Source organism: Dromiciops gliroides, chromosome 1 (genome assembly GCF_019393635.1).
Source record: "Dromiciops gliroides isolate mDroGli1 chromosome 1, mDroGli1.pri, whole genome shotgun sequence".
Taxonomy (NCBI): Eukaryota; Metazoa; Chordata; class Mammalia; order Microbiotheria; family Microbiotheriidae; genus Dromiciops; species Dromiciops gliroides.
In genome coordinates this window covers 434,288,374-434,432,552 of record NC_057861.1, presented here as the reverse complement: position 1 = coordinate 434,432,552, position 144,179 = coordinate 434,288,374, and the positions used below count along the sequence as shown (strand labels likewise).

Sequence of the window (144,179 nt, the reverse complement as noted above, 5' to 3'; positions counted from 1 at the left end):
AGTTAGGGGAGGCTTCATAAAGGAGGTGAGGCTGAGTTAAGTCTTCTTGTTGGAAAAATGACTCTAACAAAAAAAGATTGGAGACAGAGAAAAGGGTCTGATGCAGGTATATAAGAGAGGGCAAGATAAGAAATGAGTATGGAGAGTGGTACCACTTGGCTACAATGTAGACTACATGATGGGGAGAAGTATGAGATAAACCTGGCTAGGTAGGTGGAGGTGACATCTAATCTGAGTGGTGATGGAATGTTTCATAAGGGAAGTGGTATTTTAGCTTGGCAAGTAGGGTTTTGATAACAAGAAATGGGGGGGGAGGGGCAGCTAGGTGTCGAAGTGGATAAAGCACCAGCCCTTGATTCAGGAGGACCTGAGTTCAAATTTGGCCTCAGACACTTGACACTAGCTGTGTGACCTTGGGCAAGTCACTTAACCCTCATTGCCCTGCAACAAAAACAAAAACAAGAAATGAGAGGTATCACAGACCTGGAGAAGAGCACAGAACTAAAAAGCACTATGAGCAGTAACTGATCCTCTTAAGTAGTAAATCCAGGGTATAAATTTACAACCCAGAACTCATCCCATCTATAATATGTAACATGCAATACCAGATATCAGCCCAGCTTCTTATGCCTCTTTTAGGCTCTCCAAGAACAGGCTTCTGTCTTCTTCTTGGTTCCATCCCTTTATGAATGGTGTTCCAGATTTTTATATTGGCCTAGGATTTGGCATGGATCATTTAAACACATCATTTCAGCTCCCATCCTCTGAGAAAAACTCTTCCCTTCCTCTCTTACTCCACTGTGTTTCTGTTAACTATCACAAGATATGATGTATAAAACTTTAATCAAGGGGCAGCTAGGTGGCACAGTGAATAGAGCACCGGACCTGGATTCAGGAGGACCTGAGTTCAAATCCAACCTCACACACTTAATATTTACTAGCTGTGTGACCCTGGGCAAGTCACTTAACCCCAATTGCCTCACTAAAAAAATAAAATTTAAAAAAAGACAGTGAGGAATAATCTTTTGTTTTATAAGAAAGCACCTCAAAAAAAGGAGGGTCAGTGTATAGAGCACTGCACCTGCAGTCAGGAAGAGCTGACAAATCTAGCTACAGACACTTACTAGTTGTGTGACCCTGGGCATGTCACTTAACCTCTGTTTGTCTTAATCCACTGTAGAAGGAAATGGCAAGCTGATCCAGTATCTTTGCTAAGAAAACACCACTGACAGAATGGTCCACAGGGTCACAAAGAGTTGGACGTGTTGACTTAACAACAACTTCAGAAAAATAGTAATGAAAAATACAGGCTCAGAGCAAACAACAGCTCTAAACCCTGATGAAATAATTAATGACACACCCAATCAGGCCTTATGGTCTTCCACTAACTTAAATGTCCCTTATGCTTATCTCTGTATGGAAGCAATAGAAAGAGTAGATTTTATTATCCCTTTGATGGCTTATTCTAATACATATCTTCATTAAAAAATTTTAATTGATAGATAACAGTTCTGCTTAATTAAGTCCTTTGTTGATACCACTCTAGATTTTTCTAAGTTACAGAATATTAGAACTGCAATTTTATCAATCATCTGGACCAATTCTGTCATGTTGATGAGGTGACTGAGACCTCACAAGGCTAAATGAAATACTTAAGCCATACTCCTGGTTAGTAGAAGTACCATTCTAGGTCTAGAGTTCATGTTTTTTGATTCCAAGTCTGCTGCTTTTCCCTTTGCACTATGCTACCTCTTCCCTTCCCTTGTAACCAAGAAAGACTGTAAAACAGAACATGTAATAATTTACCCCAAATTAGGGGAAACTGGTGGCAGAAGCATAACAAGCTTAAAGAGAAGAACAGTGACTTCAGGGCTGGTGCTTTCCATTAGCATACAGTCTGGTACTAGACATATTCATCAGGGAGGAAAGAAGAGGAAAGTTGACCTGAGAGCAGAATAGAAACTATGGGTGTGTGTTTTTTTTCCCTCACTCATCCTGTTAGAGGCTTCTAATATGCCCTCATGTGTTTCAGAAACACATTTGAAAACCAAATATGGATGATTTTTAAAAATTAGACCTCTTGAGGGCAGCTAGGTGGCACAGTGGATAAAGCACTGGCCCTTTATTCAGGAAGACCTGAGTTCAAATCTGACCTCAGACCCTTGGCACTTACTAGCTGTGTGACTCTGGGCAAGTCACTTAACGCTCATTGGCCCATTTTTTTTTTAAAAATAGGCCTCTTTTCAAATTCTCTGATCCTCCCTAGAAGTGAGTTTGTCAGAAGTAGAAGATAAAGGGAAAGGAAATACAGCTATGAATCTAAGGTTACAGAAGCTGCCATTTATGGGCCACGCCTATATAAGTAGATGGAGTAATTGGAAACTGATCAGAAATCAGTAAAGGAAGGCGTATGGATGCTAACATTGGTACTGGTGAGTACTGGTGAGTGTATGTTGGTCTCTGTCCTAAAGAAGTGAAAGGGTTGAATATGCTTGAGATGTGACAAATCTGGTCATCACGACCCAATTCTGGTGATTTATGTTGGGACAAATAATACCATGAGAAGAAATCTGACTGAAAAAATCAGATCCCTGCAACCATGACTCCAGAAGAGATTGATAACCATCCACACTTCCTATATCTCTTGGTGGGGAAGTAATAGAATATAGGTACAAAATTCAACATGCCTTTTCATACATGATCAATGTGTGAATTTGTACTTGTCATATGGAAACAGGATTCCAGAAGACTCATAATCAAACATGTTACCCACCTCCTGACAGAGAGAGAGCAGATTGAGACAAAAAAAAAATTTTTTTTTGGATGTGGTCAGTGCAGGAATTTATTGTGGTTGACTATGCACATTTACTTTAAAGGGTTGACTTTTCTTTTTCCAGGGGGTAGGAGGAAAGGAGGTAGGAAGTAGAGAAGTGAATTTTTATTCATTGGAAAAAAATTAAGTTAAGAAAAGGGAGATTGGAGAGAGTATGCGGGTAGTAATAAAGATGCATAAGAAGAAAAAAGTGTCCAAAATATTGAAAAATACATAGAAAAGAGCAAAAGGAAATTCAGAAGGGGAAATAGATATGCAGAGTTATATTGTTACACTATGTTAAATTTAAAGAAAAAACTACATATAATATTTATGGATTCATACCCAATCCTCTTTTTCTTTGTATATGGAAATTTTAATATTTCTTAGCTTCATAATTTTTAGAAAGTTTTGAGGGTGAGAATGAACCTAGAAAGTATTGCTAAGGATAATGTAATTATAGAGAAGAAATTGAAGATCTTTAGGTCGATAGTGTTGCCAATTGAAGACAGAAGATTCAGAATAGTTTTGGTTTGTCTTTGACTGCTGGTGAAATTCCAGAACACATTATTAAAAGGATGGTTTATGAGTTCTTACATGGTTAACAAATCTTGAAGAGGTCGAAATCATCATGCCTACAAGGTGGCATGCTAGGCCCTAAAGGAGGCAAGAATCCCTGAAAATGCCCTCCAATTAAAATGAACCAACTAAAAAGCCTAAAAATGCACCAATTAAAAAATAAGGAAAATCATCTGTAGTCTCTTTTCTACCCAGTCCAGTATACATAGGAAGAACAATAAAATTCTGCAGAAACCCTGAAGTAGACAAGCTGGAGTGGGTATAAAGAACAACTCAAAATATCCCCAGGGCAACCGGAGAAGGGTTCTCTGTGCCAGAGCTCAGAAGTGAAAATCCAATGCCAGGAGAAGGGTCCTAGACAGAGGTAGCCACAAATCCCTGTGGCAAGAAGATAGACCTCAGTAGAGTTTAGCACTGAAGCAGCCCTCTGCTCCTTGAAGGAGTGAGTCTAGTCTTGTCCACTATACCCAAGACTAAGAAGGGATTACCCAGAATATTAAGAAAGACAGGAGTGGATCTTGACCCAAACAGAGTCCCACTTCCAACTTAGATACTGAGGCTGTTGAAAGGGGCAAATCAAGGAAAATACCAAACACTATCAGGAACTATATTAGATTAAGAGATGATTGAGCATAGACCCCAGAGAAGAGAATAATCCTACAAGTCCAAGTAAAGCCTCAGGGGGAAAAATAGTCTTAGCCACAAAGATTATAAGAGTATCTGGAAAAAATTAAACAAAAGATACACAATGTAATAGGAAAGGGGCAGCTAGGTGGCATAGTGGATAAAGCACTGGCCCTGGATTCAGGAGGACCTGAGTTCAAATCTGCCCTCAAGACACTTGACACTTACTAGCTGTGTGACCCTGGGCAAGTTGCTTAACCCTCATTGCCTCACCAAAAAAAAACCAAACAAACCCAAAAACAAAAACAATGACAAAAGGAAAAAATTCTAAGGAAAACTGATACCTTAGAATAAATAGGGAGAAACCATGCAAGAACTAAATTCCCTGAAAATTAGAATGAGATCAACAGGAAATACTCAATAAAACAATAAGAATTATTAAAAACAATTTAAACTTGAAAAAAGACAGAAGAAAATGTAAGAAATATAATATCAACAACAACTGATCAGGAGAAAACAGGTCAAAGACAGAAAGTCTTAGAATTATTAGACTATCTTAAGATAATGTCCAAAAGAAAGCCTGGATGCTAAATTTCAAGAAATTACAAATAAAAACTGCCCCAAACTCTAAGAACCAAAGGGCAAAGTGGGAAAAAATAGAATCCAGTAGTTACCCCCCTCCCCACAAAAAACACAAATGAAAACTTTGAAAACATGATAGCCAAAATCCAGAGGCCTTTCCAATAAGATAAGGGGTAAAGCAAGGGTACCGACTGAATTATTATTAATATTCCATTAATAATGTGTCTTCAGAGTCATCATCCTGGGAAGCAATTCCTGTGGAGAAGGGAGTAGCTATCCCCACCAAATGCAAACCAAATACCACACACAGGGTAGGTGAATTAGCCTAGCTGAAACTTCAAGACACCCTTGAGAGAGAGGCAGGAGGCAGCATGTGCCAGGCAAGTTAAACCACCACCACCATATTGACTACCATCTCCCCTCCTATCTTAATGGGAACAGCTCAGGAGCCTGAACTTGGGAACAGAGGCACTTCCCAAACTACCAGACCTTCTTCCCCAGTCCCCACAACCATCATTGAAGGGAGAAACCCTTATGGACAAGGGGACAGCCTTTCTCATCACTACAAGCAACAACTGCTATCACATTTTCATCAGCAGGCAAATAGGCACAGGAGTCTATGGTGTGACACTATCCCATAGATCATCATTCCTGCTTCTAGCTCACTCCTCACCACCATCAACCAGGTAATCGAGTCCTCTACCAATTATTAACTAACTACCAAATATAACACAAGAGAGTCACTCTAATTGAAGCAATCTACCCTAAGGAAAACTACATATACCAGGCAAGTCGAAAAACCACAAATCACTACTACCTTCATCACCACCTCCCCTTGAACCCTAATGGAGAAAGCTGAGGTAATTCTGGCAATACTGAATCAACCTCACCATCTATGTGGACAGCCCTGTAATATGCTGTATGTATCAAGTTTAAATTTGTTCTATATGGGTTATATTTTGAAGAACTCTCACTGTTTAATTTGATCACTGACAATGATAATACTAAAGATTAGTGGAGGGACAGCTAGGTGGCGCAGTGGATAGAGCGCTGGCCCTGGATTCAGGAGGACCTGAGTTCAAATCCGGCCTCAGCCACTTGACACTTACTAGCTGTGTGACCCTGGGCAAGTCACTTAACCCCAATTGCCTAAAAAAAAAAAAAAGAAAGAAAGATTAGTAGAAATCGACTAAAAAAGTAGAAGTATGCAGAGACAATCAGAATCCAGACTCCCTGATGGCATCTTAACACTCAATGAAGACAAGATTTCAAGGACTCCAAATGGACATTTTTGTTTTTTCCTTCTTTTTTTTTTTTTTGCAGGGCAATGAGGGTTAAGTGACTTGCCCAGGGTCACACAGCTAGTAAGTGTTAAGTGTCTGAGGCCGGATTTGAACTCAGGTCCTCCTGAATCCAGCGTCAGTGCTTTATCCACTGCACCACCTAGCAGCCCCTTGTTTTTTCCTTCTGTTACTATATATACCATCTGTAATATGTATCTTCTGCAGAGGTTTTCTCTCTGTAGACATTGTCAAAGTGTGAGTCCATGAGGGACTGCCCCTCTGGACAGAATTTTCCCTTTCTCCCTTTCCTATATTGTTATTAGCATATTGTTTGTTAGCATAGGTTATGATATTCTGCTATTTTTTACTGCTTCATCAAGGAAACACCCCGCGTTTCTTAACAAAGCAAAGGGGGGAATGTAAGGAATTGGTTGTGATTTGGGGTTTCTGTGACCCCATCTTCGGTTGGGATTGGAGGCCCTGGCACACACGCCTGTGTGCTCTGGCCTTATACCAGACACCCGCATGCCTGCATGGGCCTAGCCAAATTATAATGACGGGAAGCCCGGTGAGGACAGTTCAGGTGGTCTTTAGCATCCAGAACTCATCTCTGTAAAGATGCTTGTTAGTTCTGTCAACCAGGGCTGCTGGCCAATTAGCTTGGGGGCTGTGTGTGTGTGTATGGTCGGCCCTGTTTCCTTCAGGAGAGGGGGCTGCTGGGAGAGAGAAGGGAGGAGAGTGCAATTCTGTCTGAGAGAGGGACACTGCATAGCTGATTCTCTTTGAAACTACTGGTTTTGGGTGGTGGTGAGTTTGCGGGTTGTAGGCTTTTTTCTTCCCCTATTCCCTTTTTCATTGTCCCTAGTTCTATTAACCTTACTTGTGTTTAAATTTGTCCTCATTAATAAACCCTGTTTTGTTTTTTGAAAGAGGCTATTAATCTCCTTTCTTACCCCAATATTATGGCAAACCACCCAATTAACTCTCCCTTACTAAATTTTGGCCCTTACAGCCCTGGAGAGCGTATTGCCAAGGTAAGTAAACTTATCCACAGCATTCAACATTTCTCCATTTACTGTGACCAATGATTCCACTTATGGATGGTCTGGTGCTGGCTGGTAGAGGATCTTTGTTTTCTTGGTACTGATTGTCACGCCACAATTAACACAAGTGACAGAGAATTGATCCACACTGTTACATCTCTGCCTCTACAAACAAAATGTCCCACACCAACTCCCCTTCCATTTTGGTCTTGGCTTCTAGCCTTTTAAAGTTAAATAGTTTATCATCAGTTTGGAAGCTGAAAGAACGTGTAGAAGATAAGAGGTAGCAGCCTGCATACCAACAGAGCATAGGTCTATAGAGTATATGTGCTGACTATAATGTTGTAAGCCTGTGAAACCTGGACAGTCTATCAGTGCCATGATGGAAAACTGACCCACTTCCACTTGAATTGTCTCATGAACATCCTGAAGATCACTTGGCAAGATAACGTACCAGACACTAAGGTCCTTTCTAGAGCTGAACCGCCAAGCATTTAAACTCTATTGCAGAGGGGGCGGCTAGGTGGTGCAGTGGATAGAGCATCGGCCCTGGAGTCAGGAGTACCTGAGTTCAAATTCGGCCTCAGACACTTAACACTTACTAGCTGTGTGACCCTGGGCAAGTCATTCAACCCCAACTGCCTCACTAAAAAAAACCCAAAAAAACCCAAATAAATTCTATTGCAGAGGGTACAACTCCAATGGGTTGATCACATAGTTGGAATGTCAAATGCATGCTTTGCAAAAGATTATTTTACAGAGAACTCACACAAGGTGGTCAGAAGAAATGGTATGAGGACACTATCAAAATATCTCCACAGAAGTTTAATACTGACAGCGAGACGTGGGAAAGGCTGGCATAGGACCATCCAGCCTGGCATACCCACATCAAAGAAGGCACTGTACTCCATGAGCAAAGCAGAATTGTAGAAGCACCAAGGAATGGTGAGCAATGCAAATTCTGAGCCACTTCTACTCTAAATGTTCTAACAGGCCACTCGTGTTTGATTTGTGGTAGTACCTTTGGAACATATTGGTCTGATCATGCACAGCTGAATACACCATACCTTTACTCCGATATTGTGATGTCATTGGTCTTTGAAAAGAAAGAACAGATGAACAATAACAATGGAGCCAGTCCAACACCCTGAACTCAAGATCCTTGACTATAGCAATGATTCCACCCCAGGGCCCTCAAACGCCATCTTGGGAAGCAATTCGTTTGGACATACAGTTTTGCAACTGCTACAGCCACAGCTAATGAAGACCCCCAAAAGAAAGTTCTTAACTACAAAAGTCCTTGGCATTATCAAATGGTTCAGCATGAGAAACTGATATGATTTTATTCTGGAAATGATTTTTTTCTTTTTTAAAATTTTTATTCACTTTTCCATTCATTCATTTTATTCATTTATTTTAAATATAAAAAGACAAAAAAGAACATTTCCACATACACAGCAAAACACAAAAATAGGATTCAATATAAAACCCGGAATTTCCATTTTATAGTGTTTAACTGTTAAAAAAAACCTGTAATAAACACTACACATCATTTTCAAAGCTACCCTGCTTTTTTCTATGCTTCCATCTGTTTTTTTTTTCTCTGCTGTGCACTTCTTTTCTCCTCCATACTCCCCCACCCCCGAAAGTCACCATTAGGCACAAGTATATATGTGTTTACACACACACACACACACACACACACACACACACACGCACGCATGCATGCATGCACGCACGCACGCACACATACATATCTATATGTAAAACCATAGTATACATACTTCTATTTATCAGTTCTTTCTCTGTATGTGGATAGCACCTGCCTTCATAGGTTCTTTGTAGTTGATTTGAGGATTTATGATACTCAAAATGACTTAGTCATTCAATGTTGTTCTTAGAACAATATTGCTGTTACTCGTTCTGCTCATTTCACTCTTTATTTTTTCATGCAAGTCTTTCCATGTTGTTTGTTTGAATCAGCCAGCTCACATTCTTATAGCACAATAGTATTCTGTCACAACCACATACCACAACTTATTTAGCCATGCCCCAGTTGATGGGCATCCCCTCATTTCTAGTTCTTTGCCACCACAAAGAGAGCTGCTATAAATATTTTAGAAAATGTAAGTTCTTTCCCTTTTTCCCTAATCACCTTGCAAAACACACATAATAAGGATAAGGGTATACACAGCTTTATAACTATTTGGGCATAATTCCAGATTACTCTCCAAAATGGCTGGGTCATTTCACAGTTCCACCAAAAGTGATTAGTGTCCCAATTTTTACACATCCCCACCAACATTTGTCATTTTCCATTCTATCATTTTAGCCAGTCTGATAGGTGTGAGATGGTATCTCAGAGTTGTTTTAATTTTCATTTCTTTAATCAATAGTGATTTAGAGCATTTCTATATGACTACATATAGTGTTATTTCTACATCAAAAAACTGCCCATTAATATCCTTTGGCCACTTATCAATTGGGGAATGGCTCATATTCTTATAAATTTGACAAAAACCTTTATAAATTTGAGATATGAGATCTTTATCTGAGGATGTCTATAACAATTTTCTCCCAATTTTCTATTTTCCTTCTATTCTTAACTACATTTCCTTCTATTCTTGGTTTTAATTAACAAAATTAACAAAAGCTTTAAATTTAATATAATTGAAACTATCCATCTTACATCTCACAATGCTCTGAATCTTTTATTTATTCATAAATTGTTCTATTGGACTTATGTCCGATAGGCAATATATTCCATGTTCTAATTTTCTTATGATATCTCCCTTTATATATGGGTCACATAACCATTTTGACCTTATCTTGGTAAATGATGTAAGATACTGGTCAATGCCCAATTTCTGCCAGACTGCTTTACAGCTTTCCCAACAATTTTTTACCAAATAATGAATTCTTATCCCCAAACCTTAAATCTTTACAGTTATCAAACAGAAGGTTACTATAATCGTTTAATACTTTGTAATGTATATCTACTCTGTTCTACTGATCAACCTTTTTATTTCTTAGCCTGTATCAGGTAGTTTTGATAATTACTGCCTTATATTATAGTTTGTTGTGTTTAAAATAATTACCAGAGATACCAGTTCTAGGCAAGCATATCAACTTATCAATTTCTACTGGTCAGGGATTGACAAAAGGGCTCCCTGGAGCATGATTACCTGTCCAAGTTTTTTAATCCCTTTTTGATAAAGGGTGGGTCATTATACATCAATCAAATATAATTGGGTCATTATAGATTATATCTTGTCAGAAGAACTGAAGTCTCTTCTCTATATATGATAATCAGTCCAAAGAATTTGGACCCCACCCAGCCTATGCCAGAAGGACAGGTTACTGTCTGGGTATGGTCTTGAGGGAAACAGTCTAGCAGACAGACATAACACAAAGGGGAAGGTGAAGTTCCCCCACATACTTACTGGTAATCAATAATTATTTTCTCACAAGTTTTTTTTTGTTTTGGTTTTTTGGGGTTTTTTTGCGGGGCAATGGGGGTTAAGTGACTTGCCCAGGGTCACACAGCTAGTAAGTATCAAGTGTCTGAGGCCGGATTTGAACTCAGGTACTCCTGAATCCAGGGCGGTTGCTTTATCCACTGCGCCACCTAGCCACCCCCCTTCTCACAAGTTTTAAGATCTAGAAGTGCTAAACTTTCTTCCTTTATATTTTTACATTAATTCCTTTGATGTTCTTGACCTTTTGTTCTTCCCAATAAATTTTGTTATTATTTTTCCTAGCTAAGTAAAATGTTTTTTAATAATTTAATTGGAATGGCAGATAGATTAGTTTAGATAAAATAATCATTGTTATTACATTGGAGCTGCCTACAAAACAATTAATGCTTCTTCAATTACTTAAATATGACTTTATTTGTATAAAAAGTTTTTATAATTATGTTCATGTAGCTCCCAGGTTTGTTTTGGTAGGTATACTACCAGGTATTTTATACTATCTACAATTATTTTAAATGATATATCTCTTACTATCTTTTTTGTGTGTGTGTGAGGCAATTGGGGTTAAGTGACTTGCCCAGGGTCACACAACAGCTAGTAAGTGTTAAGTGTCTGAGGCCGGATTTGAACTCAGGTCCTCCTGCCTCCAGGGCTGGTGCTCTATCCACTGGGCCACCTAGCTGCCCTGCTTTTAATATCTCTTTTTGCAGGGCTTTGTTGGTGATACATAGAAATTATTGTGATTCATGTGGGTTTGGTTTATATACTGATACTTTGCTAAAATTATTGTTCCCACTAACTTTTTGGTTGACTCTTTAGGATTTTCCAGGTATTTCATCATATGGTCTGCAAAAAAAAATAGTTTTATTATTTCATTGCCCATTCTGATTCCTTTCATTCTTTTTCTTCTCTTATTATTATCATTTCTAATACAATATTGAATAACATTGATGACAATGAGCATCCTTGTTTCACTCCTGATCTTACTGGGAAGGCTTCTACCCTACCCTGATTACAAACAATTCTTGCTAATGGTTTTAGATAGATGCTTCTTAACATTTTAAGGGGAAAAAATCCCTTTATACCTATGATTCCAAGTGTTTTTTAATAGGAATGAGTGTATTTTATCAAAACCTCTCCCCCACCTATTGATATAATCATATTATTTTTTAAACTTGTTATTGATATAATCAATTATAATAATAGTTTTCCTTCTGTTAAACCATCCCTGCATTCCTGGTATAAATCTCATTTGGTCACAATGTATATAATATTTGTAATATATTATTGTTGTCTCCTAGCTAGTATTTTTATGTATGAATTTTGCAACCATATTCATTGATAAAATTGATCTATAATTTTCTTTCTCTGTTTTTGCTCTTTCTGGTTTAGGTATCAGTACTGTATTTGTTTCATAAAAGGAATTTGTTAGGACTCCTTCTTTGCCCATTATTCCAAATAATTTATTTAATATTAGAATTAGTTGATCTTTAAATATGGTAGAATTAATTTGTAAATCTTATCTGGTCCTGATGCTTCTTTCTTAGGAAGCTCTTTATGGCCTGTTCAATTTCTTTTTCTAAAATAGGTTTCTTTAGATATTCTAGTTCCTCTTAGGTTAATCTAGGCAATTTATATTTTTTGGAAATATTTTTCCATTTCACTTAAATTGTTGAATTTATTGGCATATAATTGGGCAAAATAACTCCTTATAATTGCTTTGATTTCATTTTCATTAATGGTATATTCTGGAAATTATTTTAAAGAAGAGGCATTTAGGGGCAGCTAGGTGGCACAGTGGATAGAGCAGCAGCCCTGGTGTCAGGAGGACCTGAGTTCAAATCCGGCCTCAGACACTTAACACTTACTAGCTGTGTGACCCTGGGCAAGTCACTTAACCCCAATTGCCTCACCAAAAAAAAAAAAAAGAAGAAGAAGAAGAGGCATTTACATCTACTTTGCCACTATCCAAGGACCATGGAACTTTTTCCTCTAACTTGCATATGAAATCTTCCATATATGTTGTCTCCTCCATTAAAATGGGATCTCCTTGAAAGCAGGAACTGTCTTCCTTTTTTAGTTTTTGTCCTCAGTACTTAGCACATAGTAAGCCTTAACAAATGCTTGATTTATTCATTCATTATCACCCTACTATTTAACAGAGTGCTGGAAATACTACCTAAAGAAATAAGAAAGAGAAATTGAGGGAATAAGAATAGGCAAAGGGAAAATTAAATGATCAGTTTCAGAAAAGCCTAAAGAATGGATCAGAAAATTAATCAAAACAATAAATTCAACAAAGCAGAATTTTAAATAAATTTACATTTCTTTCACATCAGCATTCCTGTATAGTCACATACCCATACCCATTGGGAAGCAGAAGAAAGCAGAATTCCATTCAAAATAACTATAGAAAATACAAAATATTTTCTGTATCTACTAAGATACAGGCAGGAATATGAATCCAATTATGTAGCACTCCACAGAAATAAAGATAGGCCTAAATAATTGGGGAACCATCAATGTGCTCAAGGTTGAGACAATATAATAAAATGACAATACTATCTAAATGTATTTACTCAGCACTCTTTCAAACTACCAAACAAATGTTTTCTAGAGATAGAAAAAATAGTAACAGTATTCATAAGGAGGAACAAAAGGTCAAGAATCTAAAGAGTAGAAATAAACAAACAATTGGGAAGGAAGGGGGCCTATAAGTACTAGATCTCAATCAATGCTACAAAGCATTAATCATCAAAATAGTTTGATACTGGTTAAAAAATAGAGAGATCATTTAGTGTAGCAGATTAGGTACATAATATATAGAAGCAAACAAACATAGTAGCATATAATTCTATAAACAAATATGCCAGCTACTGGAGGAAGGGTTTATTACTTGACAAAAACTTTTGGGAAAACTAGAGAGCAGTCTGGCAGAAATTAAGTAAACAGGGGCAGCTAGGTGGCACAGTGGATAAAGCACCAGCCCTGGATTCAGGAGGACGGGAGTTCAAAGCTGGCCTTTGCCACTTAACACTTACTAGCTGTGTGACCCTAGGCAAGTCACTTAACCCCAATTGCCTCTAAAAAAAAAAAGAAAGAAAAAAGAAATTAAGTAAACACCAACATCTCACAACACACACAAAGATAAGTTCTAAACGGATACATGATCTGCATCTAAAGTGTTCAATCATAAACAAATTAGAGGAGTCTGGAAATCACCTTTCAGATGTATGGATAAGCAGAAGAGTTCATGATTCAATAATCAACAGAACGGTTCACACAAGATTAAATGGACAATTTTGATTATGTAAAATTTAAAAGTTTTTGCACAAACAACTCTAATGTATTTAAAATTAGATGGAAAACAGGTTACTGGGGAAAACATTTACAAATTTCCTTGATAAGTCTGATATCCAAGATACAGAAATTTATAAGAAAAAGAGCTACTCACCAATAGATAGTTAAATAATATAATCTGTTTTCAAAGGAAACAATCCAAGTCATCAATAAGCATACAAAAAATGCTCCAAAACATTTATAATGAGAGAAATGCAAATTAAAGTGACTTTGAGAATTCCTTCATACCCCTCAGATTGAGTCACAAAAGAAAAAAATGACAGATGCTGGCAGGCATTCAAGAAAACAGGTTCACTGATACACTATTGGTAGTACTATTTCTGGAAGGCAATGTGGAACCATTTTCAATTTTACTATAACCCTTGTTTTGAAAATGAAAATTTAATCTAACTTGATATATTATGGAATAATTTTAGCAGAACATGAATTTTGCATTTTCTTATACCCTTTTTTGATCTATGAGAGACAGCAAGAAGACAATAAACCGTGGTCATCCATATCTGGAGTTACAACTTTCTATCCAGTTTCAGATAATCTTCTTTCCATGTCTTTCCAATACTCACAAGCTACAAGTCTTCGTATATCCACTTCCACAAGAAAACTTAAAATCGTTTTCAAGGTAACGTGTCGTATATGTGTGTGTGTGTGTGTGTGTGTGTACACACATATATATATATATATATAGGTATTCTGGTACAGTATGTGTATGTGTGTAGACATGTATGTATGTATATGTCTGTATGTATTCTGGAGCTGTTGGCTGAGGAGGGTGGCTAAGCCCCTATGCACTCCACCCTCTCCACCTACTCTCCAATCAGGTTGAAGCATCCAAACCCCAGAGTTTCAGGACTACAAAGCCTGCCTGTGTGTTTGGGCTTTACCAGTTCATCCTCCTGGGAAACTGTGCTCAGGCAGAGCAGTAACTGGGGATGCTGCCACTATTTAATGTAGTATTTATGTATTTCTTAACCATTTAACATATATAAACTGTCTACTGTTTTGATTAGGTTCCTATCTTTTTTTTAGTGTGTCACTGGCAATGTTTTTGAGTTTTGTGCTCCTAATCTCATTTTATCCATAAAGCTTGTGAGTTTTATTGCATGATTTTGCATAGTATTGATTTTTAGGAACTTACATGTCAAATTATAGCTGAATTGACTGTATTTCCAAAAGTTACTAAACCGTATATACCCTTTGACCCAGCTATGCCATTGCCAGGCTTATATCCCTTAAAAATGAAAGAGGAAAGAACATATACTTACAGAAAGATGAATAGCAGCTCTTTTTTGTAGTAGTCCCAAACTGGAAACTAAGGAGGTGCCCTGCTATTACTGAATGGCTAAATTGTGGTATATGAAAGTAATGGAATATTATTGTGTCATAAGAAAGTAGAAAATGAGCAGTTTCAGAGGAAACTGGTGAGACCTCTATGAATTGATTAGATTAAAGTGAGAAGAACTAGAATAGATCATATGATGACAAATATTGTAAATAAACTTTGAAAAACTTTGATCTACCAACCATGATCAATTCAATGATAAACTGTGAGTCTAAAGTACTGCACATGAAACAAACCATTCACTTCTTGTCAGAGAGGTAATGGAGTTATGATGAAAATGAAACATACAGTTTAAGCCATTGCCAACATTTCTATGAAGGTGTTGTTGATGTCATTGTTGTGTTTTTAATCAATGTTAAAGGGGAAGAGTGTCTTTATAAAAAAAAAAAAAGATCATGCCACTACCTCCTTCTCTGAAGACTTCAGGGACTATGGTTAGGGAATATATAACGTCAGACTTTTTTTGATATGTTGGTTAGTTTTGCTGAATTGTTTTCTTTTTCTTACTCGTTATAAAAGATAGCTCTTTGAGAGGAGGTGAAACATTGGGAATTGTAGCTAATGTAAAAACAAAATATATCAATAAATAGGTGTTTTTAAAATAAAAGTTCATGGCAGATTAAAATTGTTTTTCTTTTTAACTGGATAATCTGGTAGATCAGAGAAAAATTATATAGTTTACCTAGGTTTTAGCAAAGCATTTGAAAAAGCCTTTCATGCTATTCTTGTAAATTAAAGGGCTGAGATATAATCCAGGCAAGAGGTGCATCAGGAACTTGTTCAAGGATCAGACTCCCAAATTAGTCAATTAAAGGTTCAATGCTCACTTAGAGGAAAAAGCAAAGTGCCCCAGGATCTATATTTGGTCCTATGTTAGTCAATATTTTTATCAGTGTCTTTGGCGGTAGCAATCATAACATACTTGCCAAATACACAGAAACATGAAGCTGGGGGAAAGCTAATCTGCTGGATCACAGAGTCAGGATATTCAAAAAAACCTCTTGACAGATTGAAAGGATGGGCTGAATCAATTAGATAAAAGTTATATTTACAAATATAAAATCCTACATTTGGGTCCGAAAAATGAACTTCACAGTACAAAGGGGGGAAGTATGATCACACCTACATATAACTCAGCAAGGTGGGGTCATTCATGGCGGAGTTTTTTGTTTGTTTGTTTGTTTTCCCCTAGCTTGGGGAAAAAACGCGTTTCCATTGTCTTTGTGGCAAGGCCTCCTCCGCCCCCACCCTCCTTTGGGTATCACCAAACACACAGGATCCTGTCTCCAAGGCGACCACAGCGCACTCCAAGGAAACGGCGGCTGCCGAGGGTCAGACTAGAATCGCTCCCACGAAAGGAAACTAAGCCCACAGGGCGGCGAGGCCCCTTTAAGGATTCACGTGACGTGCTGCGCCTTCCTCCTTTCCTGTCCCCGTTGTCCTCATCCTCGGCAGATTTTCGCTGGAGAGGACGTCTCATATACCCTGCTACAGAAAGCCGAGGCAGCTGCTACCAGAGGCACCCCGACAGGCATCCGCGGCGGGCGGGGGGGGGGGGAAGGGAAGGAGGAATAGAATTTGGGGGTGACTCCCCCCCCGCCCGGGGTCTCTTTTTACCACCTCGGTTTCGAGGAGGGGGAGGCAGCATCCATCTGCAGAACCCAGAGCCGCCAGGGGCTGATGCTGCTTCTGCTGCTGCTGTTGCTGCTGCTGCTGCTGCTACTGCCACGCTTCGCATCGTAAGGTTCCTGGACCTCCCCCCATACTGCCCGGGCCCCCTTTATCCTGCCCGGGCCTCCCCATCCTGCTCCGCCCGTCCCCCATGCTGTCCAGATCTCCCCACCTCCTCCCGTTTCTGCCTGCGCCGCCCCTCCCCCGATTCTGCCAGGACCTTCCCTCAATACCCCCGGCGTCGGGACAAGTCCAGCTCCGAGAAAGCCCCAACGCCCTTGGAACCTCCAGGGCTGCGACTGAAGCAAGTTTTGCCGCTGAGGATGCTGCAGAGGAGGCGGCTGATGGGGGTAGAGAAGGGATGGGGTGACCACCCTACGGCGCTCCCATCTCCTGGAAAACCGGAGTCCGTCTGTACCCTGAACCTCGGGGCTGCCACAGCTGTGACGCCACACCATCGGGCCTTTCTTTACCGCCCTCCTCACCACCAAGCCTGCAGCATGGTCGCCCCCTGCCCCAGAAAGCCAGCTTGTGCACCCCAGCTCTCTATCACAGAAGCTGCGCGGCCACACCCAGCCCCCACTTTTGCTTTTCCCCGGACCTTGCCTTGAAGAATGCGCCCCGCTGTTCCTTAGGGGATAAGCTGAACCCGGAGGATTTCACCGCCTATAGCCCAGTGTTTGGTCACCAGCTATCCAAAGCCTTCCCTAACACGGAGAACCCCTGCCCCGTCCTTGGCGTTGTCTTCAGGGGTCTGGTATGCAGCCGCCACCTTCACCCCAAAATTGAGAGCCAATTAATTCTCTCCCGTATGGACCAGGCCATTCCGAGAGTGAGAGCTGAATGAGACCAGCGCTAGTGCCGACTTAGACACGATTGCTTTCCTTACCCAAGAAATACAAGCCAAAATGAGATCCTGGGTAGGTGCTGAGCAAGTTCAAGTCTGAGCAAAGAGGGGTACCCCATATGGCCCATGCTCAGGGCTGGGTCGCTTTCCACAGTGGACTGAGAAGTGTCCATAGTATCCGAGGGGGTTTGACCAAAGTTCCCGAAAGAGGCAGGGAAGTATAAACCCCTGCCTTGTTAGCTACCACCGCTGCTCCCAGAGATCTGTGATGACGCGGAACCCAAATCCCATGCTGGGTCATGCACTTCTCTTTGGCGCCCCAGCACACAATCTGATTGGCTCCAGCTGCAATGACTCCATAGCCTCCTCGTCCCAACTGAATACAACCCCTCTGACCCTGTCCTGACATCCAGGTTCTGGCTTGTCAATTTCTTCTACTCAGAGTATGGCAGAAGCTGATTAACCATGGATGGGCTGGAAATCCTCACCTCGATGCCTGCCTGCTTTCTTCAGTTCCTCATTTATCATGGCTCCCAGCAACCACTCCATGTTACCAGTATATAATTAGGGAGCCCATACTGCCCTCTCCCCTCCACATGTGACTCTCCATTATTTCTACACCCAGACCTTCAGTCATCCTGCTGTAATCCTCTTCACCAACTGTGCAGCTTTCTTCCCTGGCATCTGGATGGGACAGGTCTCATCTTGCTCTTCTCTGTTCTCTACAGACTGCACAGGATCCTTATCCTTAAGTCCATGGACCAATGTAATGACTAAAAGGGAAACACTCTCTCTGTGCCCCTCATGGAGTAACCCTGCAGAAGGGCTGTAGATTGTTAGGTTTCTACTCTCTTTCCTTCCCCTCTGAAGAGCTACCAGGAGACTCTTCCATCCCTTTGTCCTTTCTTAGTAGCTAGTTTCCCATGTGTGTTTTCCTACCTATCTCTTCCCTCCTCCCTTTTAATTCAATTCAGCAAGTATTAAGTGCTTAGTATATGTCCAGTGCTGGAGATACAAAGAAATGAAAGCCCTTACCTTCAAGGAGTTGGGTGTTTTATTTTCCCCTAATTCCTTGCTCATGGTGAGGATATGTAAGAAGGGTTTATAGATTATAGCTGGAAGGAATCTTATATACTATCTAGTCTAATCTCATTTTACAGATATGTAAACTGAGACCCAAAATAGTCAAGTGGCTTTTCTAAGGTCACATGCAGTTAAGAAGTGACTGTCAGAGATAGTATTGGAACCAAGGTCTTCCACCTTCCAAGTCCTGTGATTTTTTTCACTGTACCACACTGGGTCTACTTCCCAGCATGACAAATAACTCCCCATTGGAAAACTGGAAAGCAGAAGAGAATGTGGAGGAAAGCTAAACTCTGGTCTGAAAGAATAACTATGGGTAGCCCTTCTCAGGGAGGAGCTCTCCCTCCACAACCCCCAGTGATACTTAGAAAGGGGGCAGCATCTCATCCCCATTCCTGTGATGCTTCCCATAAATAACCCCCAATTCTCTTTCAGTGAAGTGTATATATTCATTCTGTCTGTCTGTCTGTCTATCTATCTACCTATCTATCTACCTATCTATCTATCTATCTATCTATCTATCTATCTATCTATCTATCTATCTATCTATCTATCTATCTATCTATCTATCTTTTTTTAGGGAGGCGGGGCCACCAAAGCTCTGACCCCTTCCATTTCCCTTCTTGCTGGTTGCCTACCCTCATTGCTTCCGGATGCTCTCTATTAGTAGGTAATGGGTTCCCTCTCTTTGGAGGTCTTTAAGCAAAGGCTTGATTTTCATTTGTTGGATATAGTATACGTGGGCTTCTTGTTAGGTTGAATTAGATGCCATAAGTGTTCTTCCATCTAAGATTCTGTACTTCTATATTTGATAATTATCAGCAATGTAGATTGTATAGACTGTGGTCAGATATCCTCTGCTTGCTTCCAGTAGACCACAGATGTATGGGTTTGGGGATCCAGTTTTGGCCCATATGTGACTCGTTGAAGAAGGACTTGGATAGGGGCGGCTAGGTGGTGCAGTGGATAAAGCACCGGCCCTGGATTCAGGAGTACCTGAGTTCAAATCAGGCCTCAGATACTTGACACTTACTTGCTGTGTGACCCTGGGCAAGTCACTTAACCCCCATTGCCCCGCAAAAAAAAAAAAAAAAAGGACTTGGATTGTTGATGACTATTTTCCATCAACCCTGGTGTTTTTGTTTTTTTTTTTTACTTTCTATGTACTGATTTATGCATGCCATCTCAGACAGTGATTGGTTTTGTTATTTTATTGTATCCCCAGCACTTAGCTTAGTGCCTGACAGATAGTGAGGACTTAATAAGTACTTGCTGATTGATTTTAAAATCCCCTAATTTCTACTGAGCCAGAAGAGCTCAGTAGCAGATAGTAGAAAAGGGCTTTCTTCCCTCCCAGCTGTGAATCATCTAGATTTGGTTCCGGCTGGGTCCCCAGAGTTAGGTGGGAGAAGGGGCAATTGCCCTGAATCTCACCTGGCCCCCATGCGGCCATGAAGATGTGGTCGTCCTTTTTTTGTGTGTGTCTGTTCTTTCCAGATCTTTGGCAAACAAGTATCTCATAGTACATGTGTTAAGACTAGAATTGGCCTTATAAATCCAAAAGGTCTGAAGGTCCCTTGAGGCCTGCAAGTATAACAGATATGGTGACCCCTCAAAGCAACGATGGCTCATGGCAAAGGAAGTTTCTGTATCGGACAGTATGGCCACTGACAAAAAAAACTGGCCCATGTTATCAGCAAAGGTGTGCCAGGAGGGGTTACTGAGTAAAGTGCCAGGATGAAATTTAAAGTGTATTATTTGTAGTCTTGCAGAACTGTTATGATGATGCTTAAATATTAGCCTCCTGTAGTTATAAGTTACTGGATTCTATTAAACTTCTTAATTCTGTTAGTGTGTTGTGACTGTCGCATGTTGAGCAATTCTGCATAAGAATAAACCACCTCTTTAAAAAAAAAAGATAATCAGTTTGTGATATGGTCGGCAAAAACAATAATGCTCTCTTTGGTCGCATTGAAAAATTACAGAATAAGGACAGACCACATCTGTGGTACTGAGTTCAGTTCTGGGTACCACATCTTAGTAAGAACACAGGTTGGTGAGTGTCCGGTAGGAGGCAGCTGAGTTTGTGAGAGGACCAAAGAACATGTTATATGAGAATCACCTGGAAGGCACTGAGAATGTTTCGCCTAAAGAAAAGAAATGTTAAGGAAATATGATAGCGGTCTTCAAGTCTCTGAAGATCTGTCATGTGGGAAAGGGGTTCTACTCAGCCCCAGAAATGGTGGTGGAAGTTACAAAGGCAATTCTAGGCTTGACGTAAGGAACAACTTCACAACAATAGAGTAATACAAAAGGGATACAGCATATTTCAGGAGGCTGTATTTGCCAAATCATTTACCTCCACAATATGTCACTCACCCTTTCCTTCTCTCCACTAGAGAGAATACCATCTTTTTCAGGCCCTTATCACCTCCTGCCAGGAGTATTACAAGAAGCTCCCTTTTGATCTCTCAGCTTCTACTCTCAATACAACTACAAAGCTGCCAATGATATTCCTTAGACATTCGTAAGTTGGACCTTGTCACTTCTCAACTTTTAAGGCCCTTCATAATCTTGCTCCAAACTGCTTTTAACGACTACATTGTACATTGCTTTCCTTCATATGTTCTATATCCAGCAGGCCTCATTTGTTGTTCTCCATCCGTGAGATTCTATCACCCCATGCCTAGAAGGAAATCCCTCCTTACCGCTACCTTTTAGCATCCCAAGCTTCCTTCAAAACTCAGCTTAAATGCTACTTCTTACAGAGAACCTATATGGATTCCATCAGTTGCTACTATGCCTTGCCAGATATTATTTGCCATTTTTTTTTGTATTTAATTGGTGACTTGCATGTTTTTCCCCCCTCCCCCATTAAAATAAAAGCTCCTGAGGTCCAGAACTATTTCGTTATTGTCTTTGTATTCCTACCACCTACCACAGTGCCCAGCACATAGTAGGTGCTTAATGTTTGGTCAGTTGAATTAATGAGTTCCCTCCTCTGGTCTTGAAGCATAGATTGGACAAGCATTTGTTTGGGATGTTAGAACAGATAATAGAGACCCCTTCCCCATTTAAGAGTCTGATTCTTTAAGTTTGTGAGCTGGTGTCATTTAAGAGAATCTGGAAAGAACAAAAAATGAGGAGTGGATTCAGTGAATGTGAACTGGAAAATGTTAGTGGCTGCTGTGGTGAGTGTGGCATTTCCCCAGTCGTGCATTAAACCCTGAACTCCATTCTCAATCGACACCCCCCCACGCATACACAGCATATTTACCAGCACAGAAGAACAGTGATGAGACTCTTGATCAAAAATCAAAAAGTGTTTATTAAACTCCTACAACGTGCCAGTCGCTCTGCTAGGAAATGAACATACAAAGACAGAAAAGAAGTAGTCCCTGCTCTCAAGAAACTTTTCTTCTATAGGGGGACATGATTTGTATATGAATGTATACAAAATTAATGCATATGTAAGTTGTGAGTGTCCAAGTAAGATATGTATGACTATATGGGTTATTTAAACAAATTGATATGCTAAACATGTAAACATGGTTCTCAAGTGGCAAAGGCACCCATTCCAAGGGTGACTGGTATTTCTGTCTTGAGGGGAGTAGGGGAAGGGCTATAGCCAAGAACTTTCTGCTCCCTTGCCTATCCCCAAAACTAGAATTATCCCTCTCCTCCTTTAAAAATTGCTGGTCTAGAGGCACAATTTTGATTCAGCATTCAGTCAAAACCATAGCTTATGAACCATCATTCATGTTTTTAATTTTACTATCTGTGAGAATCAGAGTACCACCCCCCTGCTGAGAAAGACATTGTGAGAACCAGGGCAGCACCACCCTGAGGAGAAAGCATGTGACTAGCATACCGAAGTTACATCTATTCATAAAACCATTACATCTATTCATAGAACCTCCTGTAAGTCATGTGAATCAATGCTACCAGCCAATTAGCTTGGAGCTGTGTGTAGGGACCGCACCTGGGTGGGCCTGCAGGGAGCTTCCACTCAAGAGAACCGGGGATCTTTTCTTTTCCGTTGGAGGTCTTGATAGCAGCAGGTGCAGGGTGCTAGGCTCTTTCCTTCTGAACTCCACGTGTTCTCTTTACTAACCCCTATTATACTTTAATAAATGCTTAATGCCCCAAAGACTGGTGCCATGAGTTTCTAATATAAGGTCACACATTAGATTTTAATCATAGCAATTAGATTTTAAACAACACATACCCAGACAAAGGATGTATTACTTCAAAGAAAAAGACAATGAAAAACTATAGTAAACAACATAAGAAAAGATCCACCTATATACACATGAAATGCACCCCTGGGTTTTCATATCTCTAGTATGAGAACATGTACATATTATAAGGATTGGAATGACGCCACCTGCTGGAGCCTTACTGTAGAAGAGTTCTGCCCATGAAACGAAGGTCTTTGAGGGCAAGACCAGGAGTCTTTTCTTTGGAAAAGGAAATGACTCGGACTAGTGGGAGGAGGAAGGAAGAGACTGGCGCTCACTCTCGCTTTTTTTCCTGGGGACTCTGGTGGAGAAGGGAGCTAGAAATGTGCTCTCCCTTTAAAGATAGGAATCTAGGCCTTTCTTTCTCTCTTTACCAAATTCTTATTCTCCTTAATAAATGCTTAAAATTCTAACTCTTGCTAAAGCTTATAATTTATTGGCGACCACTCATTAGATATTTTAGACAGTTTAGCTAGAATTTTAGCCCTTAACAAATTAGTTAGCAATAGTTATTATATTCTTTTTACTGTTCCATCAAGGAAACATTTTGTTTCTTGAGGAACAAAAGGGGGAACTGTTATGATTGGAATGACGCCACCTACTGGAGACTTGCTGTGGGAAAGCTCCACCATGAGGAAAATGCCTCAGAGGCATTGTGGCTTTTCCTTGGCATCAGGAAATGACGTTTGCTCATGGGTGCTGTCTATCAAGGCTACCAGCCAATCAACTTGAGGAGCCTCCTATGGTCTGGGAAGAGACAGGAAGGAGGAAAGGGAGCCTGCGCAGAGAGCGCTGGGCCTTTTGGCTTCCTGACTTGATGGTGGTGGCGGCAGAGGACTTCACAGGAAATTTGAGGAAAGATAGGAATGCCAGGCTGTTAGAATTCTGTTCTCAATCTTTTTCTTTCTATTTTCCAATAAACCCTTAAAAACCTAAACTCGTTTTATCAGTGATTTTTAGTCAGTTTCCCCCAAACTGGGGGAACAGATTAGAATCCACATTTAGAATCTTAAATTACACAATATGGAGAGCACATTTAACTAGAAAACACATGGAAGGGATTTTTTTTTTTTCAGGAATGCTTGTGGCCAGAGAATATATGCATGAATGCTGTAGAATCCAGATCACCAAGACAGACAGATGGGATATATAAATTTCAGGAACCTAATGTTACCAAGGTACATGCATGTAGAGTACTTAGGCAGCCAAGGCAAATCTAGCATCTGATGCTGCAGAACTGCTGATATTCTCTGGTGATGGTGCTATGCTGCTCTCTTCTAGCGGTCAAATCTATGTCCTTTATCTCATTATATCTGCTTTGTCTCTACTCATCTTATGATCACTGAGTTGCTCTCTGCTTCTGTGTACTGAGGTACAGAATGGGAAGGTGCTAGACAAGGTGGACACTAAACAATGCAATAAAAAATTAGATTGATTATATTATAACAGACAGGAAACTACTAACTGCTTGATCAACCACAATTCAAGACTACTGAAGCATGTCACATAGCTTGTGTCAGCAGGTGATGGACTCAAGATGTAAAATGAGACAAACGTTTTTGGATATGGATTATGTAAGAATTTGTTTTGCTTGATTATACATATTACAAATATTTTGTCTTTCTTTTCTTTTTTCCAATTTGGTAATGGGAGGGTGGGGAGAGAGAGAATTAGTGCTTGCTATTGGAAAAAAGTTCTTTTTAAAAAAAGAGAGATTACTCATTGCTTACTTGGCAGTCATTCTTAAATCAGCTGATTGTATGGGGAACCACCAATTTGTTAGAGAAATAGTCAAAATTAGTATGAAGCTAGAGGAAAGAATAAAAATGAGAAAGTTATGGAATACAATTAAAACAATCCCAAGTATAATGTCAAAATGGGATATAAGTGGAAGATATAAATATTGATTATAGTAATTTTTCATAGAATTTTAATATAAATGCATCATTATAATGGGAAGACTAAAGAGCCTAAACAGAATCTTAGTCACCAGATAACTTGATTTGTTTGCCAAGGGGAGATATATGCAAGCCAAGGACAATATAGATTCAGAATATAAATTCTCTTTCAAAAATCTTGCAGAGAAGAATAAGGGAAGATTATGATTATTATCACTTCATATGAAGCCAGTTTAAAGAGAGTTCGATTAAAATTCCTCCCAACATAGCTACCTGAATGGTAAACTGATGGCCTAGTTTCCAATAAACCAGATCCATCAAAACTGAAGATCAAAACAGAACAAATAGTCAAGAAACCCAATGAAAAACTATAGTTCATGACTTTTACCATCCTTGAACTGCACAAGAACTCTGCAAAGAAACCCAAGAGCAATAGGAAGTGGGACCACTATCAAAACCAACCTAGGCAAGCCTACCCTTCCTCTGAAACCAGAGATTGACCAATAATACGTAGCGTACAAGGTTTTGTATCCAAGTGGAACCCCTGAAAAATTCCCAGGGTGGTGAGCAGAAAGCTGCAGGGTCAAAAGTGGTGGGTAGTTGTAGCAACCAACATAGAATTTCAGCATTTGGACCTAAAAACCTAAGTCCATGGGCTCCAATCTCCCTAACACTTTTATGGGTGACATCATAGAGGGCCCAGAAGATCCATTGCTCAAAATCTGGAAGATCCAGGGAAAATAAACTCTAGAAGGTGGAGGCTGAAGAAAGAATATAGCTAACATAGGATGAGACCACTCTCCCCACCCAAAAGCACAGCAGGGGGTGGATACTGTCCCTGGCATAAAGACCCAAATCAGAAATGAAAGAGACACATGAGGAAATTGAAGAAAACATGAGCTAGTATAAAAAATTATAGTAGATCTAGAAACACCCTAAAACAGAGGTCCTTTACCTTTTTTGTGTCATGGACCATTTTGGAAGTCTGGTGAGACCTAGAGACTCCTTTTCAAGATAATGTTTTTAAATGCACAAAATAAGATACATAAGATTACAAAGGAAACCAATTATATTGAAATATAGTTGGAGGAAAGATATATAAATATGTATATATATATATATATATGTATGATGATAGATAGATAGATAGATAGATATGTGAAAAAATTAACAGACGCCAGGTTAAGAATGTCTGTCCTAAAAGGATTCAGTTACTCGTAACAACTGGACAGACTCAAAGGAAAAACTGTACTTTCCACAAGGACTACATGAATAACCAGAAGAACTGAATAAAAGATGAAAAATGAAAGCTCTGAAGTAAATAATTAGAAAGAGAATAAATGACTTAGAAAAAAAGGTAGCAAATATTACCCAAGTAATAGACTTGCTGAAAACTAGAAGAGACCAAATAGAAATCAATGGCTATGACACAACAAAATGAAAAAAATTGAAGAAAATGTGAGCTATACGATATCAGGGGCAGCTAGGTGGTGCAGTGGATAAAGCACCGGCCCTGGATTCAGGAGGACCTGAGTTCAAATCCAGCTTCAGACACTTGACACTTAGTAGCTGTGTGGCCCTGGGCAAGTCACTTAACCCTCATTGCCCTGCCCCCCCCAAAAACATATATGATATCAAAAACAACTTACCTGAAAAACAAGTTAAAGAAAGATAATTTAAAAATCACTGGACTCCTTCAAAATAATTAGTATTTATATAATACCTACTATGTGCCAGGCACTGTGTTGAGTGCATTACATATATCTCAGTTTATCTCACAATAATCCTGTGAGGGGATATTATTATCTCCATTATATGGTTATGGTTGAGGAAACTGAGGCTATACTAGTGGGAGAGCTCAACTTTCCCCTCTCAAAACTAGATAAGTCTAACCAAAAATAAAATAAAATAAACAAGAAAGAAGTTAAAAAGGTAAGTAGAATTTTAATAAAGTTAAATATGATAAACCTCTAGAGAAAATTGAATGAGAATAGAGAGGAAACTGAGGTAAATATTGATTAAGTGACTTGCCAGGATCACACCTTAAGTAGTAAGTGTCTGAGTGGAGCTTTGAACTCAAGTCTTCTTGAACCCACTAGGCCACCTAGCTCCTAAAATTATTGACATTCTCCTTTTCACCCCCCACACCTGATGAAGCACTATCCCCCATACTATCTTGGTTCTGGGAAGAGCGGTCTTAGATTCAATGATGTCCACCCAGCATTCACCCATAGCACTTGTTTCAAGTTTAGTTCCAAGTGCAGCATAGCCACAGGATAAGTTCTCTCAGTTGCTGCTGCACTAGGTTCCTCAGACCATGCTTGAATTCCAGTTACCAGAATTCTGGTGGTTCATTCTCCTGACCTTTTCAAGTTCACAAGTTTGTAGCCATCTCCAATCTCATTCACCTAAAAGCAGGAATTAAAAGATACAACTGTGACAGAAGCAAGTAGGGGCATGTAATCTCAGTGTCATATTGACCCTAGCTTTGACAGGGTCCACGTCCCCAACTGGAGGTCCCTAGCAGCTCATCATTCTCCACTGTGGGGGTGGCTAGTGTCTTCTGCGGCCTTCCAGATCTGGCTACACAGGCGGTCTACAGTTAATCTCTTCACCATTTATTTAGCAGACCAGAACCAGTTATAGTATATCTGCAAATGTTCCGAATCCAGAGGCAGGACCTTTCTACTGCACACCATAATGCTTTTTGAGAAGCAGGCTCCCCAACCCCTTCCACTTTTCCATTCCAAGCTGCACCCATACCAACTCTTTCCTGCTTTTACATTTGCTTAAATCAAAGAATTCCTCAGACTTCCTAAGTCAGTGAAACTTCGTTTTTGAAAACAACTCTAGTTCTCACTCATTTTCCTCTTCCTGAACTGTAAGACCCATCTATACACCTCAACATGTTTAGTAATTATCTATTAACTTAAGCAATGTATTCAATTTTTTTTTAATCTACACCTCTCATCACATACACACAGGAATGTTCCTGTCCACAAAATACAGCTGTCATAAACAAGCTGCCTGCTGAGAGACAGTAAGAGTCAGGTATCTGCTGTGGAAATGTAAGGTCTCATTGAGTAAAAAGAAGAGAGACACAAAGAAAGAGACAGAGGTATAAGCACTTACTATATGCCAGGTACTTTGTTAAATTCTGGTGATACAAATACAAGCAAGCCAGGTAGTCCTGAGGTCCTTGGGGTCCCTGACCTCAAGATAATAGATAAAGAGGAATTGAAGGAAGGAAGGCTTGGCTGGAGATGTCCAAGAAGTAATGTAGAGGCCTGCAACCAAACCAAATAAGACCAAAGCTAGCCTATCAAAGGCCAAGGTGATTCCAGGGGTAGACTAAAATTTTCCAATGGGGAATGTCAGAAATAAAAATACTGGACTTTCCCTTTTAGTGAATATATAAATGCTTTATTACATTTTTGCAAGAATGGGCATGCACTATAGAAGATTGGTGTGCTTTGCCACAGCAAACTACTCTTTTTTAATCCCTGATCCTATCACAAAGGTCCCTCCCCTTTTTGCCTCATTGGTTGAGGACTAAGAGGTGTGCAATCTTCCCAGAACACCTCTACATATTTCCCCTTAACATGTTCCCCCTCCTATTACATACATTGCATGTTGGAAAATGGCGGCAGTCTCTGCCTTTGGGATGTTGGCAGTTAATATGCATAAGCTAATTAAGCAAGTGCAGTGCAAACTAGCTTTAACCTTTAGCACACTTGGACTAGCTAGACTACTATTCTAGAAGCGCTTTTCTATATCTACTTTTAGGCACTTGCAAAACTGTCTTTTAGCCTTGAGGTCCCCTTTCTGCAATCCTCCTTTCTTTTTTTTTTTTTAGTCTTTTTTTTTTAATAGAATTTTATTTTCCAAAATATATGTAAAAACAAATTTTAACATCAATTTAAAAAAAAGTTGTTCCAACATCTCTTCCTCCTCTATTCCCACCCCCCACCCACTAGAACTCAAGCATTTCAAAATAAATTATACATGAGTAGTCATGGAAAACATTCCCACATTAGCTAGATTGTGAGAAAAAACAGTCAAAAAACTCCCAAAACTTCAGACTGAGGAATTGTCAAAGAGAAAAAAAAATTTTTTTTTTAAAATGTGTTTCCAGGGGCAGCTAGGTGGCACAGCGGACAGAGCACCGGCCCTGGAACCAGGAGGACCCGAGCCCAAATCCGGCCCCAGATACCCAACAGCCACTAGCCACATGACCCTGGGCAAGCCACCCAACCCCAATTGCCTCACCAAAAAAGAAAGGAAAAAAAAAAGAAAAGAAAAAAAATGTGTTTCCATCTATTTTCAGATACTATCACTTCTTTCTCTGTAGATGGGTTGCCATTTTCATAAGTCCTTCAGGGTTATATTGGACCATTGCCTTGCTGAAAATAACCACATGCTTCCCAGCAGATCATTTTACACTATTGCTGTTATTTTGTATACAGTGCATTTCACTCTGTTTCAGTTCATGTAGGTCTTTCCAGGTTTTTCTAATAGTATCCTGTTCATCATAACCTAAATAAAGTACCTTAAACTTGACAAAGAATTTTCTTCATATTAGCCCAGCAAAGTCATCATAACTATTTCCCTCCATCCTATTCCCTTCCCATGATATTTACTCTATTTTCTATCTTCTTTTAAACTATTTCTCCTCAAAAGTATTTTACTTCTGACTGTCCCCTCCTCTACTCTGCACTCCCTTTTTTTTCACCTTTCCTTCCTTATCCTCTTCCCCTCATACTTTCCTATAAGGTTAAATAGATTGCTCCTCCCAACTGGGTGTGAATGTTATTCCCTCCATGAGCCAACTCTGATGAGTTTAAGGTCTTTGAGCTAATTCTATGTTCCAAATTTTCTTCCTCCCTCTCTCCTCAACCCTTCCTATGAAATCAAGCAATTCAATATTTCATACTTGTGCCGTTATGCAGAACATCTTCACCTTCCTTGGAAGTATTTTGCTTTTTACTACTCTCTCCCAGAATCTGCCCTTCCCTCCTTCCCCTCTTCTCCACCCCCCCTTATCTTCCTCCCCTCCCTCGGGACAAAATATATTACTATACCCACTTGAGTATGTATGTTAGTCCTTCTTTGAGTCAATTCTGATGATATTAAGGTTCACTCACTCCCCAATTCCTTCCCCCTCTTCCCCTCCCCTCCATAAGCTTTTTTCTTGTTTCCTTCATGTGAACAACCTCTCCCCAGACCATCTCTCCCCTTCCCCCTCCCCCAGTCTATTTCTCCTACACCTCAACCCTATTTTAAGGATGTCATTATGGGTTAGTTAGGTGGCACAGTGGACAATGCACCAGCCCTGAACCCAGGAGGCCCCAAGCCCAAATCCGACCCCATACATAAGACACCCCACAAAGAACAAAACATAACATCCCTTCGTATTCAGTTCAGACCTGTGTCCTCTGTATTATCTTCCCCTATAGGAATGTTAACAGTTTGATCTTTTAATATCCCTCATGAAGTCTTTTTCCTGTTTATCTTTTTAGGCTTCTCCAGGGTCTTGTATTTGAAAGTCAAATTTTCTATTCAGTTCAGGTCTTTTCATAACAAATACCTGTAAGTCTTCTTTCTCCTTGAAGTTCCATGTTTGCCTCTGAAAGATGATGCTTAGTTTTGCTGGGTACGTGATTTTTGGCTGTAGTCCCAGTTCCTTTGCCCTCTGGAATATCATATTCCATGCCCTCCGGTCCTTTAATGTAGAAGCTGCTAGATCTTGCTTTATCCTTATTGGATCTCCACAGTATTTAAATTCCTTTTTTCTAGCTGCTTGCAATATTTTCTCCTTGACCTGGGAGTTCTGGAATTTGGCTATAATATTCCTGGAGGTTTTCCTTTTGGAATCTCTTTCAGGAGGTGATCGGTGGATTCTTTCCATTTCTATTTTAGCTTCTGCTTCTAGAATATCTGGGCAATTTTCCCTCACAATCTCTTGGAGGATGGTGTCTAAGCTCTTGTTTTGGTCATGGTTTTCAGGTAGTCCGATGATTTTCAAATTATCTTTCCGAGATTTATTTTCTAGGTCAGCTGTTTTTCCAAGGAGATATTTCACATTGCCCTCTATTTTTTCATTCAATTGGATTTGCTTTACTGTGTCTTGGTTCCTCATAAGGTCGCTAGCTTCCATTTGTTCAATCCTAATTCTTAGGCAATTATTTTCAGCAGACAGTTTTTTAATCTCCTTTTCCATTTGGCTTTTCAAACTGTTGACTTTTTTCTCATGACTCTCCTGCATTGCTCTCATTTCTCTTTCCATTCCTTCCTCTCTTTCTCTACATCTTCGTTCTATCTCTCCTACTTTCTCTTCAAAGTCCCTTTTGAGAGCTTCCATGGCCTGAGACCAGTTCATATTTTTCTTGGAAGCTTTGGATGTTGGAGCTTTGACCCTATTATTATCTTCTTCTTCTGAGGATGTATTGTGGTCTACCTTTCCCCCAAAGAAGTTTTCGATGGTCTTCTGCTTTCTCTGCCTACTCATCCTGGCTTACTGTTTCTTGGCTTTTTACTCCTTAAAGTGTAGCGCTGCTTCCAGGACACACTGTTTGTGCTACAGCGTGGCCCAGGGGGTGATTGGGCTTCTTCTCAGCCTGCCTGGCTTGTGAGTAATCACAGCCGCTTTCTCTTTGACCTGGAAACAGAAGTCTGATTGAACTCTGATTCTCTATGGTTGGAAGCTTGGCGTGCTTTTACCCCTCTCCCACTGGGCCACCACCACTCGACTCAGCCCACTGGTTCAGACCCAGGGCGCTTTGCCCCAACTCCAGTAGACACTGCCTCCACTTCACCCTGGCCCACCGCCGAACCCCCTCACCAGTCTGTGATCGGAGCCTCAGAAACTGCTGGTGCTGAAGACTCTGACATGTGCTGGAAGCACTGTCCCTGGCTGGGTTCGGACCTCGCGCTGAGTTGTTCAGCCTGATCAGTAGGTGATCAGAATTGCCCTCTTTTGCGGAGAAACAGTCTCACTCTGTTCTTATGTGCATTAGGCTGTTCTGGGTTTTGATTTTTACTGCATTATTTGGGCGTGAATGGACGGGTTTATCTGGAGCTTGTAGGAGTCACAGCCTCTCCTCCGCCATCTTGGCTCCGCCCCCACTCCAATCCTCCTTTCTTAACCAGACTCCCTTCCTGTCTTGTTTTCTGAAATAACAGCATGTTTCTTGTGGGAGACATTTTTTCTTTCTCTCAGGAAGAAATGGAAATAACAGCTGAGTAGAGTGGAGAGGCTTAAGGCTACAAGGATGTTGTATTTTATCGACTTTTGCTCACTAGCCTCTTTAGTCTTGTCTTCTTTCTTTGGTTATAATAGTGGGGGGGGGGGGGGCGGCGGCTAGGTGGCGCAGTGGATAAAGCACAGGCCCTGGATTCAGGAGTACCTGAGTTCAAATCAAAGCAAAATTCAACATTTTCAGCTCTCTAAACCTATCCCTCCTTTAAATTTTCCTATTCCTGTTGAGGGTACCAAGAGTCAAGTCAGCAAGCATTTATTAAGTACCATTTATTAAGTGCCAGACACCACCTTTCCAGTCACCAAAGTTTATTAAGTTTCAAATCATTCTCAACTCTTTCTCATAGCCCTTACCCTCCATATCCAATGAGTTGCCCATTGTTGCTGATTTTTCTTTGTCTCAAATCCATTCTCTCTCAACTTACCCTTCTAGCACCCTAGAGTAGGACCTCTTACCTATACCATTGTAATAGCCTCCTAATCAGTTCACTTGCTTCCACTCTCTCCCATTCCAATCTATCTCAAACAACTGTCAAAATAGTCTTCCTACGGTGCAGATCTGACCATGTCATTGAATAATGACTTGGAGTCAGGGTACTTGGGTTTGAATTACAGTTCTGTTACTTAGTAGCTGCATGACCTTATCTTTCTAGGTCTGTATAAAATACAGACCTATAAAATGAGAAGATTGGATTAGATAATATCCCTCTAAGGTCTTTTCTGGCTCTAACAATCTGGATCTGGGAAGGCTTCATGGAGGAAGTAACATTTTGAGCTGAGTCTTCAAACTGACTATTAAGAATCAGAGGACTGACATCAGGATGTAATACTATGAACAATACAAAGAAGGAGGCCAAGGGCATGGGCATGGGCATGGGCCTGGGACATAAAAGGCAGGCAGATCAAGAATGTGATCAGAGAGCGGCTGCTTCCTTTTCAGCAAAGTCAAGAAGACAATGATGCTCAAAACAATAGAATATAAGCAGTGGTCGGCTGGTAAATGCTTAATAACGGGTTCTCAGAGGGGTAAAATGTAAACACAACACACTTTTAAGTTTGTTCTGCATTTCCTTTCTAGACAATAAACGAAACGATAAAATCAAGCCCTGATTTGTAGCATTTGCAAATTTCCTAAGTGAAAATGATCACCCAGAAAATTTAAACATCACCTTGCCAGTAAGCTACCAACAGCAGAGTTAGCTGTGTAACTGTCTTTTTTTTTTTCGGGGCAATGAGGGTTAAGTAACTTGCCCAGGGTCACACAGCTAGTGTCAAGTATTTGAGGTCACATTTGAACTCAGATCCTCCTGAATCCAGGCCCCGTGCTCTATCCACTGCGCCACCTAGTTGCCCCATAACAAGTCCTTTAACGAAGGACTTAAAACAGATCTTTGTATCTCCAGTGCCTATGCTAGTAACCTTGCCTATATTTTTTTAACCAGGTCTGTATGAAACAAACATCAGATGAAGGACTTAACCAATGCGCAGATCAGCATCTTTGGTGCAATGTATAGGTTTAGAGAATTGCCTGGGGCCACATGGAGGTTGAATGACTTGCCCACAGTCACATAGCCCACGTATGAAAAAGTCGGGACTTGCTAGAACTTCCTGACTCGGCCCTTAGTTCTGTAACCAACCCGCTGAGCTGCATTTCATAACTTGCATAGGTAATTGTTGAACTGAACCGAGTCCAATCCTCCTTCACCCAAGGCAGTGAAAGCACTCCTCCCCGGGGGTAGGGGTAGTGAGGACATGTGTTGCCCAAAGCAACCCCAGGTTCACTTCAATTTTATCTACACTAGATCTTTCATGAAACAATCCCCCCAAGGTCTACTTCCCGGTTTAGCCGGCAGGGCACGAGATGGATCACGTGGGAAGGCGGCGCCGGGCTGAGCAGGGATGAGTGGCTGGGGTTAGCCCTTGGGGCGGCTCCCAAGCCTCGGCTTCCTCGCGCACCCGGGATAAGAAGCCGGGGGTCTGGAGGGCGCAGCAGGGCTTGGCCATGGCGCTCCCGGTGCTGCTACCCGGCCGCGCGCTGCTGCTCCTGCTGCTGCCGCTGCTGCTACCGCTGCTGCTCGGACCCCGGGCCTCTGACGCCCGGCAGCCGGCTCTGTGGCCCATGCCTGTGTCCGTGAAGCAGTCACCCAAACTCCTGCACCTCGCCGCCGGCAGGTTTCAGATCGTTCTTAACTCCAGTTCTACGAATGGCAATGGTTGCTTTCTCCTGGAGGAAGCTTTCCGCCGGTAAGACATCCCCCCCACTCCCCTGGGAACCCGTAGCTAAGGGGGACTCGGGCCTGGGAGAGGGCATGTGGAGGGACATCTCTTTCCCGCCCTTGCTCCTTCCTCCTGGGGACTCTGTTTCGAGGCCTCGACCCTCTGAGGTTTGCAGGATCTCCCACCCGCCCTGCAGCAGTTCTCCGGATCCAGAAGTAAAAGAGCGAACTGTGTTAGACAGGGGCTGATTGAGTACGCAGGGAGCGCAGCCTCAAAATCAGTCTCTGCTGCTGACATCCTCGGGGGCAACCCGAGATCATTATCGCGGACTGGGCGCTTCAGCGGTCGGATCTCTGTATCCTTTGTAAAGTGAGAGCGCCGGGCTAGATGGGCTGGGCGCTCGGCCCCTTCCAGCTCTGATATGCTGTTAACTGGAGGTTGTCACTGCGATGATAGGCTCAGCTTGAGAAGAGGGAGACAGTAGAGTGAGGAGCCCTAAAAACTGGGAACCGTCGGTGCATTGGCGGTGGCCTTGGAAGAGGTGCACTGCCAGACCAGTGGTCATTGGCTCTTCCCCAGCCTGTGAAATAAGTGGTAACTTCATCTTTGAAAGATTTTAAAAAATAAGTTGGAGGCAAGCGAGAGGAAAGGCTTTCGAAATATTGTCAGTAGATAACAAACAGTATGTTAAAAAGCTTCATTCCCACCACATTTGGGGTATGGAAAAAAAAAAAGAGTGGAGACTCTAGCTGGACTCTGAGGACCCAGGTTCAAAGGGCCAACCCTGCTACTTACTAACCTGTGTGACTGTGGGCAAGTCAACCATCCTCCTAGAGTCACAGTTCTCATCTGTAGAAAGAGATGGCTTTGATGACTCTTATCCTGTTGATACTAAAATTGAGTAGGTGGCCCTTCAGGGTTATCATGTGCCTGCCTCTTAATTTGGGGACAGGCCAGGTTTTGTTTTTTTCCTTCCGTGAGGCAGATGACTACAACACTTCCTCTTTAGCGTTAACCGAAGAGTTTTGAAAGGGAGGAAACACTTCTATGGGGAGGGAAGCCTTAGGCTCCTAAAATATGAAGAACTGCTTTAAGACTGTAAAAAGTGAAATTGACTGATTAGGTTTCAACTACCTTTGGAATTGGAGGATTATTTAAAAACAAAGGGTTTCAATGCTTACTACCACATCTACTTTGAAACTATATATCTTGTGATTATACATATATAATGTATTGCTTTCTGTATTGGGGAGGGGGGAGGGAAGGAGAAAAATTTGGAACTAAAAATCTTTTGAAAACAAATGTTGAAAACCACCGTTACATGTAACTGGAAAATAATAAAATACTTTTATGATTAAAAAAAAAAGGGGGCAGCTAGGTGGTGCAGTGGATAGAGCACTGGCCCTGGAGTTAGGAGGACTTGAGTTCAAATCCGGCCTCAGACACTTAACACTTACTAGCTATGTGACCCTGGGCAAGTCACTTAACCCTAATTGCCTCACTAAAAAAAAAAGAAAAAAAAAGAAACTATATATCTGACATAACTGACATAAAGGACTTTCCTTATGTAAACATTTGTGAACACAGGATGTAGAACAGTTACTGTTAGATGAGTAAATAAACTTAGATTAGTTAACTTGTCTATAACCATATAGGTAGGAAGTGTTAGAGCAAGGACTCAACCCAGGTCATATGGCATTGTATTTCTAATTGTATTTTCATTGCACTTTCCACTACCTGCTTTTTGCTATTTGGTTAAATTTAAGAGGGACAGCAAATTGGTGAAATACCAAAATAATGGTATCGTAACAGACAAAAAAATTGATGTGGAGAAGACTCCCACTATTTGAAGAATTGGCGAAAGGAAATAGGATTAGACTCATTTTACTTGGCTCCAGCAGGTAGCACCAACTAGTGAGAACTAAAGGGAACCAGGTTTTGGCTCAGGGACAACTCTTCTTCCCCTGACCTGACTTAAAGAAATGGGCTGCTTGAGATAGTGATGCTCAGTGAAACCAAGAGAACCTTGTACACAGGATCAACAACATTTTGTGATAGACTTAACTCTTCTCAGCAATACGATGATCCAAGACAATGCCAAAAAACTTATGGTGGGAAATGTTCTCCACATTCAGAAAAAGAACTGTGGAATCTGAATGCAGACTAAAGCATACAATTTTCACTTTTGTTGTTGCTTTTTTGCTATTGTTCTTGTTTATTCTTTCAGTTTTTTCCTTTTGTTTTGATTAATGTGGAAATATGTTTAACATGATATTAATGTATAACCTATGTACTGCTCGATGGCCTTGGGAAGGGGAAGGGAAAGGAGGGTGAGAGAAAAATTTGGAAATCAAAAAATATCTTTACTTGTAATTGAGAAAAATTAAAAATTTTTTAAAAATGGGCTGCTTGGGAAGGTTGGGAGATCCCTATCATTGGAGGCCTTCTGGAGAAGTTTAGATAATTGTTTTAAGAGATTTAGATAGACTTAATGACCTGGATAGGGCTCTCTGACTCTGTGTTTAGATAACAGTAAAAAAAAAAACAAACCAGAGTAAGCTATGATAGTAGTATTTTTTTTAAATGACAATATTCTAGTGCTGTATTTGGGGACTGACCTAGAGAATTTAGCTCACAATCTCATCCATGAAGTATTTCTAATTAATTTACAGTCTGTATATTCAGAAGCTAACTGCTGATAGAAAATCTGCACCCACACTGGTATTTTGTCGATATTAGTAAGTTATAAAGCAAATATTTATCTTAGACTTAAAGAAATTCTCCCTAGAGTATGGTGCATTATTTTCCAGCCTATAGTTTGTTATTCAGTCATTTCCAACTCTTTGTGACCCTATTTGGGATTTTCTTGGCAAAGATACCGGAGTGGTTTGTCATTTTCTTCTCCAGCTCATTTTACAGATGAGGAAACAAAGGCAGACAGGGTCCTTCAGCTAGGAAAAGTGTTGAGAGCAGATTTGAATTCAGGAAGATGAATCTTCCTGACTCCAGGCCTGGTGCTTTATTCACTGTGCCCCCTAGCTGCTTAATTTTTTTTATTTTTTATTTTTTTGTTGTTGTTTTTTGGTGAGGCAATTAGGGTTAAGTGACTTGCCCAGGGTCACACAGCTAGTAAGTATTAAGTGTCTGAGGCTGGATTTGAACTCAGGTCCTCTTGAATCCAGGGCCAGTGTTCTATCCACTGCGCCATCTAGCTTCCCTGGTTTTTTTTAAATATAACTTAGGGGCTTATGTTTTCAGTCCTTTTCTCTTTTACTTCCTTTATATTTAATAAGTTTTTATGAAACTGTGTTCTCTGGTGATTTGGTTACTAATAGTAGTAGGTGGTCCAGTAGCAAACAAGCAAATTTAAAAGGGGCTACAGTGAATCCTGTGATACTAATGACTCTGTATGTTCATAAATTTAAAATATGCTTTCGAAGATGTTTGATCTGCCTGTTAAAACTTATTTCCCAACACAGCTATTACCAGTACATTTTTGACTATTCCAAGATTCCAGAAGACCATCACCAGACTTATGTTGGACCAGAGCTACAAGAACTTGTGGTCACAGTTGACTCTGTCATAGATTGTGAAGATTACCCTGACAAAAAGTCTCTCGAGTCTTGTGAGTATATTATTTGATGCAAGCTTTATGTGCTCCCTGGGAATAGCTTGGGTTTTTAAGTGTATGGAGCTAGCTATTATGTGTTTCCATGCCAGAAAGTCTGCCTTTTGCCATGTGAATGAAGGCGAAATATTAACTTTCACTTCGTGGGTTTATAATCCAATGAACAGAGAGCCAAGGAAAGAAAAGGAGGAAGAACTGTGACACCCTCCATCATATAAGCATGGTCTAGTATTTGGAATCAAAGACATCTAGTTCTCCTTTGCTACTTTTTTTTTTTTTTTAGTGAGGCAATTGGGGTTAAGTGACTTGCCCAGGGTCACACAGCTAGTAAGTGTTAAGTGTCTGAGGTCGGATTTGAACTCAGGTACTCCTGACTCCAGGGCCAGTGCTCTATCCACTGTGCCACCTAGCTGCCCCCCCCTTTGCTACTTTTTATATGTGTGATTCCCCTCAACTGCTAGTGCCCTATCTCCCAAACCACACTGTATTTAATCATATTCCATTGTAAAAAAGAAAGTGGGAAGCCTCTCTGGACAAAGAAACCAACCTTTATTAAGAGGAACAAAGGCAGGGTCTGCAGTCCACCCAGTGCGGTCTGAGACCCTGAGATAGAGAATTCACAGTTATTTATAGGCCTCTTCATTGATTTATGGTGTAACAACGTCCTATAGACGCTGATTCATGCAAGATTGCATGGCACAGGTCACTGTGTCCTAACTTTGTACTTTCTATGTTGCCTCAATTAGCCCTTTTCAGGACTTTCTTAATCATTTTAATATAAATATTTATACATAGGTATGATTGTTATGGTCACATGTAAGATACGTACTTTATAATGATTTAGTTACACTTCTCTAGGGCTAACTAACACAGAATTGGAACTACATCAATCATTGGTTACACACACCTTTCTTACCTGGAACTATATTCTTACTAGAAATCATGTAGTTATTTCTTGTCCCAGTGATTATAGTTGATAAAAGATTAGTAAGACAATATAGAGCAAAGCACTCAAAGCATTGATTATTGATCTTTTTCCTTTTGGTATTAATTTTCTTTATCTCCTTACCTATGTATAGGAGTAGACCAAAAATCATGATATTTTAATAACTTTTTGAAAATTATTTTTCCTTTATTTTAAGCCATTCATGAGATTCAATTTTTTCACACATAATACAAATTCATTTCCTATAAACACTGTATATGGTGCTATGGTATTGTAAATTAAAAATAAAGGAATTAGGGGTGGCTAGGTGGCGCAGTGGATAAAGCACCGGCCCTGGAGTCAGGAGTACCTGAGTTCAAATCCGGTCTCAGACACTTGACACTTACTAGCTGTGTGACCCTGGGCAAGTCACTTAACCCCTATTGCCCCACCAAAAAAAAAAAAAGTGTTAGAATAATAAAGGAATTATTAAATACTGAACCTCCTTTGTGACTTTTGGCCCACCTTGTATTTGATTTCTTTACATTAGAAGGTAATTTTTTTGCAGGGAGGGATAGCTTCATTCTTCATATTGGTACACCCTCCCCTCCACCCCAGTACCTAGTACAATGCCTAGCAGTAATTTGGACAAATCTAACCACAAGCATTTTGGGAGGTAGGCAGGCTTACATAATTTTCCCAGGGTCACACAACTAGTAAACATCTGAGGCCACATTTAAACTCAGGTCCTCCTGACTCCAGGGACACCACAGGCATTTCTTAAGCTTTGTAGTACATCCCGGGTAAGATAGTGAGCAGTGGCAACACAAATACAAAGCAAAAATGATTTCTAGGAGATTATATTTTAAGAGGGAGACAACGTGTGCATATAAGACACATACAGCCAACACAGGATAACCAATTCACCTCTCCCTCCTGGGCACTAATTTCTTCATTTGTTGAAGGAGTTGAATTAGATGACCTTGAAATCCAAGTTTGGGATCTTAATGTATCAAAGGAAGCAGAATAGTCTACTGAGGAGACCCGATTTTATAGATAGTCCTGGTTTTGCTATTTGGACAAGTAGTTTATTTTCTTTTGAGTCTTAGTTCATTCATCTGTAAAATGAGTCATCACCTGGATGACCTCAAAGGTTTTGTTAACTCTCATCACATCTCTGATACACACTGGTTTTATGATCCTAGGCAAGTTACTTAACTGCTCAATGGCCTGGGCAACTCTCTAAGGTCATATGTTGCAAAAATAGTGCAAGCAAGCATTGGTAGAGGGAATTCCTTCATCTGGGAGTTCCTTATACCCACTCAGGCCCTGCCCCTAGCCCTGTCCTCTCATCCATATTTTAGAGAAGCAATGTGGAATAAAATAAATGATGGAGAGAGAGTCTGCCCAGTAGTCAGGAAGGCCTGTATTTAAACCCTGCCTCTGACACATGCAGCCTAGATGGCTCTGGACAAGTCACTGTAACTCATTGTCTTTCAGAATAGTAATTTATACTGTTGGTATAACAAATAAAAGTAAATCAATAGTTAAATGGTAATTTATACTATACTAGTAGAAGGAATTTCTCTATGGGAAGTTTCCTATACTGTTGTTGAATTCTCAGGTCTGAATGAAAAAAAATCATCTTTCTATTATTTAAATTCTGCTAGAGACAAAGAAATTAGGGTAAATATTTGAGGGTATGTTAGAATAGATGAGCATAGGTGGAGCCTAGAAGATGTAAGGGATTGAGAATGAGAAAGCAGGAAGATAAGAATAAAACTGGTAAGGACTATAGAAATGATGAAGAGCAACAAAAGTTGGGGTTATGAAACTTATTACACGAGGGTAGAAGAAAAAAATACTTGATAGATTAGAAAAATAATAATCGAATAAGGTGGCTACTTGCCAACTCTTAATAAATGGGATCCCTAGGTTCAGGGATATGGACATTTTAGTTAACTTCTTCCCCCCAATTCTAAAATGGTGTGTTATAGAATCATAGATCTAGAACTAGAAGGTTCAGCAGAGGTTATTGAATTCAGCCCTCTCATTAAAAAAACTGAGGCCTAAATAAAGTAACTTGCCCATGATCACACAACAGGTGACACAGTCAGGTTTCAAATTCATGTCCTCTGACTCAGGCCTTCCAAGACTGACCAGAGTTGATTTTTTTTTTTTTTTTGGTAAAGAGATAGATACACCTATGAAATTAACAACTAGCTCCTTAAATCCAGATGATCCCTTATTTCTTTGCTCTTTAGCCTTGGTTTAGGAAAAAATATTCAGTGGTGTTTGGTTATATCATCAGTGTTGTCCTCTTGTCCTGAGTCTTGAAATCTGAACATGAGATAATAATGGTCATTAGGATAACTCGTGAGTCTTTACCTATTTTAAATTCCAGGCATACTGGTTAGATTTTGTAACACATGCAATAAAATTTTTCTTTATTATTCATGGCTTGACCTTCTGAAGTGGGGCTGGGAGGTGATTGCTACATTACATCCTTGAAGACTAAACTGGGTTGTTGTTTTTTTGTTTGTTTTTGTTTTGTTTTGTTTTGTTTTGTTTTGTTTTGTTTTGTTTTGTTTTGTTTTGTTTTTGGTTTTGGCAGGGCAGTGAGGGTTAAGTTACTTGCCCGGGGTCACACAGCTAGTAAGTGTCAAATGTCTGAGGCCAGATTTAAATTCAGGTACTCCTGAATCCAGGGTGCTTTGGATCCACCGAGCCACCTAGCTGTTCCCAGACTGTTTTTGTGGTAGCCTATTGAATTTTTTTTTTATATTGAAAGGTTCTTTGGGGAACTGTGCATTTATCTACTTCTCTTACTAGAAGTTACTGCTATGTGACTTATTCCCTTTACTTATGATAGAATTCACGGCCTTTTCTAATGCAACTGTAGCCATCTCCTCTTCATGAAATATGGTCAGCACTGAGTATATAGTTTTTAATCACATGCTTAAAAAGTCCCTTCCGTATCTAAGCCTATGTGCTTATAAAGTTTTGAGGTAATTTGAATAATTACTTTTATTTTAGAAATTATTTATCATTTGTATTTATTTATACTTTTTATTTATTCTGCACTGAGCACAGTACCTGGCACATAGTAGGTGCTTAATAACGGTTGATTGATTGAATTACTTTTATTCTGGTCATTGCTAAGTTATTTCTAAGACTAAACAATCATAGAATGTTAAAGCTAAATGAGACTTAAACACCACTTAATCCAATAAGCCCTCATCTAACCATCATCTTGTGAGAACAATAATAACTGATATTTGTATAGTGTTATAAAGTTGGCAACATACTTCGCATAGGTTTACAGAATGCTAGAGCTGGTAGGGACCTTAGAGGTCATTTAGGCCAACCCCATCATTTTGCAGGTAAGGAACTGAGCTCCATAAAGGTTAAGTAGCCTGCTCAAAATTATAAAGAAGTAATAGAGTCAGGATTTGAACCCAAGACCATAACCATCACTCTTTCCCCTGGAAGTCTATTCTGTCTCATCTTATTTGATCCTTTTTGTTTTGTTTTTTAGTGAGGCAATTGGGGTTAAGTGACTTGCCCAGGGTCACACAGCTAGTAAGTGTCAAGTGCCTGAGGCCGGATTTGAACTCAGGTCCTCCTGACTCCAGGGCCGGTGCTCTATCCACTGCGCCACCTAGCTGCCCCTTATTTGATCCTTTTAAACCCCCCACCCCAACGCACTCTGTGTTATCATTATCTCCATTTTTCAATTGAGAAAACTGAGGCTTTGAGAGATTAAGTTGATTTTCCCAGGGCCATACAGATAGTAATTATCTGAGGCATGATTTGAACTTGGGTGTTCTTGACTTCAAGCCCACTTTTCTAGCTGTTAGATAGAGACTTAAAGAGATTAAGTGGTTCCCACCTTGTTAATGCAAATAATGTGACTAGTTCCAGATCAAAATGTATGATGTTTTAAGCAGCTAGACTTGTGAGTTAGAGTGTGTTAATAAGTTGTGGAGTCTAGATGGCAACTAACAAAATAGCTCAGTAGATTAACCCATGACTGCTGCCTTCTGACAGATAAAAAAATGTCATAAATATTTGCTCTTGACCCATGTTGTGACAGTAAACTGCCACATGGCTGTCAGTTCTTGCTAAGCAGGCTGTGCTTAGCCCTTTGACCTCTGGTGAGCCCATATTGGAGTTGTAATGGGGCCATGACACACTCCCATCCCTGCAGGGGATTTCAGACTAAGGCGTCTTCTCTACTTGGCCTTCTCTACCTGTGCCTATCAAGTTTCTTCCTCTTCTATACTAGCATCACCTTGTCATACTCTGTGAAATGCTAGGTGGGTAGTCATCTGAGCTCCCTTAGCTTAAAAAAAAAAATGGCCTTGGCTACTGACATATACTAATGCTATATGAGCTAAAGGTGTTACTGTGGTAATCAAATAAAACTAACAATGAAGATAACTTGACACTAATTAAAGGCATACATTAATTGTTATGCTAGGCAATATAATTAGGTATCTACAGTAAGGAGGTTATATAAAAAAGTCCTATAACCAGTATTCATTTTGCACAAAGTAATATTTCTTTGTTTCCCTTTTTGTGTTATCCTTTGTTACCTGTGAGGGTCAGTGTAGTCAGTTTCTCTTGTTACCATGCCAGTTAGTCACCATGCCTTTCCCATATGGACATTTTTAAAAATCAGAGGACCTGAGCCCAACTCCTTATCAGCTGAGACGCCTTTGCCATTGACAGCATCTCATACCATACCTCTTACGTGCCCCAAGCCTGAGGTTTCCTTTGTCCTCTTCATTACAAGTTCACCTTTACCTTAGCCCTGGGAATGGGAAGGCTCACCGCTGCAGCAAGAGGCAGAAGGGATCTCAGAGATCATTTAGTCTCATCAGTTTCATTTTACAGATGAGAAAACTAAATGAGTCAACAAAGTACTAAACTAAGTGCTGGAGATACAAAGATAAGTACAAACATGACTCCTGCCTTCAAGTAACTCAGATTTGATTGAAGGAGACAATATGCAAACAATTGTGTACATACAAGATATATACAGTGTGCAGAGGCGAATGGCCAGGGCAGGTAGGATAAACAGCAGAAGGAAGGGATGAGGCAGAACATGAGGCGTAGGAGAATGACACCTGGGCTTTGTACAGAGGGGCTCTTCAACACAAGGTTGATCAGTGATGGTTGACTTTCTTTGGTTGAGGTGACCCATCAAACCATCTGATGTCTACATTTAATAGAAGTAAAGTACCTATCATCATACTTTTGGTAAGATTGAACCTTAAATTCCTGAAAATGAATTCAGACCCACCCAATAAGTCTCCGAATGGAGGTTTCTTATTCTTTCACTCTATTTGAAATATCACTTAAACTTTAGTAAGAATTCTATTACCTACTCTTGCTTCAGTAGGATTTTTTAATATTATATAGATATAGACTGTACTATAATAATATTCTGTCTTGTTTACTGAAGAATTAACAGACTATATCTTTCTTGACTGCAGATAAATTGTCTATTCAGGAGACTTGGGCACAGCTAGAATCTCCGAGTATTTGGGGTGTTTTACGAGGTGAGTGAACGCTTTAATTTTCAACATTTCTTTGTGGAAAGTGTACAGTGCATTCTTTACAAATAGGCAGTTGCCCAGCAAATAGAGTACCAGCCCTGGATTCAGGAGGACCTGAGTTCAAATGCGGCCTCAGACACGTGACACTTACTGGCTGTGTGACCCTGGGCAAGTCACTTAATCTTCATTGCTCTGCTCCCCCCAAAATTATAATGGGCATTAAAAAAAACAAATATGCAATTGCCATTATGTCAGAAGAGACTGAATAATGCTAAAAGTTTGTGAGAAACACCTTGAGGGGAGGGGTTGTGAGATTTTGTGAAGAAACAGGCTGGATTTAAAGTTGAAGAACATGTATTCAAATCCCAGCTGTTCCATTTACTAATTGTGTGACTTTGGTCAAGTCTTCTAACTCCTCTAGATTTCAGTTTCCTCATCTGTATAATGAGGGAGTTGGCCTAGACACCATTAAGCTCCCCTTCCAACTATGATCCTATGGGAGGCCATAGTGGACTGCAAGTTTCAGGTGAACAGTGTGGCATAGCAGTCAAAAGATCTAATATGATCTGAATATCTATCAACAGAAGCATCACGTACAGGAGGGAGAGCATAGTCCTTTTGTACTATGCCCTGGTTAAAACATATCTAGAATATTGTGTTTAATTCTGGGTCCCATATTTGAGGCCATAGACAAACAGGAGATTGTCTAGAGTATGGAGAGCAGGCTAGAGAGAGAACTAAAAAAATTATACATAGGGGTAGCTAGGTGGCGCAGTGGATAAAGCACCGCCCCTGGATTCAGGAGTACCTGAGTTCAAATTCGGCCTCAGGCACTTGACACTTACTAGCTGTGTGACCCTGGGCAAGTCACTTAACCCCCATTGCCCCGCCAAAAATAAAAAAAATTAAATAAATAAAAATTATACATAAAGATTAGTTAGAAAAGTTGATGTGATGGTGATATTTAAAGATGAAACTTTGGAGTGTGAGTGCCAAAATTTGATATACTGAGCATTATTTGGGTGACTCACCTTAATATTGGGGTCCCGGAAATATGAGGGACCTTTAAGGTTTATCCTCCCCTCTAAACTGCCCTCTTTTAGATATTTCTCCCAGGCCAATAAGAAAGGAGCCTCTAAACTTTAGTTCACAAAAGGATCAGGTTTTATTACTTGGGAATTAATTAAACAACAAAGGTGACACTAATAAAAATAAAAGATAAGGAAATAGGAAAATAGAAATACAGATAAATATTCTTAACTCTAAGCTTAACCTATGCAACCTCAGACTGATGTACAATTTAGCTAGTTCAAAGGAATTTAGGGTTTTCCATAATTAAACTCACTCAAGCCTGAACAGTCAGTCTAAAGTTGCTCAAGCACCACTAGCTCGAGGGCCCCACCAAATGCCTAGCCTTCCAGAAGCCGCCTAGCGTTCCAGAAGCCACCTAGTGTTCCGGAAGCTGCCTAGTGTTCTGGAAGCCGCCTAGCGTTCCGGAAGCAGTTTGCCTCCCTTCACAGAGCATTCAATCTCCCTCCCCCAAAAGGGGGGGGGGGGTGTCCTTCAAAAGCTGCCCATGGAGAGTTCTCCTTCTGACCTCAGTAGCATGCGTAATCCTCAGGGTGGGCCAGGTGTGGCCCCTCCCAAATGATTCAGCTAAAACTGCGATATTAATCTTTACCACAAATAATTTTTACCACAGGAGGGAGACATAGCTTCCTTCAAGTGCCTTGAATAATAGTAATAACTCCCTATTTATTGAAGTAAGAGTTACTATTTATTTAGTATTATGCAGTAAAAGTTATAGCTGCTTGTTCAGTCATTTTTCAATTGTGTCTAACTCTTTGTGACCCCATTTGGGGTTTTCTTGGCAGAGATAATGAAGTGGTTTGCCATTTCCTTCTCCAGCTCATTTGACAGATGAGAAAACAGGCAAACAGGGTTAAATGACTTGCCCAGGGTCACACAGCTAATAAGTGTGTGAGGCTGGATTTGAACACAGGAAGAAGAGCTTTTCAGCTCTTCTCTGCTGTAAAAGGATATTGAACTTAAATGCCATGACTAGCTCTACATTTGGGGTTTGTAGGGGTAAGGAAAATTTGTAAAATTGACAACTTCTGGGACTGACATGTAAACAAATCAGTATAGGTGTAGGCACCCTGCATTTTAAACCCAATCCAGTGAAAATAGAGGTTCTAATTTGATCTGTGAACTTTTAGAAATAAGCAAACACTTACATATATTTAGTGGGTCCGTTTGTATGTGTGTGTGTGTAGAATTATATTACCTGGTTTTAGCCTAATATTTGAGCTGTGTGGCTTATACTGTTGTGTGTTATAATTATATGCGTATGAAGCTGTGCATTTTGTTTTCTCTAGGTTTGGAGACTTTCAGCCAGTTAGTTTACAGAGATCCTTGTGGGGCTGTGAGTATAACTATAATTTACACATTGAACTAATGCTGAATGTGAGTAAATAAATGATTGCATGAATGCAGGAGGACTTACTGAGCACTTCCTATGTGGCACATGTGCTGACTGCTGGGGATACAAGTAGAAAAGGCACAATCTTCTATGCTTCCAAGGACTCACACTCCGATTGGGAGAGACAACACAGAAGAAGTCTCAGCTGCAGGACAGATGTTCTAAGGATATAGCAGCAGAGCAGCTGAGAGGGCCCAGGTGTCATAAGGGTGCATCAGTAATTCAGATGGCAGTGCAGGGGTGTAGGTATAGATAGGAAGGCCCAGAGGCCCTTAGGATGAAGTGATGCTTCATATGCTAAGTCCTGATGACCTAATGTCTTAGCAAAAAAGGATCCTCCTTGGTGACTCCCAGCTCAGCTGAGCAGGAGGAATAGCCAGATCTGGCTGCCTTTGGTCTGGTCTTTTGGGGAGTGGGGTGACACCCCTGCTGTGGGCTCTTCCTGCTTTGCTGGATAGGGATGGAGGGAGGAAAGGAAAAGGGAGAAGGGCCTTATGCTGACAGACAGCTCAAGGGAGAAACAGTAGAGTACCAGGCTCGGTGTAGGAATAAATTCTTTACTTTAATAGCTGTTAAATGAATGGCCTAAAATTGCAGAATGAGATTTGCATTGTTATACATGGCCATTGTGTTGATTTGTTTTGCTGGACTATACATATTTGTTATAAAGAAAGGCTTCTACTAGGGAGAGTAGTGGTAAATAGTGATAGATAAACATATACCAAAAGTGCATCAGTAAAACATTTTTTTGTTTGTTTGTTTTTGCTGGGCAATTGGGGTTAAGTGACTTGCCAAGGGCCACACAGCTAGTAAGTGTTAAGTGTCTGAGGCCAGATTTGAACTCAGGTCCTCCTGAATCCAGGGCCGGTGCTCTATCCACTGTGCCACCTAGCTGCCCCCACAAATAGAATATTTTTATTACTACCTTGGTTAAATGTTTTATATTACATGTACATGTGTGTGTGCGTGTGCGTGTGTGTGTATTAGGGCAGCTAAGTAGGTGGCACAGTAGATAAAGCACCAGACCTGGAGTCAGGAAGACCTGAGTTCAAAGCCAGCCTAAGACACTTATTAGCTGTGTGATCCTGGGCAAGTCACTTAATGCTGTTTGCTTGGTTTCCTCATATGGAAATGGCAAACCACTAAAGTATCTTTGCTCAGGAAATCCCAAATGGGATTACAAAGAGTCATACATGACTGAAACAACTGAACAAGAAAATATGTATATGTATATATGTATATTTATATCTATATATAAAATGTAACATATATAATTTAATAAGGTATTAATAAAAGTGCTCTATATCGATATTGTTATATATTTTATTAATTATATTTCTTATATGTTATATACAGTATAACATATATTTCTTAAAAAACAAACTACATAACAGTTCACGGTTTCTTATTTCTTGTTTATTGAAATGTTTGTTGATAACTTAAATTGTCAATAAAAAAAGAACATTCTTGAAAAGATATATATATATATATGTATGAATGGATGGATGGATGGATGGACAGACAGACAAGACAGACATTTAAATGACTCATTTCGCCATGGTTTCTCTAATGCATCAATTGGTTTGCTGTGATTCTCAAACTCAGAATTCCTTTATGCTCTTACCAATTATTGAGGATGTGCCCAAAGAGTTTTTATTATGCGGATCATATCTATTGATATTTACCATGTTAGAAATAAAAATGCCTCAGTATTTTTATAAGAAATAGTTTTGAACTCAAGGACTCCTTGAAAGGACTTTGAGGAACCTCCTAGATCTTCAGACCAGACTTTGAGAACCATTGATCTAAAGTAATGCAATAAAGGTTTACTTTTGTTGAGCCCCAAGTTACCCCTCTCATCCAGGGTAAACTATTTTCCAATATAAGAATACTAATTTTTAGCTCAAGTTGAGGGAAAAATTTTTTAATTCTGTGAATTTTTTATTATTATTCATAGTATGTGGTCAACGAGACAATGGTGGAGGACTTTCCAAGGTTTGGTTTTAGAGGAATTTTAATTGACACATCCAGACACTATCTGCCAATGAAGACTATTCTGACAACTCTGGTAAGTTACGTTTTGGCTCTGCTTAAACTATACCGAGGTGCTGTTGCTCACATTCATAATAGCTCAAATTTCTATAGCTCTCCAAGATTTAGTGTTTTTCCTAATAGCAACCTTGTGAGAGCTATGTTGTATAAGGACCCCCATTTTACAGATGAAGAAACTGGGGCTTAAGGAAAAATAAGGACTCGCCCGTGGTCTTGGAGCTAGTGTCATAGTCCAGATTCAAACCTGGGCCTCCAAACTCAGAGTTTATCCTACAGGCAACTTTCATATCATATATTCCTATAGCTTAACTAGAACACTGTTTGTAGGTTATAGACAGAACTGGAAGGAACCTCGGAGGTCCCTGTCAATCATAGAAGGAAGTGAGGCCCAAGGTCAAAGCACAAGGCTGCACAGGTAGCAGAGCCAGGATTTGAAGATGGCTCCTCTTAGCACAAACAGATCGCTCTTCCACTGCGCTGCACTGTTCTTCATGGGCTCTGTGGAGGTGTGACCTTCTTTCAGCAGAGTTAGGGACAGATAGGAGCATCAGTTCCCAGCCTTCTTTAGCTTGAAGCGCTCCTGTCCCTGATACCACCAGTGCTGTTTTGTCCTGTTCTAGGACATTTTTACAATTCTCTCTGGTGATTTCTTTACCCTCCATTATGTATCCTTAAGATGTGCCCACACAGGCCTGGAAGAATTGGAAAATAATGTTTTCACTGAGAATTTTTGTTTGTTTCTTTTCTTTTTTCTTTTTTTTTTTTTTAGTGAGGCAATTGGGGTTAAGTGACTTGCCCAGGGTCACACAGCTCGTAAGTGTTAAGTGTCTGAGGCCGGATTTGAACTCAGGTACTCCTGACTCCAGGGCCGGTGCTCTATCCACTGCGCCACCTAGCTGCCCCTATTTGTTTCTTTTCACCAAAATTTTATGAGCAAGCCAAGTTAGATATAATAAATTTTTATGCTCTGAAAAAAAAGTGACTTCCATTCCATAAAGGATTTCAAAAGAGAAAGTTTTTTGCATTTCTTTTCCTTTAAGGTTTTCTTTAAAAATGTCCCTGAGTCGGCATCTCTCTGCCAAGTTATAATACTTGGCTTTACCTCATCTCCACATAGCACTTTCAGAGACTGAAGAGGGAGCTTTTCTGTCCTCTCACACGCCCTTCCTCCTCCCACTTCTCCGTCATACTGAAGTTTACCTAGGTGTTTTCTCATGTTTGAAGGACTAAGATCCCTGTCTAGGCTAGGGGAGAACTTTATACAGTGGTGGGGGTTGGGGTGGTGGGGGTGGTAATAGCATCTATGTAAACTATATCGGAGGAGCAGCATTTTGTCTCTTTCATGCCTTTCTCCCTTGTGTATTGTTCTGGCGTTTTTCAGTCACATCCAACTCTCTGTGTCCCCATTTGCGGTTTTCTTGGCAGAGATCCTGGAGTGGTTTGTCATTTCCTTCTCTAGCTCATTTGACAGATGAGGAACTGAGGCAAACAGGGTGAAGTGAAGTGACTTGCCCAGGGTCACACAGATAACAAGTGTCTTTCCTAAAATAATGTATATTTGGAAGTCACAGAAACAGAGAGCAATCCACAATGTATTCTAGATGCTGCTTGACATGTACAAAGAATAATCTTGAATTTGTTCCCTTACAGGATGCCATGGAATTTAATAAATTCAATGTTCTGCATTGGCATATAGTGGATGATCAGTCCTTCCCATATCAGAGTACAACTTTTCCAAAGTTAAGCAGCCAAGTGAGTAATTTATACAATTATCCTGTCTACAAAGCTCTTTAGTATAGCATGCTTATGAATTAGAATCTTATTAGATTGTAGCTTTAGGTATTTATTGTTTGAAACTTATAAAATTAGCTTTTATTTTTAATAAATTCTAGGGAGAAATGCACAAATAAAAATAAAATTAACAACTTTTTCATTAACAACCAGACCTGTTTTTGAATAACAGAAATCAGTCATGTAAATTACCATGGGCACGTAATCCTTTACCATGTAATTGCATTTGTTTTAAGAAGTAGCAAGTCATCATGCTTTGAAATGCATCATCTTAGGACTCAACCAGTCTACCTTAGGTAGGGATTGCTGGAACCAGAGCTGTCATCCTAAAATAGAGCCAAAATGGCAGAGTATCAGGAAGAAAAACAGTGAGCTCCCTACTAAAATTTCTCAGAACAGGTCTAGAAAACACAAGTGACCAAATCTTGATGGGGGAAATCCAAGCAAAAGTCAAGTCATTTTTCTAGCCAGGTTGGCCTAGGGAGACAGCAGAGAGGTAGGTCTGTGGACACCAAGGATCCGGCCAACAGTGTTCAACGTTACACACTCAAGCAGAGGGTGAGGCTGTACAGTGGAACTAGACAAGGTCCCATTCTCAACTGGGGGGATGCAGTGAGAAGGAAAGAAGGTGGATTTTTAACTATTTTATTTTTTTCAACGAGCAAAAGTTAATTCTTTGGAGGTTCTAAGTTGGATTCTAATTATGAATTAACTTGGGGAAATATGAAAAGATCATCTTTAAAGAATCAGGTTTTAAAAGCCAGTTATTTGTGACCAAGGACATCTAGATTTTTCTTTCACTTTCCTTGTTATATAATAGGGGTGAGCTGGTAAGCATTACAGAAAACAGAAGACAGTGGTTGGGGGTGGTTGGACAGATATTTTAATAAAACTGTGATTGACTAAAATGTAATGAAAAGACAATGACATGATTTAGAAGAAATTCTCAGCAGACTTTCTTCTGTCATTTTTTGTAATATTTATTTTAAAATAAAGAATCCAAGTGTTAGAAGAACATCTATAGCATGTTGAGTTAGTAGGAAAATAATCAAATTATTTGTCACATTTTTGAAGTAAAAATGACAATCTATAGCAGACTACTTGCCTTCTCAATGAGGGCAGAGGGGAAGAAAGGAGGGAAAAAATTTGGAATTAGGCAGTTGAAAAATTGGATGTTAAAAATTGTTTTTATGTATAATTGGGGAGAACAAAAATATCAAATAAAAAGAACAGTAAAAATTGGATTATTGAAAAACATTAGGACATGTGAACTAACTTTATGAATTTTAACTTTAATAAATATAACTCCTACAGGGAGCCTATTCTCCTCTCCATGTTTATACACAAAGAGATATTCAAGTTGTGCTTGAATATGCTCGATTACGAGGAATCAGAGTTATCCCAGAGTTTGATACTCCAGGCCACATGGATTCCTGGGAAAAAGGTAAAAAGTTTGTGTTTTTAATGGTTTCAGAGAAATTGCAATTTGAACTTCTTTCAAGTCATTTTATGACTTTATGATATAATTTTATAATCCCCTAATTTTAATTATTTTTATTTTGCAATTTATTTCATAATCCCCTTATTTTGTTCTCCCTGAGATAGCACTCATTTCTGATAAGATGTAGAACCTTTAAAAAAAAAAATTTGTCCAACCCTTTGTTGGAATTACTCTTAACCTTCTAATGTAACAGATACCCAAAGCATCACTTAGGGTACCTGCCATGATCAAACCTCCCTCCCTTCCTTCCTTCCAAATCTTAATCCTATAATGAACAAATTTCAGCTCTGAAATCTGGTCCCAGCCTATCTTTTCAAGCTGATTATTCATTATTCCTCTTCCTCCTCCCTCACCAGGTGCTGATATGCTTTCCCCTGCACACCACATTCCATTATCTCCTGCCTTGGGGGTCTTCTCATAAGGTGGAACTCAGTGTCCGAGATGCTCCCCCATTAAGGCTCAGCTCCAATATCACATCCTTTATGAGGCCTTTCCTGATCTGCCTCTCCTCAAAATAATCACTTGGCATTTATTTTGTATTTCTCATATTCCTCTGGTTGAATTACAAGCTTCTTGAAGGCAGCTACTGACTCCCTTTTATATGTGTGTCTCTAGCACCTAGCATAGAGCCTGCCACGTAGCAGGTGCTTAAATAAAGTCTTTTCGGGGGATGGACGCATTGATCACTTGTGAATGGTTGGTTAGGCTTACTTATCCCCCCCCCCTCCCGTTAACTCCTCAGGTGGGCTACAGTTTCTTAGCCATTTCTTAGAATTATAGGATTTTAGAATCCAACTGCTCCCCAAAAAAGCATTCTCCACTAAAACATGTCCCAAAATGGTCATCCAACCTCTACATGAACATCTCCACTACTTCCTGAGGCAACCCATTCCACTCCTGGACAGCTCTAATTGATAGGAAGTTTGTCCTGACATCAAACCAATTTACTTCTTTGTAATAATCTCCTAAACAAAACAAAACAGCAATAATAACAACAATAAACTACCAAAAACCCCACCTCCTAGCCATGCCTACTTCTTCTTCTTCTTCTTTTTTTTTTAGTGAGGCAATTGGGGTTAAGTGACTTGCCCAGGGTCACACAGCTAGTAAGTGTTAAGTGTCTGAGGCCGGATTTGAACTCAGGTACTCCTGACTCCAGGGCCGGTGCTCTATCCACTGAGCCACCTAGCCGCCCCTACTTCTTTAATTCAACTCAGCAAACATTTATTAAGTGCTTACACTGTGCTGTGGAAACATAAGAAGAAGAAAAAGCTCCCAAGGAGCTTACACCCGAGTGGGGGAACACAACACACAAGAGGAGGTTGGAAAAGGATGGACACCAAGGGGTGACTAGAATAAGGGCATCTCATTCTGTGGAATTGAGACCAAATAGGGATGCAAATGAAAAGTGGAATGAACTGTGAAGTCCAGGGCCCTATAAAGGAAGGCTTTGGGTGGAGTTGTGTTCCATCCTCCAATCAGAGGGGAGAGGAGGCTGAGGGAGCTGGGAAGGTATTGAGTATATATCTAAGGTTAAATTAAACAGCATGATGAGGTTTCTGGTGATCAGCTTATCCTGAGAAGGGCGTCTTGTTCTATGGAGTGCAGACCCAAGCAAGGGTGCAGATACAAAGTGGAGTTCTGCCATCTGGGACCAAATTAAACAAGTCCAATCTTTCATTCAACTTGACAGCAGTGCCCTTGATTCTCCTCTACTCTCCTTTCCTCTCTAGTATTTTCAGTGCTCTTTATTTGACATGGGCTTAAGCTCATTCACCATCCTGGTTGCACTCTGCTGGATGTGCTCCACCTGATTATCATCATATTTATTAAACTGTGATGCCTAGAGATGAACAAAATACTCCAGAAATTGAAGCCGCTAGACTCTTATGCAAAGAATAGAACTACTTCTTTTGGATGAAAAGCTTCATTTTAAAAAAACACACACAAAAAAGAAAGAAAAGCTTCATTCAGAATGTCTTAATTCTTTGATTGCAGGTCAGAGAGGCCTCTTGACACCTTGTTATAAAGGAAAAGAGAAGACTGGTTCTTTTGGACCTGCAAATCCAATTTTGAATTCAACCTATGTGTTCATGGCAAAGTTTTTTGAAGAAATTAGCCAATTCTTTCCAGACAACTACATCCATTTGGGAGGAGATGAAGTAGACTTCACTTGTTGGTATGACTTCTTTAAAATGAACTTTGTTTTCTAAACTCCTGCCCTTGAGGCACTTATGAGAGGCTCAACATTGTGAAAATGGGTTTTGATCAATCTAAGTTCTGAGTAATTCTAAAGAATTCCTCCATGTGAACTCCAGAAGGTACATCCAATTTTATAATATGCATTCTGAGTCTGTGGGCTGAGGGGCAGCTTACAAAGCAGAATCACGATGCTGAGAAATTGGTTATAAGCTTCTTAGGTAAGGATACTGTGTTTAATTTATTCTTTGTACTTGTATCACCAGTACTGGGCAACAGAGCCAGTGAAGAAAAATTTAATTGAATTTTTGAATAGGTCTTTTCTTTCTTTTTTTTTTTTTTAGTATGAACTAAATTTTAAAAACAAAATTATTTTCAAAGCATTTGCGCGTTTTAAGTGGATTTTTGTTGTTGAATTCATTGAAGATCATAGAGTTGGTTCAGTGAAAGGAGTTAAAGCTTTGTGGAGTTGTTTGTTTTTTTTAAAGGTCTTTGAAATCACTTTGAATTTGAGGAGGAATAAGGAGGGGTGTCTTCAAGGGAAAGCATTAAACAGTTACAATAGCTACCAAAAAAAGTTTTTAGGGCAATTTTACTTTCTTTTTTACAATTTTAAGTCTGTACAAGTGTCAAAAGAGGCAGTCATGACGGGTATTTATGAATGTATTTGCAGTATTTAAAGTGACTTTAAAAAAAAACAAAATTCATGATGAAATTCTCTCCCTTAAATCTGAGGGCTAAATTAAATTAACTTTTTTTTTAAGGCAATCAAATCCAGATGTGACAGAATTCATGAAGCAACAAGGCTTTGGTAAAGATTACGAGAAACTTGAATCTTACTATATTCAGCGGTAAGTTACTTGAATGCCTCATCTCTCTTTTGCTTTCAGATAATTCTCAGGAGGTACTCAGTACTCAGGTAGTATCAGTTGTGTGATCTGTCTGGTATTTCCCCTCTTCTTACTCCATCCTCTGTGTCACTGGATGACAAGGGAATCTGAGGCTGCTGAAGTTTGAAAGTTGAGAAGATCTCTCTCCAAGGTCTTCTCTACTCCCATAGTTTTAATTAACCCTTCAAAGCACCCCAGCTGAATCCACAGAGCCCCATTACGGAAAGCTGCTCAGTGGGTGAAGAATTTTTCAAGGTCAATAAAATAGGTAAAGGTCAATGGAGTCCTCATTTCCAAGCAGTCCCTCTCTTTTCTACTGCTCCAGTGACAGTGATAGAAAGGCATAAAGGGAAGATTGAAGGTGCTGAGAATCATATGGTTCTTAGATTATCTATGAATATTTATTTAACTTTTGGTACTGTGTGTACGCTTCATGGAGTGCCTGAATCATGGCTAGAACCTGATTGTACATGTATAACCTATATCAAATTGCTTGCCTTCTCAAGGAGGGGAGAGAAGGAGAGAATTTGGAACTCACATTTTTAAAAAGTCAATGTTGGGGGCAGCTAGGTGGTGCAGTGGATAGAGCACCGGCCCTGGAGTCAGGAGGACCTGAGTTCAAATCCAGCCTCAGACACTTAACACTTACTAGCTGTGTGACCCTGGGCAAGTCACTTAACCCCAATTGCCTCACTTAAAAAAGTTAATGTTAAAAATTTTTCTTTACATGTAATTGAGAAAGAATAAAATAAAATACTGCTACAGGGAAAGACAGCAGTAGCAGCAAGAAGTTGGAAAAGATGGTTCAGAATAGAGAAAAGAAAGAGGCTTGTAGACTACTTAGGAACCTCATGACTTACTTTCTCCCAAGATGATTTGTAAAGTGTTTGGCAAACCTTAAAGTACCACATAGATGTAGACTATTATTCTAAGAAGAGAGTTTGAAAGTTGTGGAAATGGGGAGTCATTACATACAGCAGAGGCGGCTGCAGAGACTGAGCTGCACAGCCAAGATGTGTGACTTCACGGAGGATCGGGCTGCTGAGTTCGAGGCCTTCCAGCTGTTTGACCCCATGGGGGATGGGAAAGATCTTATACAGTCAGTGTGGGCATGTGATGCAGGCCCTGGGTCAGAATCCCACCAATGCTGAGGGAATCCCAAGAGTGATGAGATGAATGTGAAGGTGCTGGACTTTGAACACTTTCTGCCAATGCTGCAGACCGTAGCAAAGAATAAGGACCAGGGCACATATGAAGACTACGTAGAGGGGCTTGGGGTGTTTGATAAGGAAGGGAACAGCACAGTCACGGGGCGCGTTCTCATCACTCTGGGTGAGAAGATGACTGAGGAAGAAGTGGAAGTGTTGGTGGAAGGGCATGAGGACAGCAATGGGACATCAATGGTTATATCAACTATGAAGAGCTAGTCCAGATGGTGCTGAATGGCTGAGAACAAAAATCCCCTTTCCACAAAGAATCCCCTAACTTTCTCAGCGTGAAAATGATCCTCTCACCCCTGGAGCAACTAACTACATTGTCAGGGTCACCAACATCCTTCCTTCCAACTCCCACTACATGTCTTCTTTGGCCTACCTGCTCTCTGCTTTCACCAAATTAAACTTGCTAACTGCTCCCCACCCCCCCAAAAAAAAAGTAAGTTGTGGAAATGGCAAGGACTGGATATTAACAACAACAAAAAACCCCAAACCTCCAAAACCATGAAATTGACCAGATCTAAAGCGGAAAATTATTGATTACGAATATGCCATGCCATTCAGATCAGCTGCCTGTGGATATGCAGATAATTGATTGGCTATGACAAGTTTCAAGATCAATACTACAGGGGCAGCTAGGTGGCACAGTGGATAGAGCACCGGCCCTGGAGTCAGGAGTACCTGAGTTCAAATCCGGCCTCAGACACTTAACACTTACTAGCTGTGTGACCCTGGGCAAGTCACTTGACCCCAGTTGCCTCACTAAAAAATTAAAAAAAAAAAAAAAGATCAATACTACAATAGAAGATAAAAAGATAAAGAATGCAATTTTAGCATGTCTGTCCTTAATGTGTTTAAGCAAGCTACCAAAACTTTAAAATAGAAAACATGAAAACATAAAAGTATGTACAAAACTGAGGCTGAGGCTCATAGGTGGTTCAGCAGACAGAACACTTGGCCTGGAGTCAAGAAGACCTGATTTCTTTTTTGTTTTTCTTTTAATAAATATTTTTATATAAAATTTTTGAGTTCCAAATTCTATTCCTCCCCTCCCCCCTCCCTGAGGTGGTAAGGAATCAGATATAGGTTATACATGTATAATTATGTAAAACATTACCATATTAGTCTTTTTGTATAAGGAACACGAATAAAAGAAAAAGTGAAAGAAAGCGAAAAATAACATGATTCAGTCTGTTTTCAGTCAATATCAGTTCTTTCTTGGGAGGTGGATAGTATGCTTCATCATTAGGCCTTTGGGATTGTCTTACATCACTGTATTGCTGAGAATAGTTGTCATTCACAGTTCTTCACAGAAGAATATTACTGTCACTGTGCACAATGTTCTCCTGGTTCTGCTCACTTCACTATACATCAATTCATATAAGTTAAAGACCTGATTTCAAATTTAACCACAGAAATTTACTAGCTCTGGGAAATTGAGCTAGTCACTTGACAGGTGTCTGCCTCAGTTTCATCATCTGTAACACTGACTTACCTCCCAGTATTGTTTGTGAGGGTAAAATGTGATAATATTTGTAAAGTACTTAAGCAAACCTTAAAGTGCTATGTAAATGCTAGCTGTTATTATTATTATATTGACTCACCATTTCTTTTTTTTCTTCCAAAGTAATGGAACATTTATTTATGGAAGATGGGAAGATGGGAGACAGAGGAGTATTTGATTAGATCTAAGTTATTTCTCTTATAAGATATAGTTGCAGAGGGGCAGCTAGGTGGCGCAGTGGATAGAGCACCAGCCCTGGATTCAGGAGGACCTGAGTTCAAATCCAGCCTCAGACACTTAACACTTACTAGCTGTGTGACCCTGGGCAAGTCACTTAACCCTAATTGCCCCGAAAAAAAAAAAAAAGATATAGTTGCAGTCTTTATCAGCTAATGCTGGGAATACTAAGGAAATTAGTTGTCATTCCAATATCAATTAATTTTGGAAAAAGGGACATTTCATTATTTTTATAGTCCCTTTGATGACTATAGCATGACTGGTCCTACTTAGACAAATCAAATTTCCACACTAATGGTATTTGTTACCTTATAAAATATTGCCAAGACTCACAATGATAGTTCTAAATTGCACAAGATAGTAGTGATGCTCTGGTGCAGATTGCAGCTACGTGGAGCAATATTCTCAGTGTCAGTCTTTTCCTCAGCACCCAAAGACCGTGTTGCATTTAAGTTCACCTCCCTTTCTGTCACCATTTCTCAGTTTTGCCAATGTAAAAGTTACCGCATAAAGGCAAAAAGCAAAAAAACAAAACCAACCACAAAAACCTCCAACCCTGCCTCAACCAGTAAACATTTCATCATTTTTTCCCAATGAAGATCCTTCTAGAGCACAAATCCATTTGTTAAACATTATAGAAGATGCACACAGTATGATTTAACATTAGAAGGAAAAAAGTGCTAGAGTGGAAAGTGGTCTTGAAATGAAGCTTGGTGTGAGAACTGGGGAAGCCAGATCATCCTGAAACTTGAGAGGAAGACAGATCTTTGGCATTTCTCTTGTGACCTGTTGTTACTAGAGACAATAGCAGAACCATCACATTTAAACTCGACCATCTAATGTGAGAAATGCCAAGGTAGAATAAAGAGGATTTGGCAATGGATTAGATTGTATTGAGTCAAAGAGAAGAGGCAAATAGAGAATCTAGGGGCCAGGGGCCTCTTATTGTGACGGGTATGGTGGTGGATGTGATGAGTTCAAGTGGAGACACTTCAGATTTGAGTCACCCATGGCATATTAAGGTAGAGCTCTCCACCGGGCAATTGGAAATATGATCCTGTGGCTGTGGGGAGAAATGGAGGATAAAGATAGAGACGTGAAAATTTCATGCCAATTTCATCAGTAGATCCCTATGTCTAAGGTGGATCTGTAATAGAAAAGGCACAAGTTTCTAATGTTTTTAAACTTAATCAGTGTGACCTAAAGTTACTCTTGTAACTTTTTTTTTTTTTAATGTTAGGCTTGTAGACATTATTGAAACCACAAACAAAAGCTACATATTCTGGCAAGAAGTTTTTGATAATGAAGTAAAGGTAAGATCCACATGTTAAAATGGGTATTGTTCTGTATTACAAGTTTTACTTATGGCCAACTTTTTTGCTTTTCTATTTATTTGTGTGTGTGTGTGTGTGTGTGTGTGTATGTGCACACACGCGTGCTCATGTACACATGCACACACAGTTGAAAAAGTGATAGATAGGTAGTTGGCAGGGAAGACGGAGAAAGATGAGGGTTCACCTTTTCCCTCTTGGTATGCACTGGTGGGGTTATCCCGGACAGTCACTTAAACCTCTCATTGCCCCTGTTCTTTTAAGTCACAGAGAAAGTGGCAACCTGCATTGGGAGAGTTTGTTTCACAAAGGAAGCTGCTTATTTAAGATATAATAATCTCGGGGCAGATAGGTGGCACAGTGGATAAAGCACTGGCCCTGGATTCAGGAGGACCTGAGTTCAAATCCAGCCTCAGACCCTTGACACTTAACTAGCTATGTGACCCTGGGCTAGTCACTTAACCCTCATTGCCCTGCAAAAAAACAAAACAAAACAAAACAAAAAAAGAAATAATAATCTCCATCCCAAACCCTAATCAGTGGAACAACTGGGATGGATTGAAAGAAGTGATGATAAGTTTGGGTTTTTTTGTTTTTGTTTTTATTTTTGCGGGGCAATGGGGGTTAAGCGGCTTGCCCAGGGTCACACAGCCAGTAAGTGTCAAGTGTCTGAGGCCAGATTTGAACTCAGGTACTCCTGAATCCAGGGCCGGTGCTTTATCCACTACGCCACCTAGCTGCCCCCCTGATGATAAGTATTAACATAAGCAGAGAAGCAGCATGGCCTAGTGGATAGAAAGTCATCCTCAAAATCAAGAAGATTTGAGTTCAGATTCTGGCTCTGTGGCCTTGGAAAATTCATTTAATCTCTTAGAGTCCTAGGCAATTCTCTAAGATTATGAGTTGCAAAGAAAGGGCCAACTTGCATTGGCAACAGAGAGTTTCCTCACCTGGAAGATTTACTAGGAGTTCCCTAAACCAGAGAAATGGAAAGGAGTCCCTGTCTTTATCCCTAACTATAAACAAGGCCCTGGGAACACAAACATGAAAGAAATAGCTTCTTACAGTCCAACAACAGGGATAAGGCCTGTGCACATATAAATATGATTTAGGCAGCAAGTGATAAGGGTAGGGGAGAAGGGGACAAAGTACAGTATGAGAAAGGAGAGATTACTTTCAATTGGAGGTGGATCAAAGGAGGCTCCTAAACTGGACCTTAAAGGAAGGGATGTGCCACAAGTATGGTATTGATACCTAAACCAGACAGAGACAAAACAGAGAAAGAAAATTATAGACCAATTTCCTTAATGAATATTGATGCAAAAATCTTAAATAAAATATTAGCAAGGAGATTATAGCAATTCATCACTAGGATAATACATTATGACCAGGTGGGATTTATACCAGGAATACAGGACTGGTTCAACATTAGAAAAACTATTAACATAATCAACCTCATCAGTAACAAAACTAACCAAAATCATGATTATCTCAATAGATGCAGAGAAAGCTTTTGACAAAATACAGCACTCATTCCTGTTAAAAACACTAGAGAAGGGGCAGCTAGGTGGCGCAGTGGATAGAGCACTGGCTCTGGAGTCAGGAGGACCTGAGTTCAAATCCAGCCTCAGACACTTGACACTTACTAGCTGTGTGATCCTGGGCAAGTCACTTAACCCCAATTGCCTCACCAAAAAAACCCAACCAAACAAACAACACTAGAGAGCATAGGAATACATGGAACTTTCCTTAAAATAATAAGCAATATCTGCTGAAAACCATCAGCAAACATTATGTGTAATGGGGATAAGTTAGAGGCATTCCCAGTAAAATCAGGGGTGAAACAGGGATGTCCATTATCACCTCTATTATTTAATACTGTACTAGAAATGTTAGCTTTAGCAATGAGAGAAGAAAAAGGAATTAAAAGAATTAGAATAGGCAAAGAGGAAACAACTGTCACTCTTTGCAAATGATATAATGGTATACTTAGAGAATCCTAGAGAATCAACTAAAAAACTACTTGAAACAACTTTAGCAAAATTGCAAGATATAAAATAAATCCACATAAATCATCAGCATTTCTATATATGACCATCAAAGCCCAGCAGCAAGAAATAGAAAGAGAAATTCCATTTAAAGTAACTGTAGACAATATAAAATACTTGGGAGTCTACCTGTCAAGACAAACCCAGGAACTCTATGAACACAATTACAAAACACTTTTCCACACAACAGGAGTGTGTCAGGTAAGAGGGACAACCTGAGCAAATGCACAGAGGTGGGAAAGGACAGGAAGAGGTAAGGTAATGTTCAGTGGTCCACTCTGACTAGAGGAGCATAGAATCATGCAGAATGTAGAAGGCAGGTGCTAGTTCAGTCTAATCTCTGTATCCTTGGTACTTTGCACAGTGTCTTCAACATTGTAAGACACATTGTATGATTGTTGCTTGACTGAAAGAAGTCTTTAAAGAGTCAGATTGTAAAGGATCTCAAAGTACCAGGATAAGGAATCTGTATTTTATCTGTGGGTCATCACCAACTTGACAGTAGGGTGATGACCATTTTCCTCAGAGCAACTCTACTAATGCATAAAGGGGGTGTGATCTGCATTTTACCACACTGGCAGAATTACATGTCCCTAGGGAGCCACTGAAGTATCCATTTCCAGTCCTCCCTTCATTATAAAGCCTTTGGTGTGCTGTTTGTTGACTGTCAAGTTGAAGTAGGCAGTATCTACCTTTTTTTTTTTTTTTCTGGTAGGAGATTCAGGAAGGAAGGAGACACAACAAAAGGGAAATACTTGATTTTGTCATCATGGGGAAGATTCAGAGCATTTTTTGCTTATGATTTATACAGCCTAGCATGGAAATTCGTTTTTTTTTTAATTGCTTGTTTAAACTTGTTGCCTTTTTTTAGCCTGTGCCTTTCAGCTGGGACAAAGGACAGAAATTTAATGTCATCAGTATTTATTACTGCTCTCCCAGAGGCCACTGGGATTAGTCCCTTCATGTACCTTCAGTTCCCACAGGAAGATAAGTGGTAGAGGTTGCAGTGGACTCAGCCATGACTCTTTTAGGCCCATGTTGTCAAGCACAGGAGTTATCTTTATGCTGAGTTCTTAGTGTTAAAGTCCTATAACTAGGAAGGGAGGCACACACTTTGGGGATGACAGTAGGAGCTGGCTTTTTTGTCTTTGTATTTTCAGCGCTGAATACAGTGCAGTGCATACAGTAGGTGCTTAATAAATGCTTGTTGATTAGTTAATAAGGGTAGATATGTGTATGTAAGTGCATACACATACATACACACAGTGTCCCAAAAGCCAAAGTGCAGTTTTAAGCTTATAAAGCTTACTGTAAGCTTAACTGAATGTGGAAATATATTTTGCTTGATTGCATATGTATAATATATATCAAATTGCTTATTTCAGGGAGGGGATGGAGGGAAAGATAATTTGGAACTTGACATTTTAAAAAACAAATGTTAAAAATTATTTTTACATGTAATTGGAAAGAACATTATTTTGTAAACAAGCTTAACTAGACTAAGACTTTTGGGATGCCCTGCATTTGTTTGGGGTTTTTTTTGCAACAAACATTTATTTTATTTTTTCCAGTTACATGTAAGGGTAGTTTTCAACATTCATTTTTACAAGATTTAGAGTTCCAAATTTTTCGCCCTCCCTCCCTTTCCTCCCCACTCCACAAGACAGCAACCAGTCTGGTAGAAGTTATATATGTTCAATCCACAAGTGCTCTTTTTATCAGTTCTTCCTATGGGAGTGGATCATATGCTTCATCATTAGTCCCTTGGGATTGTCTTGGCTCATTGTATTGCTGAGAGTAGTTAAGTCATTCAAAATTGCTCATAGAACAATACTGCTGTCACTATGCACAATGTCCTCCCTGTTCTGCTCACTTCACTATACATCAGTTCATATGAGTCTTTCCAGGTTTTTCTGGGATCATCCTGTTTGTCATTTCCTTCTAGCACAATAGCATTCCACCACAATCATATACCACAGCTTCTTCAGTTATTCCTCAATTGATAGACATTCCCTTGATTCGCAATTCTTAGCCACCACAAAGAGTTGCTATAAAGATTTTTTGTACAATTTTTCCCCCTTTTCTCTTTTTCACGATTACTATTGTTAACTGTTTCCCTCCATCCTATTCTCTTCCCCATGATATTTACTCTATTATCTATCTTCTTTCACCCTATCCCTCTTCAAAAGGGATTTGCTTCTGTCTGTCTCTCCCCACCCCAAAATGCCTTCCCTTCTTTTGCCCCTCTCACTTTATCCCCTTCCCCTCCTATTTTCCTGCAGGGTTAGATAGGTTACTCCACCCAATTGAGTGTGTATGTTATTCCCTCCTTGAACCAATTCTGATGAGATTGAGGTCTTTGAGCCAATTCTGAAGAGTGTTAGGCTCATTTACTGCCCAAATTAAATAGAACACCCAATTGGGTGTGTGTGTGTGTGTGTGTGTGTGTGTGTGTTAATCCCTCCTTGAGCCAACTCTGAGATTAAGGTCTTTGAGACTATTCTGATGAGTGTAAAATTCATTTACTGCCCTGCTCCTCTCCCATCCCTTCTACTCCATAAACCCTTTCCTGTTCCTTTCATGTGGAATTTCACCCCATGCTAGCTCTGCCCTTCCCCCTCTCCCAGTGCATTCCTCTCACCCCTCAATTTTACCCTAAAGATGTCATCATGGGGCAGCTAGGTGACACAAAGATATCTTGTATTTTAAGGAAAATTTAGCCTCTTGTTTTGAATTTTTGGTTACTGCCAGTGATTTTCAAAATTCATTTGTATTTACTTATTCCATTAATGTATACTGTACTCTTTCTAGCTTAAGAAAGACGCTATAGTTGAAGTGTGGGTAGGCGAAAATTATCGTCAGGAATTACAGAAAGTTACAGCAGCTGGGTACACTACTGTCCTTGCAGCCCCTTGGTACCTAGACTACATTAGTTATGGACAAGATTGGAAGAAATACTATGCTGTGGAACCCCTTGATTTTAATGGTAAGTCATATCTATAAGGTGCTTTAAAAAAATTATAAAAATTAACTTTTGAAGTGTTTTCTTTTTTTTCTTTTTCTTTTTTTTTTCCAGGGCAATGAGGGTTAAGTGACTTGCCCAGGGTCACACAGCTAATAAGTGTCAAATGTCTGAGGCTGGATCTGAATTCAGGTCCTCCTGAATCCAGGGCTAGTGCTTTATCCACTGTGCCACCTAGCTGCTCCCAAAGTGGTTTTTTTTTTTTTTAATTTTAGTGAGGCAATTGGGGTTAAGTGACTTGCCATGGGTCACACAACTAGTAAGTGTTAAGTGTCTGAGGCGGGATTTGAACTCAGGTCCTCCTGACTCCAGGGCCAGTGCTCTATCCACTGCACCACCTAACTGCCCCCCAAAGTGTTTTCTTAAAGAAACAAGAAGTAGAAAATAGTTGAGCAGTCCTAAATTGCATGTTTGCATCTCTCACTACATCCCCTTCCCTCTTTTCCCATAGCCACACACAAAGTTGCCAAAGCCATCAACCAGATCATGGCACTCCCCTATTAAAAAAATCTTCAATGGCTCCCAATGCCTCCAGGGTAAAATACATAACCTTCAGCCTTGTATTTGTAAAGCCTTCCAAAATCTGACTGCCACTGAGCTTGCCAGTCTCATTTTACTCATTTAACCCTCTTTACTATGTTCCAAACTGGTCTTCTAGCTGCTCCTCTATCTCTCGTACTGCTTTTATATAAGCTTTATATAAGTTCAAATGCCACCTCCTAAATAAAGCAGGAACTCATACTTCTGGTTGTTAATGACCTCTTTCCAGAAATTATTGCACTAGGTGCCGCAGTGGATAGATCATGGAGTCAGGAAAACCCAAGTTCAAATTCAGCTTCAGATTCTTCCTAGCTGTGTGACCCTGGGCAAGTTACTTAACCCCTGTTTGCCTCAGTTTCCTCATCTGTAAAATGGGGATAATAGTACCTTCCTCCCAGGGTTGTGAGGATCCAATGAGATAACAAATGTAAAGTGCTTAGCACAGTGCCTGGCATATAGTAAGCACTATACAAATGTCAGCTTATGATTATGATTATGATTATGATTACTGCTATTAGCTATATCCCACTGGTAGAATGTAAACTTGTTTGCGAAAACTGTTTTTTATCTTTAGAACCCCAGCACCAAGTACATACTAAGTAGATGCTTAATAAATGTTGAATTTTTTTAATTTCATTTGTTGAATTTTCATTGAATTGGCTATTTTTAGACCTAGTAGGGGGAAAAAATGTAAATCTACCCGATTTAGGAATATAAAATGTGTGTAGTATATAAAGTACCCTTTTTTTTTATTTTGGGGGCAGGGCAATGAGAGTTAAGTGACTTGCTCAGGGTCACACAGCTAGTAAGTGTCAAGTGTCTTGAGGGCAGATTTGAACTCAGGTCCTCCTGAGTCCAGGGCTGGTGTTTTTATCCACTGTGCCACCTAACTGCCCCCTAAAGTGCCTTTTCAAAGGGGTTGGGAAAATGGATTTCTACAGCTTATACCTATATTCATTTACTGTGTCATCTTCAGTGATAGTATTTTAGATATGTCTTAATGAGCTCATGCTTATGGAAACCCTTGCCTTTCTTCAGGCCCTTATAGTGTTTTAGACCCGAGGCTTTTGACCCAGTGGAACTTAATCATTATTTACAAAGAAAACAGCTTCTATTGCTATAGATCTTCTAAAATGAACTTGAGCTGTCCATGGTGCTTCACACCTATTATCCCTGCTTCTGCTACTGGGGAGTCAGGCTGGTAGATCATTTGAGCTCTTGAGTTCTGAGCTCTAGTGAACTAAGCTAGCCAGGTACCTGACAAATGCTGAATCTAGCACTAATGACAAGCTTTCAGGAAGTGGAGCAGGTTTCCAGGCTGCCTAAGGAAAATCATACTGGCCTAGGTCAGAAATAGAGCAGGTCAAAGCTTCTGCATTCTGGGGGGCAGCTAGGTGGTGCAGTGGATAGATAAAGCACCAGCCCTACATTCAAGAGGACCTGAGTTCAAATTTGACCTCAGATACTTGACACTTACTAGCTGTGTGACTTTGGGCAAGTTACTTAACCCTCATTGCCCTGCACCCCTCTCGCCCCCCCCACCCCCAAAAGCTTCTGCATTCCTCAGTGGTGGTATCAGGCTGTGAGTAGCCCATGCACTTCCAGCTTGGGGGAAGATGGAGCGATTCTGTCCCAACAAAAACCCAAAACAACTCACTCAACCTACTACTACCACAACCTACTTACAGGAGGCAATGTGATATCAAGGATAGGGAGTTGGAAAGACCTGGATTTGATTCCTTTCTGAGATGCTGACCGACCCCAAGCAAGTCACTTCGCCTGAGATTGTTTCCTCAATTGTAAAATTGAGCACCTACCTCACAAGGGTCCTTAGGAACAATAGAAATAATGTATAAAAGTGCTTTGTAAACCTTAAGGCACCATACAGATGTTATTAGTTTGTAATTATTTATTATAGGTATTCATTTCCACCAAAGTTGTATTCAAATGCCACATCATGACATGGATGTGACCCTTCCCCTTAAATCCTCAAAAGCTTTGTTAAGGAGTTGCGTTATGGGGCAGCCAGGTGGCACAGTGGATAGAGTATCGGCCTTGGAGTCAGGACCTGAGTTCAAATTTGACCTCAGACACTTAACACATACTAGCTGTGTGACCCTGGGCAAGTCACTTAACCCAAATTGCCTCACAAAAAAAAAAAACAACAACAACAACAACATAAAAAGAGGGGGCAACTAGGTGGCACAGTGGATAAAGCACCAGCCCTGGATTCAGGAGGACCTGAATTCAAATCCCGCCTCAGATATTTGACACTTAATAGCTGTGTGACCCTGGGCAAGTCATTTAACCCTCATTACCCCACCAAAAAAAAAATACTTCTAAAAAAAGAAGTTGTGTCATGTTCTATGCCATTCCAGAAATTAATATTGTTATCAGACGAGACAGGGGTGAGTTTTTCTGTCTATTTTGAATAGACAATGAAAGAACAGACCAAGGTCAGTAGTAGTACAGGCTTTTCTCTATGTACCTTATGCAGCAGATATCTTTCTTACTTACAACTTGTATCTTATTTCAGGGACTAAAAGTCAGAAAGAACTCCTAATTGGTGGAACAGCTGCCCTTTGGGGAGAATTTGTGGATGAAACTAATCTCACTCCCAGATTATGGTATGGTATAACTTAAAGTGCCATTTGGCTTAGATAGTTCAATGTAAATGTGGTCAAATTCGAGTTTAGAAGTAAAGATTAAATAATTACCTGAAATAATGGAGGTGTGCACTTATCCCTGAATTAATGCAGGAATAGCATTACCTGTGTAGTATGGATCATTTGACTTAGACCTAACTTATTTAGAAGCCTTACGTGACCAATTTGTTTGGGGATGTACACTGTAGGCCTCGAGCAAGTGCTGTAGGGGAGCGACTTTGGAGCCCCAAAACTGTCCGAAACCTGGATGATGCTTATGAGAGACTGACAGAACATCGCTGCCGCATGGTCAGGTGAGCCTCTGGTATCACCAAACTGGGACATTGAAGTTGGGTGTGAGAGATGGGAGACAGTTACCATGTGAAGTAGAAATGAAGGACACTTCAAAAATAAGGACTTTAATTTAGAGAGAGGAGTTATCTGTTATTGTAGAGTCTCGAACACTGAAGTACATATAGCCTTTTTTGCTTTTAAGACCATTTATTAGGTTAAATGCCTAAAGCATTTAGTACTTTATTCCATCATTCATAGTGGGGTAGGGATGGGGGAAGTACATCTAATTTTTAAATAGTTTTTATTTCGAGGCTTATTAAAATACAATTCCAGAGCACTGGCTCTTGAATCAGAAGGCCTGGGTTCAAATTCCACCTCTAATAATTACTCCTTGTGTGACATTGGTCAAGTCACTTAACTTTCTGTACCTCAGTTTCAACTATGAAATTAGGGAGCCTGGACTAAATGACCTCTGAGATCCTTTCTGTGTCTCATTCTGTGAGCTTCCTTGGGTTTCAGTTCTCTTATCTGTGGTACCAGATGACTAAGGTCACTTTCATATTGAATGATCTCATAACCAGTTCTTCAAGAATTTAAAGGTTAACACCAAAATATTTGTATTATCCCTTTTTTTTCTAATACCTTTTATGCAGTAGCAACTAAAACTTCTGCTAAAAAAAATTAAAAATCAACCAAGGCATAAGTCATTCTCCAGGGATAAACTTAACAGATCAGATATTTTTATAATTTTAAAAAATTGTCTTAATTTAAACATTTCATTTTGTTTTTCTCTCTCTTTTAACAGACGTAAAATAGCAGCAGAACCTCTTTTTACTGGATATTGTGAACTGTGAAGTGTCCAAATGGAGCAGGATGGGGTACTAACCATTACAGTTGGTGGTTGCACTGTGATCAACTTAATTTTGAAATAATGTAAATTGAAATTTAAACTACAGATTTTTACAAATAAAATCTATCTTTGTAAAAATACTTTATTATATTCTTGAAGACTAAATTGTATAGCCCTGAAGAAGTTTATCCCCTTCATGACTTATAGAGGACTCTGAAGGCAGAGGAAAGAGCTTGGAAAGTTTACCTATAGATACACATTCAGAAATGGAAGGAGGAAAGATGGGGGTTGAAAAGCAGGAACATGGGGGGCAGCTAGGTAGCACAGTGGATAAAGCACCAGCCCTGAATTCAGGAGGACCCGAGTTCAAATCTGGCCTCAGACACTTGACACTTACTAGCTGTGTGACCTTGGGCAAGTCACTTAACCCTCATTGCCTACAACTGCCCTTGTAGGCAGGACAAAGAAAAGCAGGAACAGCAAGCCAGTCTGCCTATAGAGTGGACTTCCTCAGTCAAGCATTCTCGCTCAAAAGCACAAGTATCTCCTAAGAAGGTCATGAGGCTATCAGTTATTAAAATCAGTCTAAATTGCCCAGCCCACTTTAATATATAACCTGAGAATCTGTTTCTCTCAGAGAATGGAAGTTTTGATGGGATCTAGATAATTTTGGAGCATGAAGCACTTTGACAGGCAAGGGAATCTGGAGAATGATGTCAAGACAAACCAAAATTTTCCCTAGTGCCTTGAACCCAGTGCAGGATGGAGAAACAATCCCTTTCACAGAATGTGCCTCCCATGCCAAAACTTGGGCTTCTACTATATATCAGCTGAATGAGGGTATTAAATATACTTTTGAATGAAACACTTAGGACATACCATGTCCTAGAGTAGATGATACTCTTTCTTGTCAGAGATATTAACATTTTTCAGAGAAAAGATTGTTTTTGAGATTTTTATTTTTATATCACCTTCATTTCCAAATATAACCCCTAACTAGCAAGCCATTCCTTGGAATCGAGGATAGAGGGGCCAAAAAGGAAGAGGAACCTACCGTTTAGCAAAATCACCCAACCCATCGACCAAGGCTGAGAGTATATGCATTACTCCATATCCATAGTACCTCACTTCTTCAAAAAAGGGAGAGGAGATACATTTTCCTCATCTTGGCTTCAGGGACAAATTAGGCCATTCATTATATTTACACAACATTCATTTTATTTTTTCTCTCTACTTAGATTCTTGTAGTCATTGCAAATGCTGTTTTCCTCACTGTTTACTTCATTTTGTATCTTTCAAATAAATCTCTGAATTCTCCATATTCATAATTTCTTGCAGAACAATAATATTCCATCACATTCACACACTACAATTCATTTAGCCATTACCCTAACAGTGAACATCTACTTACTGTGTAGGGAATTTTAAAAAAAAAATATGAAAAAGCAGGCTACAATAAATAAATAGATAGATAAATAAATAAGCAAATAAATGTTATTATAGAATTTCTATATCACTTTCATACCTGGATCCCTAGAACTGAACCTCCCCTTGTAACAAAAACAGCTGAGCAAGAACAACTGCTATGGTGAATTCATGTGAATGCAACAATCTGCCCTTTCAGTCTTGCCTCAGCTGGGAGGAACAGGAAGGAAAGTTTCATGATCTGCTTTCCAATGCCTGGCCTCTTAGCATCTTTTCATTTACAGATGTGTAGTCATTCCAGTGCTGCTTATTTCACCCCCAGCATCAGTTCATTTAGATCCTTCCATGTGTCTCCACATTCTTCACATTTGTCATTTCTTCCTGCACATTTCCATTCCTTCGCCATACCACAGTTAAGCCATTTCACCATCTACTTTGTTGCCAGTTCCTTGCTACAACAACTCTGCTTTTGGTATATACTGAAACTCTGTTTCTACACACGGCCTTCTTGCTATACCAGTACGTCAAAGGTGATGAACAGTTTAGTCACTTAGACAATTTCCTATTGTTTTCCAAAATGGCTGCGGCAGTTCACAGCTTTATCAACTGTGTATTAATTTGCCCATCTGGGGTCTCAAAGTCCCTCTGAAATGGACCGAGATATCTGCCAATTTTGAGGGTGTGAGGTGAAACTACAGACAATCTAATTTAGAACTTGTTTTCATAATCGTTAATAGCTGGTAATTCTTCCTTTGAAAACCGTTCATAGGTTTTGTCCACTTCCCTTTTGAGAGAAAGCTCTCTTAGCTCAGGCTACTTAAAATAATTAAAATGATCATCAGTAATGTCAATAGGCAATCAGGTCATGAGACTTATGTAAAAACCAGGCTTGTTACAAGAGAAATGAACCTGTATGGGAACTCAATGGGCTCAAAGTTTTACAGAAGTTTACACTTTTATTATAGCAGGACAAAGGGAAGTGGGGATACCAGGAAAGGGTGTAACATGGGAGGGAGAACAGTGCATCAAAGGACACCAAAACCACTCCCCATGGGGAGGAGCGAAGGGGCAACAGCAAACAGCCACATTCTTTTTCCCATGGGGACTGCTAGACTACAAGATAGAAGGGTCCCCTTATCTGCAGAAGACCCCAACTTCACAAGCAGTAATCCCATAGATAGCTGGTGCCTCTCTTGCCTCCCAAGGACACACAAGGAGTTCAGCTTGGGATACAACAACAAATTAAGTCAGCCCAGTGTTTTTGAAAAATATGGCAACTCAAAAAGACACTCAGGGGGATCCCTTATCATGCCTTACCCAGCAAGGCTCCAGTAGTCAACAAGTGTATCCGACCAGTTAATTAAGTACTAAGTATAACCTGGACAGCTCACGTTTCATGTCATAAATGAGACTGGTATCTCCCTTCTCAGGAAAAGTCATTAACGGGGATCTTCATACAATGAAGAGACTTAACTGAGATAATGAACTCCCAGTTTTTTCATTTCCATGTGATTAAAACAATCAGGCCAATCCACTCCTTCGACTGAGCAAGGCATTTTGGTCCTGAAGGTTCATAGCTTGATAATTAGACAACTCTAGAGCAAAAGTTGCAGTGCCAGATGATAAAGTTCGGAGCACAGTTGAATATCCCTAAACAGAGTAATTTCACAGAAAATGATAGTCAGTCATTCAACATCAAAATATCTGTCCCCAATTTCTTTTTTCCCACTCTTTCTGACCACTTCATTAAAAATAAGCAAAGAAAGCTGTGTGGCCCTGGGCAAATTATTTAACCTTCATTGCCCCACAAAAAAAAAAAAAACTACCCCCCTCCCCAAAAAGCAAAGAAAAATAATGAAGTTAAGACTCAAACTGATTAGTTAATTTTCATTGTGTGTTAAAGATTAATATTGTAGTTTTTAGCTGATTCATTTGGAAGGTCCACACCTGGCCCACCCCTGAAGTTATGTATGCTACTGAGGTCAGAAGAACTCTCCATAGGCAGCTTTGAAGGAAACTCCCCTTTTGGGGAAGGAAAGCTTGAATGCTTCCCTGAAAGGGAGGCGGAGGGTGCTTCCGGAACACTAGGTGTCTTCTGGGACTTGGCCTTTTCGTGCTTGGCTCTTGTGGTGGTGATGTGTGGTGCATGTTCTGGAGCCACAAGCAACTGTAAACTTTCAGGTTGGTGAGCTAATTATAGAAAACCGTAAATTTCTTTGAACTAGCTTAACTGGAAACGGTCTGAGGATCACATAGGCTAAGTTTAGAGTTAAGAGCATTTCTCTGTATTTCTATTTTCCTATTTCCTTAGCTTTGATTTTTTTTATTAGTTTCACCTTTGTTGTTTAATTAACTCCCAAATAATAAAATCTGATCCTTTTGTGAACTAAAGCTTAGAGGCTCCTTTCTTATTGGCCTGGGAGAAATATCTAACAAGGGCAGTTCAGAGCAGAGGGAGAACCTAAAAGGTCCCTCATATTTCCAGGACCCCAGTATTGAGGCAAGTCACCCAAATAACGCTCCGTATATCAAATTTTGGCCCTCACAAATGAAACCATAAACTATTTTTAAAAAAATATGTGGATTTTATTTAGCTATGGTTTCCAAATCAAGTTTGCTTTATTTAAAGTATGTCAAAACCACAGGATATTACATAGCTGATAAAGGACTATAGAGATAATTTAGTAGTCCATTCCCTCATTTTCCAGATGAGAAGATCAAGTAATAAAGAGAAGTTAATGAAGTTAATGACAAGAGCTGAACTTAAAACTCAAGCATATTTCTGTCCAGACCATAGGTGTCAAACTCACAGCTACTCCTGCAAAACTGTCTAGTTGCAACTCAAACAAGATTAAAATGTGTTTGGGAAATTGTTTAAGTTAAAAAAAAAAAAGATAAGTAAAAACAATGCTACACAGAAAATGTTAGCTTGTGGTTTTCTTGGTCAATCAATAGAACACAACTGAGGTTCATTTTCTGTTTGTCACTACTGGTGTAGACCATGCTATCTTTCTTTTGTATTTTATTTTATTATTTTTTTTCCATGCTATCTTTCAATAAAAAGTACATGCTAATGTTAGGTAGTCAGTACTTGTCTGTTCAGGTCCCCACTATCCTGATGGTGATCTGTTTTGTGCCTGTCTAGGGACTCTGATGGCCTTGCCAGTTTAGTCATCTTTTTATAGTATTTACCAAATTTTTTTTTTTAATCATGAAATCTGGATCCTAATAAACCCACTCACCTGCAAAGAAGATGCAGAACACAGTACATATAATAGATAACAGTCTGTTTCAAACAGAACAAGAGTTATGTATGTAAAGCTCCTCCCAACCTGAGCCCCAATCTACTTTTCCAGCCTTGTTGTTTATTACTCCCCTCTGTGCACGTTGCAATCCAGTCGAACTGTCCTTCCTGTTGCTCCCAATACACAGAACCCCAACTCTTACCTCTGTGCCTTTGTACTGGCTGTCCCTTAGGCCTGAATGTACTCCTTCCTTACCTTCATCTCTCAGAATCCCTACTTTCCTGCAAGGTTCACTTTCCATATGAGGCTTTTCCCAATCCCCATCCCCTCCCAACTGCTAGAAATTTCCTCTAAGTAACTTTAAATATATATTGTATTTACTCATAAATGTACCTGTTGTCCCCCCTAGTTAGACTGTAAGCTCCTTGAGTCAGAAATGGTTTACACATTTGTCTCTGTGCCCAGTGCCTATGGCACTAAGCCTGGTGCATGGTGGACACTAACAAATGTTTGTTGATGCCCTCAAAGGTTATTTCTTGCTTTAAATTTGTGATCCTATTTGGTTTGGAGTTCACTGAATTGGCACCTTTCCTTTTTTTTTTTTTTTTGCAGGGCAATGGGGGTTAAGTGACTTTCCCAGGGTCACACAGCTAGTAAGTATCAAGTGTCTGAGGCCAGATTTGAACTCAGGTACTCCTGAATCCAGAGCTGGTGCTTTATCCACTGTGCCACCTAGCTGCCCTGCACCTTTCCTTTTGAGATATTTTTGTGCTAAAGAAGAGATTAGTATTTTGTCTTCCTTATATTCAGACAGGGACTCACAGTTGCTTCTATCACTCAAAACCAAATTACAGTAGTACTTCCTGGTTGCTGAAACTCATATACTTTCTCTTAATAAAGACTCTGACCTTTCCTCTGAGTACAAGTCTTTCTGATTTTATTCATACAGTTACATCCCTCGGGTAAATGATACTCAAAGAATGTGAAATTTCCAATAACAAAATAGTCCATACCATCATTTCAGCCAAAGGAACTGATCCAATGACAACTTTGTTATCCTGACGACTCTGGATTTCCTGAATGCTGCCTCTTCTCTGTGCAAGATCAGCTAGGACAGCACTGAGGTAGTCACTGGTCACTGTAACTTCCAGGTTCATTAGGGGTTCCAGAACTTGCTTATCAGCTTTCTTTAAAGCCTAAGAATAAAGATATTAAAGCGTTCCAATGAAATAAAATTCCTCAAAGCATAAAAATTTTACAGAACTAAATAGTGATTCCTCACTAATGTATTCAAACAATAACAACAACAAAATCCCTGTATCTAAACTTGAGTATCTTAACAGGACAAACAACCCATGAATCTTTTTTTTCTTTTTCTTTTTCTTTTTTTTTTTGTGGGGCAATGAGGGTTAAGTGACTTGCCCAGTCACACAGCTAGTAAGTGTCAAGTATCTGAGGCCAGATTTGAACTCAGGTCCACCTGAATCCAGGGCCAGTGCTTTATCCACCACAACTGCCCCCACAACCCATGAATCTTGCACAAAATTCCCTTATCCACAAATAGTAAGAAATAGTTACTTCTGGGGCAGCTAGGTGGAGCAGTGTATAAAGCATTGGCCCTGGATTCAGGAGGACCTGAGTTCAAATCCAGCCTCAGACACCTGACACTTACTAGCTGTGTGACCCCGGGCAAGTCACTTAACCCTCATTACCTTGCAAAAAAAAAAAAAAAAGAGTATGCTTAATAATGCAGAGGGTAATGTGGAACTGAAGGGTTCAGATATGGATTCTCCTGTCATTGAGTACATCCAGGTAAACAAGGCTCCCAAAATGTGATGGTGTACTTACAGGGCTCATGGTTGAATCAAGCCATACATGGCCCCTTCTTGTATTGAGATGATACTGAGAAAGAACAAATTGTTCCTAAACCAGGAGAGGACATTGCTCAAAAGAAAAAGATACTCAAAAAGAAAATGAAGAAACAAAAGCTTATGGCACAGGAATAAGTGTAACATTAGCATGCTAATAAAAGTGAAATTATAAAAAAAGATTCAATGAAATCCTGGGGTAGGCTTCATGTGAAAAAAAAAAACAACTTACTGACTTGGAAGCTGAAGAGGGATGGGCCAAAAAGGCCTAGTAATAATGCCTGAATAATAACACTGAGTAAGGTGACCTTCAAGCACCATGGACAATATTTTTATACCTTTTGCACACAACGGGAAACACAGGCAGAAACCATTGTTGTCGAGGTGCCAGGGTGAAGTGTCAATGAACACAGAGTAACTGCAACATCCTGGATTGGGAATCCAAGCAATGGTCCTAGACAGGGAAAAACAGAAATACTTTAGCCTTTTACATGTGCTATTTTACATCACTGGGAAGTGAGAAGTAAACAGTTCAAAAAAACAAAATGTCAAGATGGATACTACAGTGAAATTTATTTCCAATGGGGGAAGAAGGGAGAGAGGGAGGGAGAAAGGGAGAGAGGAGAGGGAGAGAGATGAGAATAGTAAGAGAGAAGCTACTTTACTAATTTACTCTAATTTACACACTCTACCTTGCAGGTATGCACTATGAATTCCATTTTCAATGGCCTCTTGAAACTCTTGCAGAAGCTCCTCCCTGATATTTTCAGCATAATCAATAACAGGGGTTATTTCGGATTTTTCTCTTGTACATGGCCTCACTTCCAGTTCCACAGTCACTAAATGTCTTTTCTCTCCTAATGTTCTATCCAACGTATCTGTAACCAACAGAGCAAATATTTACTACACAGTGAAGATGTGTATCCTAAGGGAAGGCACCATTTTACAAAAGTAGCCACTTAATGTTCCTTGAATTGAATTGGTTATTGTCTTTTGTACAAGACGATGTTGCACTGGCATTTGTTAGGACAAAAGAATAGCGCACACACACCACTTAACTGTCCCACAAATGGATGGCTGCACTAGGCAAGTCACCCCCAAAAAGTTGTTGCCTGCTTTCTGAAACTTGATTACCTACAAGTGTCTTCTGACTGGTGGGCATAAGTGTAGTTTGCAGCAGGAAAACAAGCTGGTTTTTGTTTGTTTGTTTTTGTTTTTGTCTATGTCTTGATCCCTACTTGATAACATTTAGTTAAATGAAATGATCTAGACATCTAGAAATACAAGAAGAACCAATGTGTCATAAATTTTTTTTGTACCTGTGGCACGGCCTGAGTTTAGGATGGTTTCTCTATATGCTATTTGTAGAGGACCAAGAAAAGTCTCGACTCCATATTCCCTCTTGATGCGGTCATTAATGATCTCAATGTGCAGCTCCCCCATGCCACAAAGAATAGTCTGGTGAAAAGAGGAAGAAAAAAACCAAAATTCAAGAAACAGGAAAATAATTTCAGAGAACACATACTATATTATTTATGTAATGATTTAGTTTCTTTCATTGCACTGTCCAAACTGAGGAAAATATTTGGAAAAGGCACACTCAGGCAGGGATATTTATTACACTATCCCATTAGCTGCATTCCCTTTTGCCAAATATGGCAGCAAGGACTTTTGAAAATAAAACAGGATTCAAAAGTATATTTTAAGAACTTGGAAAATGACAGTGAAAATAGAGACTATATATTTTTTTCCAATTAAAGTCAAAAAGGCCTTCAAGAGGAACATTAGCTTAGTTTAAATTTTCTTCTTCAATGGATACCTATTAGCTCTCTGATACTGGGCAAGCCACTTAGTCTGTGTTCCTCAAATGACTCCCTAGGTCTTATTTACTGGGGGGCAATCTATGCTAGTGGAACAGCAAATTCCCATAAACTGACATAATCACAGCTTCTTCCCTTACTCATATACACAGGGCTTTATAGTTTACAAAATGCTTTCTTTACCATAACTCTGCTAGGTAGGGCAGCTAGGTGATGCAGTGGATAGAGGTGCTGGGCCTGAAGTCAGGAGTACTCATCTTTATAAATTCAAATCTGGCCTCAGACACTTACTAGCTATGTGACCCAGGGCAAATCACTTAACCCCATTTGCCTCAGTTTCCTCATCTGTAAAGTGAGCTGGAGAAGGAAATTGCACACTACTCCAGTATCTTTGCTAAGAAAACCCCAAAAGAGGCTGGAAGAGTCAGACATGACTGAACGACAAGAACTAAAGGTAGGTACAGCAGTATCCCCATTTTACTGATGAGGAAACTGAGTCTCAGAGAAATTACACAACCTGTTCAATGTCACAAAAATACTATGTAACTTCAAAGGCCAAGTGCACTTTTCACTTCAATACAATGTCTCCCAAAATTATAAAACCAAAAGGAAAGATATATACCAAATGGTTATGATAATAATTAAGAAAATGTTTATGAGATATGATTATTCTTTAAAAAATAAACCAAAAAATCCCACAACAGAACTGATATCTCTAAGAAAGTATTATTCCTCTCAAATGAGCAACCTTCGGATGTTATTCCAAAGTACTGCCATTGATAAAAACATTTTTTGGAACTCCTGTTTTGGAATTACCTTCAGAGACTTTGCAACATAGTCTTTTGAATATCCTATTCAAAATAATGGTGACTCAAACTCTAGAGGGTGATTTTGATTTTTGTCAACAGCCAAAGGTCATTTGGAAACATCTGTTGAATGAGGAGAGTGATCAACCTGAGCAATACCATTTTTGTTTAGAAAACAAGAATAAAAACAAGCTGTGATTATAAATTAGCAAGACTGATTCACCTGGCTTGTAAACAGCTTCTAAAAACAATTTAATAACAGGAGTTTGAAATGTTTTGAGTGATGGCAGCTTCATTGGTATGAGTGTATAGCCTCCCAATGTGATTATTTTAAAAGTCAATAATTGCTATTATTATCATCATCATTATTATTATTACTTATATGGCTGAGACTTCTTTAACACTTTAATGTGTACAAAACTCTTTATTCGCAGCAACACTGGGAGGTACAGAGTAAAAGTTATGATGTGCTTTAAAAATTATTTACATCTGTATCATATATATAAACCACATATACATACATACATACATACACACAAACACATCTGTCTGCCTAACATTAACAAATATTAAATATCTGAATCACTCTCAAAATTATAGAATTAAAGATTTGGAAGGAACCTCAGATGCCATCTAGTCCAACCTATAACTGATTGAAATCCTCTCTACAAAGTACCTTTGCTCTAAGACCCGATAGGGAAGGGAAGCCATAGTCTTCCCAGGCACTTCTGGGTAGCTTTTAGCTCTTATTTATACTTATATTTATACTGCAAAATCTAGCAAGATAGCCCTTCAAACCCTTGAAGACAACTATCATGAATTCCACCTCCTGGTTAAACATCTCATTGAAAACAAACAAACAAACTTCATTCAACCTGGGGGTTCTCTTATTCAAACAAGTTTCATATAACAATGAAATTGAAGGCCTTCACCATCCTGGCTGCCTCATTGTGCACAATTTATTGCATCTCAATGCTCTCCCCCTAAATGGGGCTCTCAGAAATGATACCCAATACTCACTAGAAAAAATTTCTCTCTCTCTCACACACACACACACACAGAGGTCCATTTGGGAGTAATCTCATTAGAATAATTAACTGAGGGGCAGCTAGGTGGTACAGTGGATAAAAGCACCAGCCCTGGATTCAGGAGGACCTGAGTTCAAATCCAACTTCAGACACTTGACACTTGCTAGCTGTGTAACACTGAGCAAGTCACTTAACCCTCATTGCCCCTCCAAAAACAAACAGAATAATTAACTGAAGTTCACTCTTTTCAAGTGCCAACATATTAATTATTGTTAAAGAAATTTTTCCTAAAATATATTATACATGTCATTGCCTTCTTAAAAGAGAAGACCCAGGGGGGCAGCTAGGTGGCACAATGGGTAAGGCACTGGCCCTGGATTCAGGAGGACCTGAGTTCAAATCCAGCCTCAGACACTTGACACTTACTAGCTGTGTGACCCTGGGTAAGTCATTTAACCCTCATTGTCCTGCCCCCCCAAAAAAGCGGGGGGGGAGAGAAGACCCAGATATAATTTAACCTTTTTTGGATGAAAATGCTTGTTGAATTAGGTCATCATGAACATCCACTCAGCACAGTATGTAAATTCACATCAGGGTTCTGACCCAACTTTTGAGTTTTATTGGTCACATGTCTTACTGTTAAGCTTGTGAACATGTAAACCAGAGAATGAAACTTGAGAGCCTTGTGATCTAAAAACAGGTAACTTAGAGGTCTTTTTTAAAAGTATTTCTGAGAAGCACCTAGGTGGCACAGTGGATAAAGCACCAGCCCTGGATTCAGGAGGACCTGAGTTCAAATCCAGCCTCAGACACTTGACTCTGGGCAAGTCATTTAACCCTCATTGCCCCGAAAAAAAAAAAAAAAGTACTTCTGGTTGGATAACATGACAGAAAAGCAAAATTATAAGTGTTGGAGGGGATGTGGAACAATTGGGACTATTGCAACATTGGTGTTACAAACGGCTCCAACCATTCTAGCGAACAATTTGTTTTTGTTTTTTTGTTGTTTTGCTTTTTATGCAGAGTGATGAGAGTTAAGTGACTTGCCCAGGGTCACACAGCTAGTAAGTGTCAAGTGTCTGAGGCCAGATTTGAACTCAGGTCCTCCTGAATCCAGGGCCAGTGCTTTATCCACTGTGCCACCTAGCTACCCCTTTGGTGAACAATTTGGAACTCTGCCCAAGGGGCTATAAAACTATGCCATACTCTTTGACCCAGCAATAGCACCAATAGGTCAGTGTCTCAAAGAGATGAAATAAAAAGGAAAAGGACCTATATGTACAAAAATATTTGTAGTAGTTCTTTTTGTGGTGGCAAAGAAATGGAAATTGAGGGGATGCCCATCAATTGGGAATGGCTGAACAAATTGTGATATAGAATTGTGATGAAATACTATTGTGCTATAAGAAATGACAAGGAAAATGCTTTCTACATTTCTTTTTTTTTTTTTTTTGTGGGGCAATGGGGGTCACACAGCTAGTAAGTGTCAAGTGTCTGAGGCCAGATTTGAACTCAGGTACTCCTGAATCCAGAGCTGGTGCTTTATCCAGTGCACCACCTAGCTGCCCCCAGCAGAATACTTTCAAGAAAAACCTAGAAAGACTCACATGAACTGATGCAGAGTGAGGTAACAGTGAGCAGAACCAGGAGAACATTGTACATAGTAATAGCAATTTTGTACAATGAGCAACTGTGAGCCGACTTGGCTATTCTGATCAATGCAAGGATCTAAAACAATTCTGAAGGACTTATGATGAAATATACTATCTATCTCCAGAGAGAAGACTGATAGAGTCTGAGTGCAGACTGAAGCACAATTTTTTGAAGCATAAATTTTTCACTTTTTTTTCGCTGTTTTTTAATAATGTTTTTTAATAACATTTTCCATGATTTCAAATGTAAGTGTATAACTGATATTATGTTTTTTTGCCTTCTCAATGGACAGGGGAGGGGCAGGTAAGAGATAACTCAGAACTCAAAAGGCTAAGGCTGTTGGATGTTTGCCCTCCAATCAATCAATCAATCAATCAATCAATGTTTCTTAAGCATCTCCCATGTGCCAGCATAGCCACCTCTGCTAGGTACTGAAGAAAAAGATAAAATTATAAAAGTCCCTGTCTTCAAGCAGCTTATATTCTATTGGGGAAAAAACATATACAGATAAGATTCTTCACTAACGATTTAAGAAAATATGTTTTAATACCTAATCAAGAAACATGTTGAACAGAAATTTACAACGTAAAAAGTATTAAGCAACATTTAATAATCTGGATACAAATGAGAGGGTTAATGAACATATACAGACCAACCTGCATTTTATTGAGATTCCTTATTATTCAAAAGAATTTTATGTATTAACAAGATCAAAATGCCCTCCAACTGAACCCAGACAACATACAAGTGAGTGTCAAGCAAACCCCAAAGTTATTTGGGGTGTTGCACACCATTTGCCTCTCCAAATGTCTAGGAGTTTATAGCCATCTACTGTAACTTCTTTCCCCAGGATAACTGTTAGGCTTTATGGCTCTAATGAACACTTTTGTCTACTGGAGTCATTCTGTTTTCCTCCCCAGTACTAGTAAAAACATCTGGGTATTCTTATTGTGACAACCCCTTTTGAATCATATTCTCTTGTCATACTGTTTACTTTTAAATTGAACTGCTAAACTGATTTGTATCAAGCTAATGGAACGATAACAACCTGTACTAAAGAGCCAGGAAAAACCAAAGTTCATCAATCTGGATCTAACTGGTTTACCAATAGAGACCTAACACTTGAATAACTAAGGTCTGTAAACGGTAAGCAGAGAAAGCTTAAATACTTTCACTAACAGAGCGATTTTGCACCTTTTCTTCAGAAGGAGTCTCTGCATGTACTTGCCAACTTGCTCTTGGGACAATAAACTGGTGTTCTGTTTTCCTAACTGCTCTCTGATCTGTTCGGTGAATTTTTCACTCTGTTTTCCATAGGAGACAGTTATAAAAATGTTTTTTTCACAAAAGCAAAGGAATAAAATGCCTTTTACCTTTCAATAATACATTTTTTTCATAACAAACATCACTGTAAAGTATCATTTATATGAGATTTTTTAAAGTAGAAACATGCTTACTTGTCCAGAGTCAGGATCTAAACGCACTTTTAAACTGGGATCTTCACGTTGAAGGCAGTTCAATGCTCGATCCAATTCTATGTACAGATAAATAAATGTTAACATTTCATGAGATACTTACAAAAGTAATCAATTCAAGACAGACATGCAAAAAAACCCGTGAAAGATGAGTCAAAGAAAGTATAATAAAGTGAATAAAGCTAAAACAGAAAGAGATAGTAGTTGAAGGATACAGATCATTTGTGCCAAATATGCCTACTACAATGAAGTGATACTATATTTCAAATGAATCAATAAGAAATGCCCTTCACTTTGAAAGGAAAATATCTGAGTCCTTTGTCATAAATTGTAGTCCAACAATGAGCTAAAGTAATCTTTACTCTTTTTCAGTTACTCTTTCAAGTGGTTCTTCAATGATGCAAAAATTAAAGGCTTTTGTGCATCTTCCTTAAAAACCAGCCCAATTGGGGGGAAGCTAGGTGGTGCAGTGGATAAAACACTGGCCCTGGATTCAGGAGGACCTGAGTTCAAATCTGACCTTAGACACTTGACACTTACTAGCTGTGTGACCCTGGGGAAGTCACTTAACCCTCAATGCCCCACAAAAACCAAACCAAAACAAAAAAACCAAAAAACAACCCAGTGCCTTGCATTTAATAGGAACTTCATTAATGGTTACTGAATTTAATATTATGTTTTAAGTACCTAATAAATGCCAAATAACAATACTTATGACATTCAGTCAAGTACGTTTAAAAATTTTTAATTTTAAAAATTTTAAAAAGATACTGTGTAACTTGGAATCTGGTCCTAGATCTGATTGCTGTTCTTTGTCCTTCCTTCTGAAAGAGGAACATGACATGAGGGAGGTGATGTCATGACTTGCAATGAATTGGATTTAAGTGAAAGAGGGCTATGCAAAGTCACCAGCTTCATTCTCTCCTCCAGAGCTATCTGGGTCCAGTGGCAAAATACTAACAGGACAACTAGAGGTGGCCAAGGCTGCAATGGGAAACCTAGGCCTAAAGACTTTCAAAGGAAAGGTCTCACTTTGTCTGAGGCAATGCCCATTTAGTGATTAAAGCTAGATAAGAAAGGAGGCAAAGAAAGGTTTCTTTTACCTAGTCCAAAAAAAAAAAAAAATCGATTGGGAGGGAGAAGACCCTTAGGGTTTCCAGCCAAAAGAGATACAATTGCTATTTAGGCCCACTCTTGAGTCATCAAGAGGCCAAACAATGTCAAAAAAACGAGGCCTGGGCTGCAACGTATTGCTGGCCAACCAATGAGGGTCAAATATTTGATATTAACTAGCTGGAGAAACAAAATAAAACAAAGTAAGATTATAAATTATGAAAACTGAGGGGCAGCTAGGTGGCACAGTGGATAAAGCACTGGCCCTGGATTCAGAAGGACCTGAGTTCAAATCTGGCCTCAGACATTTGACACTTACTAGCTGTGTGACCCTGGGCAATTCACTTAACCCCCACTGCCCTGCAAAAAAACCAAAACAAGCAAACAAAAAATGTTAAAAACTATCTCTACATGTAAGTGGAAAATAATAAAATACTTTTATAATTAAAAAAAAACGATTCAAAATAATCAAATGGGTAAAATAGTTGGCCATGTTTAAATAAAAAAGGCTAATCTCAAGAAATTTTAGACGCAAATGAGAGAATCAAATGTGTTCTACTCGTTGTTCGAGTCCCAGGAGCTTCTCAACCCCCTCCCCACCATTCCCTTCTTTTTTTCTGCTGAGCTAGAAGTTCCTCTCAGATAGAGCAGACTACATTGTTCAAGTCCCAGGGGCTTCTCCCCCTTCCCCAAAATTCTCTTCCTTTTTCTGCTGAGCTAACAGTTAGTTATCTAAACTTAGATAACAGAAGAACCGTGAAATCCCTATTCAGAAGTTGTCCCAAGGTGGGGGGGACAGGACAGGACATGTTTAGGAGTGTCACAAGGAATGTACATTCTGAGTAGCCAGATAAATGGCTAAATGGGGAAGGGAATCTTTGTATTAGGGACCTATATAAGGCTTGCTGTGACGAGCATGCTTTGCACAACTTCTTTGAGGTGTGTGCCCTTTCTTGCAAGATCATAATAAAGGCCTAACTGCTTTGCACCAGTCTGGGTGTCCTGCCTCAGTTTACCTGTTTCGTACACAAATTTATACAAGAAAACATTTATAGCCACACCATATCTAGAACTACATATGAAATACCCAGTGTTTCATATTAATTATTAGAGTCAATTATTAAAGCAATTGCATCTATACCTGGTTGTTTGGCCACTGAAGGGGGCTCTATGGTACAAAAGAAGACAGGTTCTGGAATCTCTACCCCCGCCAATAAAAGGCTCCCTGTTTCCATGTTTTTTCTGTGTATCTTTCCTTCATTCCTTCCAGCTCGACGGGCTGCAGCCAATGCCGAGGCCTTGGATGAAACAATGGTATCTCCAGTGGAAGTCTGCAAAATAACCAAAATATCATGCAGCATAACTTAGTGATATAGGCTTATTGCATCAGACTCCTTCACCCAGAGGAGAAGAGACAACATGCAGGTGCATACAGCCCAAGTGAGGACAGTCTGATTTCAAAAGAATTCCACTAACCTTTGTATTTAGCTTTATCTGACCTAGTCACAATTGGTATGTTCAAAGTATATTCTCAGTTGGCACATTTGCAAAGGGCTCTAGCTTCTTTAGTCTAATTCAATATAAAACTATACAAACCATAACACCTGTGGGCTACTGGGGCCAGGCAATCTGTGGACAGATCTAACTCCCTGAGAGCAGTTACATGTGCAGCTTAATTTCCTGGAGCCAGACAAAGATAGATACCCAATGAGTGGTAACAAAGTGGAAGGCATATGTTTTCTAATAAGACCAAGTATATCCACTAATATTGGTTTATATACCATCAGTGAAGCCCAGTTATATCAACTAAATGTAAACTTTGTCTCTCTTGCTTGAAATCTTGCTCCTGACTAGTCAGGCCAGCAAAGGCTTGGCTTACCCTAAAAAGAAACATGGAAAATGAGTAAATGCCCTGGGACATCCCACAACATCATAAACAAAAGATTGACAAGTTTTTATTTTACGGGGCAATGAGGGTTAAGTGACTTGCCCAGGGTCACACAGCTAGTAAGTGTCAAGTGTCTGAGGCTGGATTTGAACTCAGGTCCTCCTGAATCCAGGGCCAGTGCTCTATCCACTGCACCACCTAGCTGCCCCAGGATTTTTTTTTTTAATCATGAGAACAGAATATCAAAATTTAAATAAGCCTAATATGCCTGTTCTGTTGAATGAAATAGCTCAACAATGTTTAATAACATTTGTCTAAGAGTACACATCTGAAAGACTATGGTCAACTATCTCCTTTACAATTAAAGAGTAAGAGGATAACTGAATAAAAAATCAGATTCAGGAAAATTCTCATAATGAAAATAACAGAAACCTACATCTTTAATTCATTAAATTCAACAAACATATCTTAGGTACCTACCATGTAGAAGGTAATTGGTTAGGCTGATGATTGAGAAACATATTTCCCAAATAGATGAGCTCTTCTGTGACTACTGGAGACAGTACAAAAGCCTCTGCTATCCAGAATTCTAGCAGACAAACGACTAAGCTGCTGAACTTTTAACTTCTTATGTTTATAAGAGCTATTTGTAGATATGTGAATTAAATATTTTATCTGTTTATATTTTTAAAAGGTTAACACTACAATAGAAGAGAAACAGGCTCTGGTGGTGATATTTTCTTATCAAAGTCGATCTGAGTTTCCCAATATAAGATGGTTAGTCTACCAACTTCCTCTTTTTAGAGAATGATTAGGGGTTTTTTTCTATTAGATTATTAAGTCCCTGGGAGAAAATCCTAAATGGCAGTATCTTATTTTAAACTCTTGTTCCAGTCCTAACAGCTAGCACATTATATCTCAACACTTAATTTTTTTTAATATAATTCCACAGTTTAATATCTATACATGTAATAAATATATATATATTTTATCACCTGGTCCATGAACTCTAAGAATCTGTAATCTAGTTAAGAGGTATAAGAAAAGGGAATGTCCCCTAGAAAGATTTACCTGACCCCAGTGGGTAGGATGCATAAAAGAAAGGGGGCTGGAGGAGTAGATGTAGGAAGCCAAGTTAAAAGGGTGAAAAACTACTGTAAAAATTTAGAACAAAAGTAAATGGGGGGGGGGGCGGCTAGGTGGCGCAGTGGATAAAGCACCGGTCCTGAATTCAGGAGTACCTGAGTTCAAATCCGGCCTCAGACACTTGACACTTACTAGCTGTGTGACCTTGGGCAAGTCACTTAACCCCCGTTGCCCCACAAACAAACAAACAAACAAAAAGTAAATAAGGGCATAAACTAGAGTGGTGACAGGGGTACAAGGTAAGAATGGAGAGATGGACAGATAGGAAATGGATAAGATGATAGCTAGGAAGACAGAACTGCTTGGCCCTACGGGAGGAAGACTCCGCGGCTGCCAGCAAAGGTGAATGAAGAATGGTGGTACCATTAACAGATACAGAGACAATAGCAAATAAAATAAACTGGAGTCAGAATTCATGCTTAGCACTTTACATAGAGAATTTATTATTTTCAGTCTCCAGAATCCCCAGAAAGAGCTACTGTTGTACATGAAATACCTTTTCTCCAATTTTATATGTCAAAGCTGAGGGCTCTTATTTGTATTTATTTATACAGTTCTTCCAAAGAACTTCATATGTTCATCAAAGATTAAGTACCATGTAGTGTTAGTGTCACAAAATGCTGCCATTACATATTTGTTTTTTTTGCAACAGCATCAAAACTGGACCCTAATCAAGGCTGCTATGAAGTGCCTTCTAAATATGAACTTTTTTTCTGGAATCACTTAATACGATTCCACTTAAACCCACTTAATGTGGGAGGGAGAGAGAAGGAACGTACTACTTTAGTGTGAAAATTGGTCATTTATATATGTTATATACACATTTATAGCCTGTTATCCAAAATCGTTGTTCAGCTAAAATACTCTTACTGATCAAGTTAAAAAGATAACTAAAAGGATAATCTTTTAAAATTTAGTTTTACTTAGAAATTTCTTAAAGAATTTAGAATAAAGATGCAATAATAAAAAAGCTAGGGGCAGCTAGGTGGTGCAGTGGATAAAGCGCTGGCCCTGGATTCAGGAAGACCTGAGTTTAGATCCAGCCTCAGACACTTGACACTTACTAGCTGTGTGACCTTGGGCAAGTCACTTAACCCTCATTGCCCCACAACAACAAAAAACAAAAACCAAAACCAATTGGTTTTCCTTTGGGGCAGCTAGGTGGCACAGTGGATAGAGCACTGGCCCAGGATTCAGGAGGGCTTGAGTTCAAATCTGGCCTCAGACACTTAACACTTACTAACTGTGTGACCCTGGGTAAGTCACTTAACCACAATTGCCCCACAAAAAAAGCCCAATAACAACAACAACCCCCCCTCCCCCGCCAAAAATGCTAATCAAAATTAACAATAAAAGTGTGAATTTGGCGCAGTGGATAGAGTACTGGCCCTGGATTCAGGAGGACCTGAGTTCAAATCCAGACTCAGACACTTGACACTTACTAGCTGTGTGACCCTGGGCAAGTCACTTAACCCCAATTGCCCTTATGGCATCCTTAGTTTCATCCATAATTTTATTTAAAAAGTAGTTCAACGGTATGATCTTATGCATTTTAATTTTAGAAACTAAATTTTAAGAATGAAAGACTAAATAGCCTCTTAATATTTTATATAAATTCAAGCTAAAGATTAATTTATCCAGGGGCAACTAGTTGGCACAGTGGATAAAGCACCAACCCTGGATTCAGAAGGACCTGAGTACAAATCCAGCCTCAGACACTTGACACTGGGCAAGTCACTTAACCCTTATTACCCCCCCCCCCAAAAAAAGATAATTTATCCAACATTTACATTGTCACCATAGGAAGACAATTTTTTCTGCAAAAAACCAGTCATTTATTTACCTGTTTAAGTCCAACAGTTAGGGCAATATTGCCTGCTGTCAGAGAAGGAATTTCTATGTGCTGGTCAGCAAAAGGCAATAGTAAGCGACTTATTCTCTCCCTGCAAATAAATGATTTATGTTAGTATTCTACTTTTAAGGATATTAACAAGGTTTTAGAGAGTAATCAGATTTCACTCACGTGCAGTTTCCATTAATGTTATGAACGGCTGATTGGGGTTTCATTGTACCAGAATAAATGCGCATGAAAACTAGAGGTCCACGCTGTTTGTCATGGAGAACTTTAAATGCCAGGGCACACAAGTCTTCTTTATACCACTGCCTATAAAATAAAAGCAATAAGTAGACCACATGAACCCACTATATGACTTGAAAATTGTTTACTGTCAAATTTTACAAATATTCTCCAATTTGCACCATGGTCCCTTCTATTTTATTCATCATAGTGACCAAAGACTTCCTGTTTCAAGTAATAAAGAGAACTATTCATTGCTGTTCTTCCTTACATGCACATAGATTCTTTACTACTTATTTCCAAATTCAAGGCTCCTCCATTGACTACAAAGGATGAGATGGGACTTCAGAGACATCTAGTTCAACCCCTCATTTTACAAATGAGGAAACGGAGGGATTTCAAAGTGGTGAAGCAACTTGTTAAAGGTCACATGAGGAGTAGGATTTGAACCCAGCTCCTTTGACTCCAGTCAGTGCTCCTTTTGCTAAATCACACTGAAAACATTTAGGTATTTCATGGATACCACTACAAATCATTACTCCTTCCCATCACCAGTTTGCCTCTTTACCAAATCCTTCACATCCTAAAGAATTTATACAACACCACTTCTAGTAAGAAATCAGTCTTTGATAATGTACTACATAGCCTACCCTAGTCAGTCAATAGCGTTGATAAGCACCCTCTATGTGCTAGGCACTGCCTTAAGTACTGGGATGTAATTATAAAAAAGAAGCACAATCCCTGCCCTCCTAGAGCTCACAGTCTAATGAGGGAATACACACACACACACACACACACACACACACACAAGCACACACACATACACACAGGTGAAAGAGGGAGAGGGAAGAAAAAGGATGAGGGTGGAGATGGTAAAATGAAGAAGCCCACAATGAGTGTTGTCAGAGAAATCAAAGAAGTCCACAGAGTAAGGCTGGATGGGCAGTGAGATGTGTCCTGTCCCTTGTCGTCCATGGCTTCACTGTCCAATGAGAGAGAGGCAAAGGGCACTGATGAGGTGTGAGGAACAAGGCTGACTGGATCTCCTAAGATGAGATTTTCCAATGAGGAGTTCACTGGAGGCATGGTGGACAAGGCAAAGAAGTCCACAAGAGCTGTGGCTGGTAGCAAGCGAGGAAATGTCCCTCACACTTAGCATGTGTTTTTTCCAATTCTTTTTAAGCCACGATAATTTTAATTCTCCAGAGACTGTGACATTCCACAACTGGTAACCATGTAGTGTATCACAAGGGATCGCCTACATACTATGGTTAAAAAAAATGGGCTTTATAGCAGGAAGCATCTTGGGATCAAGGAAAGTGCTGCACAAATCCACATATTAACTCTACCTTATTCTCATCCTCCTGTATTCAACCCTGGGCTTTGTTCATCTGTAGAGTCTGTTCAACACACACACACACACACACACACACACACACACACACACACACACACACACACACACACACAAAACTCTCTCTCTCTTGAGTACATACAAACCAACTCAATGTGTTACCCATCCAACTTCATGTCATAATTTGAGCAATATGCATTCCTTACTCACTTTGCTTTTCCTATAGAAATGTCTGGGTCAATTTCTTCTGAGTGTCCAAAAAAGGAGGGAAAGAATATGTTAAGGGCTAAAATTCTAGTTATTCTGTCTAAAATATTTAATGAGTGGTCACCAATAAATTATAAGCTTTAGCAAGAGTTAGACTTTTAAGCATTTATTAAGGAGAATAACAATTTGGTAAAGAGAGAGAGAAAGGCCTACATTTATCTATCTATTAAAGGGAGAGCACATTTCTAGCTCCGCTTTCCGCCAGAGTCCCCAGGAAAAGCCCCAGTCAGAGTGCCAGGCTCCCCCTTCTTCCTCCCACTAGCAAACGTCACTTCCTGATGCCAAAGAAAAGACGCATGTTCTTGCCCTCAGAGACCTTCACCTCATGGTGCAGCTTTTCTACAGTAAGTCTCCAGCAGGTGGCATCATTCCAATCATTACAAATACTAAATATAAACATCAACTGCTGATATGCTAAGTATGAGATCTTTGAATGGTCCACAATGGGAGAAACTGAGTCACATGCATAATACTATAAATTAAACACAAGGCAAAAAATGTTATGGCTAAGAGAAAGGCCATTTCATGTGACACTTGTTGATGCTTCCCCGCAACATTCATAATAAGCAAAAGCAAAATACAAACATAACTGCTTCCTGTTGAGCAATATCTGCTACAGAGGGTAGAGAAATTCTGTGAAAAACTCAACAAGAATCCTCCAAACCCTGAATAAATTATGTTACATGAATGAAATGGAATATTACTAGACCATATGAAATTATAAACATGAAGAATTTCATGACAAATAGTCAAATCTATGAAGTGATGCAGAGTGAAGAAAGCAGAGTCAAAACAGCAATATCCAAAATGACAACACAAATAAAGTCAATATAAAGAGGAAACAAAATTCTGGTCAAATACAATGGCAATGTTATTACCAAAACTAAAGAATACATTTCTTCCTTCTGTTAGTTAAAAAAGTAATTTTAGGAGGAATATACTTTGTGCTTGGGTGTTGAGAAATGCTTATTATATCAAAACAAAACTTATCATTTTTAAAAAGCCTCCTAAATATATAGCATGCTTTCTTTAAGAAGAAAGTTGGTAATATCAACAAGTGAGAAATCTCCCTACTTCCCACTGTGTTAAAGGGCTGACCAATGGATTAATAAGACACTAACAGCCTGGCTCCTACTTCATCTTGCTACATGAACAAAGCAAGGGGGAAAAAAGGAAGATTGGATTTGCAATTTTCCTTCTCTGGGGTGAGGAGATGATAAAGGTGACCTGCACCTCAAGTAATGGGAGTGCTTGCTACTAACATTTCCCTTTGATATTATCATACAGTTAGGGAAACCCAGCATCTAATCCAGAAGTTCTCTACTCCTGAAGCAACTGTGATCACCTCTTAGCCAGCCTACACTGTGTTAAGAAGCCCCTGTTAGTACCTCCCCTCTGCCCTTGCCCTATACCTAGTAGTCGCGGACGACCATGGATCAGCGCCTTGAAGAACCACAGGCCACAGTGTGGCTGTGCAGTCCGATACGGGAGCCGCAGCTCCTGCTGCAACGAGGACATCGGAAAACTGTGCTCTCTGTTGCCCAACGGTTCCTGCATCTCATTCATTTTTCTTCCTCCCGAGGTTGAAGGCTCATCTCAGCTGCGCGCAAGCTGCTCCTGAGTACTGAACTCCATCGGGTGCGGTCCTTGTCCATCTCCTCCCAGCTGCCAGTGTCTATTCCCAGAGCCCTCAAGTCTCGCTTGCATACATCTCTGTAGCGAAGTTGGGGGCGTCTAGGAGGTCTTTGGCCTGAGGCTAACTTGCCATAGAGTAGGTCTTTAGGAATGCATCCATCTTGCATGTAGCGCACATAACAGAGCCAGCACAGCCATCTTTGTTTCAGTAGTGTGTAGATGCTTGGAAGTTGCACGAGTTGGAGCACTTCTGTGTTGGTGATCCTATCTGAGAGCAGAGCATGTGGAAGCTGTTAAGCTTCTTCTCTCGTCTAGTATACGTAGTCCATGTTTCACTGCCATACAGTAGGGTACTCAGGACACATGCTCTATAGACAGCAAATTTGATTCGTCTTGTCAGTTTACTGTTTGCCCAGACACGCTTGGCAAGCTTAGCCATGGTTGAAGTAGCTTTCCCAATCCTCTGATTGATCTCAGAATCAAGTGACAAATTGTCACTGACAATAGAGCCAAGATACGAGAATTGGCTTATGACATCCAACTGGTAGCTACCAATGTATATCAATGGAGGCAACATAGCACTCTGACACATGACTTTCATCTTTTTAAGATTTATGGTTAGGCCAAAGTCCATGTAAGCTTGGGAGAAGCGATCCATCGAGGTCTGCAATTTGCACTCGGAGTGACAGGCAAGTGCGGCATCATCAGCGAAAAGCAGGTCTCTAAGGGTGCTACTTCTCACTCTGGTTTTGGATCTCAGACGTGAAACGTTGAACAGGCCTCCATCCAACCAGGAATGCAGATAGATGCCATCAGTTGACGAACCAAAAGCATGACGCAACAGCATGGAGAAGAAAATTCCAAACAGTGTGGGAGCAAGCACGCATCCTTGCTTGATTCTGCAATTTATGCTGAATGCTTCAGTGATGTTGCCTTCGAACTGTACAATACCCTGCATGTTATAATGAAAGGAGTGAATGAGGCTATGGAGTTTAGGAGGGCAACCAATTCTCGAGAGAATTTTGAAAAGAACTTTTCTGTTAACCATATCAAATGCTTTGGTCAGGTCTATGAAGGCAAGGAAGAGGGGTTTTCTTTGTTCTCTGCACTTTTCTTGCAGTTGGCAAAGTGAAAAAATCATATCGATAGTTGACCTCCCTGCTCAAAAGCCACACTACAATTCAGGGTAAACACGGTCAGCAAGTTTACGCAGTCTTAGCAAGATGACCTTGGCAAACATCTTCCCAATGACACTGAGAAGTGAAATTCCTCTGTAGTTGTTACAGTCACTCCTGTCTCCACTGTTCTTATAAAGAGTAACTATATGGGCATCACACATATCCTGTGGCACTTCACCTTCTTTCCAACACAGGCACAACAATTCATGCAAGGGCTTTAATAGGACGTTTTTAGAGCATTTGATCAATTCAGCTGTGATACTGTCTACACCTGGAGCTTTTCCACATCTTAAGGAGCTAATTGCATTCTCAAGTTCCTCAAGTGTGGGTACATTGTCCAACTCCTGTAGTACAGGGAAGGACTCCATGATGTTTGAAGCTGATTCTGTGATAGAATTTCTGATGGTGTACAACTCAGAAAAGTGCTCTACCCATCTTTCCATCTGCTTAACTCTGTCCGTAACATACTCTCCAGTGCCGGCCTTGAGGGGAGCTGTCTTGCTCTGGGTGGGTCCGCAAGCCATACCTACAGAGGTGGTATACAGGAAGTGTATATTAAGCAGGTAAAACTGATTTCTCCCTCTTCCACCCTGAGAGACTGAAGAGAGTTGAAACATTCCAATATCAAAGCAGAATTGAAGCTGGAAGGTAACTGGAAATTATTTGATCTATGATAAATATGCTTAATGATGTGCTCTTCAATATTGCCATTCTTTTACTAGTCTAACCTGTTGGTTGTTTTGTTTTGTTTTGTTTTTAAAGGGGGGGAAAAGAAGGGACTTAGAAAAAGCTGCATATGTTAATGGCTGAATGTTACAAAAATGAAAATTAGCTACAGACATGGAAGTTACTTTATAGTAAATTATCTGTGTGAGGAAATATTATTGGTTGGTTAGAAAAAAAAGTCATACTTAATACCAAATTAGAAGAGTAAAGATGACAAGACCTAGCTCCAATCCAGCAAACTAAATATTCTGAGAAGTTTAAAAGATGGAAAATAAGTGCTCCAAATGGTCTGGAAACTCTATTAACTGGCATTTGATTAATTTAACATTAACATTTGATCTAATTACTAAATAGAGAAACACTAATAGCCAAAGACACTACCAGTTTAAAGGAAGAGAAGGGAAAAAGAGAAGCATTACTGTTCCACAAAAGAGAGAATAAAATAAATGAGCAGAAAGCCTGGTGTGACATTCAACTAAGCCAGATGAGCCTAGGTATTTACAAATGGAACTGGAAGAACAGATTTGCTAGTGCTCATATAATGACCTATCATCATTTTGAGTATATGTGTATTCTAACACCTGATTTGGAAATGGAATTTAAGAAAATGACATTTTGTATATATCAATATATACAGAAGAAATCTGTGTTGAAAGCATTCCCTTTAAAGGCAATCAGGAATCTATTTTCGGTAAATCTTTTTTTTTTTTTTTCAGGGCAATGAGGATTAAGTGATTTGCCCAGGGTCACACAGCTAGTAAGTGTCAAGTGTCTGAGGCTGGATTTGAACTCAGATCCTCCTGAATCCAAGGCCAGTGTTTTATCCACTGTGCCACCTAGCTTCCCCAGGAATCTATTTTCAAAATAAACTCAGGGCTGTTTCACATTCCAGTGTCCATTCTGTCTGTCTGTTATCCTGTGCTCTGGTTACATGACTGGCCCATCTCCATTCTCATTCACACATTTCCTACATAGTATCTTTTATGCCACTTCTTCTTCCTTTTTTTTGGTGGGGCAATGAGGGTTAAGTGACTTGCCCAAGGTCACACAGCTAGTAAGTGTAAAGTGTCTGAGACTGGATTTAAACTCAAGTCCTCCTGAATCCAGGGCTGATGCATTATCCACTGTGCCAACTAGCTGCCCCCTATGCCACTTCTTACAGTCAAATCATTATTGGTGATATAAAGAAGATTTACAGTCACTTGCAATTTCTATTCCTTGGGAATTGTAGCATTTCATGATTTGCAAAACATAACACAAAACTGGAGAATTTTATGTGTCAAAAAACATTTCTTTAGGTAAGAGGGCGGTACAGGATCATTGAAGGTACTGTACAAGAATTACAAAGAACATGTATGGCCCCAAAGAAGAAATATGAGAATACATCTCCCCCAACTCCTTTGCAGAAGGGGGAGGCCCACAGATGTAGAACACTGCATTTACTGCAAGATGTTTTTCAATATGCTGATTGGATATACTGTGTTTTTTTCTCTTCCTTTTCTCATTTCAAAAAAAAAAAATCCTCGTTAAGTGAAATGACACCCTATGACAGGGAAGGATGAAGGACATAGGGAAAGTAAAGCTATGTAAAAAAACATGTAAAACATATGTAAAAGCTACATAAAAAGACATCAAAAAAATGTATTTTTAAAAATTGGATAATTGCCCAAATTCATTCAACTCACATTTCTTTTAATTTAATTCTGGACTCAGTTCATTATGCATCTACAGTAACTGGGCTGCCCATTCAACTTGCATTTCAATGTGGGCAATAGGCATCTTCATCCACCTGGCTGAATATGAGGATGATTTCTTTTAAATCACTGTAACTTCATAGTCCACTGACTTTTCACCTTTCCTTTACTGATTCATCTTCACTTAATAGCCAAGCTTGTGTTCATTCTTTACAAAAAAAGGATTTGACTCAGCAGAGCAAAACACAGCCTGGAGAGCTCTCCTCCAATAAGGTGTCTAAGCATCACCTTCTCCAACTCTTAGCTGAGGATTTTGCCTCATACTTCACCCTCCAAACACAAGGCCATTCCCCAAAAGCTTCTTCTTGTCTCCTCATCTTCCCAACACCAACCTCCACTACCTCCTCCATTCTAGTCTCTGAAGATGAGGGACCCTTCCTGCTGACAATATCACTCCAGCACACATCTCCTGGATCTCTTCCCCTCCCATCTGCTCCAGCAGATCCTTTCCTTAGTTTCCTCTTCTTCCAAATATTAGGGTTGGATGAGATGATTCCTTCTAGTTCTAAAGTGTTATGACTGTATCAACTTTTTTAGTTTAGCAATAGTCTCTTTATTCACTAAAGTTAAAAATAAACTATCATTTTTCATTCGTTTCTTCCAAGTTAAACAATTAAAAATATACTTTCATTTTTACTTACAGAAATTCATCATTACGCTCATCAGGAGAAGGCAGGTACATAGTGATGGCATCTAATAAGGGCTGAACCCCTTTATTCTTCAGGGCACTTCCACAGAGCACAGGGACAGCCTTCTGAGTCACAGTTACTCTACGTATTGCAGGGTGTAACTACAAAAAATACACAAGAAAAGCAGTTTGTACTTAAAATATTGAAGCTTTAGCTTTGATTTATTCATACACTTAGCAGAACAAACCATTTGCAGATAAGGCCATACAAATACAAAGTGGTCTTTCTTTACTTTGTCACAAGAGTGGATTTTAATTTGCTCTCTAGGAGGATAGATACAGCAGGAGATCAGTGAGAGTGATAGAAAAAATGCAAGAGAAAGAAGAAAAGAGTATCAAGAAACATTTAAAGATGCCCAAAGGCAACCAGAGTGGTGTTCAAAGAGGGCCACAGAAAAGCAGGGCAACACTGTAGCATGTGTTAAATTTAATGTATATTATTATTATTACTTTTTTTTTTGCAGGGCATTGAGGGTTAAGTGACTTGCCCAGGGTCACACAGCTATTAAGTGTCACATGCCTGAAGCCGAATTTGAACTCAGGTCCTCCTGACTCCAGGGCAGGTGCTTTATCCACTGTGCCACCTAGCTGCCCCCAAATTTAATGTATATTATTAAAAGGAATAGGTTGTATGCAGAGGATCCATGATTTCATGGAGAATCCCATTTTCTGGCCTTCTGTGTGCATGAAAAGTTCATGTTTGTTCATGATTTTCTATTTCATAATGAAAAAAAGTGTTTTTTAAAAGAATGAAATGACAAATCTTTGGAATAAACTCATCTCTTGAAATAAAATACGGAATAAGTGGACAGAATGAGGACTCTATTTCCCTTAAATTAAGTAACTACCCTTCTCTTTGATATCTTTTTCAAGTATTCTTGAAAAAAAAAAGAAAAGCAACAACTCAAAATGAAAAGAAAAAATATAGCTAACTTTAAGAATTAAAAAGTTACAAGAAATAAATAACCACAGATGACATTTAGAGAAAAAAAAAGAAACAGAAAATATTTCCTCTATAATGCTCTAATTTCATGTAATTCAAAACTGGATTAAATATTTTTCACATCTGGAGACCTAGATTCAATTTTTGAACTATAAATGGACTGGGTCAGTGGTATCAAACAGAAACCACACACAAGAATCCCTGCAGACTGCATATTGACGTAGAAAACCACAAATTAACATTCTTTAAGTTTTATTGTACTTTTATTTGTCTTATTAAATATTGCCCCAATACATTTTAATTTGGTTCAGCCATACAAGGCTGTGTTGTAGACCATATGGTTAGCACCTCTGGCCAAGGTGACCTAGATCTACTATCCTTCTAAATCAGGGATTCTATTATGAGTTCATCTTGATTCCTCATTTTACACATTACCATTTCAAAAACAGCTCTTGACAACTTTTGGTTTCAGGAAACTAAAAGGAAGAAACACTAAGGTCACCAAACTCACATGGAAAGCACCTGACAAATAGAGTTAAGAGGAAGCTTAATAAAATCTGTTCATATCATGACTGATTAAATCCAGCAGCATGATTCCCTGTCCCCTTGTTCAGTTAATTAAAAAAAAATACATAAAATAACAACAACTTCACATTTTAAAATCTTTGGAATAACTACTAAATGAAAAATTATTTTAACATTAACCTGAAAACACAATAATTAATTCACTGAGGTAAATTTATGTTCTGATATTTCCTCCTTGAATCTGTAAAACTTAAGTAATCTGAAAGGAAAACAGTTGCAAAGGTTACATGAAGTATTTAATGAATAACTTATGACAAGTTGCATTCATCCAGACTTCCAAGGTTCATAAAATGGTTTTCTTACCATAGGGCAAGTAGTACAAGCATTACCATCCTCCGTATTGTACAGATGAAGAAAATTAGGATCTTTCCAAGGATTAAAATTAGAACCCAGGCCTCGTGATTCCAAGCCTAGTAGTTTTTTCACTATATTATACAAATATTTATTTAGCATTTACTATGTGCAATGCACTATACAGGTGTTTTACAAAAGACAAAGATGAATAAGACACTATCCCTTCCCTCAAAACTCACATGATTCCAAAAGCTTAACTTCTAATATCCAAAGATTCAGCATATAAAGTACAGTAGATCATCATCATCCTTTAAGTTTATAAGCAGAAGTTTTATCCTGAAATTGTTCAGTTTTTAAACAATTGTTGATGTTATGCAAAATACAAGAAACCAGCACCCAAATAAATAAAGCTAAATATAATCAATCACAGTAGTTAAATTATCTATTTTACCTTTTCAGCTGGTAACAAATCAAAATTTTCAATAAATTCTCCTAAAACTAGGTCAGCAAACTCGTCATCCAGATCTGCAACCTGGAACAGAAATGAATCACTACATTTAGACCATGCACATCTACTTATACGTAAATATAATAAAAATTCAATATTGATGAGAAAATCTTTTGTCATGACAAATAGAGGCTCCAATGCAATAAAAGTAAAATAGTAAACAGCCACCTGTTGGATATTTAACAAGATTACAAACTTTTAGTACATCAGATTTGTCATAGTATCATTAACTCAGGGCTAGGTGGGACAGCTAGGTGGTGCAGTGGATGGAGTGCTGGGCCTGGAGTCAGGAAGACCAGAATTCAAATCCTCAGACACTCAGTAGCTGTGTGACCCTGTGCAAATCATTTAATCTCTATTTGCCTCGCTTCCTCATCTGTAAAATGGTGACACAATAGATAAGGAAATGGCAAAGCACTCCAGAATCTTTGCCAAGAAAACCCCAAGGACAATGAATGGGGTCACAAAGAGTCAGACACAGCTGAACCATAACAACAACAGACAGGACCAAGGAACTCAACCTGTCTCACATCTTCATTTTATATGTGAGTAGAATAAGAAATATCAGTTCAATTACTTGGTTACTCAAGGCCATACATCCATGACTCAAACTCTTCTGATTCCCAATTTAGAGTTCTTTCCATACGTTCATAGTTGCAAAATGTTGCTAGTACCTGATATTTTCTTTGCAATAGTTCCCAACTGCTTTTTTAGCTTTACTAAGTAGTCTATTAATTTATTAATGTATGCAAATGTTGCTGATGGATATGTATCTTCACATCAAAAATGGTTAAGAGAAAGGATAAGCATTTCATCAGCTGCATGATTTTTAAAAGTCCATCTCTAAACTTTGACAGAGATTTTGGCCTTAAATGAGCTGTAATAGTTATATTGTTCTTTTCTAAATTTTTTATCTTTATAACAATCTCAAGTTAAAGCATAGCTTGGGAAGCACTAGAAATGGGTGTTCTCAAATACCATTTGAAGAGCCTAAAGTAGATACTTCATGTGTGTAACAGTTATAAATCACAGAGGGCTGTTGTCACCACAGGTTTAATGAGTCAAAGTGAGGAGTAGATGAAAATAACTTAATTAGTGATGGTTTCCTTTCTAGTCAAACTTCAGAGCTATATGGTACAGGGTGATCATGACTTTTTATGTTCTCACTTCCTAGAATACTGCAAAAGATCTGGTGGACAGAGGTGTATGGGAAGTATAACTCACTTTCCAAATTTCAGTTAGCAGCAAATGATGGCAAGGTGATGTTTTGGGTTTAAAGGAAGCTCAACTAGAAGTTAAGTGCATTTTCATATTTTTCTCCTTAAAATAAACTTCTAAATTCATATCAAAAAAAAAAAAAGAGAGAGAGAAAGGATAAGAAACCAGGAAAACAATTAAACGGAATTAAAATTAGGAGATTCATTAGTATTGGTTTCCTGAGCTCATGGTTATTCAAATCTCAGTAGCCAATCTCTATTCACTATATCCTAGAAAATAATAAAAGGTATGGTAGCTTTAATGTTAACAATCTAGAGAACTGTTTAGGAATTTTTTCTGAAAAGCTATAATGGTGAATTTTGTTTCTACTTTAGTAAGTTTTTATAGAGAGTCTAAACTATTCTGAATATCTCTTAGATTTCCCAAGGTAATCAAAAAAGCACATTATAGTGCATTAAAAAATAACAACAAAATTATCTGATCTCACTGTGATTCTGCATTAAAGGAAAACATTTTATAAGATGTGAATGTTAGCAAATAGTGGTTCATAAATATTAAAGAGAGGTATGAAAATTAACTAGTTCACAGTCTTATCAAAATTAATTTCTTTTGTGAAATTGTGGAAATTTATTTTGATTTGGGGGCCCCTACCTTTAGGCTGAGATTAGAAAGCCTTAGGCCCTCAGTGTCTCTTCTGTGTAGGAGGTGCTGGTGCCCCTCCCCCTCAGCTTCAGCTGAGCCGAAAAGCCCCATGAGCTGTACAAGACTCCAGGTCAGACAGCTGGGGGGAAAAAGCCCCCAGCTCCCTCTGACCTGAGCAGAGGTATCCGAGAGATCCTGGGCTTGTCCCGACTGGGCTCTGGGGTAGCCTGTGCTGAGGCACGTGAGGCTGGAGCGCTACCCCCACCCACCCTGCCACCAGCCGCAGCCCTGGCTAGTGGATTAGCTTGGTGTGTGGGTGCAAGAAGCCCCGAGATTTGAGTGGAGAGAAGAAAAGGTATATATAGGGGCAGCTAGATGGCGCAGTGGATAGAGCACCGGCCCTGGAGTCAGGAAGACCTGAGTTCAAATCCAGCCTCAGACACTTAATACTTACTGGCTGGGTGACCCTGGGCAAGTCACTTAACCCCAATTGCCTCACCAAAAAAAAAAAAAAAGGTATATATAGACCTGGGGGTTAGAAGCAGGGGGGCTGAGAAGAGGACTGGAGGCAGCTGATGAGACGGCAAAGGTTGGAGCGCAGCAGACTAGAGACGGGGCTACAAGGACGCAGGAGAAGACGAAAAGGACTAAGAGCAGGGAAAAGAGAGGCCAAAGGGCAGACTGACGGAGCAGACAGACAGAAGGTTGGTGAGAGAGAAACACAGGGGTTCAGTGGTGGCAGTAAGGAGAGGAAAGTTAGAAGCAGGGGGATTTACACAGTGAGAGTTAGAAAGAAGGGACCTGAGTGGTGAGGGTGGAACGTGCCCTGAGGCAGGAGGCGGCTAAGGCCCTTATTGTATTAAAAAAGTTCGAGGCACAGCAGGTAGGAAAGAAACACAGTGGAAAGAGATGCACCTCAATGCAGTGTTGTACATTTTATTTCCCTGTATTCTGAATTTTAAATAGTATCTCATAAATAAACTCTGCTTTGATTATTTAGTGTTTAAGGGCTAAAATTCTAGCTATTCTGTCTAAAATATCTAATGAGTGGTCACCAATAAATTATAAGCTTTAGCAAGAGTTAGGCTTTTTAGCATTTATTAAGGAGAATAAGAATTTGGTAAAGAGAGAGAGAAAAGCCTAGATTCCTATCTATTAAAGGGAGAGAGCATTTCTAAGCTCCCTTCTCCACCGGAGTCCTCAGGAAAGAGCGCAAGACAGAGCACCAGTCTCTTCCTTCTTCCTCCCACTAGCCAACGTCACTTCCTGACACCAAAGAAAAGACGCATGTTCTTGCCCTCAAAGACCTTCACTTCATGGGTGGAACTCTTCTACAGTAAGTCTCCAGCAGGTAGCGTCATTCCAATTGTTACATTAGTTAAGAGGCTTCTTAATATTTTGCTTATCAATTTGGGAATGGAGCAGTGTGGTGGAACTTTATAAACTGCCCACATTAAATTAATAGCACTCAGATAGACAGTCAGATAGCCAAATAGTCAAAAGTCCCCAGATTAGTCATCCACAGTTTAGTCCCCCCCAAAATTAGCCCCAGTAAATCAGATTATTCTACATTTGAATGGTGACCCAGATAGGACTTATGGCCCAATTATAATTTTCCTTTAGCTATCTGATAAACAAATGACATTCAAAAGGGGAACTTACAAAATTCTGAGCCAAATAGCTTGAAGGTAGGAGGGAACATTATGTCTTTGTAGCACCCATACTGATGACAGAAACTACTCTGCATTTCTGTACCACTGCTAGTGTCAAAGCTGGCATTTAGTTGATATTAACTCAAAATATTTGTTTTCTGCAGCACACAATAAGCATCTTACTCTATCCTTTGCTCAATCTTTTTTTTTTTTAATTTATTTTTGCGGGGCAACGGGGTTAAGTGACTTGCCCAGGGTCACACAGCTAGTAAGTGTCAAGTGTCTGAGGCCAGATTTGAACTCAAGTCCTCCTAAATCCAAGGCTGGTGCTTTATCCACTGCACCACCTAGCTGCCCCAGCTCAATTATTATTTCATGTTTCATCTTGCTTTTCCCATAAACTTCTTGGAGAACAGGGACATATGTAAAATACAATAGATGTGTGTATATTTTTAAATCTCTGCACACTGCAATAAAAATATACTTGTTAGATGACAAGTACAAATTTTAAATTTAGTCTCCAAATGTTTAAAGCATGAGTCTTGATTATTATTAACTTCTTTGAAAAAGATAAATTTTACTAACAGCTATAAAGTTAACCACAAAATATAATGCATGAAAAAGTAAGTTCTCAGCATAGATTTAGATCTAACTCCCCTACTGGAGAGTTGATATTGCAGGCTCACTAACATAAATAATCTTATGAGATATGTAACTAGACTTCTTTACTTGCGTAGTACAATGTTTTGCTCTCTGCATACTGACGCTATAAATACCAGCAATCCTGTTTATTGAAATTCTACAAAAGGAAAACAATCTAGATTGCATTTCTTCTCTCCCATAATTATGAAATAAAGGCTTTTTAAAAGTTCCTGAATTATATTCCATATAATTTAAATTAAAATAATAATTTATAAAGAAAATAAATTAAAACAATAACTATTCATTTAATTAATCACTTTGATAATTCTATTGTTTATGTTACAGATTTATGATTGACTATTATTTATAATAATTTTTGTTTACTAATTATATTATTCATAAATAAAGTAATAATTTAAATCTAAAAGTTCCTGGATTATATTCCATATCATTTAAGCAGCCAGAATATTTACTTTACTTGTTCAATTAAGGCATTTCTTGCTTCCTTGGCCTCCTTCAGCAATTCAGAATCATTCTGTTCTGTAAGGGGCTCTCTCACAAAGTGTTTTCCGCCATCGGAATTAGATACAGTGTTCCAAATAACTTTTTCCATAGTCACAACATCGACTAGTCCCTTAAAAGATTTTGCTTCACCAATCGGCAACTGCAAGCAAGAAATTACATTATTAAATCATCATTCAACTAGGATTGCAGTGATGCACTCTCCAGGCCCTCCACAGAAATATGCCCCCAATGTTATTTTAATAATCTGTTGCTATTAAGTCAACCAATTTACCTGTAAAAGCAAAGGTTTTGTCTTCAACTTCTCTCTGATGCTATCAATAGCATAGTTAAAACTGTGGGAAGTAAAATAGTTATAAAGAAAAAGGTTACATAAGCTGGAAACTCAGCTCAAGATGACTTTTTAAAGTTTTGGTCACACACAATTCTAGTAATCTATAATTTTCCTCTCACACCTTCCAGGTTCCCTAACTTCCTTTAAGAAATATATTAGTAGGGGTAGCTATGTGGCAGTGAATAGAACACCAGCCCTGGAGTCAGGAGGACCTGAGTTCAAATCCGACCTCAGACACTTAACACTTACTAGCTGTGTGACCCTGGGCAAGTCACTTAACGCCAATTGCCTCACCAAAACAAAAACAAACAAAAAAGAAACATATTGGCAGGGGGCAGCTAGGTGGCGCAGTGAATAAAGCACCAGCCCTGGATTCAGTAGTACCTGAGTTCAAATCCGACCTCAGATACTTGATACGTACTAGCTGTATGACCCTGGGCAAGTCACTTAACTCTCATTGCCCCACAAAAAAAAAAAAGAAAAGAAAAGAAAAGAAATATATTGTCTCTCCCCATCTTACCCAGACTGGAAATGTAGCAGCCCCTTGTTTTTGATGTGGATCAGAGTCTGCCCTTCTCCAGGCAGCCTGGGGGCTCCCTCTGTCCAGGGGCTCACCACACTGGTGCCAGATGCAGTGCTGGACCCTGATCAGCTAGAGCCTGACTGCAGCTCTGAACCCCAGAACTCAAGCTATCTACCAGCCTCAGCCTCCCTAGTAGCAGAGAGTAAAGGCGTATACCTCAACAGCGTACCTGGCCCTAACTTCCTTTCATCAATTTCCTAATATAACTAAACACCTCCACTTAGGATCATAGACTTAGAACTAGGAGATCATTTTACAGATGAGGAAACTGAGGCTCATAAAGGTTAAATTACCTACCTAAGTTCATACAAACAGAAGAGCTGATTGAATAATCACTGGAATATGAGGGAAGAAGGATATTTTCAGAAGTGAATGGGATGTAAAAATAAGTATAAATTTTTTAAAAGCTGTAGGTCTTTAACTCGAGAGCCATCACTTTCCACTATATGATGTTGACACTCAAAATGAACCTTCAGGATTTTCTCAAAGAACCTCCTCACCAGTCTTCCCCCTCTAAATCATACTTCACTGATGAATTAATCTTCTTTATTCACAGAAGACAGATCCTAATATTTCTCCATTCAAAATCCATCAATGGCTCCTAAATGCATAAAGAGTAAGATCTAAACTCCTTAGTCTGGCATTCGAGGCCCTGTACAATCTAGGATAGCCTACCCTCCAGCCTCGTCTCGCCTTTCTTTGTTCCACGTACAACCAAAATGAATATTTTTTATTGCCTGTACATAATTTTTTATCTTCATGACTTTGCTGGATTGACTCCCAATGCCTTGAATGTCCTCATTTCTTATAACGACATGTTGAAATCTTAGGTCCTTCAAGAATCAATTCAAAGGCCACCTCTTGTATAACACCTGTCCAGATATCATCTAGTCTGAGATAAAGACAAAGATACCTGACAAAGAATTGTTTGTTCTTTTATAATTTTCTGTTCTATTTTTGTGGTCTAGTGATTTTTCAAGAGACACAATAAATGTTGTCAAAGAGAAGAGGGTAGTCTGAAATTTCAAGAACAAAGGTTCTAACTATCACTTTTGTGTTGCTTAATTTCATACACCTTTTATTATAAACCAGGCTTAGCCATACACAATTTTCATATAGTTAAGAGGCTGGCAATATATGGCATATAGACATGTTGGAATTCAGGTTCATTTTTATTATCATACCCATCTGCCACCCTCCTCCCATCCCCTCCTCCACTTCCTACTTGGATATAGACATTTGGTCTCCCACTCCTGGGAGTTAGGAGTCAATGGGAACAACAACTCAGGATCCCAGATAGGTCATAATTTTAGCATACAACTTTTTAAAAGACTCCTATATTATTAATACAATTAATGAATAGAGACAAAAAATACATTTAAAAATATATCAATTCTAGTAGAGATCATGCAGAAATACAACACATACAATAACACAAGCCAGTTTTGGATTGGCCATAACATACATAATTACATATTCTCCAAATATATTCATAGTAGTACATGGGCCCCCAGCAGGTCTTTCTCTGTGTTGTAAATCTCTTAAAGTACTATTAATGGTATTTTATATGTGTGTGTGTATGTATGTATGTATATATGTGTGTGTATGTATGTATGTATATATGTGCATGTGTATGTATATATATATAAAATAACTCCTAATCAACTATCACACCTCCCACTGCTGAAATCAATTATTTTCCTGAGGTCTGTCTGCAAAAGATGATTTGCCATATAGTTTTGCTGCTTTTTAAGTTATGCCACATTATGGGGGAGATGAGGGTTCTCCTTCTTCCATCTGTACCCCTAAAACCGTTGCACTCCCTCCTCCCCTACTAAGTCTTCTGCACAGAGTATAAAGGATTAGTGTCCATTCTTTGGTATACAAACTACATCCAGAGGGATCTAGGTTTGGTATTCATTTTGGCTCTGTTTGGCCGCTAAGGAAATAAAGTCCTTTCTGTCTAAACCTCAGGTTTTCTCCTTCAAAATTGGGATTAGGGACAGCTAGGTGGTGCAGTAGATAGAGCACTGGCCCTGGATTCAGGAGGACCTGAGTTCAAATTCGGCCTCAGACACTTAACACTTACTAGCTGTGTGGCCCTAGGCAAGTCACTTAACCCCAATTGCCTCACCAAAAATAAAATAAAATAAAATAAAATAAAAATTGGGATTAGCTCTCTTCATCTACCTTATTTCCTGTTCAGAAATGTCCCTTAATTCTGCCCACAAAATTTCCTTAAACCATATTCCCTTTTTCCTTGACCCACAGCCTAAAAGTCAAACTCCCTAAGCTAGTACTGCTTTCCAGTATTTGGTGTCTACCTTCTAAACCCTTCCTCTCTTCTTAATCTAGTGTCCTCCTTTCCTGAACCCAATGCTTCTAAAAGCTTCAGGTTTTAGCAGATATTTTTCTCTCATCCCTCTAGAGTTATGGTTGTCCCAGTATGGCAACTACCTTCTTTTTTACTACCATTCTAAGTTTTATTGCTGTGTATGTAAAAGAGGATAAAAAAATATCATCAAAAGATATATAAAGGGGCAGCTAGATGGCGCAGTGGATAAAGCACCGGCCCTGGAGTCACGAGGACCTGAGTTCAAATCCGAGCTCAGACACTTAACACTTACTAGCTGTATGACCCCGGGCAAGTCACTTAACCCCAATTGCCCGGCAAAAAAAAAAAAAAAAGATATATAGATGGGGGCAGCTAGGTGGCACAGTGGATAAAGCACTGGCCTTGGTTTCAGAAGGACCTGAGTTCAAACCTGGCCTCAGACACTTGACACTTACTAGCTGTGTGACCACCAAAATATATATATGATGATTCTCCAGAATAGTTGCATAATTCAGATTGTAAACTTCAATTTTACTTCATTCAAGGCCCAAATAATTTTCTCATCTTAACAAACAAAAGACAAATTCAATACCTTGCTCCAGTTTTGTCCATCTTATTTATAAAACAGATTCGGGGCACACGGTATTTATCAGCTTGTCTCCATACTGTCAGAGTCTGTGCCTAAGACAAAGATAATGGAAAATATAAACATATTTTACAATAATAAACATTTATTAGCAGGCATGGAATAGTTATGTCATAATTATAAGTTCATTTAATTTTAACAGAGAATTAATTTTTTCTAACATTGATCAAAAGGGGAATCACTACATTTTGCTAATTATACATATGACTATTCAATTCAATAAACATTTATTGAGCATTAAAAAAGATCAAAATTAATGTTACCTCAAGTTTCTACTGCATTGATTACTACTATATTCTTCTACAATATAACTGATTTTATGCTGTATTAATTTTATAATTGAGTCTGCATCTGACTAAAGTCACCTTTTTATGTCCTTGAGTTGAGCTCAAGAATTCAACTTTTCCTCTGAGTTAACTTAGTTTAAAAGGAAAATTGTTATCTCTCATATGCATACCCCCAGTATAGTTGTTGGATATGTTTGTTAAGCCCAACAAGTTAACTTGTTACTATTCCCAAAAGATATGTCATCAGTCCTTGCTTGTCTTTGTTTAATTAGGAGAGTTTTTATCTCTTACAAGGAGACAGCAAGTCTGGCAGTTTTGATCCTCTTGCAAAGATTACAACATGTGGATAGGTCTCTTAAAACAATAAACAATCCCTAATCATTGGAGAGGGGTGGTTACTACCCCCATGTGGGCGCTATCCCTCTTTCCTTAATGTAATGTCATGTTGTCCTAACCCCCATAAGCTATCTACCCTGTTACTAATCACATTATCTTCCCCACCTACCTGACCCTATACTTCCCAAATCTATGGTGGTGGTGGCTGTCCTTTGTTCTCGAAGAGGACCAAAACGGCATCACTATGTTAGAGTCAAATTACAGTGTGTCTGACTGTGGCTGATCATACCAATAAGAGCTAGAAATACTCTGCCACAGGTTAGGCACAAATAATCCACGTTAACACCTGGGTTGGATTCTCTAAATTTGCATGTCGTGCATTTCTTTTGTGCTACTTCAATTCTGCTTTGCTCATGGAGCATAGAACTTTCTCTGATGAAGGCATGCCATGCTGAGCAGTCCTGTGCCAGTGTCTCCCAGGTCATGCAATCGATTCCAAAGTTCTTAAAAGAGACCTTGAGAGTATCCCTTTATCACTTTTTCTGACCACCATGTGAGCGCTTGCCTTCTGTGAGTTCTCCATAAAATAGTCTTTTAGGAAAGTGTATGTTTGGCATTTGAACAACGTGGCCAACCAATCAGAGTTGTGCTCTCTACAGCAGAGTTTGATTTCTTGGCAATTTAGCTTGAGAAAGGACCTCAGTGTCTGGTATCTTATGCTGCCAGGACATCTTCAAAATCTTCCTAAGACAATTCAAATGGAAGTGATTCAGTTTCCTATGGTGCTGGCATACTGTCCAGGTTTCACAAGCGTACAACAATGAGGTCAGCACAACATCTCTGTAGACCTCCAGTTTGGTAGGCAGCCTAATACCTTTTCTCTCCCACACTTTCCTTCAGAGCCTCCCAAACCCTGAGCTAGCTCTAACAATGCAGGCATCAACCTCATTATCAATGTGTACATCTCTGGAAAGTATATTGCCAAGGTAAGTGAACTAACTTATCCACAGTATTCAAAACTTCTCCATTTGCTATAACCAGTGATTCCACATATGGATGGCATGGTACTGGCTGGTGGAACACCTATGGTTTTTTTTGGTTTTTTGGTGTTAATTGTAGAGCCAAAATTAGCATAAGCAGCAGAGAATCAATTCATATTTTATTGCATCTCAATTTCAGAAGCTACACTGAGGACACAATCAATATATCCCAAATCTACATAAAGGCTAGCAAGCCCCACCTCAGGGTCTTTGGTTATTGAGAGACCACAGATCCAATTTATTGGTTACTGCTAGTTTAACTAATAGATTGATTATGCTTGGACCATTATCTCTCAATTTACCTTAATATTCAAACATAACAAAATATATTACTCCTACTGGATTAAAGTGATAAATCATTTGGGGAGGAATCCTTTCTTCCAAGGCATTCACACACTGTATTTCCAAAAACATAACTCTTTTTCCAAGAGATCCATTACCTTCCTAAGGTGACTAATTTATGTTCAAATTTCTGATGACTTAATATTTAGGTAGGCTTAAATTTACTCTATAGATTTAAGATATGGACTGTTAGTTGAACACTATACTATTCTACCTAGTTAAATACATTATATACTTCTAGGTTTAATCTTTTGCTGTGTAGCCAGCACACACTTGGTATATGAAGGAAAAGTATGCCTTATATTACCCGATAGCAAGATCTTGTAGGAACTGGAGTGTCATATGGACACTCCATCAGTGTCAGTAACAGAAAGACTGATTAGCTATTACATTTTCACAAGACAGTCAATGAGGTATAGAGAAAAGACAGTGAGCTTCTGAATGGGGAAGATTTTAGCAACTCTCTAAGACTGTAAGGTGAATAGAAATAGGAGCGGTGCATTTACAGAAAACTGCGAGTTTTTCACTGACAACGCCATACTCTAAGGAAATTATAGGTTCAGACAAAAAGAAAAACTTATTTTCATAGCAAGTTAGTTATCAACGTGCTTTTTTTTAAAGAAAATTTTTAAAAATATTTTATTTTTAAATATATATATTTTATCATAAAAATATATTTAAAAAATAAAGACAAGTATATAACAAATATCAATGCTTGTGTTTTTTTCCTCTAATAGTGTGAGCACTAAATTCCACTCTAAAAATTCCTGGGTATGGGGTTATATAAGCTTTATGGCTACAGATATCATAAACTATCATTGTCCATTAAGGCTTCAAACCACACATAATAAATGTCATTTAGTGAGAAAAGCATAGTTGTTGTTGTTCTTGTTGCTGTTATTGTTGTCCAGTAGTTTTCAGTCATGTCTGACTTCTCATGACCCCATCTGGGGTTTTCTTGGCAAAAATACTGGAATGATTTACCATTTCCTTCTTCAGCTCATAAAGAAACTGAAGGAAACAGGGTTAAGTGACTTGCCAAGGATCACACAATTAGGAAGTGTCTGAGAACAGATTTGAACTCAGGAAGATGAATTTCCCTGACTTCAGGCCCAGCCTTCTATCCACTACACCACCTAGCTGCTCCAAAAGAATAAAAGGGTCCACCTAAAAAGCAGACTCCTGGGGCAGCTAGGTGGCACAGTGGATAGAGCCCTGGCCCTGGATTCAGGAGGACCTGAGTTCAGATCCAGCCTCAGACACTTGACACTTACGAGATGTGTGACCCTAGGCAAGTCACTTAACCCTCATTGCCTTGCCAAAAAAAACCCCAAAAAACCAAAACCAAAAAACAGACTCCTACAACTTACTTCTGTAACAATGCTGGGAAAAGGGCAGCTAGGTGGCGCAGTGGATAGAGCACGGGCCCTGGATTCAGGAGCACCTGAGTTCAAATCCAGCCTCAGACACTTGACACTAGCTGTGTGACCCTGGGCAAGTCACTTAACCCCAATTGCCTCACCAAAAAAAAAAAACCAAAAAAACAAACAAACAAAAAACCAATACTGGGAAAGACAACCAAAACAAATACAGAAAATACCTATGAACAAATTAACAAAAGAAATCCAAAGACTGCTTCCCCTACTACTTGCGTTAAAGTACTTAATGCATCATAAATTAGGAAATCTATTATTCAAGCATATCACAAAATCTAGGTAAAGAGCATGAAGTCAATAGAATGTGTCTCTTAAGAAAATATCTAGAAAATACAGAGTAAGGACAAGAGCAAACTTACAGGAAGATTGGAAGTAGAGTAAAAAGAGCATTGGCTCTGGAATCATAGGATTTGTGTTCAAATTCTACTTCTTCCACTTACTATCTGTGCGACACTGGGCAAGTTATTTTGCTTTTCTGGGCCTCAGTTTCCTCATCTGTAAAAATCAGCAGATTGGAAGAGATAACCTCTGAGGCAGGTACCTTCTGGCTCTAGATCTCTGATTCAATTAGAAAGTAAGAAGGCTATGATATGGTTCTCTAGCAGAAGGAGATATACAAGGAAATGAAATAAGAAAGTAAAAGATATCAATAACAGACAAAGTCCAAAACAGTCAATAGCTGATAGTCAATTCTGTTCCATGTTCAGACAACTCTCAATTCAATGAATAACTGTTAAGTGTCTACCATGTTCAAAGGCTGTGCCAAATACGGGGGTCACCAAAGATAGAAACAAAAAAGTTGTCCCAAAGAAAAGAAAAAATCCACTTCCCCATTGTTTGCAAAAATAGGGATGATGAGAGGCAGCAAGGTGGTGCAATGGATAGAGCACTTGCCCTGGATTCAGGAGGACCTGAGTTCAAATCTGGCCTCAGACACTTAACACTTACTAGCTGTGTGACCCTGGGCAAGTCACTTAACCCCAACTGCCCCACAAAAAAAAAGAAAAAAAATAGGGATGATGAGCATGACCATGGATGGTACACACTGTCCATGCTGGGAAGATGCCATGATTGGATGATCTTTTACCTTCTTGCTTTGTTCTTTGTCACAAGGGATGGCTCTCTGAGAGAGAAGGGTTGGTCCATTTAGAAAAAGAAGCATTATGAAAATGACTTAGTGCTGAGGTTTTTTGTTTTTTTTTAAGGAAAAAATAGCTTCTTTTCCCAAGGATATTTTGTTCTACTGGGGGACCACAACCTCTATTCTTAGGTAAAATACAAGACAACAACAGAATGGAAAAGAACAAAAGAAATCACCAGTCTATAGCTTTGTGCAATGGGCAGGAAAAGTATTATCTCCTCATTGTACAGATGAGGAAACGAAGGCTCAGTTACTCAAACTGTAAGGCCAGTGTTCTTTCCATAAGACAATCTGGCAATGAGATGTACAATGATGCATGGAATCTTAACAAGGAAGGACATCATTGACTGAAAGGAACAAGGAAGCTTCCTAGGGGAAATGGTAATTAGGCTACACTATAAATAATAGGGAAGAATCAATGTCTATAACAGGTTTTTAATGGGAGTTTAAAGGCAAAAGCAGAATACACAGGTCAAAGGTGACAACATTAATAAAGGAGGAAATAATGTCGCTTTCAAATTATACACAAAGTATTTGGGCAAAGAGCATAAAAGAAGGGGATTTGAAAAGAGATCATGGAACAGGGAAAAGGACTCACATGTACAAAAATATTTATAGCTGCTCTTTATGTGGTGGCAAGGAATTGGAAGTTATGGGGATGCCCATCGATTGGGGAATGGCTGGACAAGTTGTGGTATATGAATGTGATGGAATACTATTGTGCTGTAAGAAACGATGAGCAGGAGGAGTTCAGAGAAACCTGGAGGGTCTTGCATGGGCTGATGATGAGTGAGATGAGCAGAACCAGAAGAACACTGTACACAGTATCATCAACATTGTGTGTGGATCTACTGTGATGGACTATATTCTTCTCACCAATGCAAGGGTACAGAAGAGTTCCAGGGAACTCATGATGGAAGAAGATCTCCAAACTATTTTGAGGTTTTTCCTCATTGCTCTGAATTTTCTCTTATAACATGACTAATGCAGAAATAGGTTTAATGTTATTATATATATATATATATATATATATATATATAAAATAAAACCTATATCAGATTACCTGCTGTCTAGGGGAGAGGGGAGGGAGGGAGAAAAAATCTGAAATTGGAAAGCTTGTATAAACAAAAGTTGAGAACTATCTTTACATGTAATGGGAAAAAAAATAAATAAAATACTTTATTAAAAAAAAAGAAGGGGATTTGGAACAAGTGTATTTTTAAAATCGAAATGGGATAAATTATACTTCAAAAATGTAACATAATAATTTAAGATAGTCAAGCAGGCCTCATTAAACTTTACATTTCCTACAGAATGACAATCTTTTTTTTTTCTTTCTTTCGATTTTTTTTGACACTGTCTTTTGTTTTTGTTTTGTTTTGTTTTGTTTTTTGTTTTGTGGGGCAATTGGGGTTAAGTGACTTGCCATGGGTCACACAGCTACTAAGTGTTAAGTGTCTGAGGCCGGATTTGAACTCAGGTACTCCTGACTCCAGGGCCAGTGCTCTATCCACTGCGCCACCTAGCTGCCCCTCTGACACTCTTTTTTTTTTTTTTTTTTGCAGGGCAATGGGGGCTAAGTGACTTGCCCAGGGTCACACAGCTAGCAAGTGTCAAGTGTCTGAGGCCGGATTTGAACTCAGGTCCTCCTGAATCCAGGGCCGGTGCTTTATCCACTGTGCCACCTAGCCACCCCCTGACACTGTCTTTTAATGATGAATAATGGTGCAGTGGTAAAGCACCAGCCCTGGATCCAGGAGTTCAAATACGGCCTCAGACACTTGACACTTACTAGCTGTGTGACCCTGGGCAAGTCACTTAACCCCCATTGCCCTGCAAAGAAGAAAAAACAAAACAAAACAAACAAAAAAAAAATGATGAATAACTTCCATCTAAGACTAAATACAAGAATTAAATTATGCAATACTTTGTAATGAAACTTTGATTCTATGAGCTATCTACAACTAGAAAATAATACTAAAAATCTCAGAGCAAGCCTTAATCAATTTATTTAGCAAGTCTCCATTTTATTTGGAATATGTTAACAAATATTAATAAATATTTAATAATATTAATAAATCTTTTTTACCTCTACACCTGCTGAAGCATCAAATACAGCTACTGCACCATCTAATACTCTTAGACAGCGTTCAACTTCTAAAGTGAAGTCCACATGACCTAAGGAAAAGATTATAAATAAAATGTTCAAAGTGTAACAGAAATCAATAACAGCATATCTGTACCTGGTTATCAATGTATTAATTGTACTATACCTGGTGTATCAATGAGATTAACTCTATAGCCCTTCCAATCAAATGTAACAGCAGCTGATTGAATGGTAATGCCTCTTTCTCGCTCTTGGGCCATGAAATCTGTCACTGTGTCCCCATCATCAACATCTACCCAGAAAAAAGATACATACATCAATTTAGTCAATAATTTTTGTATTCTCATGACAAAATAGTTTTAACTTACTTTAGAGAAATTATCAATAAAAGATAATATGATATATAGAGAAACAATTTCTAAGCCATGAAGACCTGGTTTAATTAATTAAATGAAGAAAAATAAAGTTTCGATCACATACAATTAAAAAACTTTTGCACAAACAAAATCAATTCAGTTAGACTTTTAAATTATTAACAGGAAAAATCTTTGCCTAAAATATTCTGATAAAAATCTGATTCAAGGGAGGTAGATGGCTCAGTGGATAAAATGGTAAACCTAAAGTAGGGACAAACTGAACTCAAATCAAACCTCAGACACTTCTGTCACTTAACCTGCCTTCCTCAGTTTCCTCAACTGTGAAATGAGGATAACAACACTACCTACCTCCCCCATAGGCTGCTGTAAGAATCAAATAAGATAATCTTTGTAAAATGCTTAGCACAGTGCTTGGCACATTTTTGTTGTTGTTGTTGAATCATTTCAGGCGTGTCCGACTCTGACCCCATAAGGATTTTCTTGGCAGAGATCCTATAGTGGTTTGCCACCCCCTTCTCCAGCTCATTTTACAGATGAGGAAACTGAGGCAAATAGGGTTAAGTGACTTGCCCAGGATCACACAGCTCTAGGAAGCATCTGAGGCCAGATTTGAACTCAAGTTCTCTTGACTCCTGGGCCAATGTTCTATCCACTGTGTTGTCTAGTTGCCTGCTTGGCATATAGTAGACACAATAAATGTTTATTTCTTTCTCTTCCCATAATACCAATGATATAGTTGGAATTATTATAACCTTATAGACATAGCTATTCCTCAATAGCTAAATGCTTGAAGGATATGTTTTCAGAAAGAGAAATGCAAAACATCATGTGAAAAAAATGTTCAACATTAACAACAGGAGAGACACAAATTAAAACTTTGATGTTTTCTCTCACATTCACCAAATGAACAAAGATGATAAAAGATAAAAATATTCAATGTTTGGAATAACCATTGGGCTATGAGAAGAAAGGTACTCTTTAGTGATACTCTTGGTGTCAGCTGTGCCACATCTTATGTAGTACATTTGTCTGAGTAACTAAAATAATTAAAGCATATACTTGAGGTAAGAAATGCAATGGAAACACTGAAACGTGGGGAAAGAATCACAAATTTTCAATCCTGGATTTTTTTCTTTTGTATAAATATTACTTTAAGTTCAGTACAATATCAAGACTCTAAGAGCTAGAGAAAGGATACGATTATATCAATACTTCAGGAAAATGACCATACTTAACTACTGCCATGACAAGATAAAAGGCCATCTACTGCATTTCTTCATCAAAATACCTTCCAATACCACTTTTAATTTTATTTAAATTATCTGTGTTAATGTAGATGAAACTTAAAAATATTGTGCTTTTTCAGTATTGTCAACATTGTGTGATGATCTACTGTGATGGACTATATTCTTCTCACCAATGCAATGGTATAGAAGAGTTCCAGGGAACTCATGATAGAAGAGAATCTCCAAATCCAGGAAAAAAAAAAAAAAGAACTGTGGAGTATAGATGGTGAATGAATCATACTATTTCTTTTGTTTTTGATGCTGTTGTTTTTCTATTTTGAGGTATTTCGTCATTGCTCTGATTTTTCTCTTATAACGTGACTAATGCAGAAATATGTTTAATGTTATTATGTGTATGTGTATATATATATATATATATATATATATATGTGTGTGTGTGTGTGTATATATATAACCTATATCAGATTACCTGCTATCTAGGGGAGGGGAGAGAGAGGGAGAAAAATCTGAAATTGGAAAGCTTGTTTAAATAAACAAAAGTTGAGAACTATCTTTACATGTAACGGGAAAAAAAATAAAATACTTTATTAAAAAAAACATATATATATATATATATATTGCTTTTTGTTTTGTATCCCCACCCACCCCCCCAACCAATTGTTAAACATTTACCAGCACACTATTGGTGTGCTTTAAGAGCTAGAGTATCCTCAATTTGGGGAGTGATCATCTCACTGTATATTGTCAAATAACAATTGGAGTGTTACATTTGTTCTGGGAGGCATATTTTAGAAAGTATGTGCTAGTTCAAATGAAAGCAATGAGGGTGCTGAAGGGATCATGAAATTGTGTCATTTGATGATGTTGAAGGAATTAAAAATGTTTACCCTCCCAAAAAACTAATTAATTAATTAATTGGTTAGCTCTGTTTGGAAACCCGTTCTCACCTCCCAAAGATCTGGTGTAACCAGAATAATACAATATTCTCTCTGTGGTTGTGGTTTTGCCTGCATCAATATGAGCCATAATTCCAATGTTACGAATTCTGTTTAAAGAAAAAAAAATTTAGACAACACAGTAATTAATTTAAATGAGTAAACATAAGAATTAACTCAAAATAAGTGATGTGAATGCCTTTAACTGAATTGCAAATAAGGAAATAACACATTTCTATAGTGCTTCATAAAGGAGTGATATGGATTTAAACATGAAGTAGTATGGTATTTTATGTTATCTGTACAATAAGGGTGGCAATACTTAGCTTTAAAAAAAGAAAATATATCTCCTCATACCTTTACATTACTCCTAATTAGACAGAAATGGTCATAAAAGAAACTGTTAGAATCTTGAAAACATGACATGTATTCTACCACATTATTAAAATTAAAGCACTGAGAGACAAACAGCAAGCAATTTGATTTTCAGATACGCATTCAAGTTTACTATTAGTCAGGAATAAGTAATAGAAATTATAGCATTCTCTAAATTAATAAGGAATAACAAAGAGGAAAACCACAGTCTCACAAATTAATATGAATGTAAAAGCAGGTAAAATCTATGAAGTTGCTTACTTAGACATAGGAGGGTTGATGATGGAACGGAGAGATTTGACATCATTTTCTATTATACAAAAGAGAAGGGAAAAAAGGCAAAATTAGAAGCTTTGATTTATTTAAGAAATTTACAAAAAATAAATTTGTAGTAAGTCTAGATAATTCCAAATAAAGCTAAAACCAACCAAAACCCAACTCACTCCAAGCTTTCAAGTAACTAGAATTTCTTCCACAACCAAAATGAGGAAAAAACAACAAATAAAATGTTTACCTCAGTATTTCTTTAAAAAAGGATTTATGAACAGATTTTAAACCTATGGTCTTACAACTTTTATATCTTAACACCTACAGAACTACCCAACACAATTAAAAATGAAAATACTTGGGGCAGCTAGGATAAGCACCAGTCCTAGATTCAGGAAAACTTAAGTTCAAATCCGGCCTCAGACACTTGACATGTATAAGCTGTGTGACCCTGGGCAAATCACTTAACCCTCACTGCCCTGCCAAAAAAAAAATACTGAGTCACTAAAATTTTTACTGCATTTCCACTAAACTCTAGATAAACTATCTCATTTATAGTGAAAACTGATGCTGAAGAGCTGATAGTTCCTAGTGAGCAATTATCATCTTCATGTGCTTTCCACCTTTTAAACAACAGCCAACCAACTCTACCCACAGGGCAGACAAGCTAGTCTAGCTGAACCATCAAGAGACCAGGAGGGAAAGATTGAAGGCGGTGTGTACAGGGCACCACTAACCTCCCCTCAGATCCTGAGCCCAAGAACCCACGGAATAGAAGCACCACTGCCCACCAAGAGCACCAGCTGTGCTTCCAAACCCAGGCCCTGCAGCCACCATGGCTCCCTCAGAGCAGAAGCTGCCTTGCTTTTCTGCTTTTATCCTCATGGGTTAGTCCAGTATTCTGTACACAGTGAAAGTGTAATAAATGCTTCATTCCTTCCTTCTTTAGATGTTGCCTCCTAGGCTAATGCTAAAGGCATCACCAGAACAGAAACTGTAACAGTTTGTTCCTTGAGAAATTTAGTTAAGTTTGCTAGAAAAAGAAAAGCTGACAATGGCAACTTTATTTTTAGTGTTCACAATAACCTTTATTATTACTGATGTAAAAGCAAAATTCTAATTAATTTACAAATTTGTCTCAATATAAATTTTTCTACAATTCACCCCCCCCAATCTCTAGGTAAATGAGGGATTTTAATAAAAATAACAAAAAAAAATGTTTTTACTGTATTGATTAAAGACCTGACATTGAATGGGTGTGAGGATCCGAAAGATGCTATACCCATACTCAGAACAGTCAAATTAATGGAACCAAAGCTAATTAAAGGACTATTAGCTGTTTCTTGAACTAAAGATTTCATCCTCTGCTTCAATGAATCCCCACAAGTTGTTTCCCTTATCTGGAATGAGCTCAATCACCCTTACTCATCAAAATGTCTATTTTCCTTCAAGGTTTAACTAAGGTAGCATCTGCTCTGTGAAGTCTTCCCTGATTCCATCCCTCTTGCTGTCCCTCCCCTCTCCTCAGTTATTAGTGTTTTCTCATGCCTCTTCCATTATTTACTTATCTGAGACCATTTTGTATCCCCTCCCACCCCCAAAGAAAGTTCCTTGAATATTGATGTCACTATCTTTGAATGCCAGAGCCTGGCACAATACTATTCATATGTTGTTGCTGAGTCATTTCAGTCATGCCTCTTAGTGAGATAACCCTCCCCCCCAACTTGGGGTCTTCTTGGCACAGATACTAGAATGGTTTGCCATTTCCTTCTCCAGCTCATTTTATAGATGAGGAAACTGAAGCAAACAAGGTTAAGTGACTTGTCTAGGGTCACACAGCTACTATTTCAGATAGCAGGCATTTAATAAATGTTTGTTGAGTTGAATTATGAATAGCTAGCTAAATTTCCACCTCTGTTCAAAAGCTGATTAGTATGTTTCATTTGACATTTTCCCCATTTATGATAAAAACACACTACTATCACTAACTATAATGGAACTAAAAGATTAAATTTAATAAGCATGAATGTAGTCTTGTACTAAGGTTTAAACAGTTAATTACGAAATATCAGATGGAATTTAACAGCAAGACATGGACAAAGATTTGGTTATTTCAGCAAGTTCAGTCTAACTGTTAACAAAAATCTCAATGTGATCTTAAGACTAAATTGTGTTCAACTTCTAGAAGTTATTTGTTCTATTCCTCTAGGTTTCAGTAGCAATATACCTAGGATTGTGAAAAGAACACTTGCTTTGTGTAACATTCATAAAACATTCAAGAAAGAATTAATAGCAATAGTGTATAAACTGCTTGCCATGAGAAAAGAAGTCACCCTTCCAATCCCTTTCTACTATACAAATAATGTCTTGATATCAGAACCAGAAAGAGCCAAAGCAGAGAAAGAAAATTACAGACCAATATCCCTAATCAACACTGATATAAAAACTTTAAATAAAAGATTAACAAGTATGCTACAACAAAATATTAGAAAGAATATATACCATGACCCTGTTGGATTCATGCCAGGAATACAATTAGGCTTCACATAAGGAAAACTATAAATAATAGGTCATATTAATAATATGTGATATCAATAAATGTGAAAAGACTCAAACACCTTTTTTATTAGAAACACTAACAAGTAAAGGAACTAATGGATCTACCTATCTAAATCAAAGGGCAAGCATTATATGTAGTGGAGAAAAGCTAAAGAAATAAAAAAGCAAGAACATCCATTTTTACCAGTAACACTAGAAATGCTACTTGTAGCAATAAGAGAAAAGAGAGAAATCCAGGCACTAAGCATAGGCAAAGAGGAAGTAAAATTATTGCTTTTCACTGATATGATTAAAATTTGACTGTAAACCCTAAAAAGTCAACCAACAATTAATTGAAATCATGAATTAATAAATTTTGAAAAGCTATAGGATATAAAATAAAATCAGATAAATCATCAGCATTCTTATTGTTACCAACTAAATCTAATAGGAAGAGCTATAAAAAGAAATGCTACCCAAAAACAATGCAAAAACAAATCTTATATTATAAAAATTGGAAGGGAGATACATAAATTGGAAAAAAATCTTTGTTGGAAGTTTCTCTGTACAAAGATACACCTAGTAATTATATGAATCCAACTAAAAGAACTCTGCAGAAATAAAGAAAGATGAAGGTAAAATGGAGAAACATTAATCACTCATGGATAGGTTGAGCAAATATAATAAAAATGATAATACTGCATAATTAACTTACTTATTCATTACTGTACCAATCAACCCAAGAAATATTTTATGGAGATGGAAAAAATATTGAAATTCACATGGAGGACCAAAACGGTTAAGAATCTCAAGGCCAACAATGAAAAAATAAAATAAAAGGAGGAAGGAAGGGATCCTAAATCTTTAAAGTGATTTTTTTTTTTTAGTGAGGCAATTGGGGTTAAGTGACTTGCCCAGGGTCACACAGCTAGTAAGTGTTAAGTGTCTGAGGCCGGATTTGAACTCAGGTACTCCTGACTCCAGGGCCAATGCTCTATCCCCTGTGCCACCTAGCTGCCCCTAAAGTGATTTTTGATGCAGGTTATAAAGTAAAAATTGATTAATGGAACAGATTAGGTTCCAATAACAGGTAACATAGAAAAGTCAACAAACACAGCAGCATAGTGTTTAATAAACACAAATAGCACAGTTACTGGGGGAAGGACTATTTGACAAAAACTACTGGGAAAACTGGGTTACAGACTGAAAAATTTAGCTCTAAACCAATCTCATGACACATAAAAAGATATGGTCTAAATGGATATTTGACTTAGATATAAAAGGTCAAATCAGAAACAAATTAGAGGAGTATGGAAGAAATTATCTTTATGGATAGGAGAAAAGTTCATGTTTAAACAAGAGATAAGATCATACAAGATAAAAGGGACAATTTTGATACTATAAAACTTAAAAGTCCTTGCACAAACAAATCTAATATTGCTAAAATTAGAAGGGAGAGAGGTAAATGGGGGGAAAAAATCTTTGCTGCAGATTTCTCTAATAAAGGTCACAATCCCCCCAAAATAAGAAACTGATTTAAATTTCTAAAACTAAGTCTTACTCCCCAATAGATAAATGGATCAATAAATTTCAAAGTTTTCTTTCAAATCAAAGGATAGGAACAGCAAGTTTTTTTTGGAAGATATCCAAGCTAACAACAACAGCAATAGCTAAATTGTTTTCATTTTTGTTGTTTTACAAGACAATGAGGGTTAAGTGACTTGCCCAGGGTCACATACCTAGTAAGTGTCAAGTGTTTGAAGCTGGATTTGAACTCAGGTCCTCCTGAATCCAGGGTCAGTGCTTTATCCACTGCGCCACCTAGCTGCGCCCTATAAAAATCTTTATAGTGACTCTTTTCATGGTAGCTAAAAAATTGAAACTAAGGAGGTGTCCTTGTACTTGGGAATAGATAAATTGTACTTTAAAGAGAATGGAATATTATTGTGCAATAAGAAGTGGTGAAATGGACAATTTCAGAGGAAACAGAGAAGACCTCTATGAACTATTATAGAGCAAAGTGACCAGAACTAGGAGAATAATTTATACAATGACAACATTATCGAGAAAAACAACTCTAAAAGACATTAGAATTCTAATCAATGAACTGATAGAACAGAAGTCCAAAAACCTGTAAAGGAAAACACATAATTTAACCTCCTGCCATAGAGGTGATGAACTTAAAATGTATAAAGAGGAATATATTTTTGGACATGGCCAATGTGGACATTTGTTTTCTTGCACTATGTATGTTTAGGATAAGGGCTTTATTTAATGTTGTGATGTGTTGCTGTTGTTGATCAACTGTCAGAGAGTGGGTCCTGTGGAAGGGACATATCATAAAGGCAGGTAAAAAGATTAAAAAAAAAAAAGACTTGAAAGTTTTAACATGACTTAAAGAAACCTAAAAGACGTTTTTACTGACTGCAAATTCAATGTAACATTAACAAAAATTCTAATGCAATCTTAAGACTGCATTAATATTAGTATAGTCTACAACTACTGCAAGTCATTTACTCTATTCCTTTAGGTTTAAGTAGCAGTATACTAGCTATGTGACCCTGGGCAAGTCACTTAACCCCAATTGCCTCACCAAAAAAAAAAAAAAGAATAAGTGAATATTTTACAACATGTCTACCCACTCAGTAGAAAGAAATCTATTAGCAGATCTCGAAGTCTAATTTGGTCACATTTATATTCGCCAACTCTTCTGATTTCTCTGTGATTCCCAAGCAGAGGAGAACACAGCTTCCTTTCTGCCTCTCCCCTCCCCTATTCTTCTTAAGGACGTTTCTGCTTGCCCCTACCATACCTGTGACCTCAAGACACACGATGAATGAAAACTACCTCTTGTAAGAATAAAGAGCTTATTTTTTGTAATATGTACGAGAAACAATTATCTCAGAACACAGTCTCTCAGAGTTTGAGGCCCTCAGAGGGTCACTCTGAACCTGAACTTGAGCAGAACTGTATAATTCATTGTCAAGATCACACCACAAGCATAAACACCTGCCATACAGAGCCACTGTGCTAGATGGTAAGGGAGATAAAATGACTAAGATAAAACACAGTACCTGCTGTCAAGGACATCACAAGGGTAGAAGGCAAATACAAGAAGACAGAAAAAAACTAAGGCAAATTGAGAGGTAACCAAAACTTATACCTGGTAGGGAAGTATAATTTCTTCCAAGAAAAACTCGTGATAGTAATCCCTTTAAAATCACTCTTGTTCTACAGGAACACATGTGCTTCAAAGAAAAAGAAAAATGAGAAGTTAGTTTTACTGAAACACACCTAAAAAGAAGCAAACTTCCTTTTGTAGTGTAATTTTCCTGGCATGCATTATATGCTTTGTCTGGGGTCAATTCGATCCTTTAAATTTCTGTTAAATCCTATAAAAAAGGACTCCTAACCTTTCTGGAAGTGACAATCTAAAATTACTACAAATGAGGCTGGTAGATAAACTTCATATCCTGTTTTTAGGTGACTTGAGGGAGGGAGGAAGAGCAAATAAATTAGAGGGGTCAATAGGTATTCCTTCCCAATTATCCTGGGGAGGATAAATTTGGGTTTTTGTCTGGTTTTTTTGAGGTGGAAAGGGGGCAGAAGGTGGGTTTGGACTGGGATTCCTGGGTATCATTCATTGGTAATGAAGAAACCCATGACATATTATCATAAACTTCTGTTAAGGCCTAGAGCATCTCTACCACTTACAACAGAGGTGTGTAAAACTGGTCAAACTCCTTTTGAACAAAATTAAAATGTAACTGAGAAATGCTTAACAAAATTTAAAAAATACAATAGAACACAGATAAAGTTAAGTTGTAGTTTTCTATGTCAACATGAGGCTGTAGGATCTGTTTTTGACACCACTGCCCTACAGCATTAATTGCACTTTTTTTCTGTCCCAAGACTTCCAAAATGCCTATTTAAAGCTTGTCAGAATAGTTAATTTAATTTTAACTAATGTTTAATGACATATTTGTACCATAAGCACCCTTTTCTAACACAACTCTGTATCTTGCATGGTATTTCAATTTAAAATCATAAAATCATAGAGCTCATCTAGTGTAAACCCTTCATCTTAACAGATAAAGAAACTAAAGGTCAGGGGCAGCTAGGTGGCACAGTGGATAAAGCACCGACCCTGGATTCAGGAGTACCTGAGTTCAAATCTGATCTCAGACACTTGACACTTACTGTGTGACCCTGGACAAGTCACTTAACCCCCATTGCCCCACCAAAAAAAAAAAAGAAAAGAAAAAAAGAAACTAAATGTCAAAGAGGTTAAGGGACTTGTAAGTGCTAGTAAATACCTGACAAGAAAATGTGTCTGAGGGCAGCTAGGTGGATAAAGCACTGGCCCTGGATTCAAGAGGACCTGAGTTCAAATCCAGCCTCAGACACTTGACACTTACTAGCTGTGGGACCCTGGGCAAGTCACTTAACCCTCATTGCCCCACAAAACACACACACACACACACACACACACACACACACACAGAAAAGAAAATGTGTCTGGAGTGCATCCTATTCATTAATGGCATTTTGCAAAATCCTGGGGTTTTTTGTGAATGGGGATCAGAACCAAAGCTAGTTTTTTTAAATGCCTGTAGCCAAGAAGTTGGCAAATTGTTCTAAGAAGATGGTTTGTAAATTGGAAAGAAATTAAAGGATGAACTTCCTTCTATAGAATGAATTCTTACCATGCAAAGGGGAAAAAAGTCTCTTCAGAGCAGGAACTAAGTAAAACCTACGTTAAGTGACTTGCTCCAGTTCACAGCAGCAATAAGTGGTAGAGACAGGTTTTGAACCCACAATCAATGCAGAGGATGCTGGACTTAAAGTCAGAAGACTTGGCTTGAAATCTTTCCTCAGTTGCTTGTGGTGTGATCTTGGATAGGTCATTTAATCTCTCTGGGACTCAGTTTCATTCTTTGTAAAATGAGGGTCTCATAGCTCCTGAGATTCCTTTTTTATAGCTCTAAATCTATGACTCCGTGACTAATTTAAAAAGGAAACTCTGATTAAGGTTTTTAACTAATTGTTACCTCAAGGAGGAAAGAAGCATTTTTTACAGAATATATGACTTGAGGGAAGATAGGATATAAAAAACTGGGGAGATGTTCAAATAGATAATTCAGCAAGTACATAACTAGCTAATGGGTTTTTTTAAATGGTTTAACTAGTAGAAAGTTAAAACATTCACTGAATACTATCACTGCCTGTACATGAAGCCAAGGGTCACCAACTATTTCCAAATGAGGTAAGTTCCTCTATATAGAAAAACATGTCCCAATAAGGGGAGCAAATAAAAAACATTCTAGCTCAACACTAATACGCCATACAATTACACCTTCTGTGTTCCACAAAAATACAATTTTGCTATATATGTTTATTTTATATTATTAAATTATTTTAATTAACCTAACTTTGTTTCCAAGCATTTTAAAAACATGATAGTACTGGGGTCAGCTAGGTGGTGCAGTGGATAGAGCACTGGCCCTGGATTCAGAAGGACCTGAATTCAAACCCAGCCTCAGGCACTGAACACTAGCTGTGTGACCCTGGGCAAGTCACTTAACCCCAATTACCTCACCAAAAAAAAAAAAGATAGTACTTACATTATTCAGGAGTACATTAAGATGAGGTTTAGTAATCACTACCTAGGCAGTAAACTTGACACTTAGGGATATATGTGCATGTGTAATTACATGGGTAATTTTGGCACGAGTATTAAATTCTATATATATGTTTGTGTGTGCACGCACACATACATACATACATACATACATACATACACATACATACATACATACATACACACATACACACATACACACATACACACACATACACACATACATACATACATACATACATACATACATACATACATACATACATACATACATACACTTAACTTCTCTGGGGCTCAGTTCTTCATCAATAAAATAGGGGATTGGTCTAGTTGGCCTCTAAGGGCCCTTTGAAGCTCTAAATCTATGATGCTCTGTGGACATTTAAAAGCAAATATTTAGAACTATAAAAACTTACATTAATATGCAACCTGGATACTTTCTGTTGATTCGCTATAAATTTCCTTAATTTCATCAACATCATGGTCTTATTTAGTATAGTTATTCACTGAAAGAAAAAGAACACAATGACAAAATTAAATTTTAATTCTTAAATTATGGAATTTAAGTATTTTGCTGAATAAAAGTGGAAAATATTTTTCTTAACTTTTTTAACAAAAATTTAATAAATTAGTTAGAAAATAAACATTTTACCTAAAAACAAGAAAACACATATTTGGTTCTCACAGATTAAACATTCTCCCCTTATTCTCCAAAATTAAATTCCTCATTTGAAACAAATACTCAAAAGTAAAGATTGGTGCTTTAACATGGTAAAATAATTTAAGCTGCAAAAAAAATGATAGCTAAGATATTCATGAAAATATCAGTATTCCATATAGTTTTATTTTCCCTCAAGCTGAGTGCTTTCTATCCTTTATAAGTTTCCTAGCCCTGGATAAAGTACCATAAGAAAATAGGAAACTGGGTGGGCAAGGTGGCGCAGTGGATAAAGCACCGGCCCTTGATTCAGGAGGACCTGAGTTCAAATCCGGCCTTAGACGCTTGACACCTTACTAGCTGTGTGACCCTGGGCAAGTCACTTAACCCCCATTGCCCCTCAAAAAAACCAAAACAAACCAAAACAAAAGAAAATAGGAAACTGATAAATAGGATTCAATATGAATATAGGAACAAACAAGATTCAACAAGAATATGAAAATGAAAAATTAGAAAAAAGTGATATACTTGGTAATACTTTTTTTTCCCTTTTACCAACATTGTTTATCACTTGAGCTAGTGCCTCCTATAATATGCAGCATCAACCATAAATCCAAGCACCTTTTCTCATTCCACATCCTTTTTAACCTTTCTGTAGCACCCAACATTAAGGACCACTTCCTCCTCCAGGATTCACTCTCTTCAGTGGATTATTGTAATACTGCTTCTTCCTGGTTCTTCTCCAAATTCTGCTCCCTTACTCAGTATTTCTGTTTCTGTCTCCGTATGCGTTGTCAGCCATGCCTAACCTTTGCTTCTTGGAATTCCTAACTCCTTTTAAGCTTCAGTTTAAATATCACAAAGCCTTTCCCAATTTCCGTAGTTCTTAGTACTCTCCCCCTCCCCAAATTTACTTTGCATATATTTTGTACAGAACTAAATTATTAATTTTTTTTAAAGTGAGGCAATTGGGGTTAAGTGACTTGCCCAGGGTCACACAGCTAGTAAGTGTCAAGTGTCTGAGGCTGGATTTGAACTCAGGTCTTCCTGAATCCAGGGCCGGTGCTCTATCCACTGCGCTACCTAGCTGCCCCTACAGAACTAAATTATTACATTGCTCAGTAAAGGGGAAGTTCCCTGAAGGCAGAGAATGTGGTGGTTTTTTAAAAATATATATTTTTAACCACAGTGTCTTATATTTAGACTTGTAAAGCAGAACTAAATTAAATTATATTGCAATACACTTCAAATCACACTCTGTAAATCACCTAGACCATAGTTTCTGAAATTTGAGGAGAAAAATAGCCAATATTAAATATACATTAAGAATTGGGGTAGGGGGGGCAGCTAGGTGGTGCAGTGGATAGAGCACCGGCCCTGGATTCAGGAGGACCTGAGTTCAAATCCAGCCTCAGACACTTGACACTTACTAGCTGTGTGACCCTGGGCAAGTCACTTAACCCTCATTGCCCTGCAAACAAACAAATAAACAAAAAAAGAATTGGGGTAAAAAAAAGAATTGGGGTATAATATTTACGAAAAAAGAAGACTTGGTGTAAATAAAACCACAGACATTTGCAGCATGAATGATCTCTCCTGGCTGGAATTAGAGCATTTTTCCTGATGTGTACTGTATACTTGAGGCCACTAGAGGGCAGTTTAATATCATTACAACCTGTGTTTTCCACTCAATGGCCTTCAAGTCAATGCACTCTGAAAAAAAAAATTAATTTCCTATGGACTAGAACCACTGTTTATTTTTATATTCAAATCGCAAATCAGAATCCTAACTAAATGCCTTTCTATCTTCTAAAAGCAGTAATAATACAGATATATTTGAATGATTTGCAGTGACCTCAGCAGTTTAGAGCCCTAATTCCCTCCATATTACCATGAAGAATAAATTACTTTCCATGTCAGTGTCTGCCCATTCTGCCAGCAACCTTTTGGATTCAGAATACCCTCCTGAAATACTTTTTAAAGTTATATGATGGAAAATATAACAAAAAAAAGGAAATAATAGATGTTGGAAGGGATGTGGGAAAGCTGGGATGCTAATTCACTGTTGGTGGAGTTGTGAAAAGATCCAACAATTCTGGAGAGCAATTTGGAACTATGCCCAAAGGGCTATAAAACTGTGTGTACCCTTTGATCCAGCAATACCACTGCTAGGTTTATACCCTGAAGACATCCCCAAAAAGAGAAAAAGATCTATTTGTACAAAAATATTTATAGCAGCTCTTTTTGTTTTGTTTAATCCCAAAGGACTACTGATGAAACATCCACCTCCAAAGAGAGAACTGATATAGATGGAACACAGACTGAAGCATACTATTTTTTACTTTCTTTCATTTTTTTAATTCAATTTTTCTTATACTATGTTGGTAACGTTTTACATTACATATGGTGTTTTACATAATCATACATGTATAACCTATATCTGATTGCTTATGCCTCAGGGGAGAGAGGAGGGATAAAATTTGGAACACAAAACTATAAATAAGAATGTTTATTACTTTAAAAATAAATTTACATAACTCATATATTTATCTTTTTCTTCTCCATGCTTTTTTTAATGTAATAAACATTTTTGGTTATAGTTTTGGGTTCCAAATTCTATCCATCCTTCTCTCCCTTTCCTCCCCCATCCTTCAGGCAGCAAGCAATCAGATATAGGTTATACATGCCCAATTAGGTAAAATATTACCATATTAGTTATTTTGTATAAGAAAATTTGAATAAAAGAAAAATGAAAGGAAGTGAAAAATAGCATGCTTCATCTGTGTTCAATCACTATCAGTTCTTTCTTTGGAGGTGGATAATATGCTTTATCATTAGTCCTTTAGGATTATCTTGGATCATTGTATTACTGAGAATAGTTGTCATTCACAGTTCTTCATAGAACAATAATGCTGTCACTTTGCACAGCATTCTCCTGGTTCTGTTCACTTCACAATACATCAGCTCATAAAAGTCTTTCCAGGCCTTTCTGAAATCATCCTGTTTGTCATTTCTTATAGCACAATAATATTCCATCACCATCATATACCACAGCTTGTTTAGCCATTCCCCAATTGATAGGAATTCCTTATATTTCCAATTCTTAGTTACCACAAAAAGAGCTGCTATAAATATTTTTGTACAAATAGGTCTTTTTCTCTTTTTGGGGATATCTTTGGGATATAAACCTAGCAGTTGTATTGCTGGATTAAAGAGTATGCACAGCCTGAAACATTTCTGATATCTGACTGAGCTGTGAGCTCCCGTCACCATCCCCATGGCAAGTCGCTTAATCCTCATTGCCCCACAAAACAAAACAAAACAAAATATATATAAGCTTTTGAGTGGCAGCTAGGTGGTGAAGTGGATATAGTACCCGGCTCTGGATTTGAGAGGACCTGAGTTCAAATCAGGCCTTAAACACTTGGCTTACTAGCTGTGTGACCCTGGGTAAGTCACTTAACTCTCATTGCCCCACATGAATGAATGAATGAATGAATGAATGAATGAATGAATGAATGAGGTGAGGTGGGGGAGGATTAATTCCTCTAATCAAGTCAAGAAGCATTTATTAAGTACTTACAATGTGCCCAGCACTGAGCTAAGATGGAAAGGCAACTTGGAGATGGAAAGGCAAGTCACAATCTAATAGGAAAGAGTCAACTTCAGTGTCTTCCTATTGCCTCAAGGATCAAATAACTATAAACTGGGAGGTAAAGTTCTATACAACCTGACCCCAACCTAACTTTGCTGCCTCATTGGAATTATTCCCCCTCCCAGATTCTGTGATCCAGCCAAACTAGCTTTTTCTCTACCTTACCCATGACAGTCCATCTACCATCCCCACCCCTTTGCACTGGCTATGCCCCATAGGTAGCACGCACTCCCTACCTCCACCTCGTAGAGGTCTTCTATTTAAGAAGCGATTTACGAACCACCCTGTGCATGAGGCCTTTTCAGCCCCACCCCCCCACCCCCCATTGCTGGTGCTACTCCCAAACAACCTTGCATTTAACTACTTCGCTTATATTTGTATTTATTATCTTTATATTTATGTTGCATATCTTCTTGCATGTGCTTGTGGTCTCCCCCATTAGAATTGTAAGCTCGCTGGTACTGGGAATCGTTTCATTCTCTGCCCTTGCAACCCTAGCACCTTGCACAGAGCGGCTTCCACACAGCATGCGCTTAACATTTGTTGGTTGGTTGACTGACTGGTTTAGGAAAAAGTAACCGCCCCAGATGAAGTTCATTCATTCACGTCAGGCTACAAACATTAATTACGGATCTACTGGGTGCCGGGGGAGATGCGGAGCTCAGAGCGGACACGGTCCCCCGGTACCGGCCCTCAGGAAGCTTACAATCTTGGAGCGGGCAGAAAAGCAAATTTCGTGAATGCATCAGTAGGAGGAGCCCCCAGGGACCCACCTGAGGTTCAGTTCCCTCCTCAGAGGGCCGCTTGACTGGTCTGGGAGTCGATCAACTGCTTCTGCAAACCCTCCGCTAAACAGATTACTTTTACTGGAGTGCCGAGCCGGAAGTCGGTACTCTGCTTCCGCCACCGGATTGCAACAGCCAAATGTGGCCGCCGACGATTTCCGTCCTGGCTCCCGCTGGTGTGAAGCGATAGACACTGGGAAGGAGAAGGCGGAGCGACGCGGAACGGAAGTGCCGAAACCTCTGATTGAGTCCGGGAGTTTTAAAGTGAAACCCTTTTCTTTTCCGGCTCTTGAGGAGTCGGTCGCAAGGGCAGAAGGTCTGAAGTTTGGAAGCATTTTCGGCGGCTCTTCGACGGGCCCCCAGCCGTCAACATGGTGAGCGGGTTGGGCCACTTAGACCGGTCCAAGGAGCGGGGAGAGCTCCTAACACCGGTCGCCTGGGGAGGCGTAGTGGGGAGCGGAGACCCCCAGGTGTCACGTCTGATGGGCCGCTGAGGAAAGTGTTTATCCGGAAATAAGGTGGGGGGGGGGGGGAAATCCTTGCGGCCACGTGTTCCTTTACACACTCTCTCTCTCTCACTCCCTCCCTCGTCCCCCGAGGTGGCCTTAGGAGCACATCCAGTCTCCAGTCAGTCAATCCATAGGATTGTTTCTGGCTTAATGCCCTGCTCTGGGGAGGCAAAGACCAGAATGAGATGTAATCCTGTCCTCCGGGAGCTTACGCTCTGCTTGGGGGCGGAGCAAGGATGTATACAGACATAAATATAGGACCTAAACAAAACAAAATAAAGGAATTTACTTAGTTTGGGCGGCACTCGGGCTGAGCCTTGAAGGGAACCATGGATTCCAAGAAGCGGAGACGAGGGAGACTCTGAGTCTGTGTAAAGGCTCGGAGGCTGGACATTTAATGAATCGTATGACAGTTTAGAATATTCAATGCGTTGATTAAAGGAATGTGTATTCATCCAGCAAGGATCGTACGGAGCCAGATCGTTATGGAGTTTGAATGCTAAACAGGAGTCTTATAGCTTATCCCAAAGGCAGCAGAAAGCCACTGGAGCCCCTCGAGCAGATGAGTCCTCTGCTTTGGGAATATTAATTTGGCAGCTGTGTAAGGAATGATTGTACAGGGGAGGCTGGATAAAGAAGAGTTAGTCTGGGGGAAAGGTGACATTGGTTATGAGTGAAAGAAATGAGGACCTTGATGCCAGAAATGTTCTTGCTAAGGGGTGTCAAATCTCCACCCTCCCTGAACTAGGTAATGAATTCACTTCCAAGTGACTTACCTGCAGTATTCTCATGAAACAAGCCTTTGGTAATTGCATCACAATGATTCCTGGAAGCTCAGAATGCTGGAATAAGATTCTAACTCCATTAATTTTTTTTATGAAAAGTAAAAGATTAAAGGAAGCATCAGGTTGCATTTTTCTGGCAGTAGTTTCCCATTTGATTCATGACAGTTTATTAACTTTTAACTATTGAGCATCTCTCCTGCCCTTAAAAATGAGTTTATTTTAATCTCTTTGAATCAATATGACATTTGCCAATTACTCAAAGTGAACAAATAATATGTTATGGGATTGACGAGGCATTCCCTGCCACTATCCTCCAATGTGAAAAATAACTCATTTTATCTTGGAGCAGGCTCGTATGGATTTAAATACTAGGATTACTTGCATATATGAGTAATCACTTTCAAGTAGGGTGGATTTTCTCTTAGCGCATGGTCCACATAAAAGAAATCACTTATTTGGCATGTTATGCTTTCAGTAGGTGCTTTTAAAAGTTTTTGATGTCTTCTGTGCCTTATAGCCACAGAACGAATACATAGAGTTACACCGAAAACGGTATGGCTACCGCTTGGATTACCATGAGAAAAAGAGAAAGAAGGAAAGCCGAGAGGCTCATGAACGTTCAAAGAAAGCAAAGAAAATGATTGGTCTAAAGGCCAAACTCTACCATAAACAGCGTCATGCTGAGAAGATTCAGATGAAAAAGACGTGAGTATATTTTATTTATTTGTTGTATTTGTAATTACACAGTATTGGATTAACTTTTGTAAGACAATTATTTGGGATAAATGTTTTTCTGGATTTCTTATATAGTATCAAGATGCATGAAAAGAGAAATACCAAGCAAAAGAATGATGAAAAAACTCCTCAAGGAGCAGTGCCTGCATATCTGCTGGACAGAGAAGGACAATCCCGTGCCAAAGTCCTTTCCAACATGATTAAACAGAAACGAAAAGAGAAAGCTGTAAGTGATAGCACTTCTTAGGATATTCATTTTTTTCTTTCTTCCCTTTTTTTGGGGGGGCAGCGAGGGAACTATGTTTAAATGGCTCTTTTATGAGAAATATTCATGTCTTGTTTTATCAAAGTTAGTAAGGAATGTTTTGTAGTTTTTCAGATTGATTCGAAACAAAAGGGTTAGTTACAAGCATCCAATCCTTTCTTGAAGGATTCATGGTTCTTTTCATATTTATACACCAGTGCAGGTAGATAGTCTTTTGAGAGTTTGGATGGCTGAAAGATTCAGCACTTGGTGATGAGGTTGTCCAGTTTTTGATAGGCTAGTCCTTAGATGACAATCTGTTTCTAGAATTTCAATTGAAGCCTTTCCATCTTGGTAAAAATGTGTACTTTTGGGGGGATGAGAGCAAATTGACTGGGAAAACTAGTGAATCAGTGGCATGAAATGAATGGGAGAGGGGAGAAGGTGGAAACAAAAAATTGGATATAATCCTTGTCCACAAGTAGTTTACAATATTATTAAAGAAATTAGACAAAACCATGAATCAGCTAAATTATAATACAGATGGACAACTTTTGAATAATTATATATATTGACCATTGGGTAAGGTACAGGGGAAATGAGAAAATAAAAATATTAAATAAAGTCTCTGTCTTCATGACACTTAGATTTTAGTAAGAATATAAGTTCTGTTGAGTGGTGCAGAGGATAAGGGTAGGAGTTTAAATATGTCAAACTAGGTTTTTATGTTATTTGTCTCATTACATACAGAATTTGCAATGAAATAAGCATTAGCTTTAGTGAGTCTTGATACTAGAACATCAGCTTTAATAACAGCATTACTGTTTTAAAATTTCAGTAACATTGAGGGGGCAGCTAGGTAGCACAGCGGATAAGACACGGGCCCTGGATTCAGGAGGACCTGAGTTCAAATCCAGCCTCAGACGCTTGACACTAGCTTTGTGACCCTGGGCAAATCACTTAACCCTCATTGCCTCGCAGGAAAAAGAAAAAAAATTTTAATAACATCACTATGTTTTTAAAGTAGTTTGTTCCTTCGAAGTATTCCATATGAGGGAAAATTTTTCTATTAAAACCTGTCAGTTCAGTTATGTTATTCAGTAAACCATTAGTGATGGTATCATATTTTAAGAGATGACAACTTTCTTAGACTTACCTTACAGTATTAGGCAATAATATAATACTAAACAGCACAACCTTCTATAGATGAAGCTCTATCCTAGGTGCTAAGATACAAAAATAAATGTGGGGTCAGGAGGTAGGGATACAAAACTTAAGAAAATAAAATATTACTAAGTACATAAGAAGTATAGATAACAGGCTACATAAGATCCAACAGAAGAAAAAGCATTTCTAATTAAGAAATCTGAGAAGATTTCATGGATGAGGTGGTATTTTGAGCAGGTAGATAGAGGCAGGATATTCAGGGCATAATAGATATAGAGGCAAAAAGTCATGGGGCACATAACAAGGACAGTTAATAGTTTGCTTTGGCTTAAGTGTGGAGTATGAAGTGAGGAATGGTATAGGATTAGGGTGGTACCAGGTTGTGAAAAATCTTCCATATCATGCTGAGGACTTTGGGCAATAGGAAACCACTGATGTATTATCTGTTCAGTTTGTCATTTATAGCCACCAGAAATAATAAAACCTCCAAAGGTCTTAAGGAGATCAGACTTTTTATTAAGAATTCCATGCCCTCGGGGCAGCTAGGTGGCACAGTGGATAGAGCACTGGCCCTGGAGTCAGGAGGACCTGAGTTCAAATCCAGCCTCAGATACTTAACACTTACTAGCTGTGTGACCCTGGGCAAGTCACTTAACCCCAATTGCCTCACTAAAAAAAAAAAAAATTCCATGCCCTGTTTTTCCTTTTTTTGTCCTGAATATCCTGCCTCTGTCTATCTACCTGCTCAAAATTTCTCCAGCACAAAATACCATTTCATCCATGGAACCTTCCCAAATCTCTCAATTAGAAATGATCTTTCTTCCATTGGATCTTATGTAGCCTGTTCTTTGTACCTTTTTTACTTACTATTTTTTATTTTCTTAGCTATACAGATTGGAAAAAGCAGCTCTTTCTACTAACCTGCTTAATGATTTATTAACCATGTGACTTTTGCCCATCATTTAACCATTCTCGGTCTCATTTTCCCTCATCTGTAAAATGGGAGTAATACATATATAATAACCTGCCTCAAAGAATTATGAGTAACTGTATAAAAAGTGCTTTGTAAACCCTAAGCAACTATATAAACCTGAGTTATTTTTATTAACCATGTTAACAGTGGTTTGTGCGTGTACTTTTAGGGTAAATGGGAAGTGCCCCTGCCAAAAGTTCGTGCCCAGGGAGAAACAGAAGTATTAAAGGTCATTCGTACAGGAAAGAGAAAGAAGAAGGCTTGGAAAAGAATGGTTACTAAAGTCTGCTTTGTCGGGGATGGCTTTACTCGAAAACCACCAAAATATGAAAGATTCATTAGGCCAATGGTAAGTCATTTGCAAGAATTTGCTGGCTCACAGATTTATATCTTTGTCCTCATTGACCCTCAGAAGGGGGAACATTTTGTTTGAATCAATAAATGCCATAGTTCTATAATATAAATTAGTAATTGAATATTTCAAGGGGGTTGTCATTTAATGTGCTACATTAGAGTTATTATTTTTCTACATCTTAGCTTCTCTGCAAATTACTTTCCTGAAATTGGTCACTATAAAAATTCTAAATGATTCAGAAGAGGCTTTTAAGGTAATACTAGAAATAAGACTTTTGTAAGCTTAACATGTAATTCTTGAAAAGATGTAAGATTAAGTAATATAGAGGATTTAAATTTACATTCTTTTCCTGTGTACTAAGGAGATTGATTATTTGTAATTCTAATTTTGTAATCCTTATTACTGTATTGTGATCTGCAATTTTAGTCTAATTTTCCCCATCATAAATAATGGGAGATAGCCATACAGTTCGGTGAGGCTGACCATATGAGCTATCATAATTATATTACCAGGTAGCTACAGAGATGGCAAAAGCATTTCAGTCTGTTCTGTTATTTGCCTACCAGGCTACTGCCCTTTCCAGATGTGTTTATAGGACAAAAGAACAAGAGTGAATCCTATCTCTTCAGTGTTCAGTAGAGAACACCTGGCTGATCTATTAATATGTAGAAGAGAAAAGTACATTGTAACTATAGATACTGATGATATTATGAATTTTGTTTTCTTCCTAAACGAATTCATAGATTTTTCATTTGATACAACTTTTTATCAAATTATTAGCAATTTAATGTGTCTATGACAAAAGATAAACTTTTCAGTAACGGCAGTTTTGTAAGTAGAACATAATGTTTATTTAATTGAGTTTTATTAACCTCCATAATCTTTGACTTTACGAATGTTGCAAAAATAATTTAGGTAGTTGGAAATTAGCTATTAACAGTTTTATTTTTTTTAACAGGGTTTGCGTTTTAAGAAGGCTCATGTAACTCATCCAGAACTTAAAGCCACTTTTTGCCTCCCCATACTTGGTGTGAAGAAGAATCCTTCCTCCCCACTATATACAACTTTGGGTGTTATTACCAAAGGGACTGTCATTGAAGTAAATGTGAGTGAGCTGGGCCTTGTGACACAAGGAGGCAAAGTTATATGGGGTAAGTAGGATGCACAGTATTGATAACTGTTGGTAATCTTTGGTTTGAAAATAAGCACATAAAATCCAACAGATTTAAAAGAAACAAGTAGTATGTAATTAAAAAAAAAAACTATTATATTAGGGGGCAGCTAGATGGTGCAGTAGATAAAGCACTGGCCCTGGATTCAGGAGGACCCAAGTTCAAATCCGGCTTCAGACACTTGACACTTGGCAAGTCACTTAACTCTCATTGCCCCGCCCCCCCAAACCAAAACTATGTTATATTACAATTATATAACACATAATTATATATATAGTTATGTTCATTTTTAATCCCCTGGAATGGATTTGATTTTTACCAAATTTATATTACTTCCATGAGGAAGACTACAAAATTCCTTTTTCTACAAAAATTATATTCATATTCTAAATTCACAACTCAGCAATAAAGGTTTTTTGATAAAAGGTACTATTCAAAATCTGCGATTTGATTTTTTTTTTTTAAGATTAATGTTACAGTTACATCAGATTTTATTTGTTAAAGGTAAACAACTATTGCCACAATTAAGACATTTTACCTTAATTCCAAAAAATTTAATGATTAAATGCTTTTTTAAACAAAAACTTTAGCAAGAACAGTATATATAATTAACTTATTTAATCACATATATAACTAAACTTTTTAGCATGTCAGCATAGAAAACTGAAATACTGTGACATAACCTAAGTCAGTATTCCTTTGTCTTGTTTATTAACATAGACCTAGAAAAGAAAGGTAAGCTTTCCACTTTGCTCTTCACTCAACACCCAGATCATTTCTAAAGTAGTCCAAGAAGTATTTTTTCTACACTTATTGAAGCTACTGTAATATAAAGCTTTATACTCAAATGTTTTGAAACTAAAAAGGCATCATGGTATGATAGAAAATACTGAAATGGGAGTTGGGAGGCCTGTGTTTGAACCCTGATTCAGTAAAAAAAGTCAACTTCGTTGAGCTTCATTTCCTTCATTTGCAAAATGGGGATGTTTTTACCATGTACCTCACAGGGTTGTTGTGAGAAAAGCATAAATGTGACTTAATAGACATCGTAAATCTTAGCATTTAGATAGACCTGTGATTTTGTTAGTGTGGGTATTCCCTCTAATGATTCAGGCCTGCCCTTTCTGTGATACTCTTGTCCATCTACTACAAACTACAAAGGCTCTCCAGTGTTCTAGGGGGTTCAGGGTGGGGAGGCTTCCTCTGGATCTCTTGATTTCAGTGGGTATGAATTGAACACATAGATTCTGTTATCCGTTGCTCTTTCTACACAACCCACCCACTTTCTATTCTTATATCCCTCACATCCTCTGCAAGATTGATACTTTATAACACTGAAACTGGTTGACATCCAAGAAGTATCTCTTTGAGTAACTCACAGCTATTCTTTGGAGTTACTGATAGAGATAACATTGGATGAATAGTGTTTCTTTTTGTTTGTTTTTAATGGAGCCTTTTGTTTCAGATTAGCATACAGTATTTAAAACTTCCAGAAACATTTCTCTTTTTAGAGTGCCTGGTATATAGTTACCACAGATTGCCAGGTTTTAATTCATACATTAAAGCTGACTTGAGTCCTCCTGTTTGTAGGTAACAGCTGTCTTTAAATAGTTCCAAAATTTTTGAAACTTAAGTTCATGCCTTATTTTACACTTAGAGATTTTATCATGTCAACATTTGAACACTTTGAATATAAGTAAAGTTGTTTTAGAAGAGCTTTTATGTTACAAAGTTAGTGATTTATTAGATAGTACTAATTGTTTCTCAATTTTTTTAAAGGAAAATATGCACAGGTTACCAACAATCCAGAAAATGATGGATGCATAAATGCTGTCTTGCTTGTTTGATTGACTGATTGAAGTTCTACATCCTTAAAGATTCTACAATATATCAAGAAAACCCCACCAGTTACTACATTGAATAGTCACAAAACAAAACCAAAGACCCAGTTCTGCACATTGATTTTTTTTATTTGAAGTTAACTTGGAAAAGAGATGAAATGCTATTTTCTATTCTTTTATGAGACTTTTTCCCATTTTGGAGTGGTAATTTTTTAAAGCTTGTAGCTGCTCTCATTGCTGAATACATTGAAACCCTCTTGAAAGAGCTCAAGAAGTATACGTTATTTGTCTCCATTTTGTGAAAGTGTTTTTATGACCACTTAAGAACAAGGTAAAAAAGATTAACAATGGATGTTATGTCAGTCTAAATTAATGGATGATTAGGGAGAATAAGAGCTTGGTTCATTAAAAGATAATTGAGAGGCAGCTAGATGGCACAGTGGTAAAGCACCAGCCCTGGAATCAGGAGTACCTGGGTTCAGATCCGGCCTCAGACACTTAACCCTTACTAGCTGTGTGACCCTGGGCAAATCACTTGACCCCAATTGCCTCACTAAAAAAAAAAAAGATAATTGAAAGAATAAAAATTAAAAGTGACCAGGTAGCTTTTTATCTGATTTGGAAACCATGTCATTAGTTATATGGGAAAGGGACAGAAACTGTTAGGGTGTTTAGTGAGCTTACACAAATTCATCCATTCTACTATGAATGATCCTACCGTTAATTCTTTTCATTTTATTAATTTATTGCTGTGTCAGGGTAACCTGGAGGCCATTACCCTCAGAAACAACTAGCACACTGAAACTTTAGCATATTATCAATACTTAAGTGGTTTATAAAGGCGTACATATATTATACATCAATTCATAAACTGTCTACAACTCCAGTGGTATGGAAGTGGCCCTGAGTTCTTGAAAGCTACTCTTTCAGAACAAGCTCTGACAGGTTCTTCTGTGCTGCAGTCCTAGGGAGAGACTGTCTCCAGTTGGAGGACCAATGAAACCGAGTGTGTCAAAGCTCGTCACCAGAAGGTGGCTATTACATTATTTGCCCGTGGCAGCCCATTAAAGTCCCTGAGTTGTGCAGTGACAGTGACAGAGATGGGGGAAAGGGAGGAAGAGGCTAAGAGGCCATCTGCCAACACTGCTGGTACTTCAAATGTGAGATGATCATTCACTGAAAACAATGACATGCTAAATGGACAACCCAAGTCATTAATCTTCACTTTGTTGCTATCAATGAAACTAGTGACCAAATGGAAGGTGCAGCGCAGAATAACAAGTAAATGAGTGGATTCGTTGTCCATTCAACAGCAACAAGAAAAATTTTATGGGATTGTTGGTCATCTTTTATAACAACTTATAATGATGAATACTTGCAAAATACTGAAGCTAAATGCAGTTTTTACACCAACACTTGTGGCAGATGAAGAGGCAGAGAAATTATAAAATTTATCAAGTCCCTCCAAATTAATTAAATCAACATATACTGAAAGCACAGTGAGATCTTTTATCCTCTGAACCTTTTAGCCAACTGCACGAGAATAAAAGATATGACTTGTTGTAAGAACATTTGTGGAAGATGACTTATTCCCTTCTAATACATTTGTCAAGGGTGTTCTTGACATGTTTGTAAATCTAAGGATTTTTTTTTTTAATGGAAAAGTAGGCACATGTATATGTGGTGCTTTATTCCCTTTTTTGGGTAGTAATAGCCATGATTTATTCCAGGGATTTCATATTCTCTGCTATTAGAATATTACTCAGAACCAATTGAGGTTTTTATTCAAATAAATTAAGACAGAAGAGTATTCATAGGGATACCACAGCATTTAGCTATGATGGGTGAAACCTTTGGTCAGCAGGGCAGGGTGTGGTGAGTCAGCTGACTTTAGGTCGACTAATCACAATGTAAAGGGGCCTGACTCTAGGTTGGTAGACCTTTTTATGTCCTAACTGGACCCGGAAAGCTCAGGAATATGGCCATAGGCTACCAGGAAACTGCCCTAAAGGGAGGCACATCTTGAGCACTGGCCCCAGTAATAGCTTTGTAGCATTTTAGGGAAAAACTAAAGAGAAAGAACAAGATTAATTCTACAACATCCCTTCTTTCAGTTGTCTTGAGAACAGACACTTAAACAGCAAAATTCCATATTTCAGTAAAATGTCTTCAACATGCAAAAAAGAAATTATACAGGAATCCAAAAAGATGCCTTCAACTGATTATTATTAATTATCAAAGACAGGCAAATGCTCACCAAAGATTTTGCCATGGTTGTGAAGGAAGTTGTCCAAGTAGAAGATAGATTGAGAATTCTGGAACTATAGTTCCAGAATAGTAAATAAAGAGGTAATTTGGAGGCAAGAGGGTAAATTATGGCCATTTACTACAACTGGAAAGAAAACTCTGAGTTTGAGGCATGACCAATTTCTCCTAACAGTTTCAATTCCTACATTTGGCAAATAATGCCTCTCCAAATGAAAAATGAGGTGGTAATTCAGTGTAAATACTAGAATCAGGAAAAAGGGAAAGCACTCACCTGGTAGGGTCCTGATAAATATTTTAACTAACAACAGGTTTTTTAGGGAAAATTAGCATTACACATTTTAAGTTTAATCTGCATTAACATTCTCCATCACTTAAGTTTAGACCACCAACAAAACAATAAATCGAGTGCTGATGTGAGGTGTAAATGCTCACCCTGAAAATCTAACAATTGCCAGGAGGCAGTCTAAACTGACTACCACACCACTGCTAATCAGTGTCCAAGAGATAGGGAATATTCTTTTCAGCCAGCTAGAGAAGGGACAGAAATCTGTCCAGAATGGGGTGATGGGGTTTCAGCAGCTAAAATGCCTTTCCCCTTTTGTAGAAGAAAAGTTCCATCTGTGACTTTTGTTGAGATGTTTCCTCAAGGTGTCACTAACCATCTGTGCAGGGACGGGGCACAGCTCCATTAGACTATGGGACTGGAGAGGAGCTTTACCAATTCATGCAAAGTGAGTTAACAAAGGGGGAAGGTAGGATCTTACCTATGGTCTTAGGGACAGTGGAGCTATTTGGGCACAGATATTTATAAAGTTTGAAATGAAGAAATGAAGTGACTGTATCTGGTTTTAGGGGAGAAAGCAACGCATCAATTCAAGGATAAAGGTTTAAAATAGTGGCCAACTCCAAATTGCTAGGAGAATGAGCTTGGATCAGTCTTTCAAATGAAGACTAAAGGTCTTAAGGAGTCATTTGTGGTTGTTCCCTTTAGTATTCCAACTTATGAATGCTATCTCAGATTCTGAAGGGAATTTGCAATACACAAAAATGCTAATGTGTGTATCCATGTAACTCTTCTATAGCAAACATTTAAGACTCCCAAAGTGAAAAAGTTTGACATTTGCCATAGACAACTCTAAGAAAAACATGTTAATACTCAAAAATTATAGTTTCCATGACCAGGCACTATGAAACAAATCACAGCAGTCAGTTTAGTAGGGGAGGAAATAGAGGACATAGCAGTTGAGCTGAGCCTTGAGGAAAGCTAAAGATTATATGAGGCAGATGTGAGGAAGTGCATGTCACTCAGGCATGGGGGAAGAGACCATGCCTGTACAAAGAGCACAGTGACCAGAGATGAAATGTCATAATGTCATGTGTGAGGAGCAACAAAGAAGGCGAATTTAGTTGGACTGTTAAAGTACATGAAAGGAAGTGATGTATTGTAAACCTGGAAAGGTAGGTTGGAACCAGATTGTGAAAGTCTTTAAGTCCAAAACTATTATACTTTAGGAAAAAACCCTGGAAGATGGGTTAAAGAGTGGGGACACTTTGGGCAAAGACTAATTAGGAAACTAAACAGAATCCATACTCCAAGGAAGAAGTATTAGGAGCCTGGATTATGGTGGTGGCCAGCCATGTGAGTAGAGAGAAGGGAAGAGACATGAAGGAATCAAATTTGGTAAAGCTTGATAATTGATGAAATATAGTGTGTGAAGGGGAGTGAGGAACCTGGGTGAACCTTTCTGCCTTTGACAAGTCAGCAGAAGAGTGAGTTTGGAAGGAAAGGTTGTGACTTCCAATTTAGACTTGCTGAGTCTGAGAAACCTCCAGGACATCAAGTTCAAAATGTCCAATCTGAAGTTGTTGATGAAGGAGCAGAACTTAACCTGAGAGTCATCTGCATAGAGATGATCAATGAGTTCATAGGTCCATAGGGGCTGATGAGATCACCAAGTACACTGACAGATGGGGAGGGATGGAATATGGTGATCCAGAAAAAAATGGAAAAGGAAGAGGGGAGAGAAGGGGAAAGGGGAGGAGAACAAGAGAGAAGAGAAATAGAGGAGAGGGAGGGAGAACACAAAAATCCTGAAGGGAGAATAAATAGGATGAGGGAGTGGTCAACATTGTCAAAAATGCAGATTGGTTGAAAAGAATTGAGAAAAGACCAAGATCATTTGCAATTTTTGAAAGAGCAATTATAGTTGAATGATTGAATCAAAAGCCAGAGTTTGAAAAGTAACAAGTAGAGACATGAATATTGATTGATAGGTTTATTTTCTTTCTTTAATGAGTACTTTTTTTCTTGAAACACATTTTATTAATGCCTTTGATCTTTAAGTCACATCCCCCAACTCCTCAGATGGGACCCTTGTGATAAAAACAAGCAAAAACATCCAATACAGACAATTGGAAAACCCTTTGTAACAAAGTCTGTTCTTGTTAAGTTAAAAAAAAATGTTATTCTATGGTCTAGAACCTTGGGACGTCCTCTAAAAAAGATGCTGATGAAAAAGCAACAGGAGGAATAAACAGTCCCATATAATTATCAGATATTCAATTATTTCTAGCAAGATGCTTAAAAAGGAGAGAATGTCCTTCACTCAAATTGGATTGGATTGACTTTGATGATTAATTCAATTAAAACCACACTTGCCCGGCCCTCAAGAGGTATGTTCTCAGAAGGTGTGAACTCTGACCTCATCATGGGACCACTCTCAAGTCCAGTGAACCAATGAATTCAGTTGATGCTAGCCAATTAGCTTGAAACAGTGTGTAAAGACCACCTCTCCTCCAGACCCAGAAAATGCTTCCATACTCAGTTACTCGAAGTTAGACGCTCTTGGAAGAAGCAAGCCAGGCTGAGCTCTATTTTTCCTCTAGGCTAGAAGGCCAGACTGAGCTCTATTCTCTCCTCCAGGCTACATAGGCCTTTTCTTAACTTTCTGAGCCAGGTGTTCTCTTTTTACTAATACTTGGTATGCTTTAATAAATGATTAATGCCCAAAACTGGTGCTAAAACTTCCAGCTAATTTTCCCCAAACTTGGGACAGAAATAAGGTGACCACACATATAGTTTTACACACCACACCTGCCTGTTGCCCCAATTACTGTTTGGGATCAGGGATTTTCTTTACTAAGTATCCCTGGTTAAACTGTCCATATGTAAAAAAATTAAAGCCTTAAATGAAACTAAGATTTATGAGAGAGAGGAGGAGGGACTACAGTCCAAGTATGCAAGACAGCCTTGTGCCCAGCTGGGGGCATAATGGAGAAAATCCAAAGGTGTGCAGCTGGGTGGGAAATGAAGAGATGAATGGCCTGAGCAACTGCTAGTTTAGAACTGTGAGTGAATGGGGAATAATGTGAAATAAGGCTAGAAACATAAGTAGATGCCAGAGTGTAGAGAGCCTTAAATTCCAGGCTGTTTGTTATTGGAGAATGTATAGAAAGCCAAGCTGGATTCAAAAGCCACTTCTGACTCATCGGCTGTGTGAATCTGGGCAAATCATTTACCTTTTCAGTGCCCAAGAGAACTCTTTTCAAAGCTATAATTTGGAGAAAAGATATCTATGTTATCTGTCTGCTTTGGCAAATGAAGTTTTCTCACCAGAGCTCCCTATGGAAGTCTGTTTAAAAAAAAAAAAAGGCAATGGGGAGATGGGGAGCCACTGGATATTTTTGAACAAGTCAATTATTGTTGGCAGCTATGTGAAAGATTAATTAATTAGTGAACAATGATTGAAAGTAGAATTATAGTCCAGTGCAATAGTGACTGAGGAAGATGTCTTTTTTTTTTTTTAATTTAGTGAGGCAATTGGGGTTAAGTGACTTGCCCAGGGTCACACAGCTGGTAAGTGTTAAGTATCTGAGGCCAGAT

General features: G+C 38.8%; 3 protein-coding genes across 3 annotated transcripts; 2 read left to right on the top strand and 1 right to left on the bottom strand.

The window, feature by feature from the left end:
* Positions 1-33,981: 33,981 nt before the first annotated feature.
* HEXB (hexosaminidase subunit beta) lies at positions 33,982-69,170 on the top strand. The gene is made up of 14 exons (XM_043981251.1): positions 33,982-34,340; positions 37,793-37,938; positions 44,368-44,433; positions 46,809-46,855; positions 48,870-48,980; positions 50,615-50,716; positions 52,070-52,199; positions 54,255-54,435; positions 55,220-55,306; positions 59,541-59,613; positions 64,491-64,665; positions 67,778-67,868; positions 68,096-68,200; positions 68,986-69,170. The coding sequence occupies exons 1-14, from the start codon at positions 34,099-34,101 to the stop codon at positions 69,032-69,034; spliced, it is 1,605 nt and encodes a 534-aa protein (XP_043837186.1). The 5' UTR covers positions 33,982-34,098; the 3' UTR covers positions 69,035-69,170.
* Positions 69,171-69,706: 536 nt separating this feature from the next.
* On the bottom strand, positions 69,707-130,387 carry GFM2 (GTP dependent ribosome recycling factor mitochondrial 2). The gene is made up of 21 exons (XM_044005409.1): positions 130,236-130,387; positions 125,566-125,655; positions 122,672-122,756; positions 116,965-117,013; positions 116,341-116,438; positions 113,936-114,061; positions 113,752-113,840; positions 107,027-107,115; positions 103,457-103,517; positions 103,139-103,324; positions 98,450-98,530; positions 96,130-96,278; positions 88,521-88,661; positions 88,341-88,440; positions 84,605-84,794; positions 82,333-82,409; positions 76,888-77,026; positions 76,261-76,446; positions 75,907-76,022; positions 74,714-74,896; positions 69,707-72,105 (listed from the first exon to the last, which is right to left on the bottom strand). Exons 2-21 carry the CDS (start codon positions 125,629-125,631, stop codon positions 71,977-71,979), a joined length of 2,340 nt encoding a protein of 779 aa, XP_043861344.1. The 5' UTR covers positions 125,632-125,655; positions 130,236-130,387; the 3' UTR covers positions 69,707-71,976.
* An 87-nt stretch (positions 130,388-130,474) lies between these two features.
* Positions 130,475-138,307, top strand: NSA2 (NSA2 ribosome biogenesis factor). Its single transcript, XM_044005421.1, has 6 exons — positions 130,475-130,621; positions 132,059-132,246; positions 132,352-132,502; positions 134,830-135,009; positions 135,974-136,166; positions 137,967-138,307. The coding sequence occupies exons 1-6, from the start codon at positions 130,619-130,621 to the stop codon at positions 138,032-138,034; spliced, it is 783 nt and encodes a 260-aa protein (XP_043861356.1). The 5' UTR covers positions 130,475-130,618; the 3' UTR covers positions 138,035-138,307.
* The last annotated feature ends 5,872 nt before the right edge of the window (positions 138,308-144,179 follow it).

Bases quoted from the DNA above. Each gene is read 5' to 3' on its own strand.
- GFM2 (XM_044005409.1), bottom strand. From the start codon at position 125,631: ATGATGTTGATGAAATTAAGGAAATTTATAGCGAATCAACAGAAAGTA. The intron at 107,116-113,751 runs GTAAAAAAGATT...TCTTTGTCTTAG, and splicing joins ATGCTTCAGCAGGTGTAGAG to GCACAGACTCTGACAGTATG. The intron at 88,662-96,129 runs GTAAGTAAAAAT...TTTATTTTATAG, and splicing joins GAGCGTAATGATGAATTTCT to GCAGTGGTATAAAGAAGACT.
- HEXB (XM_043981251.1), top strand. From the start codon at position 34,099: ATGGCGCTCCCGGTGCTGCTACCCGGCCGCGCGCTGCTGCTCCTGCTG. The intron at 44,434-46,808 runs GTGAGTGAACGC...TGTTTTCTCTAG, and splicing joins TATTTGGGGTGTTTTACGAG to GTTTGGAGACTTTCAGCCAG. The intron at 54,436-55,219 runs GTATGACTTCTT...TTTTTTTTTAAG, and splicing joins GAAGTAGACTTCACTTGTTG to GCAATCAAATCCAGATGTGA.
- NSA2 (XM_044005421.1), top strand. The intron at 135,010-135,973 runs GTAAGTCATTTG...TTTTTTTAACAG, and splicing joins AAAGATTCATTAGGCCAATG to GGTTTGCGTTTTAAGAAGGC. The intron at 136,167-137,966 runs GTAAGTAGGATG...ATTTTTTTAAAG, and splicing joins AGGAGGCAAAGTTATATGGG to GAAAATATGCACAGGTTACC.